Source organism: Lissotriton vulgaris, chromosome 3_2 (assembly GCF_964263255.1).
Source record: "Lissotriton vulgaris chromosome 3_2, aLisVul1.2, whole genome shotgun sequence".
Taxonomy (NCBI): domain Eukaryota; kingdom Metazoa; phylum Chordata; class Amphibia; order Caudata; family Salamandridae; genus Lissotriton; species Lissotriton vulgaris.
In genome coordinates this window covers 184,856,814-185,000,992 of record NC_141690.1, presented here as the reverse complement: position 1 = coordinate 185,000,992, position 144,179 = coordinate 184,856,814, and positions in this window count along the sequence as shown.

Below are 144,179 nucleotides of genomic sequence, written 5' to 3'. Positions count from 1 at the left end.
GAGCTTGTGCCAAGGCTTGGGGCGGGGTCAGGGTGATGATAGGCTGGACAAAGAGTGGTGGACTCTACTGACACTGTGCATGTGGGTTTGGCCAGCTGTGCCAGGCTAGCCAAACACACATGCGCAGTGAAGCTCTCTCCAACCCCAGCTGCACTGCTGGTGTTGGAGAGGGCAGGCACAGATTCCCAGTCTGTCCTGGAGCAAGACAGCAGCTTCAGGATTGCCCACAGGGCAGTTTGGGAGTCTGTGCCTACGTGCAGCAGCGGAGAGTAGCAGAAGAGCGCGACCAATGCTGGTGGTCAGCAGGTAAGTTATAAAAAATAATATTTCTTTGTCTACATCTTGCCCTGTTAGTCTGCTCCCTGCCTCTTTCCCCCAATACCAGCTGTTCCTGATGGGAACTGTGTGCGTGGTCAGCGAGTGTGAGAGGCGGGGTCAGAGATATGGCTAAAAGAAACAGATGGTCACTGATTTGAATTCCAGTCAGTGCATTGACGAAATAGTGACGTGTGAATATATATATATATATATATATATATATATATATATATATATATATATATATATATAGATATATATATATATATATATATATATATATATATATATATATATATATATATATATATATATATATGTTTGTAGCAATATGCTGATTGTACCTAGAGCAAGCACTTTTTTATGAGTTTAAATTGAAAGGGCAAATTCTTAGCACTCTGACCCTTCTGCTGCCCTTTGTCCCTAGGCCCTACCACCTGCCCGAAGATCCCAGGGTGGTAGGGCATTCTGACCACCCCTCCCCCCCTAAAACTCACATTCCAAATTCAATCAGTTAAAGCCTGTACTGCCTCCCAAGCAGTCTTTGAGATTTGCTGATTACTCACATATATTTACATTTCTTTCAGGTAGCAGGCACCAAGGAGAGAAGGATTGCTTCTTCTTTCGCTGCATCTCCCTTCTCTCACTTAATAGTGGAGGAGTCCCTTTTTCTCTCCTTTCAACCTGTGGTGACTCAACCTTGCAGGTGTGACCGATTTTTAAATACAAAGTATGAGAATTGTTCTGATCAGACTAATAATCAGCGGCACTGGAATTATATGATTGTGCGGTCACTGCGATTTCGCTCAATTATATATTTGCCACATTTGACACATAATACATCATCCGCCGCACAATCTGCAGATGTTAACAAAAAAAATTGTTTGTAGTTGAAAGGGTTCAAAAGTTACCAAAAATGCGACAACACCTCTTGTTGCACAGTTAAAGGTCCTTTGCAAAGCTGGACTGGTCACCTTTCTGTTACTTATTTCTACATTTGAGTGTTAAACTGGTACTAATGAGGGAGGCATGGCCGGACCAGCCAAGATGTTAGACGTCTCTCTGTGAGGCACTGGCTGCCGGCCGGCGACCGCGGCCTCTAGCGCCCATTCCAGGTGTCCTCACATGTGCAGTGCCCATCATCGGATCCCGGAGGCGGCAGGGATCATGCCGGTGTGCCCTGATCGCGGGTACGCAGAACAGTGGGGACGAAAACACTCCAAAATGGCGGACCGGAGCCGGAGCATCGCGGGCCTCTAACGGCCAGCTGACCCTAGTGTCGCCCGGGCAGATCGAGCAGGGCAGAGCGGAAGGTAGCTGTCGGTCCCGGCTGACTGACCCTTGTGGAAACGGACCCCCCGGATTGCCGAGCTGCACCACAGCAACAGTGCGGGGGAAGGCCCCTCCCCCTTCCCCATCGGGCCCAGCAGGTGAGAAAGATCCCGAGCCAGCACTCTGACGCAGAACGAGGCAGCGGCGCTTAACAAGAAAAGAGGCGCGAAGGGAGCCGGAGACCGGCACCACAGAGGACAAGTGCCCTACAATCACAAGGTGAGGCGGCGGCGGCGGCCCGAGGTCAACAGCCCAGGGACTGTGCGCGGTTCACGGGGCGGGCGGCCGCGCCGCGCTCAGCAACTACCACCAATGCCCCAATAAGGCCCCGGCTAGCGCAGGCAAGGGTAGCCCTCCAGGAGGAGACATCCTGGGAGGCCCGTACCACCTAGACGTTACGCCCGCAGCACAATAGAAGCTCACGAGAGAGCTTGGGCGCGCCCTCCCTAACTGACAGCTAGGCCATAGCAGCGCAGGCCGGACCAGGGATGTGGGGCCGCTGCCCGAATACACCGAATGCGGCTGGGCAACCTTGAATGCATTGAGGCCAGGAAAGAAGTTGTTGGTGAGGGGCCAGGCCACATCAACACCAAGCACAGCAGCCAACACCCAGCACCAAGCGGCACGCCCGCAGAGCAATAGTGGATTACAAGCTCGCTTGGGCCCGCCCCTCCTAGCCAACAGCACGGCCGTAGTAGCGCTGGCCAGACCGGGGGTGAGTGCCTGCTGCCCAGGTGCACTGAGAGGGGCTGGGCAACCCCGAACGCACTGGGACCCGGAAAAAAGACGCGCCATCGGCGCCAGCGACGGGGGCATCCACGGAGCTACAGAAGGGACGTAAACGGGGCACCCAGTGGACCGGTGACACCAGCCCCCTCGCTTACAGCCAGTGAAGTGTCAGATTGCATCAATGCAAAACACAGCGACCAGCACCCGACGCAGGGCGACCACCCTGGCGCCCCCGCGTGATAAGTTGACTGTCGGCCCAACCGCATCCTCGGCATCGCAAAGGAGTGACACTATCGGCCTGGACCACCACAGGAGAGCGCACCAACACCTCGCCACGAATACAGCCCCATGCCCAAGAAGCGGAACCGACAACCGCCGGATGCAGAAAGAAACACCGGGAAGTCGACCCCTCTCATCATGGGCCGCCCACAAAAGACGCCCGCCCAGACGCCAGCCATCACGAAGTCGCGAGACGAACATACTAGAGAAGACGCTATGTCCAGAAAACTGGACCAAGTCTTAGCGGCCATAGAACACTCCAGAGTGGCGATGGAACACAAGTTCGACACCCTGGCCACAGACCTCAACATCTTGCGGGACGACCACAGAAAGCTCGCCGACAGGGTGAACCAGGGCGCATCGACAATACAAACAATGGAGCCGGAGGTGCAACAACATCACCAAACCTTGAAAGATCTCCAAACCCGGATCCAGATCCTTGATCAAAAGACGGACGACTTGGAGGGACGCTACCGCAGGAGCAACATCCGCGTCATGAATCTGCCGGAGAGGGCGGAGGGGGCTGACCCTGTCAAGTACATCACAGAGTGGATCACAACATTCACGCCCGATGAGGACCTGACCCCCCACTTCTCCATCGAATGGGCGCACCGAGTGCCAGCGCGGAAGCCCAGGTCAGGCCTCCCCCCCAGACCCTTCCTTGTGAAACTACTACACTTCCGGGATAGGGACACCATGCTCCGCGCAGCCAGAGTTCGGGGTCGACTGCAGGTAGAAGACAAGCAAGTGATGTTGTTTCCTGATTACTCCCAAGCGGTACAGCGTCAAAGAGCCACCTTCCAAACAATCAAACGTACCCTGCATCAACAGAATATTCAATATGCTCTTCTGTTCCCGGCTCGCCTCAGGATAGTCCACGACGGGAGCACACACTTCTTCTCTGACCCGAAGGAAGCGGACACCTGGATTGAGCAACATCTTCCGCGCTGAGCTAACACCTCACCCACATGAAACAACTCTGGAGCGCGTAGAGGGGGCCGACGACCTCGAAAACTCACCCTAACACAACTGGAGGTACGGTCCAGCCCCTCAGGAACATACTCCCCCGACCTGACGCAAATTATCGCTGAACGCCAAAAGGCGCTCAGGGCGGTGGCCGCCCTGGACACTGGAAGAAAAGGCTCGGACATAGAGGAGCGCCCCCACCTGTTCAGCTCGGAGGATGAGGGCAGTGATGCGCCCAAGTCCCAGGAGGGCTCTGTGACACCTCCCATGGTGACCCCCCAAACAGCGGACACTTTGATCTAACAAGGCAGCGGCAGGCACAGGGTACTCAGTGAGATCGACAAGTTCATAGCCGGCGGCAAACCCGTCCCGCTAGTTGAGCTCAGAGGCCCGCTGACTGTTGACCTACATTGTGGAGACCATCAAGACCAGGGGCTTCCTAACCCAACAGACCCCCGGAGAAGGATCGCACCGCCTCCAGAGGACACTCCACTGCAGCTTTTAAAGACCGCGGAGCCGAGCCGGCGGAGGCCGGAGAGATGTTCTTCCACGACCCCACGATAACGAACTAAAGTTTCATGCAAACCAGTTTGGACGCGTTGCCTCGTGCAACGGGTCCCTGATGTTGGGACTGTTCCCCGAAGGCACAGTTTTTTATTCCCTTTCACGTTCTACATCTCTCAGTTAGTCCCAGGCGAGCAAGAGGCGCACAGAGCGAACAGCGTCAACTTCTAGAAGACGGGGGCGGCAGGAGGTGGGCAGGGGCGGGGCACACACCCGAGACAGACGCTCGGATTGTACAGACGCCACATGACACACAAAATGTCAAACACGGACTTCAAGGTCCTCACGCTCAATGTCAGGGGCCTGCACAAGGCCAGCAAACGATATTCGATATACGCATATGTTAAACGTCAACAAGCCCAGGTGACCCTCCTACAAGAGACACACTTGACAGCGCAAGATGTCAGCCGGTTGCAAAAAAAATGGCGTGGCGTGATATGCGCCACAGGGTACTCCGCTTTTGCTAGAGGCACACTCATATGGATTCGGCCTGGGGTTCCCTTTAAAGAACACACCAGGATCAGGGAGGGGCGTTATGCAATACTGATAGGCCTACTAGAAGGCCAGTCAATTCTTATAGGGTGCGTATATGCCCCCAACGCGGATCAGGAACAATACCGGAACACCCTTACTGGTGTACTGGCCCGCCATGCAGACATACCTTGGCTCCTGGGAGGGGATTACAATTGTGCCCTAGACTTACACCTTGACAGATCACACCCCCCACCACTCCACTCACCAGCACACAAACAAACGGAGCGCTGCCGCCGGTGGCTGGATCACTGGTCCCTGGTAGACGCATGGAGGGCACTAGACCCGACCGAGCGGCTTTATTCTTTCCATTCCATTCCACACGACCTGCGCGTAAGACTAGATAGGTTCCTATGCACCACGAGCCTGATACCCAAGGTACGGCATGCAGATTACATGGGGCGAATACTATCAAACAATGACGCACACATAGTGATCCTTCGCTGGCGGCCACCTCACCCCCGGTTCCAACGTGGAAACTCCCCCAGGAGTACCTCACCGATCAAGCCTTTCGCCACACACACGGCAAGTTCATTAGGAACCACTTTCTGCACAACGCTGGCACAGCCTCTTCCATGGCAATAGAGTGGGACGCATACAAAGTTAGTGCCAGAGGTCATTGCATTCAGCAGGTGGTGGGAGTGCGGCGCACGCTAGAGCAGGCACTGAGCGGAGCGGAAAAATTGCTGGCGGATCTCTCCCGGGACACAGATCAAGGAAAAGCCACACTCGTGCAACTCTCAGCAGTGAAACTCGCACACGCGGAGGCTATGAGAGAATTGCGCAAGTATAACTACCGCGCCAATGCGGCCCGAGCACATAGGGAGGGCAATAGAACGGGCGCGCTCCTAGCTTGGCTGACCAACAGGACACAATAGCTCACCCCATCACGGAACTTATGGACTCACACGGCCACCTTAAACACTCCCAACTAGACATCTTGCACATATTCCACGACCACTACGCCGCGGTATACCGCGCCCCGGTGCTGACAACACTGCGTGAATTACCCCAATTCTTATGCCCGTCGTGCATGCCCGTCATATCTCCAGCAGATAGGAAAGAACTAGACGGTACCATTACGCCCCACGACATAAAGCGCGCCATAAACTCGCTAGCAAAGAAGAAAGCGCCTGGCCTGGACGGCTTCCCCCTGGAATACCTCAAAACCTACGCGGCTGACCTAACGCCACACTTAGCTTCCATATACGGGGAAGCCCTGACTAAGGGCATCCTACCAGCCTCGTTCTGCGAGTCGCTAGTCGTAACTTTCCCAAAAACGCACAGGGACCCCACACTCCCAACCTCTTATAGACCTATTACACTACTAAACGCAGACTAAACTCCTAGGGAAGCTGTTAGCCGACCGCTACAGTCAAATCCTCCCAGCACTGGTAAATCCGGACCAGTGCGGCTTTGTTCCCCGCCGCAACACCTCCCACAACTTACGCCGGCTATTTCACATACAACATGAGAGTGTGGACCGTTGCCCGCAAGCAGCCTGCCTGATCTTCGATCTGGAAAAGTCGTTTGACACCCTGACCTGGCCCCACCTTTTCGCTGTCCTGCAGGCCATTCAGATAGGTCCCACTCTGATGGCACACACCCAGCTTCTGTATAGAGGCCTAACCTCCAGGATACGAGTAGGGAAGCTAATCTCAGCCCCGTTTCCGGTGAAGAGGGGAACCAGGCAGGGGTGTCCCCTCTCCCAACTTCTATTTGCGCTGGCTGTGGAGCCCCTGGCCGTCCGGCTACAGTGGGAGGGTGAGGGATGGGGCATCCCGATCGTGGACGTGTTTCACTGCGTCTCACTATACTCAGACGATCTGCTAGTCTACGTCCGGGACGTAACGGGCGATCTCACCTCCATCTGGCATACTCTGCAGGAGTTCGGAGAAATGTCAGGTCTCAAAGTAAACTGGGACAAGTCAGCAATATACCCACTTACTCCAGACCTGGCACCCCACGATCTACAGGTAGGCACTCAGACCCTAAAATGGAGTGCAGCGGGCCCCAGATATCTGGGCGTGCGGCTATACCATTCTCCGGAAGACCTTTACAAGGGTAACCACCGCAGCGCACTAGCGGGCCTCGGTCCGCAATAGGCTTCTGGAAGACACTTCCCCTGGCACCTATAGGGAAGATAGCCATTGCCAAGATGATAATGGTACCCAGACTACTGTATCATTTCACTAACCTCCCGGTGATTCCGCCTCGATCCTTCTTCCGAGAGCTGGACACGCTCCTTACAGCACTGATCTGGGACGACGGGCGACGCAGAGTAGCCCTACGCACTCTGCAACTACCCACTATGAGTGGAGGTCTGGGCGCCCAATCGTTCGAATCATACTTTCAAGCTGCGCAGCTCCAGTGGCTGTCTTATTGGACAGCGGAGAGGCAGATGGGAGAGACGATCACCGAAAACGGCGAATCTTGATGCCAGGCTCCAAGCCAGACCCGGTGCAAGTCGCCATAGCCTGCAAATGCATGATGCCCATCCACAGACTATCCAAGGAGCGGCCGCTATACTCCCCACTGCTCCCCCCGGAAAGAGGGATATTACACCGATAGGGACCTGCAGACATGGACAGATAGTGGGGTGTCCGAAATGGAAGATCTGTACCAGGAGGGACAATTGAAGACATTCGAACAACTGATCGAGTGGTACGACCTCCCCCCTGGGCAATTTCTAACACATAGACAACTGATAGACAGAAGTCGAGCATACTGGGACTCGTGGGCAGGAGAGCCCCCAACGCACCCGGTGTTGCACACGATACTGCTTTTGGGGGACGGGCAGGCACCTGGTGACATGGCACTACAAGGCCATCCGGGAACTCATTGAAAACCCTCTAGATAGGCTAAGTCAATCCTGGGAGGATGACATAGGGCGAGTCCTCCACGACTCAGAGTGGACACGGGCGCTAGAGTACCCCAAAAAAGTTTGCCGGAACGCCTGCTTCAAAAATATACAGTTCAACATGTTACACCGAACTTATCTAACGCCCGACAAGCTGCATAAATATTATCCCAACACTGAATTCCGCTGTCCTTGATGCCAGCTGCTGAACGCAACCTTCCAACATATGTTCTGGGACTGCCCGTCCCTGCAAGCATACTGGAACAAGGTACACTGTAACGCTGCACGCGTTGGTACACTTACAACACATAACCTCTTGGGAGGCTTGCGCCCTAGGTATTTATAAGAAGAAGAAGTCCGAGAAACTGCAATGGCGATTCGCATTCCTTAGCCATCCTCCTGGCCAAACGAAACATAGCCATGCATGGTAGGGCCCCTACGGGACCGCCAGAAGCGGCCTGGGTGGGAGCCGTAAATAAGTGGGGAGCAGCGGAGGATGAGATCCTAAGAGAGGAAGAGGTAAAAGGTACACGCAAGCACCCTATCTCTATGGAGTGGGCACACCTACTGATACAGTTTAAACACGAAACGGCAGTTCAAGAAACCCCAGAGTCAACTCAGTCCCAACCTGATGGCCCCCCTCGGGACCCCAGCCCACGGGCCCTACCACTATTGCACACATAGTGCCCCTGAAGGGAAGTCGACGCACCGCGATGGCCACCCCTGTAGAAAGGGTCATTTGATACGGCCGTGGGTCTTCCCCTCCTCCCTTTGTCTTGCTTGCCCCCCCCCCCCCACGACACACACTACCAGTTCCCACCGGGTGGTGTCTGCCAGGGCACCGCCCGGAAACACCGCGCCTCCTCTGCTCGCCGTCATCCCTTCCTCACGCTACTTTCCGTCCCCTCCTTCCCTTTCACCTCCTCGAGGGGTATCCCCCCGCGGATCCCAGTTAAACTTCAGTCGGCAGGTTCAAGTCAGACATGTTTACATACAACATTGCTGTTAGCACAAGTCAAGTAGGGTAGAACACTAACGGAGGGGTAACAGCTTCACTCGACCCCACAATTATATCGTCCAAGGGATCAGGTACACTAAGACATGACACTCTGCAACACGATAGCCCACTGATAAGTTCAGGGGACTCTTTGCACAACTGTCGCGCCCAAGAGACAAGGGCCAACCGGTTGCCATTGAACCACAATTGTAATTGTCATGCGAAGATAACATCTATGTTAATTGTTTTGTGACCTATCTTGGAAATGTAAACAACCCTAATAAAAAAATGTAAATAAAAAAAAACTGGTACTAATAAGGTGCAACCAATGCCCAGAGAGTAATACCAAGTTTTAAAATGATGAAAAAATAAAGTAATACTATTACAAAATGTGTCACATTGTGGCGCATAATTTGCCTTTACTTGCCACATAATTTACTCAACCCTGCTGCATAATTTGTCCCTCTCCTGCTGCATAATTTCAGTGCCTTGCCAACTTGTGAACATGTACCACGCTGCCCTGCCCACTTGGATCTCTGGTTCTTGTATGCTGTGAACCAGACTGGGCCAGAACACACCCAAATCGTGGTCAGATATCAATGCGTACAGGGCTGACACCTGTTCATATGAATTCTTAGAAAGACCCTGGCAGGAAGGGGCGGTGCTGCTCTATCGAACAGCACTGACGCCTTCCGGCCTGCTCGACCTTTGAATAAGACTGCTGCATAGGCAAGTGGCCCCTCATGTATGTTTAAGCATGTGTAAATTGTCTTTCGCTCTGTGCTCCAGACAATTCACCGGAATGCCAGGGATGGGGCAGCTGACATCATATGCCCTTGGACCCCTGATCATATAGCAGGGTTGATTCCTTGACCCACTCTTAAACCCTCATCTGCCTGTTTCCTATTCAGTGAGTACAGGATTGGCAAGAAATGTAAAGTACAAAAAGTAAACAGCTCTGTATATGTAGGTATGTGTGCAACACAAACCTACCTAGCATTAGAGTGAAAAACAAGGACTGCAGCCCAGGAAGAAAATATGTGTATGCTCACTTAGACACCTTTTTAGGTCTCGCTGAGCCAGCGCATGCATGTGGTGCTCTGCGAGAAATTTAGTGAGTGGCTTTCGAAAGTGCTACCAGAGGCTTTTGCTGGCCTCAAGCTTGCGTGCACATGCGCGTGCACGTGCGCAGCCACCATGTGGGTTTCTGTCAAGGCTCATTTAGCCTTGCGTGCCTCTCTCCGAGCTTCAATTCCCTCCTCCTCCCCCACCACAGATCGCGTCACTCTGCTGCCCGCGGTCGGGCCTTTAACGCTGCGTCGGTACGGCAGGCTACAAAGCCATGTTATATAATCCCAGACTGTATATTTAGTTTCAAATTAGAACAAAAAATATCTGAAACAAACAAAGTCGAGTTGTATTACTGTTGCCCTGGGCAAATCAGTTGGTCTTGGTTCATTGATATTCGTTTTACTCTAGCGTGACCAGAAAAACAATTAATTAATGCAACTTTTGCAGACGCAAGCTCCTTTACGTCAAAAGTGGCGTGAACAAATTCCTATGCCTTAGATGTCTGTAGTGTAGTGACCACAATGTAAATAAAATATTTTTTACTTCAAAATACATGTTTTTTCTTTTTTACCGGTGGGGTAGAAGAACGGGTGAGAGAGTGAATGTAAGGGAGGGGGCCACCTATCCGAGTGCCATCTCTCTTCTTCATACAAATGCAGACACTTTATGATGTGCATTTCCGTCCTTGCAGCTATTCGTTTGGAGACTGGTGGGATAGCTCAGCGGGTTAATATACAAAAGGTTTCGGATGAGCTTACTCCTACCTTTTTCCCCCGATGTTGCAACATGTGTAGTATCGTTATCTAATCATGGCGGGCATATATGTGGCATGACTGCGTGCACACTGACTATTCCTGTGGAGCAAACAAACATGAAACCGGTTTCAGAGAGACTTGTCAACAGTTTATCGTTCTCTTAAAGCAAGGCTCGCGGTACCAGTCACAGATGCTGCCGTGATCGGAATGTTATAGCTGCAAAGAGTGTGTTTAAATTCAATGCAGTCATATATTTGGTGCCTCTGCTATTATGATTTCTCAGTAATGTTTAAGACACTCTCCAGATACCAACCTCTTTTGCTCAATTTCATATGTGCGCCACTGCTCTGGTTTGTGCTATATAACGCGACCCTTGATCGCTAGGAGTGCCCTTTTTGCATATCTACATTGTGCGGCCTGCTGCCTAGTTTCTACGAAGCCACTCGTGTGGTTCCATTGGTCAGTTCTGGCTTTGGGGCAGATTGCATTCTGGGACTTGTAGTTCACATTTTAGGCATGCGAATCCTGGCCTGAAAGCTGGAAAGTGCTGATGGTTAAAATGCCATGACAGGTTGTAGGTGTCGCACATGTGACACTGGACCACTATACTATGATCACACGGATTTTGTTGTTGCACTTTTTAATTTACACCTCATAATCATTACAACACGTGCTAATGTTTTAAGCTCAAAAGGGTGGACTCTAGTTTTCTGACTTTAACCATGTTGGCGACAATATGTGGCCGTATGTAATAAAGCTGACTTTCAAAATGTTGTATACTTAAAAGATGAGCTGAATGTGTCTCCCCGAGCACGCAAACCGCGTTCGCGAACAGGAAAAAGGCATTGCAAAGCAATTCCGCGTGTTCGCAGAACTTTTGCATGCTTACCACCCCTACCTAGCACTCTTGATCTCGCGTTTTGTGTATAAAAACTAGACATGTTTGGTATGAGTTGTGCATAACAAATACATAAAGGCAAATAAATACAAATGAGAACCTCACGGTTAACCTCACAAAATACATATTTTCACAGAATTGAAAACCAATCAAAAAACATCATTATTAGATATTTGCATTAAAAACTGTCAACATTTGTTAACACTCACTTGATTAAGTTTCATATTTAGACACCTCTTTGACAAAAAGGTAAATAGTAGATTACAAACAAGCATACAAAATAAACAAACATCAATCACATTCAATATGTGTTCTGACAATTAATGTTTGGAACCCCTCTATCCTAGAAAGATTGGAGACAATATGCCTCATAACCTCCCTAATTCACAATCATATGGTAAATTCCTTAGGGGCTATCTGCTGCTTCTGCCCTTGTATAACCCTTTTGTACCCCTGGCACTGTCCTTGCTACACCTGGTCTCGGGGGTCCTGGAGGCAGTGGCAGACAAAGGATTCAAAAGGGGCCCAATATTTTCTGTAGCTTCCACTCTTTGCCTTTCGCCGGTTCCTTGTCAGTAAACAGAAACCAGTTGTAGGTAGGGTCGCCACGTGACCCGCCCCACCGGTATTGTAATATCCCAGCTGGAACAAAAATAAGCAAACTTACCTAAAGTCGGTATTTTTAGCCCTTCTCTGTGCATACTTCACACAGGAAATATATATAGAAAGCACGTTCAACTGTGTTCCAGTGCTGTGCTAATGATCTCTGACTAATAATGAAAGTAAAAATGGCAAAAAAAAGACATATTACAAAAATGAATTCAATCAATTTTGTTTAAAGTCCTATTTAGTATGGGGCGTGGCTAAGCTGGCCAAGATGGCGGACGCACTCCCATAGAGCTCCGCATGGCCGCCCGCGCTAAATGCCCATAAATGCGACATAATGCCCAGGGTCTACTGAAACCGGAGCATCGGAACCACAGGACATCATCAGCAGACCCGTGTGAGGCCGAAGTGCGGCTACAGACTCCTTTGCTGGACATTGATGCGGCCATGCGCCTCCGAGCCTTGCAATCAAAATGACGGCGCCCGCTGCACAGTAACGGCCGGACCCGGTGGGTGCAAAGAGGCCCGGGTCCTGCGAACGCCCCCTTCGGACCAGAGGCGCACACAGTGAGGAGCCGCTGACCTTCGCAGCCCCCGGCGGGACGACCCACGGGGGGAACGCGAGGCGGGTGCCCATCCCATGATCGGCAGACGACGCCCCAGAGAGCAGCCTGCACCGCGCCTACTGCGGGAGTGAGCCCCCGACTCCCTCCGCTGCCATCGGGAGGGGACGGCCCGCTTCGAGGACCCCTGCACGGGATGCGGGCACGGCCGGGCGCCTCTGAAACTTCCAAAGCAAATGGCGGCACCCACTACACGCTAGTGGCCAGACCCAGCGGGAGTGAAGAGGCCCGGGACCTGTGCACGGCCCCAGAGACCGGAGGCACCAATGCTACAGAGCCACTGACCTGTGTCGCCCCGGCCAGACGTCCTGTGCGGTGAGTGCCAGGGGGACGCCCATCCCGCTGTCGGCGGACTGCCTCCCCGGAGAGAGCAGCCTCCAGCGCGACTCCCACGCCGGTGGGCTCTCGGCCCCTCCGCTGCCATCGGGAGAGGGAGCCCATCACACGGACACCTTCGCGGGACGAGAGTACGACCAGACGCCTCTGAGCCTCATAGGGAAAAATGGCGACACCCGCTGCATACTGACGTCCGGGCCCGGCGGGGGCAAGGAGACCCACGATCTGCTCACGGCCTCTGAGTACTGAGACACCAACATTGTGGGACCGCCGGTCTGTGTGGCCCCAGCAGTACGACCTACACGGTGGGCGCCGGGGGGGCACTACTTCCGTTGGCGACGGATGGCCCCCGGGGCGCAGCTAACAATGTGACCCCCGTACCGGTAAGCTCTCGGCCCCCTCCACTACCATCGGGAGAGGGGAGCCCACTGATTAGAGGCCGCGCTTACGGCGCACAGGTGTGCGGGGGCAATAGCGAGGGGTGCGAATGGAGGAGCCCGCCGCCTCGCGGCTTGAGAGTGGTGTGGGGCTCGGGTCCTGTGCCCAAGGACTGACGGGGGCCCTGCCTCGCCGTTACCATTGGCGCCTGGCCCTTGCGGCGGCCCCGCCCTGATGTTTGATGTTTGGGGGTTTTTATATAGCGCACTGTCACTCCAGGGAACGTCCTGGCGCTTTTGACTTCATGGCTGATAGATTATCAGATGTTTTTATCTGCGTTCAAGTTGTTATATACAGTTAGACCAGAGTTTTGCATTTTGATTCTGACAATCCGTAGATCCAGGTTTTTAAAGATTTTTTGAAGATCTGTTCTGATGTGATTAGGCGGAGGTGCGTGGGGAGTGTGTTCCAGGCTTTAGCTCCTATGACTGCCAGTGATTTTCCGCCCTTAGTGGCAAGTCTAAACTTGGGGACAGTCATCAAATTGGCCGTGGCTGACCTAAGTTCTCTGGTGGGATGATATCTGTGAAATTTGTTGGACAGATATTTTGGGCCACGCTTGTGAAAACACCTAAATATGATCACAAGGATTTTAAATAATATCCGCTTCTGGATGGGAAGCCAATGCAACTTGTCCAGGGCGGCTGACGCTGACGATTTTCTTGACCACCTTAAGACCAGCCACGCCACCGTGTTTTACACCATCTGTAATTTATGCAGGGTGGATTTTGTCACCCCTGCATACAGAATATTACAATAGTCAATTCTTGATGTAATTAGAGCTATTGCTACTGTTCGGCGGGCAGGCAGCGGCAGGTAATCAAAGAATTTGTGTAGGCCTTTTATGATGTTAAAACAGACGGCCGCTATTTCTTTAGATTGTTGTTTAAAGGAAAGCATGTTGTCAAATTTTATGCCCAGGTTACGAGTTGCATTGATGGTATTTGGGGGAGCTTCCGCATCAGATGGCCAACAAGTGTGTGGAGAAAAGAGATTGTTTTTCCCAAATGGTAAGATCTCTGTTTTAGCAGAGTTGCATTTAAGGTGGTTATCATGCATCCAGTTGAAAGTCGCAGTCAGACACTCTTTTAGAACCCGTTCGGCCTTGTCTGTATCATCATCCAAGATCAGGACCAGTTGAGTGTCGTCGGCGTATGCGACCGTATTCACATTATAGGAAGCAACTAGATTGATCAGGGGTGCCATGTACAGATTGAATAGAGTAGGGCTCAAACTAGAGCCCTGAGGCACCCCTGAGCCAATCTCCTTCTCCTCTGAATAATATTGTCCTAACCTGATTATTTGTTTTCTATGTAACAGAAAATTTGTGAACCAGTTCAACACGGTGCCCCCTATGCCAGCCTCAACTAGGCGATGTAATAAAATGGCATGGGACACCGTGTCGAAAGCTGCCGATAGATCAAGGAGGATAAGGACAGCTTTACCACCCTGATCTAGTGCAGCTCTTATGGTTTCTGTTGTGGATAGTAGTGCTGATTCTGTGGAATGGTTTGCTCTGAAACCTGCCAGGTTGGGGTGTAAGATGTTATTTACCTCCAGGAATGTTGATAGCTGTTTATTGACCAGGGTTTCAGCACATTTACATAGTGCAGGAGTTGAGAAATAGGTCGCAGGTTTGTTAGGACAGAGGGATCATGTAAGGTCTTTTTTGCAGTGGTTTTACAATTGCAGTTTTCCATGTACTGGGGACTTCTCCAGATTGGAGTGAGGCATTGATAATATCATTAATCATGGGGTTTACCTCTTCTTTGATCACGTGAACCAGTGAAGGGGGACATGGGTCAAGTGGCGAGCCTGATTTAATTTTTGACATGGTTTGTAAGGTGTCTGCCTGATCAATCATGTCAAAAGTATTCCATCTGGTTGTCCCGGAATTATTTCCTTGTATGCTGTTTTCATTGTTTAGAGGGATAACTGGGAAATTTTTCGTAATGTTAACGATCTTTTGTTCAAAGGAGTTTGCGATCTCATTGCAAAAAATCTGTGATGGTGGTATATCCTGGGATAGGATTTTTGGGTTTCGGAAACTTGTAACAATACGAAAGATTTCCTTTTGATCATTCTGCGAAGCTTCTATCCTATTTGTAAAATAAATTGTTTTGGTGCGTTTAATAAGTGCGTGATAGTTCCGTCTTGCTATTTTAAAATTAACCTGGTCATCATCATCATAGTGCTTACGCCATTTACGTTCAAGTCTACGAACTGTGCGTAGTGTATCTTTTAATTCCTTCGTAAACCAGGGAGCTGAGATTTTCCCTTGTTTGAATGTAGATTTTTTGGTTCCTCCAGAAGTCAGTTTCTCACCTATGGCTCTCATCCATCTTTCATAGCTAAGATTGTCGATAACAGCATTTCCTACTATCTCTGGTTTATTCTCTTTGACCCAGTCAAGTAGATCTGGGTGCTCAATGATTTTAGTCCAACATGGAGTTGGTTTCTCATTTCTAATTTTATCTGATTTTACAGTCTTAATTTCTTCCGTTTTAAGGTGAAATGCAATAAATTTGTGGTCGGTCCAAGTTTGGAGCAAGGGCGTGGAGACATTAATGGAATTAAGATTAGAGCAGATACAATCTAACACGTGGCCCGCTCTATGTGTTGGGTCATTCGTGAGAATTGTAAGCCACAACACATGCATTGTGTCTTTAAAATGTAGTACGTTTGGGTCGCTAATGCTGTCAAGATGAAGATTTAAATCTCCCAGTAAGGTGAAATTGGCGGCCTTAAGTGTCAAACTGGTGAGTACTTCTCCCAAACTTTCCAGGAAATGGCTTGTTTGTCCTGGTGGGCGATAAATTAATGCCCCTGAAAACGTAAAGGAGTCATGGGCTTGTAAATTGAAGGCTAGGCATTCAGCACCTTTGATATCAGGTAATTCCCGAATACTACATATGAGGGTCTCTCGATGTATGACAGCAATCCCTCCTCCTCTTTGTATAGGTCTGTCCAGTCTCTGTATCATATAGCCAGGTGGAAGTGCACATACAATGTCTGGATTGGACCAGTCTTTTAGCCATGTTTCAGTGACCATGAGACAGTCCAAATTGCTTTCTACGATCAAATCATGTATGTGTAGTGCATTCTTACACATAGAGCGTGCATTGATTAGTCCTCCATTAATAGTTTTGTGTGTGATTTTCGGTGTGAACCTCACATAGGGTTGTAGTGTTTGTTTACACGTCATACAGGAAATGGGTCCTAGCCACCTGTCTACTTCTATAGCATGTTGACATTGCGTATTACTGGGGTTTAAAGACAGTAGCTTTTCTCTGATTATCTGACCTGAAAGCATTTTTGATGAGTTGAGCAGATACAGCAGCCCCCAGCCCGTCCTTAGCGCGGACGGGCGCAGACGGGCTGGACTTTGGCTCGACTTCGGCGCGCTTCCGGCGCGCCCGCTGATCGCGTCCGCTGCGCGGAGGTATCACCGTATGCTTTTATGCAGGAGCCTCGAATACTAGAGTGCTGGGGCTGTGTGTACGCCCAATATGGCCGCTAAAATGCCGCCTCTCACTCAGCACCTTAATCGGCTGGGTATGGGGCGATTCTTACAGTTTTTAGCACTGAAATTGCAGCGCTTATCTGTGGGCTGTGATCCTATTAAAATTAAAAGGCTTTGCGGTGCAAAATAATATTTTTAAAACAAGTAAAGCAATTTCTGGCAAAACGCTTGCAATGGTCTATTCTATCCCCCGGCTTCCGCCTCAGGGGAGCAATGAGCAATGAGGTCTCGCGAGCAGAATTGATTCTCTGCTTTTATGCAGGAGCCTCGAATACTAGAGCGCTGGGGCTGTGTGTACGCCCAATATGGCTGCTAAAAGGACTGCTGTTGTGCCCTAGTGAGGAGAGGGGACAGCATCCCACACCCGGACCCCCCCCGGGTCGGCGTCCATCATCGAGACGTGGGGGAACCACCAAAAAGTGGGGGATAGCCTGCCCGGAGGGTCCCCTACACAGAGACTGAAGCGACTCTCCCCCTATTGGGGCCCGGATTGAGGAGGGGCCCCACTGAGACACACCATACCATCAGAAGATCATCCGGCCTTCACCCCCGGGAGGACACACACTATCACCTAAGGGGGAAGAGAGGAGACCTCCCCCTCCTCGGCCCTACCGCGGAGCCCCGTGGGACTGAAGGCCAAGGAGGCTGCTGCGTGGAGCGGCGGGCACATGCACTTCGCGTGAGATGGGTTCCCCACCACTGGATGTCTCCCGGAACGCAGCCCTGCCAGCAAGAGCAGCCTGAAACGAACTCGAGGGGCCCAAACTCCACCATACAGCATCGACAACTGGGGTGCCTGGGCGATGGAGGAGCAGATCCCCTAAAGTCGCTGACCTGACCTGGAGGTGCGGATATTCCACGCAGCTCTCACACGCCTGTCAAGTCAAGTCAAAAAAATGTATATAGCGCGCTACATACCCATAGGGTCTCAAGGCGCTTGAAGAAGGGTGGGGAGTTACTTGTCGAATATCCAAGTTTTAAGTTGCTTTCTGAATGCTAGGTGGTTCTGTGTAAGGCGAAGGTGAGTGGGAAGTGAGTTCCAGGTTTTAGCTGCCAGGTAGGAGAAGGATCTACCTCCCATGGTGGTTTTGTTGATGCGAGGTACAGTGGCAAGGGCTTGGTTGGAGGATCGTAGCTGGCGGGAGGGGGTATAGAAGGACAGTCGTGTGTTGAGGCAATCGGGTCCAAGTTCGTAAAGTGCTTTGTGTGCGTGGGTTAGGAGGCGGAAGGTGATCCTCTTATTTACAGGGAGCCAGTGGAGGTTTTTCAGGTGACCGGAGATGTGTTCTTTACGCTGGATGTCTAGTATGAGCCTGGCTGAAGCATTCTGGATGCGTTGGAGTTTTTTCTGGAGTTTTGCGGTGGTACCGGCGTATAGGGTGTTTCCGTAGTCCAGGCGGCTCGTGACCAGTGCGTGGGTGACCGTTTTTCTAGTTTCCGTGGGGATCCAGCGAAATGTTTTTTTGAGCATGCGAAGAATGTTGAAGCAAGAAGATGAGACGGCGTTAACTTGTCTGGTCATTGAGAGTGAGGAGTCCAGGATGACGTCCAGGTTCCGTGCGTGGTCCGTCGGGATGGGTGCTTTTCCAAGGGCCTCTGGCCACCAAGAGTCATCCCAGGCGGAGGGGGAGTTGCCTAAGATGAGGACTACTGTTTTGTCTGAGTTCAGTTTCAGACGGCTGTGCTTCATCCATTCGGCTACTTCTTTCATTCCTTCGTGTAAGTTGGTTTTGGCGGTGTTAGGGTCTTTGGTGAGTGAGAGGATCAGTTGAGTGTCATCAGCGTAGGAGATGATGTTGAGGTTGTGTTGGTGAGCGATGGCCGCAAGGGGGCTCATGTATACGTTGAAGAGGGTGGGGCTGAGTGACGATCCTTGTGGCACGCCGCAGATGACATCAGTGGCCTCTGACTTGAATGGTGGGAGGCGGACTCTCTGTGTTCTTCCGGTGAGGAACAATGTGATCCATTCCAGTGCTTTTCCCTGGATTCCGACGTTTCTGAGGCGCTGTAAAAGGGTGCTATGACAGACTGTGTCGAAGGCCGCGGAGAGGTCGAGGAGGATGAGAGCGACTGTGTCTCCATTGTCCAGTAGGGTTCGAATGTCGTCAGTTGCTGCGATAAGGGCGGTCTCCGTGCTGTGTTTGGCTCGGAAGCCTGACTGTGAGGAGTCGAGGAATTTGTTGGTTTCGAGGAAGGTGGCGAGCTGGTTGTTGACAGCTTTCTCGATGACTTTGGCCGGAAATGGAAGAAGCGAGATGGGACGGTAGTTTTTGAGTTCGGTGGGGTCAGCTGTGGGTTTTTTCAGAAGGGCGCTGAGTTCTGCGTGTTTCCAGCTTTCCGGGAATGTGGCGGAGTTGAGGGAGCAGTTGATGACGTCTCGGAGGTGTGGTGCTATGATGGAGTCAGCTTTGTTGAAGATGTGGTGAGGGCATGGGTCTGTGGGGGATCCTGAGTGAATGGAGTTCATCAGGCGGATGGTGTCCTCAGTGGAGATTGGGTTCCATTCATTAAGGATGTTCAGGGGGAGTGAGGGTACGGCAGCAGGTTGGGTGGGATGGTCTCCGGGACGGTTGTCGAAGCTGTTGTGGATGTCTGCGATTTTGTTGTGGAAGAATGAAGCTAAGGAGTCGCAGAAGTCTTGAGAGGGGGTGATGTCGTTGGAGTTGGCTGATGAGTTGGTAAATTCTTTGACGATGTTGAATAATTCTTTGCTGTTGTGGGCGTTGTTATCTAGTCGGTCTTTGAATGCGGCTTTTTTGGCAGATCGGATTAGTTGGTGGTGTATGCGGATGGCGTTTTTGAAGGTGTCCCTGGTGCTGGTGTTTGGGTTTTTTTTCCAGGCCTTCTCTAGGGAGCGACAGAGTTTCTTGGATTTCTTAAGATCATCGTTGAACCAGGAGGCGTTTTTGCTGCCTACTTTGATTTGACGTATTTTCAGCGGTGCTAGGATGTCGGCGCTGTTGGATAGCCATTGAGTGAGGTTAATGGCTGCTAGGTCGGGGTTAGAGGAGTGGGCGGGGGGGTTTAGAAGAAGCGATGAGGAGATTTGGTCGGTGGTGATTTTGTTCCAATTTCTTTGCAGAGTGGGTTGAGGATGGTTGTGGATAGTGGTCTTCTTATAGATAAAGTGAACGCAGCTGTGGTCCGTCCAATGGAGAGCTGTGGTGTGACTGAAGGAGACATGTTTGCTGGAGGTGAAGATAGGGTCGAGTGTGTGTCCTGCAACGTGGGTGGGGGTAGTGACAAGTTGTTTGAGTCCAAGGTTGGCGAGATTGTCCAGAAGGGTGGTGGCGTTGCTGTCGTTGCTCTTTTCCAGGTGGAAGTTGAGGTCTCCCAATAGGATGTATTCCTCAGAGGGGAGGGCGTGTGGGGTGATAAAGTCTGTGATGTCGTCACTGAATTGTGCACGGGATCCTGGTGGTCTGTAGAGGAGGGTGCCTCTGAGTGTGGTCTTGGGGTCGGTGTGGATCTGGAAGTGAAGGTGTTCGGCGCTGGCAAGGTTGACGTCTGAGCTGGTTGAGATGCGGATGGAGTTCTTATGGACGATAGCGATGCCTCCTCCTGTTTGGTCGGTGCGGTCCTTACGGATGATCTTGTAGCCTTCCGGGATGGCAATGGTGATGTCTGGGGCTGAAGAGGCGTTCATCAATGTTTCTGTTAGGAAGGCGACGTCCGGGGATATGGAGTCTAGTAGATTCCAGAGGTCGATGGCGTGCCTGTGGACTGAGCGGGTGTTGAGCAGGATGCATTTTAGGTGGTTGGTGTTGGATATTTGTTGTGTGTTCGTTGATGAGGAGTTGTTCTTGGTGCCGTCGAACTTGCAGGAGTTGCAAGAGAAGGGTCCATGGGTGTGTCCAGGAGCGGCTTGAGCGCAGGTGGGGGAACGGCCGGGGTTAAGGGCTAGGAGGGTGGTGGCATCGTAAGTGATGCAAGTGGGCTGGGCATTGCGGGAACCAGGGGTATGGCGCTGGGCGCGGTCCAGGCGCAGACGGGCGTAGACGGGCTTACCTTTGGCGCACCTTCGGCGCAACTGGGGCGCGATCGCTGCGCGTGAACGCTGCGCGCAAATGTATCTGTCATATGTGGATGGGAAGGGGGGAGGGGCACGGGAGGGTCAGCAGGGAGGCGGGAGCGGGGAGAAGCCACGGGCTGGGAGTGGAGGCAACAACAACAACAAAAATGGCCTCTTAATGAGGAAACGAAACGGGGCACAGCCGAGATCATCAATCACAGTTAAATACTTAACACAGTTCAAAATAGCAGTCTAATGCACAGAGCAGCGCTAACGGACCCAAAAACGAGCAGCCTCTACACTAATTATGCAATTTCTGAGAGTCTGGCGAAGAGAAGTGAAAGTAAGTTAATCGTGGGTAGGGCACTGAAAAGCGCTTAGCTGAAACAATACCAGGCGCAGAGGGGGAGCACTCGCAACACGGGTCCAGCAGGGTATCAGGCAGCAATGAGGTAGGCAAGCTGGCAGCAGGCGTGGGAGCGTGTGTGAGCGACCGCTTCGGGACAAGCCCAGGTGGTCACAGCGCTAGGAAGGGAGGAGGGACGCTCTTAGTCTGTCTGTGGACGGGAGGGTCAGCAGGGAGGCGGGAGCGGGGAGGAGCCACGGGCTGGGAGTGGAGGCAACAACAACAACAAAAATGGCCTCTTAATGAGGAAACGAAACGGGGCACAGCCGAGATCGTCAATCACAGTTAAATACTTAACACAGTTCAAAATAGCAGTCTAATGCACAGAGCAGCGCTAACGGACCCAAAAACGAGCAGCCTCTACACTAATTATGCAATTTCTGAGAGTCTGGCGAAGAGAAGTGAAAGTAAGTTAATCGTGGGTAGGGCACTGAAAAGCGCTTAGCTGAAACAATACCAGGCGCAGAGGGGGAGCACTCGCAACACGGGTCCAGCAGGGTATCAGGCAGCACTGAGGTAGGCAAGCTGGCAGCAGGCGTGGGAGCGTGTGTGAGCGACCGCTTCGGGACAAGCCCAGGAAACCGAAACCGAGGGGGAAAGACGCCAATATATCCCGCGTGCTGCACCAGATCACAAGCTGCGCCAAGGGACTACTGAGGCGGCGCCCCCCCAAAAGACGGGAGCAGCAGAGGCACATACGTGCTCCTCGGGGATAGTGGAAAGTCATGGGACGACAGCGAGCGACCGTTGCGACGACTACCCCAATGGCAACCCGCAAACTATCTTCAGACCTGATGCCTGCATACTCAACAAAAGAACCTACGGGCATGGATGGCACATCAGCCAAATTAGACCAAGTCCTTGCAGCAATCGAACCTTCACGTGTAACCATGGAGAATAAATTTGGTGAACTAGCAGCGGACCTCAATTTACTGCGTGATGACCACAGAAAATTAACGGATAAAGTTAACCAAGGCGAGAAGACACTCCAAGCGATGGAACCCCAACTGAAGGCGCACCACAAGTCCCTAACAGAGCTACAACTGAGAGTGAAAGCCTTGGAGAGCAAAACAGATGACATAGAAGGGAGGTCACGTAGGAGCAATATTCGCGTCCTCAACCTGCCGGAAGGAGCAGAAGGAGAGCACCCTGTCCGCTACACAGAAGCATGGATCAAAACCTTCACAAGGGAGCAGGACCTAACCCCATACTTCTCTGTGGAGAGAGCTCATAGGGTCCCAGCCAGAAAACCGCCCCTGGGATCGCCACCACGGCCGTTCCTATTGAAGCTGCTCCATTATCAAGATAGAGACACAGTACTTTGGGTGGCTCGGCAGGCGGCCCCACTCCGAGTAGAAGACAAGCAGGTCATGCGCTATAAAAGTACCCCAGACTAAAAAAATGCTGTTCCCGGATTATTTGCAGGCTGTGCGGAGCCAGCGGGTCTCCTTCTTGGCGGTGAAACGTGTCTTGCACCAGCACAACATACAATATGCACTCCTATTTCCACCCGTCTCAATATCATCCATGATAACACCACGACTTTCTTTACGGACCCCGTGGCGGCAAATGACTGGGTGGAACAACATCTGAGAGACCTTGGTGATCACGGTGGTTCCACAGCTATCCAACAACCGACGGCGGCAGCGAAAGCGAATCACCCTAACGCAACTGCCCAAACTAGCTGAAACTCAAGGTAAAAAAAAAACGGACCTAGAACAAATAATTGCGGAACGCAGGAGAGCTCTGCAAGAAGCAGCACTGGTGACGGGACTGACGGGCAACAGTTCCGACTGAGAAAGAACCCCCCACTTGTTCACATCAGACGAGGAACGCAGCTCCGCCACGACGTCTTGTGATGGATCAGTGACACCACCGCTAGTGACACCCCAGACAGCGGACATACTAATATGACTGTGATCTCGAGGAGAGGATATTGGGAAAAAAGTCATGGCAGGTCCATCCTCGCCAATCCCCCTGTGAGATCCTGCTGCCCGACCTGAGCCCTAAGCGGTAGAGGCACACAGGGACTCTATCCTGGACCCCCCTACGATTCTGGCATCATGGACTGGTGGGCCGTGAGTAACATACACTGCAGCACCATCCCTGGGCTTCTCGTACCCACCATGTAGCAGCGGGCAGCTAAGGCGGGACCATCCAAAGCACATACGCAACACCCCCTAACCTAAAGAATCACAGTTAGCAGGTAATGTGCAGTTTGGACCTATTACCCAGAGTGATAAGTCCCCTTAGTTGGGTGCATTTCCCACAGTTCTGGTTACAGTTCCCAGTACCCCCAGGGCAGCCCTTTAATACCCCTACAGAAACACACGGATGGCAGGGAGTTGTTTTAGTAATGGGTGATCGTGTAGACGGGAGGGGGCTCCGATCAGCTGGCAGGCAGAAGTGCAACCCATCCCCACTCCACAAACAGAGCATTACCATGCGCATCCCTAGCACAGACATCACAATTCTCACACTCAATGTACGGGGGATGCATACAGCGAGTAAGAGATATGCGGTGTACGCTTACATAAAGAGGCAGCAAGCGCAGATAGCCCTTTTGCAGGAAACACACCTGACGGCACCAGAGGTAGAGCGCTTGTGTAAGAAATGGCGAGGTATCATATGCGCTACAGCGTACTCAGCCTTTGCCAGGGGGGTCCTAATCTGGATCCGTCTGGGTTCCCCTATTCAAAGAAACAACGAGAGAGATAGACAAAGAGGGGCGGTAAGCTGTGTTAGAAGGCCTCTTAGAGGGCCAGCCTATACTGCTGTGTAGTATATATGCCTCGAATGTGGAACAACCCCCCTTCTGGACTCGCCTCTCCGGAATGCTAACAAACCACATGCACGCCCTGTGGATCCTCGGTGGTGATTACAACTGTGCCCTAGACATATCCCTAGATAGATCTCATTCCCCCCGCCCATTCACCTGCACTTAAACAAACTGAGGCATTTAATACGTGGGTAACACACTGGGCACTGGCAGATGTATGGCGATTGCGCAACCCAAGCACCAGAATATACTCCTTTCATTCCATTCCGCACGACTTGCGGGTGCGCCTGGACAGATTCCTCTGCTCTGCCACCATACTACCAAGAGTGCAGCCCACGGACTACCTGGGGAGGGTGCTCTTAGACCACGACGCGCACACACTGACCCTAAGATGGAGACCGCCACACCCCGCCATCCCCACATGGAAGCTACCGAGAGACTGTCTCACAGATCAAGTGTTTAAACATGATCACGGGGAACACATTCAAGAACACTTTACACTGAACACCGGCACAGCGACGTCACACCTGATAGAGTGGGACACATATAAAGTAGTGGTGAGGGGGCAATGTATTCAGCAAATAGTAGGGATCCGTAAAACTCTAGAGGGCGCGCTGCAAAAAGCTGAACATACCCTGGCGAACCTTTCCAAGCAGGCGGACCGGGGCGAGACCACGCCAGAACAAATGGAAGAGGCAAAAAAGCTTTACGCGGAAACACTTACTGACCTCCGTAAATATAATTCCCGACTATATGCAGCAAAGGTCCACCGGGAGGGTAATGGGGGGGGGGGCGCGCTCCTGGCTTGGTTAGCCAAGCAAGATACGGAGCTCAAGCCGATCACCGCGGTGATGGATGACACAGGGGTTCTCCGCCACTCACAATTGGACATCCTAAATGTCTTCCATGGCTACTACTCCGGCATTTACAAGGCCCCAGCATGGGACAGTTGCCGAGCAAGTGCCAATTTCCTGGACCCATTACCAATCCGCCAATTCTCGCCGGAAGATAAAAAGCAATTAGAGACACGGATTAAGCTGACAGACGTGACCCAAGCAATCAGAGCGCTGGCGCGTAATAAAGCCCCAGGAATGGACGGCTTACCAGTAGAATATTACAGCGCGTACGCAACCCAATTGGCCTCCTGTATGGCAATAATGTATAATGATGCACTAGACAGATGGGTACTCCCTGGCTCCCTCAGAGAATCAGTCATAGTCACCGTCCCCAAACCGCACAGAGATCCCACCCTGCCCTCTTCATATCACCCAATAACTCTCCTCAATACGGACTGCAAGATACTAGGGAAAATCTTAGCGGAACGATACACTCAAATGTTGTCACCATTAGTCCACCCAGATCAATGTGGATTCATCCCAAGGCGCACAACCTCACAAAACTTACGAAGGCTATTCCATATACAGGACGAAACACAGATAAAATTCCCACGAGCTGCCTGTCTCATATTGGACCTTGAAAAGGCCTTTGACACATTACTATGGCCCTACTTATTTGCGGTCCTTGGCGGGGTAAATATAGGCCCCACATTAGTAGCCTATACAAAACTCCTATATACTAATCTCACGTCGAGAGTCAGGATGGGCTAATATATCTCCTCACTGTTTGCTGTGGAGAGGGGAACAAAGCAGGGATGCCCATTATCCCCTCTCCTGTTCGCCCTGGCGGTGGAGCCCCTGGCAATACGTTTACGTCAGGAGGGAGAGGGTGAGGAGTGGGGCATTCCACTGGCAGGCATGACGCACTGTGTGTTCCTTTATGCGGACGACCTTCTGATATATGTCCGCGATGTTACCCAAGACCTGACACCCATATGGCAAGCGCTACATGACTTTGCGGAGGCTTCGGGCCTGGGTGTTAATTGTGGAAAATCCACCCTGTATCCACTCAGCCCACACATAGCCCCATTCTAGATACAGATAGGGACGCAATCACTCACGTGGAATGCAGAGGCACCCAGATATCTGGGAGTGCGCCTGTACCACTCCCCGATGGATATGTACGACGGGAATCACTGTAGAGCCTTGGCGGGTATCCGGTCTGCGGTGGGGTTCTGGAAATCGCTACCCCTAGCCCCTATAGGCCGAGTGGCACTGGCCAAAATAAATATGGTCAAAAGCATTTTATATCACTTTGCTAACATACCAGTTATACCACCACAGCCATTCTTTAAGGAGTAAGACTCCCTGCTTGCTGAACTGATATGGGGTGTGAGACGACACAGGGGGGCCTTTACTACATTATACATCCCCACGACGGAAGGGGGGTTGGGAGCACCCTCCTTTGAGGCATACTTCCTCGCAGCTCAGCTGCAATGGCTTTCATATTGGACGGCGGAGCGGCACACGAGGGAGACCATCACCACGGAGGCCGCACACCACTGCCAGTTATCCGCCGGCTGCTACTCCCGTGCACAAGGCCCATACGTACGCAGCCTCTGCAGTTGTCCATAGCTCGTACTTGTATGCTGCGCATCCATCGCATGTCCCGAAACCGGCCCCCATACTCACCTTTGGTCCCGCTGGTAGGTTTCCCCAGGGCGACCTGTACTACAGTGCCAGCGCCCTCCAAGTCTGGACTGACCTGGCAATCACGGAGATGGAAGCTTTATTTGAGAATGGCCAAATTAAAACGTACGCCCACTTATCGGAATAGTACGGGCTTCCTCCTGGACAATTCTTACTACACAGGCAGCTGATCGACAGTAGCCATAGGTATTGGGACCCGACAGCAGGGGAACCGCCAACACACCCGGTGATTCACACTATTTTACATATGGGGATATGGCGCCACCTAGTTACGTGGCTTTACAAAGCTATACGAACACTTATTCTCCCCTCCCTGCAACCGCTACGTATGAAGTTGGAAGCGGAAATAGGAAGGGCACTGCATGATAAAGAGTGGGAAATGGCCCTCGAGTTTCCTAAAAAGTATCCAGGAATGCTTGCTTCTGCAATATCCCATTTAACATCCTCCATCGGGCCTACCTTACACCCCAGCAGCTTCACAAGTTCTATCCAGACACAGATTTTACCTGCCCCCGTTGTCAACTACCGAGCGCAGATTCCAAACACATGTTATGGGATTGCCCTACACTTCAGGAATACTGGGGCCAGGTCCACCAGACACTCAGAACCACAACTAACATCACAACCTTCTTCACCTGGGAGGAGTGCGCCCTTGGAGTACTCCGTAGACAGAAAACGCACAAAACACAGCATCGCTTCCTATCCCTTGCCATCCTCTTAGCAAAAAGGGGAATAGCCATGTACTGGCGAGCCCCGGCAGGCCCCCCGGTGGCGGCCTGGATAGGAGCATTGAAAAAATGGGGGAGGGCAGAGGAAGAGGTTTTGCGAGATGAAGAAGCAAAGGGTACCCGCAAACATCCCATCTCTCTCAAGTGGGCACAATTACTTCATACCTTCACCCACGAAATCACCCCCGAGACCGAACCGGCAAGCCCCCAACCCCAGACCTCGCATGCGTCCCCTATAGGGCCCGCCGAGGACACTCCAAGGGCGCAGGAATGTGCCTAGGTCCACACCAGCGCATGCGATGTATCGGCGCGTCCCTCTTACAAGCGAAACTGCTTGCTCAGACCTGCTCCGCGCACGGACCCCCTCCCTACGTACTAAATTATAGATCATGGGATGACCACATCACACGGAAACAACGCCATCACCCACACCACAGATGACGTTCCGCCGACCTATGAAGGACCCCTGCCAACCCAGTTCAAACCGAGCCCACACAGTTATTGGTTCACGGTTATGCACCAGAAGTTATGATGTCACTGTTAATTTATTGGGGACACGAACACACTCAAGCAGAGACATATTGCGCACGGCATAAGCAGGTATACATTAATAGTGGGGTCACACAAGTCCAACGGCAGCAAGCGCACCCACAACTGTAATTGCAACAAGCATGAACAGCGCAACACAGGGGCTATCCACCCCCACATGTTACGCCCCACAAACTATATCAGTTGAATGTTGATGACATGATGAATTGTTGACCTGCGCCGGATGTATGTCTTACAACTATAATAAGATGTAAAACAAAAGTGCAATGAGTAATGAATTGGTTTTTTATTTAAAAACCTCAATAAACAAATTTAAACAAAAAAAAAGTCCTATTTAGTATTATGACGGGGCCGTTACTGGGTTTTAAAACAACACCAAATGGCCGGTATTTTCCTCTTGGATCAAAGGTGGCAACCCTGGATGTAGGGCTATGGATATAAAAGGGTTCAACCCTGTGACATCATCTTCCTCATCTGACTGCTTGACATCACTTACTCTCCATCAGACAATTTGCTGAGTCAACCTCCATTATATCGCGTAATCATGCTACTCTGTGCAGCCTGCCCTGACCATGATTTCCTGAAGCCTTGAATAATACATTTGACATCGGGCTTTTATTTTATCAGTGTCTTCTCTGTATTTTCACACGTGGCCCGTTGTTTAGTTATGCTTTGTGGAGACGCTCGTGGCACGAAAAGTATAAGAACATTTTGGGGCTTATTTACAAGCCTCTTGCGCCACTTTTGCGTCACTTTTCCCAAATAAGAAATGACGTAAAAGCGGCGCAAGGGCCTTGTAAATCTGCCCCTGTCGGTTTACTGGTCACTAAAACGGCTCACCGACGCAGCCAAAATTGTGCAGCGTCATGTGAACACCCGTGCTAGGAAACCTGGCCCAAAGTGTTTTCGGATTCAGCCTCGTCATACTTTCAGCAAAATCCTGACAATATTTCTGAATTCTCTCACTGAAAGGCAGAAAAGGTGATCTCGGTTCAGCAAAAAGGAAAAAGAGTTCGTCGTTTCCAGCAAAGGCAAGTGTTCTCAGCTCAATTTACCAAAAGTCCCGCCCCCGGGGCCCTGAGCTTCTGTGTGAACGTGCGCCGCAGTCACACTTCGGTTTCAGAAACACACAAGGAAACCCGGGCAGGGGCAAAGATGAGCGAGCTGGAAACCGAAAGTTGTCGACAGCTCTTCATGCCACTCGTATCTAGGAACAGGAGCACAAGCGCAAAGTTCAAATCTTCTGATGACGTTTGTTTACGTGGATGAGTCAGAGGGATCCCCAGGCCACCAATGCTTGTTTCTCCTCCGTGGGCGAAATGGCGCGGGGACAACACAATAATATCCTTTTTGACAAACACATGGTCACTTTGCCAATGAGTTAGCAATACACTCTGGGCCTCATTTACAACTTTTTGACGCAGGGCAGCACCACAAGCCTTACTGCTGCGCTGTTCCATCAGCAAAGCAGGAGAAGCACCAACTTCCAAATGAATTCTCATTCGAGACATTTCATTAGCTTCGAAGAAGAAACTAAGAACTTCTAGTGGGGCCCCGGAAAAAGTCTAAGATCACAATTCGGCGTCTTAAGATACCATTCAACTCAACCAGGACATATTTCCTTCCAAGACACAATTTCCCCCTTGTGTCCCAGTGTATTCTTTAAACATCTTACACTAAAACCTCTGGTTTCCTCTCGTTACTGAGCTGGTGAGTGTTACACACAAGGTCATACAGAGACAGCCATGCTAGCACATCCTTGAACCCAGAGCACAGCTCTGCTTAGGCCCTCATTACAAGTTCCCTGTTAACTCCACGAGGAAATAACAAAGCTAGTTAATGGGCATTATGAGTTGCATTCTCTGGAATCTGAAATAACCCTTGAAATCCTCTTTATGAGGTCCCTTGTTGCAGGTTTTCCCCCATTCTGGAGAAGTTGAGCAGGTGATAAATATATGAAAGGAAAGGTGACTGGTGAAAGTCAAGGAGTATTATGCAGGGAATGCCTTTGTGGGATGACAAACCCCTGTGGGGATTTAGGCAACAAGTCAGACTGTTCCTCGGCCCCGCCATCCCTCTGGACCTGTGGTTTTACCATGTGCAGATCCGCTCGCAGAACCTCGGTCCATTGATTCTGTACCTGATCATTTCAGGTCCAGAAACAACAGACAACTCTTAGTGGCCTGGAGTAGTATCCAGACAGGGACACTGCTCTGGGTGACTTGTATTCATGGTAGATCTGGTTCAAGAAGGAAGGACTTACAATGGTGGATGCGGAAGAGGACACTATTAGGCTCCGTTCATTCTGTTTCAATGGACCAATAAGAATCCATTAAATTCAACTCAAGTGAAGGCTCAAAGCGGAGATTTCTTGCACCTTAGCTAAACTTGGATGGCTGGACTGTTCTGTTGGTGCTGACTCATTCCGAACAAAGTATTTAATCTATACCACATGACAGAGAAACGGGACCTAAGAAAATCCCAACTTGTGGTCCTCACTCTTTCACAGTGGGATGTATGTCATTACAACGCGATGTTTTACATCTCAGTACTTTACGACGCATGTTTTACAACGCAAGTCGTTACCACGACTTGCGTTGTTAGGGGCTGGATAGTGAATAGTTTAATTTACTATTCCAACTCCAGTCCCCGTGGATAGTAGGGAAGGAGTTGGATAGTAAATTAAACTATTTACTATCCTTGAGCGCCCCCCAGCGCAATTTGTTGTTACAACTTGCGTTGTAAAAGTTGCGTCGTAAGGGAACTGCGGTGTAACATCTGCGTTGTAAAGGATGTTCCCCTTCACAGTGAGGTAACTACCACTGCGTGCTAGCAAAATGTTTTTGTTAGCATTTGTGTGACCTCTCCGGTGGAGAGGTAGGTTGGTTACCAGGTGGGTACCTACTGATTCCCTCCTAGTTTCCAGATTACATTGTTTTTTTGTTTGTAGTTGATATTAGGGACGCAATCTCCAACCGACCCTCTCCTCTTGTCCCCCCTCTTTTCTTCGATAATTAGCTCTTCAGGTTGTAGGCACAGTAGGCTCAGCTTGGTGGCGACTACCCCAACCCACGGCAGTACAGGCCATTGGGCTGAGTATACACGCACACACCCCCCCAGCCCACCTCCATTCCTTCTCTTGTATTAGATGATTCAGTAGCTCTTATCTATGACTTCAGATGCCCTTTGTGGATTTGAAATGCTTTAAAAAAACGTCTCCTGATGATGCGACACACATGTACGTGCACGCTTTTCTTCAGGGCACGAAATCTAGCTTATTTACAAAATATTCCTAAAATTATTTTTTTTCTTGCCCATCTTCCCTGTAGGCAGTTTATGTTAAAGTTCATCCAGGTCTCACAACCTTCCAGAATATCGTTTCCATGGGTTTATGCTGCTTTTGGGCCTAACGCCTTAGTAGCCACCTTGGGAGGAGAAAATTGCCTAGACATACTGGAGACGTGTAATTATAAATATGAGCTGCTTAGAAGCTACTACCTCCTAGTTAGACGGTTCGAAGCCTTTATATATGGATTCTAAAAAATATTTGAACTTTGAAATCTCGAATTAAAAGAATGAACAAAACTATGTCTATTTATTTCCTCTAGAGGAGCCCAGACATTTTGAAGAGCAAGGAGATACCGCACGCAGTGAATCTTCCCATTATAACTACCATAAGTAGTGCAGAACTCTGGTGTAGAGGCTAAGTTGTGGCCTATGTATGCACGATGCCTGGTTTCTATGCGGTTTTCAGCTCGTCTAAGAAGTGTGGTTCTCTCCAAATTACTACTCGCTTCGGTTTAAGACCCATTATATCATTTGCTGGGGAGATCAATAGACTAACCACAAGTATGTATTAAAAAATACATATGAAGACGGTTAATTCCCAATAGGGAGAACAGGAGGTGTGGTGGTTTGAAGCCAAGGACCCATGAGCTCTGTAAGAATTGTACAACTTCTTGCGTTCCAGTGTCACACAAGCCAAAAGACCAAATTCAGGCGGGAGACTCACAATTTTTAAAGCCCCAAGTGGGCTTACTTTAGGCGTCTCCCTCTTGAAATCTCCTGTGAATTAAGTCAATGGGGAAAATTCACCCAATTTGTTTTCAAAATCTCCTTCTTACCAGGTTCAAAAAGTTGGTATGTATGAAGTTGTGTAGCTATCAATAGTGCAACAGGAGCAGCCTGCCAAGTGCCACACATCTCGGGTTAATGTAATGCATATTAGTAATATATCCGCATCACCGCAAATTATTACCCCTGTTCGTAGCGCTTGGCAGGGCTAAGCTGAGCAAATAATGCTCTCCCTGCGAAGTCGTTTTGTCCACAGCTGCTTGCAAGTGACAGGCTGAGGTCTTCTGGTTATATATGAGATGAATCAGACAGACTCTCTTCCCCACTGGAGAGCACTGTTGCCCTTGAAATTGGGCTAGCAACCCTCCCTTTCGGTGCAAATACATGATTTATTTACAGGCACCCACCTGTGCTGTGCAGACTCCGTGTAACCTCCGCCCAAGATGGCTTGAAGGTCAGCTTTATGGCTGTGCTACGGGCCTAAACCTTGGGGGTACCAAGTTTATAAATAATTAATGGGTTTAAAAGCACCTGCTGCAAAGTTTTTTGTGAGGCCAGCAGTTTAAAAAAATGTCAAGATAACTCTGGTGGTTAATATTCCTTCTGAAGAGAGATGGAGTTTTGTCTGGTTGCAGTTATGAATCCTCATAAAGTAGCGCAGGTGGTTAATATGCCAGCTGCATAGAATGTGTACCCTTCAGGTCATACAACTATATTTTATGTGGAAAGCTCAGTGGGTTACTGCTTTCGGCACAGAGATCCTTTTGTTACTTGCAGTTCATAAGTTACAATCCTAATATAGCACAGTGACCTATGAACTGTCATCAAAGAACTGCATGCAAACTGCACGGTATAGGTTAGAACGTTATTTTTTTTGCCTAGTCTTTCATTATGCTAATGTTGCTCAAAAAAGGTTAGTTTGGGTAGAAACGCATTCTTATTAGTAAAGCCAAACCCAACCACTGTAGTTAGTATTAAATCCTGAGTTTGTGCTTCCTCAGACCAAACACATTTCAAATACATTGCCTACTAGTATGCACAACGTGATTCCTGCACCTTGTAATCCTCATTGTTTTATGTAGCTTTTCCTATAGACTGATTGACACACATATGATTCATTGTCTCTGTAAAATGTGTATGTGGTGTAAAGTGCTCTGACACCACATACTGGTATGAGTAGTGCTATAAAACAAATTAAATGTATGTAGGAGAGAGGCTATGGAGAGATGGGTGGGACTAATGGGGGGGGTGGTAGTGAGAGAATCTGCGGGGAAGGAGATCATTGGAGAGCACCTAAAAAGATTGTCAAACCAGGCGTCACTAGCGCTGAAGCCCGCTCTGGGAGGCTCTGACTCTCCTAAAGCAAGAAAGCGCAGAGGAGAACGAGGGGTCATCCTCCATAGCCCAACCAGACTCTGTGCTGCCCAACAGCAGAATGATCAAGTCCTACCCCTGGCGACTACTTGCTCCTAGCCTGGGCAATGCAAAAAATATAATTGCTTTCCTACCCGGTTGCAGAGAAAGACTGCTTTCTGGTGGTTTAGAGCTTCAAGGCTCCCACTTCCACCCCACGGACATAATCACCACATAAGAAGTGTGCTCTCACTCCAGAGGGCAATGTGTTAGCAGGGGCGGCTCTAGGTTCATGGCGGCCCTGGGCAGGGAGCGTAGGTAAGGGGCCCCGGAATAGAGGGTCCGGACGGTGCGGAGGCTGGAGGCCAGTGAAGGGGGTGGGTCAGGGTGTTTGGAAGCGGAATCCCTGCCAGGGGCCGCCACGCAAATATGTATCCATCCTCAGAGGATTATTATATTAAGGATATATATTGGCGTGGTAGCCCCTGGGGTTTGGTGGCCCTGTGCAGGTGCACAGCTTGCATATGCCTAAGGCCGGCCCTGGTGTTAGTAAAACAAACGTTTATAATGGTGAGAGATTTGTGCTGAGGTGTGTGAACGTTATGTGGAGATAGACATGCTTATATATAGCAATAGTGTTTCTGTATAAGCACATTTAAATGTTAAACATTATGGCATTATGGAGACATAGTTTTTTTCAGTAATCTTTTCACCTGCCAATATCACTTTACAGAAAGCGAGGTCAGACAGCACGAGACGCTTGTAAACTTTAAGAGAGGAAGGCACGTTTTAAAGACAAGGTAGGGGAAGATTGAAAGGGAGCAGTGACCAGAATAACCCGGATAATATCAAGATTGAAAGCGCACATCGTGTTGTAATTATTTGTCCTCCAATTCCCACCAGAATTAAAAAAAAACATATTTTAGGGAAAAAATGTGGCCTTGTGAGTGCCCATCATTGTTAGGTGTTACTAGCGGGGAGGTATGGGTACAAAACACTTAAGGGGCATTTCAGTTGTTTTAAGACCATTAACTCTGCAAAAAAAGCATTTGAAAAGCCAGTAGATTTCGGCAATCCGAGGAATATTGGAGTTGTCAATGTAAATGCAACCAGCGCATTCTGCGTCATTGCGCTGTTTGACTGGCTGGAGGGACAGTGCAACAAACACAAGGGGAGGGGTGGGCAAGGCAAGCAACACAACAGGGGTCTAAACTCACATATTTGAAATCGCTTTCATGCATGATAATGAAGAAAAAAAGTTTTGTTGAAATAAATGAATTGTCCAAGGGCATACATTTTAATTGTGGAACCTGCGATTTATCCAGGTTTTCTGGTTTCAGTTTGTACAGCTGTAATGGCTGCCCTTTTCTGGCTCTTTTGAGAGGGAGAATGATGGAGAGTGACTCCAGCCTATCATCCCCATAGCATAGGGATTAGGACTATAGACAGGGCCCCTGTTTTACATATATTAGGGCATTTTCGTGTCACTTTCCTTAATGTAGGGCTTATGAATTTAAGTTAGGGGATAGATATATAAGTATTAGTCATGATTTGCCCATTTGCTAACATGCTAGGATATTTTCCATGGAGTTACGCATATTGTGGGCTCCGTAGGCCTTAAACGAGACAGACTCCATTTTGCTTTCTGCCTGGTAGCTCGAGAAGGCTTTCTAGGTGAAGTGTAATGTTTAGTTTTAAGCTGTTGTTCGCTTGGAGAGAACCGGCTCAGGCTGGCCCTTATCGAAGGAATGTATTTTTCTCCACTCCGAAGACACAACTTCAGGCCGGCCGGCTGGGAACGTGTCCTTGGTACGGGGAGGTACAAGAATTTGGTGGGCGGCAGGTTACTGGCCGTAGCTTTCCATGAAGGAACGGGCTTTGATATTCGCGAAGGTGTTAGTCAGTTTGTCAGTTAGTCCGTAGGCGGCATCTAGCCGTTAGCATCTCTGCCATTAATTATCTCATGGCGGACAGTCGCCATCTTTGAAGTCCGAGAAAGATTTAAGACCGAAACTCTCGGAGAAAGACTGAAGGAGAATTAGCGCGGAGCGCACTGATACAGAGAGAGAGAGAAACGGTAGCTAATAACCAGCAAGGTTCCGGTGCCCTGGAGGGAAGCAGACGAGGTTGAGCCTAGCGGTGCAGACGTGTACTTGTGACGGCTGGGGTGTGACTGCAAGGCGAGCCAGGACACAGAGACGAGAAGGGAACCTAGATGACTGCCGAGTCCAGACTTCATATTAACCAGGTGACCTCCGTCCTTTTCCCAAATAGCGTGCACTCTAATCTTTACCTTTTCTTTGCAGAAGTTATGTTGCATAGTAATGTGATTTGTGTCTATTGTCAATAAATATCCTAATTCTTATAGAATTATCGTGTGCCTCGTGTTCCTGTTCAATCTCGGTAAATGCAACTTCTAGTCGAGAGTTGTTTATGTGAACGGATGTGAAATCCCGATCAGGTAAATGGTGATCGAACAAAGAGGGAGTGAGTGGACCTGTGATGCCAAGAATAGGAGGTACATTATATAATTTGGGAACCGTATCAAAAGTCATTATTATAGTTTTATCCCGAGTAGGTAACTGAGACATTATCCTGATGACTGTTCAGAGGAATGTGGTCGTCGTTGATATGCGTCGTTAGTGAGAGCGTTGGGTGGGAGACCAGCGTAGATACCCACAAGATTGTGGCTTGAATAAGTGAGAGCGCCAGGAAGGAGACTGGCGTGTAGGTTTGCCGGATTGCGAACCGTTTGGAAAAGGGAGCATTGGGTTCTGCAGGCCCATGTGTAGACGCAGCGGATTGTGTGTCATATCTGCCCTAGGGTAGAACGGTCTGGGTCGGGGTGGCCGCGAGACCAACTGATGTGAATAAGATATTGTAGAAAATCTATACATGTGTACTGTCATTCCCCATCCTTAGGTGCGACCTGTATATATATCTGTATATCTATCCATTGTGAATACGATCTAAGGAGGGAAGGTGAGTACGTTTTGGCTGGGTCATAGGGGCCCATGGGGGCTGATCTCATCTAAGCGGAAAATCCAGCCATTACATCTGGCGTCACGAACTGTTTACGAAGCCTGTGTGCATTGTGTTGTTTTAATCTTGTTGGTTTGCGCTCGGCTTGTACGTATAAAAATTTTTGTTTATAGTTGTGTATATAATTTTTTTTGTGTTAATATGTTTGCGAAAAAATCATCGTCGGTCTTCAAATTACCGATTCAGATTCCCGGCTGGGAATGTACCCCTTACGAGGCCTTGGCCCGTGAGTGGGCTGATTCTACTGGTTTGAGTGAAAATTGGTCTTCATGCTTGGAGCAGGCGGAGCCTGCCGATGTGGTATCGTGCTTGCAGAAAGCGCCAATAGTGAAGGGTGATGAGCTTCCTATTTTAGGACGCAGAGGTTGGATTGTTCTTAATGCATACAGAATATTGCATGAGAAGTTTGTTCAGCTACAGAAGCAGTTTAAAGATATGGAAGGACAGTGTGTTGAATTACAAAATGCACATACTCTGTTGCGTTGTCAAAATAAATTGCTTGCCGACAAACTTGAAACATATCAGACCATTGCCGAAAGAGCTGCGGTCCGTATTGCACGATACAAGTATAAACACCGTCGTGGTCGTGTATCTACACGCAAAGTGCGTATGGTTGTAGCGAAAGCTGGAATGGATTGGAACCCCGATGAGTGGGACGGTAATATCTGGGATTCTCATACTTCTGACTCCTCGGCAGAGGAGGGTGATAAGCGCGAGTCTTCTCGCTCCGGACGTGATTGTAAATCTGCTTCATGTACTGATATAGGTCCTGACAACGACCGTGCTCGTTCTTCCCGTTCGGATGACGTGGCTTGCCCTGATTGTGCTACTAAATCTAAGATGCGGGCTTCCTCGGAAGCTCTTCCTGAAGTTTCTGCTCACCCTGTTTTTCGACGAAAATTACAACAAGCCCCTGGTAACCCGGCTGGTATAGCTCTAGATTGTATTGAAGATTTTACTCAGCAGGAGGTTAGTGACATTTTACAACGTTTTCGACAACGGCCTGGTGAGGCCTTGCTTACCTGGATGGTGCGTCTTTATGAACTTGGCGCTGCCGGTATTATGCTCGATGCTGTTGATTGCTTACGGTTTTGCTCTTTAAGTTCTGATTCTACGATTCAGGATCATTTTCGAAACTATAATGGTGCTGGTCAAATTACTTTGCTCCAGCTTGCGTCTGACGGCTGTAATCATAAATATCCAACTGAATCTGATTGGCCCACTGATGAGAAACCATGGTACACTTTGCGCGATGCGTCGCAACGTTTGAAGGAGGAAGTCATGAAAACGGCTATCTTTCTTAGTACTGCTGATAGGTTGTTGGATGGTCTTTTAACATCTTCTGTGCGCAATCGCATTATCCGTTCTTCTCCTGTTGCTTACAAGCAGGTCATGATGACATTATTGATTAACCAAACTGGCAATCCTTTGTCTGCTGTGCTTGAGTCTGTTCGTCAGCTTGGTGAGCTGGGTGAATGGTTTAAACCTGAAAGACAATCTCGACCTGAGGGTCGTACTGGTGGGGACTATAAGTTCTCTAGACGTGACATGTTTCTTGCTCTCATTGCTGATGGTGTCAAAAGGGAAGACATTGACGGTGAGCCTAATAATCGCTTATGGGACATGTTTCGTAAGCGTGGTTTGGATCGAAAAGAGGGTGCCCGTCGTGTGCGAAAGAATGAGTATGACCGTGGTTCGGATGACAGTGGTGATGAGAGGCGACGTGTGAATTCTGATCGCCGTGATGATCGGCGTTATGAACGTGATGGATCCCCTCATCGTAATGACGGGAGGGGGAGAGAGGATGACCGTGAGAGGGGAAGAGATGATCGTGTTCCCAACAGACGAAAAGATGAAAGGAGTTATTCCCCTGACATGAGAAAGAGAGAGGATCGTAACAGACTTTCTGACCGTAATTCACAACTTTTTGAACATGACACTAATCCGTTTCGTACTGGAGACGGATATGAACAAGATATTTTGATGCCAAAGAAAACTGAGAGCATTTACCCTGATTTGTCTTGGTTGACGGAACGCAGGAAAAATGACTAGGAAATAGGTCAAGCTCCGGTACACAAGTGGGCTCACAGAGATAACAGACCCTATGTAGATATTGAGATTTTTTGGAAACATCGTAATATCCAAAGGGCCCGAGCATTAGTTGATACTGGGGCGGAGGCCACTTTAATTCATGGTAAATCGAAAAAATTTCATGGACAGTCTTTCACGATTACTGGCTTGGGTGGTAAAGAGACACCCGCAGTTCAAACTGCACTCGAAATTAAAATTGGTAGGATTCCTCGTAGAGAATACTCTGTGTTGGTTGTACCACTTTTGGAATTCATAATTGGAATTGACATTTTGAAAGGAATGACTTTGCATTTGGATGATGGTTGTTATCAATTTGCTACTAGACAGTACATTTCGACCAGACCCGTACGGGTTGGCCGTTTACGAATGCCACCTATTAAAATCCCTTTAGCCACGAAAGTGATTTCTCAAAAGCAATATCGTATCCCAGGTGGTCATGAAGAGATTACTGCTACAATTCAGGATTTGGTTGACGCGGGAGTCATAACTCCGGTCACATCTGCTTGGAATAATCCCGTTTGGCCCGTGCGCAAAAGTGACAATTCTTGGCGCATGACTGTTGATTATCGAGAATTGAATAAAAACACACCTAAATTGACTGTTGCAGTGCCTGACATTGTCACGTTAATTCAGAGAATTCAAAAGCATCCAGGTACGTGGTATGCTTCTATTGACATTGCTAATGCCTTCTTTTCAATCCCGATTGCCCCCGAATGTCAGGAACAGTTCAGTTTTACATGGAATGGACGTCAGATGACGTTCCGGAGTCTTCCTCAAGGCTATGTACACAGTCCTACGATCTGTCACCGGCTGGTGGCAGAGCATTTGTCTGAAGTGCCCACGAATCCACGAGTTCAAGTCTGTCATTATATTGACGACATTTTGATTCAAGGTGAAACGCAAGACCAGGTACAGTCCCATTTAGATCAGATCATTGAATGTTTGCGAGCGAAAGGCTGGGAAATTAATCCTGACAAATTACAAACTCCATCCCAGAATGTGAAATTTTTAGGTATTAATTGGCATGAAGGTCACAGAGAGGTGATCCCCCAGGTAAAGCGAAAAATACTTGATTTTGCAGTTCCCAGAAACAGGAAAGAGGCTCAATGCTTTATTGGTTTGTTTGGATTTTGGCGCCAGCATATTCCCCATCTAAGTCAGATTTTGGCTCCATTGTATCGAGTCACTCGTAAAAAGAATGCTTTTGAATGGGGTGAGTCTCAACAGACTGCTTTTAATTTGGCTAAAGAAGCTATTCAGTATGCCTTGGATTTGTGGCCCGTGAGTGAAGGTGATGTGGATCTGAATGTGTCCGTGGAAGGCCTGTATGCCAATTGGAGCCTGTGGCAAAAGCAGGGCAGACAAAAAGTGCCATTAGGTTTTTGGACCAAAAAGTTACCCGAGGCTGGTGAGCGTTACTCACCCTTTGAAAAACAGTTACTTGCTTGTTATTGGGCTCTGGTGGATACCGAGCAATTGACACTAGGCCATGCTGTGATTTTGAGGCCCGAAATTCCCATTATGCAGTGGGTTTTGAGTTCACCGAAGTCCCATCGAATTGGACATGCTCAGGAGGCTAGTGTGATTAAATGGAAGTGGTACATTCAGGACAGGGCACGTGTGGGTCCGAAAGGTGTGGCGGTTTTACATGAGCGAGTGGCGCAGGCGCCCTCCAATGAGACTGAAAGTGAGTGTTCGGTTCCCGTGGTGCAGGAGTCTCCCGTTAAGTGGGGTAAATCATTTGATGATCTGTCCGTGGAGGATAGAAAACATGTGTGGTTTACGGATGGTTCAGCGAAGTTCATTGGTGACAAAAGACATTGGAAAGCTGTGTCATATAATCCGATCACGCAGAAATTGTTGAGTACAACTGGAGATGGTAAGAGTAGTCAGTATGCTGAACTCTATGCAGTTTACCAAGTTTTGAAACAGGAATTACCTGGCACATGTCATATTTTCACTGATTCCTGGTCCACTGCGAATGGACTGGCGGTATGGTTACCAACATGGCATTCTCATAATTGGGAATTGCATTCAAAAGAATTGTGGGGTAAGGAATTGTGGCAAGAAATTTGGGAGTTGCTCCCGCAGAGTACTGTAACAATCTTTCACGTGGATGCTCACACTCCAATTGACTCCCTTGACAAATTTTTCCATAACATTGCAGATGAAAAGTCTAAAATTGCTGAGGCAGTGGTGGACATGCAGGATTCTGATTTGGCGGGATTGGCGAAGTGGGCCCATCAGAAAGCAGGACATTTTGGAGAAAAAGCCACTAGCAGGTGGGCTGCCGATAGAGGAATTCATATTCCTTTTTCTTTAATAAAAGATGTCATTTTACATTGTCCCATTTGTCAGCATTCTAGGAAAAAGGAGGTGCCTCAGATTGTTCGAGGCCACTTGCATCGAGGTAAATTGCCCGCTCAAATTTGGCAGATTGACTATATCGGTCCGCTCCCTATGAGCAGAAATTGTCAATATATCTGTACAGTTGTTGACACTTATAGTGGCCTTTTGGTCGCTTTCCCTTGTAAGAACGCTACCCAAGTGAATACCATTAAGACCCTGGAGTTACTTATTCTGTACTATGGTGTCCCATTCCAAATTCAATCTGATAACGCATCCCACTTTCGTGGAAGATTGGTGCAGGAATTCTGTGCGGAAAATAATATTGATTGGGTGTTTCACATTCCATATTACCCACAAGCTTCAGGACTGATTGAGAGAATGAATGGTTTGTTGAAAGAACAGTTGCGCAAGTTGACTGATGACCGTTACAGCCAGTGGAGGGATGTCCTGTTTCAAGCTTTATTGATCCTGAATAATCGCCCTTTGTTACATGCTGAATCCCCTTTAATGCGTTTGTTTCCTCCGAATGTTGATGTGAAGCCTAATTCTTTATCAAACACTGTCATGTATTGGGAAATTACCCCCGGTGCTTTGGCTCCATGTAGAGCAACCCCAGGTTCCGCAGGCCTCGACCTGCATGCTTTAAATGATGCAAAATTTCCAGGAAAAGATCGAATCATTGTTGAAACTGGCATTGGTGTCTGTATACCTGCCGGTAGTTTTGGATTAATTGCCCCTAGATCTGGCCTGGCCCTGAAAGGTGTACAAGTGCTCGGAGGAGTAATTGACAGTGACAATCAGGGAGAGATTAAGGTTCTCCTGCTTAATAGCAGTGAGACTGATTTGTTTATTAAAAAGTCTGACCGTGTTGCTCAGTTACTGATTATGCCTGTCTTCAGTGGTGAGATCAAAAAAGGCTCTGCCCCAACGTTGCTAACTGTGCGAGGACAAAAAGGCTTCGGATCATCTGATCTTCCTGGAGCTAAGATATGGGTGCAATCGCCTAAAAATCCTCCTGAACAGGCTGATATTATTGCGACCGGTCATGACAACACCGTTTTGGTGATGAAGCCAGGGAAAGATGGCTGGGAAGCTGTCCCAGCTGATAAATGTTACTTATGAGAATGATTAAGGCCTGTGTTTGTATTCTTTCAGATCATTCTCTGGACTGCTGCTGCAGGATGTGTCGGCGCTGGACTCCTTTTGGCCTGCTACGCCGGGAGAGGAGAGGATCCACCGACGCCGGTTGATGGGATAATCCGAGTTCCGCGGTCCGCGTGGGCCGCCTCCTCCAATTTTTGGATTACACTCGCAAAGCGGGTGACGAACTCTCCGCATTTCTGTCTTACCCCAATGAAATCTGTCACTGACATTTTAGCGACCTGTTTGGTTGCTGTCCCTGCATCTACCGAGACTCTGCGACATATTTTTAATATCTCGAATGCCCGACCAAATGTTATTCTGGGCGACTTCGCGGCCCACAAATTTTGTCCCTCATGTACTGCTCTTCCAGACCTTGATATCCCTATTCATTCCCGAATCACTACTTTTAATATTACCCCTGGAGATCTATGCTTTATAATGACATGTGACCCTAAGGCTATTACTGAATGCTTAAAATTGAAGATACAGGCTGCTACTTCTTTTTCAGCTCATCAACGATTGCTGTGTTTAAAGAGACTTCCGAACTCATGTCTTTCTGTAAAAAACAACATGACATGTCAACGTTTATTAGTTGCCCCTAGTCATTATCGTTCAATGTTGCTGCCAGCTGGATGGCTGTTCTCCTGCGGGAATTCGTCTTGGCCCTATATTCCTGCGAATATTTCTGGTGGCCCATGTGCCATCACTAGATTGAGCCTGTTAATGTTTTCCTCACATCCTAATTCACATTCCCGTATTGTACGTGATTCAATGTCATTGCATTGACGTAAATAATTAATTTACTCTCTTAATTTCTATGCAGGTAAGTACTTAATCAATAATAACTCAGATCGGGTGAAAAAAGACAGAGTCCGTGGTGTTAGAGTTCTAAGGGTTTTATTCCTTAAAAAGGAATGGTCATGGCCAAGATATCAGGTTCTGACCACCACACAGGGTGTCAGAAGGGATAGATGAGCGCGCCAACATTTTATTAACAGTACATAGCTTATATACTTATTGTACACCATTTAAAACAGTATAGAAGGCGTAACAGCTGAGAGAAGACAAGATAACAATATACACGTGGTACATGTGCGTAATCAAGAGGCGTGAACTAGAGGTGTGTTCTGGAAACGTCACTGATAGGTGTCACAAAGGGGTGGCACTAACAGAAAATGTGGCAATGTCAGCAGAAATCGGAAGCTTGGATGCGCGCGCAGCTGCATGACGTGTAATTGGAGGGGTGCAGGGGATTTGACATTTACACGGACGGAAAGAGACAAAAGTCTGGCATGTCAGATCAACTTGGGCTTCTATCATATCTGATATCTGATGTTTAAGAACTAAGCTATCTGGGCGGAAAGGTCTCTGGGGCAGAAGCTATTCTATACTTGCAGAAAGTGCGTGTATAAGCGCCTGGGTGTCTGTATGAGAAGCGTGGGGGCATGGGGCCTTCCATGGAAGCATGGCAACGAAGCTATGAATTACTTGCACAGAGACAGGTTGGCCCTTTAGCCCTGTAGCTGAGGAAGGATGTTTACTGAAGCTAGCAGGCAGGAATGTATTTTCGGGGAGGGAAACAGATAACTCGAAGGTTATAGTCAATCTTGGCAGGCAGCAGGCTGAGCCGAGCGCGAGGGGCCGCGCTGAAAGTAAGTCAGAGTTCACGAGTACGGGGGCTGCCTGGGCAGAGATTTCTCGGAGTCAGAAGCCAGAAAAGAGGCTCGGTGGCAGAGATTCAGGGCCTACTTCAGCCAGAGCTGAAAAACGTAGGAGTACACTACAAAAAGACGTTGGCATAGCATACTTAGGAACGGACCATTCGACCCATTCATGGTGGGTCTGAAAGAGGACATGTTAACGTTGGACGCAAATGTATTTGCGTCTTCATAGCTGACACAGGAGGGAAGTTACATGCACTTTAACTCGTACATGGAGTCGGTGGGGTACTCGCTAGGGAACACAACTTGACCATAAAATTTAGATTACCTCATTCCCTCCTTGTTCCCTACGGACCCTTCATGATATATCGATCCTCATAAATCGATCGGTTTGTTCTTGTAACATTATATGTTCATCTTTCTTTCTTTGACTGTTTGAGAGACAACTGGAATGTTCAATGCACGAGGTGGCACACAGTCCACATATCGCTGGCCCACACTGTAGGCACAGGCAGCAGCTGAATACTATAACAAGGCCAATGCCTAGGAAGGATAAGATCTTCCATCCCCAAGCTGTTAACGTTGTCCAGAACCAACCGGACCAAGTCCAGGTGCCTGGATTCTGATGTATCTGATTCGCAATTTTATGCAGACGGGTAATAGCTTCATAAACAGATGGTGCATTTTGTGGGATGAAAACGCAGCAACTTGACCCGATGACCTTACAGGCTCCACCTCTATCTGCCAAGATGACGTCAATAACAAGACGATTTTGAAGGACAACAACCCGCATAGCAGATTGCTCCTCTGTTAAGTTACCTAAGGCGGAGGCAGTTTCATGTACTACTGCTTCAAGTGTTCTAGTTAATCTACGTATTAATTTACTATTTTGGACAGGTCCTAGAAAGAAAAAGAATCCTTTATTGAAATCAGTGTACTGTTCCCATGCCGTTTCGGTGTAGTCGACAAGTGGAATATCTCTTTTGGGTCTATTCGGTACTAGATTCGTATTTCTATGGTAATCTGGGGGAGCTAGAAAAACAGGTGGCAGAAGGAATGCAATGTAACAGGTACCATCCCAATCTGGAGGCAAACGTATGTATGCGGTATGACCACAAACAAAATAGGAGAGACTGGTAGCTTTGAAAGACGATTTACCATGATCACTGAATTCGACCACAGTAGTGCATTTACTATGACCTACGTGTACTGAACCTTTCTTGCTAACACATAATTCACCTGTGACTGGTAATACTAACACATGGGGCAGAACTGGAGCATCCTCGGATTCTACAGTAAGGATCATAAGGCTAATTGTGTAATTACCTAATCCATATACTTCATTTTCTAGATCAGTTCCTATTCGAGTGGGAAGTCCCTCTTTATCAGGATAACAGACGTCGAGCAGGACTAAGTTCAAGTTTCCCCAAACCCAGCCCCCATCGGAAACAGCAATATCAGGATCTAAGGAATTAATTATTTTAAACCATGCCCCACAGGAGCCATTGTGAGTGAACGGGTACGGGAAGAGGGGCAGAGCTCCCTTGTAATTCTGGTAGGGAGGGAGTCGGCCACATATCCAGCAGTCGGTAGCATTATTTGTCTGATGGGAGTGGTGTAACATACTAATGAATGTATTGTTGCGCAGCGCAAGTCTGTAAGAGAGTTCATGTGCAGGAAGTTCACTAAAAGTGTGTTCAGCAGAGACATTGTAAACAGATTGTTCACGCCTGAAAATAGGCCAATATATAGGTAGCAGAATGCTGGCAATAATAATTAGAATACTTAGAAAAAACATTATTAACAACGTCACTATACAGTGACTACGCAGTGATTTACAGTATGTACGTTTCTTTGCTTCTCCCTCTATTTCTGCCCAGACAATCTTTGTGTCTCCCACCTCCCATTCCTTTTCCTTTAATTTCTCGAATATACCCGTAGGCAATAATACTTTCAACATTTTCATGATATCATCATACGTGTAATCCCCCATTAATAACATGTCTTTAAGCTCTCTATGAAAACCTGCAGGGTCTTTATCATGGCATGGTACTAGTTTCTTCATTTCTAACAGTTCTAATTTAGTCAGAGGCGTGTGTACATACACGCGTTTCAAGGTTTTATCCTCACCCATAACAGGGTGCACTTCTCGTAAGGGGTTCTGACTTTCAATACCACCCCCGCATTGCATGTGGTACATTTTCCTTTCTGGAGGTGGGGCGGGAACATATTCAGAGCTTACAAAGGTATCATATCTGTGTCGTTGTTCTAGAATTATTTGAATTAATTTAGTGCTTAGACCTCTCCATCTATCCATCAGTAGTGCTTCTAGTGTCTCGTGTAAGGGACCTGGATCGGAATAATGTTTTCTGTATTTAATGAGAAGGTGCTGAATCATGTATACACCTGCTAATTTCTGTTCGTCGGGGGAGAGGTTCAGAAATGTCTGTGCTACTGTGTCATCATTGTATATATCTGCATTTTCGGCCCATGATACAGCTGATCGGGCTAGTTCTTGTTCATCCATAGAATTGAGTACATGGTACCCAACTCGATCTCGAAGCCTTTTATCAGTTTCCTGGAACTGATGCTCAGCAGAATTCGGATTTGTTAAGGCAGAGAAGAAAACTCTCTTGCTCTCTGGACGGATACCCTTCCTAAGGTAAGTTCCCTTACCTACATATGCTATTGTTCCTACATTTCTTTCGGATTCTTCCTGTTCTTCTTCCTCCTCGGAGGGAGCCTCTTCTTTCTCTTTCTGATGTACGGCTATCACTGCTTTCCTAATTTTCTTGTACATAGAGTCTATGCAATTCTGTCTGTCATGTTTTCCATCAGCTATATTTTGACCCCACTTGTTCAATGCATCTAATTCACTCTGATCTGTTCCGGGCCTGTCTCGTTCTCTTATTAGACAATTTATGAAAAATCGTAGAATCAGCGCTTGCATGCCAACTTTCTGTTTCTCCATGGCATTCTTAATACTGTCAGGGTCCTTTCCTGTCTGAACAAACTCATATATTCTGTCTAGACGCTCCTTCATTCCTGCATAACATAACAAGCTATCAGTAGCAGATCTTAACCGTAATGATGCCAATATCATTAAATCGTCCTTTCCGGGTACTGGATCATATCTGCAAACTGACATGTTTTCCTTTAATGCGTCAAGGCGGGATGAATTAGAGGAATGGGGGGATCTGTACATAAGAGGACTCTGCATACCTTTGATATTGAATCTGTGAGTTGGTGGCGGGGTCTGAGGACCCGCGGTCGCACCTCCTGAAGCGGACGCTTGTGCATTACCTCCCTGTGGAGTCTGTATCTGAACTTGAATTTGTCGTTTAGGTGGATCAGGCAAACGTGGTTTCGGTGGGTCAGTTTTGAGTGCGGGAAGCGGCGGGGCTGGCGGAACGGGGGAAGTCTGTTGCGGTACCGGCGGAACGTGACCTGGGGGTGGAGTGCCACCCCCGTCCCTGTCAGTAGGCAGGGCACGAACAGGCAGATTGGTGTAAGCTGGTGCTACATCTTCTAAGTATGAATTTAGGAATATGTCTTTAGTAGTTTTGTGCATTACTTTAGTTGGAACTAATGGTGACGGCAAATTTTTCGGTATTTCTGAAATGGCGTCAGGTGTACCTTCGGCCAAAAGATACATGTTGTTCACTTGGCTATTTCGGATGCGATCTATTTGTTCTGATTTTACTCGAATTCCTTCAATAACTAATTCGTTTTCTTGGGCCTTTTCTGATTCTTTAAGTCTGTCTTCTCTACGAAGTGCTCTTTCAGCACGTTTATGTGATTCCTTACGCCAAAATTCTATGGCGTCTTTCTGAGATTGTCTGGCTTTCTTTTTCCGTAATGCCTCTTCTACCTTTATGATGCACTCGGCATCCCATGTTCCGTTAACTGGCCATCGGTATCTTTCCTCTAGGTGCTTGGTATAATCGGTCCATAACTCTAGATACAATATGGCGTCTATGCCATGTTTGTTATACATGAAATTACCTGGAGTGTCCCTAGGGGGGATCGGAATTTCTTCCTCTAACATCCCTTTCCTAGTTCCTATCTGTTTTAACTTGTTGAAAAACGGCATTGTGCCTACTTGATACTGAAATGCTCGATCCTTGATACTTAATTCTGAATGTAACTATTTATACAAAAAACACAATAATGCACAAGAAAACAATCACATTCATACCACGACATTAATCACAAAAACATTTAAAACATAGATGACTACCCCACTATACTAGATGTACTGCTCAACAGTACAGATACACTGTTGTAACAGTGCAAAAATTCAGCAATTCGGAATACTAGATATACTGCTAAACAGTACAGATACACTGCCTAAAAACAGTGCAGACCGGACTTGCGTACCCAAACCCGTCTAGATACGACCCAGCAATGGTACTCACCGGGAAGCACGGAAACAGAAGGCCTCGGAAAACTCGACTGGACTCGACTCAATACTTCGGAAAACTTCGGAAAACTTCGGGAATTTTCGGAAAACTTCGGAAACCTGGTGGGCCTCTTGACACCTCGGACCTTGCTTCTTTCGGCTAGGCTCTGGTCGGGATCCTCCGCACTCCTCACCGCCTCGTCTGGGCACTGATCGCAGTCTTCGTCACCTCCGTGGGTCAGAGGGAGATGCAGGAAATCCTGCCGGTACGCGTATGTTCCTTCTAACTGATGGCAGGGGACAGAGCTTGCAATGCGCCAACCGGCGCGTGAGGTGGGGGAGGGGTCCCTATTCGGGCGCCAAAATGACGTAAATAATTAATTTACTCTCTTAATTTCTATGCAGGTAAGTACTTAATCAATAATAACTCAGATCGGGTGAAAAAAGACAGAGTCCGTGGTGTTAGAGTTCTAAGGGTTTTATTCCTTAAAAAGGAATGGTCATGGCCAAGATATCATGTTCTGACCACCACACAGGGTGTCAGAAGGGATAGATGAGCGCGCCAACATTTTATTAACAGTACATAGCTTATATACTTATTGTACACCATTTAAAACAGTATAGAAGGCGTAACAGCTGAGAGAAGACAAGATAACAATATACACGTGGTACATGTGCGTAATCAAGAGGCGTGAACTAGAGGTGTGTTCTGGAAACGTCACTGATAGGTGTCACAAAGGGGTGGCACTAACAGAAAATGTGGCAATGTCAGCAGAAATCGGAAGCTTGGATGCGCGCGCAGCTGCATGACGTGTAATTGGAGGGGTGCAGGGGATTTGACATTTACACGGACGGAAAGAGACAAAAGTCTGGCATGTCAGATCAACTTGGGCTTCTATCATATCTGATATCTGATGTTTAAGAACTAAGCTATCTGGGCGGAAAGGTCTCTGGGGCAGAAGCTATTCTATACTTGCAGAAAGTGCGTGTATAAGCGCCTGGGTGTCTGTATGAGAAGCGTGGGGGCATGGGGCCTTCCATGGAAGCATGGCAACGAAGCTATGAATTACTTGCACAGAGACAGGTTGGCCCTTTAGCCCTGTAGCTGAGGAAGGATGTTTACTGAAGCTAGCAGGCAGGAATGTATTTTCGGGGAGGGAAACAGATAACTCGAAGGTTATAGTCAATCTTGGCAGGCAGCAGGCTGAGCCGAGCGCGAGGGGCCGCGCTGAAAGTAAGTCAGAGTTCACGAGTACGGGGGCTGCCTGGGCAGAGATTTCTCGGAGTCAGAAGCCAGAAAAGAGGCTCGGTGGCAGAGATTCAGGGCCTACTTCAGCCAGAGCTGAAAAACGTAGGAGTACACTACAAAAAGACGTTGGCATAGCATACTTAGGAACGGACCATTCGACCCATTCATGGTGGGTCTGAAAGAGGACATGTTAACGTTGGACGCAAATGTATTTGCGTCTTCATAGCTGACACAGGAGGGAAGTTACATGCACTTTAACTCGTACATGGAGTCGGTGGGGTACTCGCTAGGGAACACAACTTGACCATAAAATTTAGATTACCTCAGCATGAGGATTGCGATTCCTCTGTTCACCTCTATTCTAGATCAGAATACCTTGGTTTAGCTTTTTCTATTATTGGAGTGCCTGCATTGGCCGTTTATAATGCCAAGACAATCGGCAAAATGGCCTGTTGGATGGTTAAGTCCATCAATCAGACATCTACTGTTTTATCTGATCTTTTATTAGATGCCCAAGGCGAACGTAGAGCTATTTTACAGAATCGAGCTGCTATTGACTATCTTTTGTTAAAACATGGACATGAATGTTCTGATTTTGAAGGTCTATGCTGTTTTAATTTGTCTGACCATTCTAAATCTATCCAATCCCATATTGACAAACTCCACGACTTGACTGCAGAAATTAGACAACACATAGATCAGGGTTTCTTTGACTGGCTCTTTAATTGGCTGCCTGACTTGCATTCCTTACGACAGATTTTAGGGGGAGTTATTGTTGCTATTTGTGTCCTGATAGCTATTTGCTGCTTTATTCAGTGCATCCCTTCCCTGCTCCAATTTTTTAGATTTGGTAAGAGACATAGATCAGTTAATTTTGTTTCCTATTATTCTTCTACTGATGTTAGTTCTATTTAGTTTGTGGCTAATAGACTGGAGTCAAGGGGTGTAATGTAATGGCTGCCCTTTTCTGGCTCTTTTGAGAGGGAGAATGATGGAGAGTGACTCCAGCCTATCATCCCCATAGCATAGGGATTAGGACTATAGACAGGGCCCCTGTCTTACATATATTAGGGCATTTTCGTGTCACTTTCCTTAATGTAGGGCTTATGAATTTAAGTTAGGGGATAGATATATAAGTATTAGTCATGATTTGCCCATTTGCTAACATGCTAGGATATTTTCCATGGAGTTACGCATATTGTGGGCTCCGTAGGCCTTAAACGAGACAGACTCCATTTTGCTTTCTGCCTGGTAGCTCGAGAAGGCTTTCTAGGTGAAGTGTAATGTTTAGTTTTAAGCTGTTGTTCGCTTGGAGAGAACCGGCTCAGGCTGGCCCTTATCGAAGTAATGTATTTTTCTCCACTCCGAAGACACAACTTCAGGCCGGCCGGCTGGGAACGTGTCCTTGGTGCGGGGAGGTACAAGAATTTGGTGGGCGGCGGTGGGCGGTGGGCTTTGATATTAGCGAAGGTGTTAGTCAGTTTGTCAGTTAGTCCGTAGGCGGCATCTAGCCGTTAGCATCTCTGCCATTAATTATCTCATGGCGGACAGTCGCCATCTTTGAAGTCCGAGAAAGATTTAAGACCGAAACTCTCGGAGAAAGACTGAAGGAGAATTAGCGCGGAGCGCACTGATACAGAGAGAGAGAGAAACGGTAGCTAATAACCAGCAAGGTTCCGGTGCCCTGGAGGGAAGCAGACGAGGTTGAGCCTAGCGGTGCAGACGTGTACTTGTGACGGCTGGGGTGTGACTGCAAGGCGAGCCAGGACACAGAGACGAGAAGGGAACCTAGATGACTGCCGAGTCCAGACTTCATATTAACCAGGTGACCTCCGTCCTTTTCCCAAATAGCGTGCACTCTAATCTTTACCTTTTCTTTGCAGAAGTTATGTTGCATAGTAATGTGATTTGTGTCTATTGTCAATAAATATCCTAATTCTTATAGAATTATCGTGTGCCTCGTGTTCCTGTTCAATCTCGGTAAATGCAACTTCTAGTCGAGAGTTGTTTATGTGAACGGATGTGAAATCCCGATCAGGTAAATGGTGATCGAACAAAGAGGGAGTGAGTGGACCTGTGATGCCAAGAATAGGAGGTACATTATATAATTTGGGAACCGTATCAAAAGTCATTATTATAGTTTTATCCCGAGTAGGTAACTGAGACATTATCCTGATGACTGTTCATAGGAATGTGGTCGTCGTTGATATGCGGCGTTAGTGAGAGCGTTGGGTGGGAGACCAGCGTAGATACCCACAAGATTGTGGCTTGAATAAGTGAGAGCGCCAGGAAGGAGACTGGCGTATAGGTTTGCCGGATTGCGAACCGTTTGGAAAAGGGAGCATTGGGTTCTGCAGGCCCATGTGTAGACGCACCGGATTATGTGTCATATCTGCCCTAGGGTAGAACGGTCTGGGTCGGGGTGGCCGCGAGACCAACTGATGTGAATAAGATATTGTAGAAAATCTATACATGTGTACTGTCATTCCCCATCCTTAGGTGCGACCTGTATATATATCTGTATATCTATCCATTGTGAATACGATCTAAGGAGGGAAGGTGAGTACGTTTTGGCTGGGTCATAGGGGCCCCTGGGGGCTGATCTCATCTAAGCGGAAAATCCAGCCATTACAACAGCTCAGCCAGGAAATAGGTATCTATTTGTCTTTCCTTGTGTTGAGGCTTTGTTTTTACCAAAGGCCGAGTGCTTTACATGAGCATTAGTTTCATTACACACAAAAGCATTGTTTATAGGCATGTGGAGATTAAGTGATGTGCCCAGAATCACAGGATGTTGAGCAGATGCCAAGAGGGTTGGTGGGAGGTTGGTAGACATGGGCACAAAGCAGATCATATTTCTGCAAAAGAAGACATTCCACGTGGAGACCAATTCATTTTAAGTACCCTAGGAGAGACCTCCAGGACAATCTGTTCTCATTCACAGCAGAAGTAGAGTCCAGCTTTGGGGTGGAAACTAACTATGGGCCGAAAATTCGTTCCGCTCGTGGAATTTGTGTATTTTACACAAGTTCGTGATCCGCAAATCTCGCGAAATTGCAGAAAAATCCACGAATCTGCGAGCGGGACACATTTTTTTCAGGAAGCACTTACAGGGTTACAGCAGGTGCCCAAGTTGAAGCTAATTTCTTTGTAACCATTTACAAAATGGTTACAAAGAAATTAACTTCAACGTGGGCACCTGCTGTAACGCTGTAAGTGCTTCCTGAGTGGCGCCTGGTTTCCTACTTGCAACTATTGTCTGACACTGCTCTGACCCTCGAAGCAGGGTCAGAGAATAGTTACAAGTATGGCAGGAGGCTCCTGTCACAAAAATTAAACCTCAACAGGAAGCACTTACAGATAAATAAAGCAGGTGCCCGAGTTGAAGCTCAAATTCAGTAACGTTTTAATCAGCCCAAAAGATTAGTGAGCACGGTCGAGGCTGGGCAAGTGTGCTTTAACCCCATATCTGCAGTCAAAAATTAGCTGTAATACTCGAGGGAGGTCTTTGCATCCATGAGTTTCTCAAGCGCAATCCCCTAGTAGTTCCTGTGGCCAGGAGGCTGCTTTCTCCTCACCTGCTGCCCTGCTCGCTCTCTGACCCTTTACACAAGAGGCATGTGCACATGCATAGAAGCCCCGCACCACACACTAGCACTATCAAATGTTTTTCCCGCCCTTTCCCAACTATCATGGACAGCTCACTCAAGGGACCTCGGTGCCTTTTGGTGCGGTGGCAAAGTTACAGGCACACATGGACAGTGGAGACAAATCTTCTGGCCCTTTACGCAGTTGCAGTGTAGGAAAAGCACTATACATTTACACAACGAGGTAGCACTTACTGATTAGCCAGTACTCCAGTTGAGTAGAGGTATTGCACAAAACGGTGGCATCTTCGTGGATAACTATGCAGGGCAGGATTCATTCTGGCACGAGGCTCCTGTTACAAAAATTAAACCTCAACAGGAAGCACTTACAGATATAGCTGGTGCCCGAGTTGAAGTTCAAATTTAGTAACGTTTTTAATCAGCCCAAAACATTAGTGAGCTCGGTCGAGGCTGGGCAAGTGTGCTTTAACCCCATATCTGCTGTCGACAATTAGCTGTAATACTCGCGGGAGGTCTTTGCATCCATGAGTTTCTCGAGCGCGATCCCCTTGTAGTTCCTGTGGCCAGGAGGCTACTTTCTCCTCACCTGCTGCCCTGCTAGCTCTCTGACCCTTTACACAAGAGGCATGTGCACAAGCATAGAAGCCCTGCACCACACACTAGCAGTATCAAACGTTTTTCCCGCCCTTTCCCAACTATGATGGACAGCTCACTCAAGGGACCTCGGCGCATTTTGGAGCGGTGGCAAACTTACAGGCCCACATGGTCACTGGGGACAAATAATTTGGCCCTTTACACAGCTGCAGTGTAGGAAAAGCACTATACATTTACCCAACAAGGTAGAACTTACTGATTAGCCAGTAGAAAGTACTCCAGTTAACTATGGTGCAAATCGGCCAAAAATTCGCGATTTTGTGGGAAAATCCGTGAATTCGCAGATTTTTTGCGATTTCACACGAATTTGCGGACCGCATATCCGCAAAATTCGCCCATACTTAGTGGAAACACAGCACCAATAAACACACAAGATCTAAAGCAATACACAAGCTGCTCCTCACTGCTGCACACAAAGAAGCCACTATATAACCAGCACTTCCCCCACTCTTCTCCCTGCCTGAGAGGGCATACTTGAAAAAATACACGGAAGACGCCTCAAGTAAAAGAAATAAAATGAAAATCATAAAGCATGCTAGCACCAAACAGCTCCCAGCAAGAGGGTTGCAGGAGCGCACTGCTCTTTCCCTGGAAACTGCTTCTCGTTTAATGAACACAACACGAACGGGGGCAGGGGGTTAGAGAAGTTGGGGGAGTTTATGAAACAGGGAGTGGGACGTGGGGATGGAGAAGAAACAGACTGCGGCATAGGGGAAAACACAAGCACTCTAGAATGTCGGAACACAAAAGAAGCGAATTGAGACAGAGGATAAAACACAAGCAATCATGTCGAGTCCTGGAACACAGAAAAGAAAAATTGCTCCAAAAATAGAAGCAGCAGATGGACACAAGTACTTGGTCAATGCTCCAGGGCAGGTCCAAGCACAAGCAGAGGACATGACATAGGCATTCCTTCACAAACCAGAATGAAGGAAATTAGTGTATCTGAAAGAGACACATTAGTGATAGATTCCTTACCTTAGAATATCCCCAGGCGTCAGACTGGATCCAGAAAGTTTTCATCAGCAGTACCCCTGCGCATCGATAGGCGTCGTCGTACGGCTCTGCGTGCATCGTTGGTGTCGTATTCACCGAGATGACGCCACAGGAGCTACTTAGACGCGCCTACGCGCGCTGACATCAGTTCTTTCTTTTTCCACTCCAGCAAGCGCAGATCCGGAGAGAGCGGTACCCTGTCAACTTGTTGACTAAAGTGTTGTTTGATTAAATTGTAAGTAAAACTTACACCTGGTGCATTGGGACGCCCAGTTTCAACCTTTGCAAGGCCTGTCCGTGCACAATGTCGCTGACAGACCACCCTGTGAGTGTCTATTCTGCCTGGGGCATGACCACAACACAGAGTTGTGTTCCCACTGCCGAGCCATTGCCCCGAAAACTTTGCGGGAGCGGTCCCGAAAGTGGCTGGAGGCCCGGGAGTCGGCCCCATGTCGTTCCAGGTCCAGGTCTCGTGGGAGGTCGAGGGCCCGGTCGTGGAGCAAGCACCATTATTCGAAGTCTTCGCACTCGGAGTCAGGTAAGGCGCAGCACAAAAAGTGGAAGAAGCGTCATCGCTCTTCGTCATCCCCTCGCAGGACAAGGCTGAGGGGGCAGGTGGAACCGCCCCTGTGGCTCCGACAGAGCCTGAGCTGTTACTGTTGGCTTACCCACCTTTCCCGGGTCCATCGGCGACTCCTGCCAAATTGCAAGAGTTTGTGTCTGTAATGGCACGTATCTCCGGCCCGTGCGGCCCTGTCGGATCACCTTCGGGCCCCATTGTTCCGTGTTCCTCGAAGTTGCCGGCTCCGGCGTCGTCGACACCCAGAGGCCTCCATGGCTCTGGCCGGGGCTCCCCATTCTTGCCGGTGGACTTGTACGGACCCCACTGACATCTATGTAGTCAACGCTGATGCCTGCAGCGCCAATGTCGGCGGCCGACACCAGCGTAGACTTCTTTTCCGACGTCGGCACGGTGCCAGAGGGATGTCTTCTGGCGCCGATTCCAGCGTTAATTGGGGACTTTTACAATTTTTTTCACGGACGTCCTCATCCCCTCGTGCAGGAAGGGGAGGATTGGGAAGGGTTTGAAGACCCTCTCGCAGCACAGTGCGAGTCCGTCCACGACTGGGATGAGGAGGGGGAGGCTGGTGGCCCGGATTACACTCCAGCGCCTGGTTCACCATCCCCTTCAGTTACTATGGAGGAGAGTGGTTTGTTTTCCATGGTGCTACGTAGGGCAGCCAAGGCTCTTGACCTCGAGCTCCCTACAGTGGCTGTCAGGACCAATCTACTGACTAAAGTGCTTCGGCCAGCTTCTCCTTCTACAGAACCGCTGTTGCAGTTTAATGAGGCACTTTCTGATGTGCTTTTGGGCACTTGGTCCCGGCCCAACACAGGGGCTCCTGTGGATAAGGGTGTGGGTCGACGTCATCGCCTGGCTCGGGGCGACCCTGCCTTCCTCACCCAGCACCACACACCCTACAGTTTGGTGGTTCAGGCCTCCATGTCCCCAAGTGCGTTTCCTTCTGCTCCACCAAACAAGGAATCCAAGAAATTGGAGCAGTTTGGCAAGAAGATTTATTCTTCTGCAAGTTCTGGACTGCGGTCTGTGAACACTGCATGTCTCTTGGGCCGCTATTCTCATTCTGTATGGGAAGCGGTTGAGCAGGTGCTACCTCAGTGTCCAGAGGAGGCTCGGACAGTTCTCTCTCTCAAGCTCTTATGGAGGGGAGAGATACGGCCAAGTTCACTATACGTTGTGGTCTTGATACTGCTGATTCGCTGGGTATGGCGATTTCTACAACGGTGGCGTTACGTCATCATGCTTGGTTGAGGACGACTGGCTTTTCTGCAGATGTCCAGAATACTTTCATGGACATGCCCTTCGATGGCACCCGCCTCTTTGGTGATAAGGCGGATTCCACATTGTAGCGGTTTAAGGCCTTTCGGCCGCACGTACTCCTTCCACTTCCAACTTTCGTTCATATCGAAGCTCCGGAAGAGGCGTGCAAACACGTTCCTTTCAGAACAAGCCTGCGCAGCAACAGTCCCAGTGCAGCCGCGGACGTGGGGCTCGCAGAGGTGGGTCACGGGGCCAGCGTGTTGGTCAGTCCACCAACACCCCTGCAGCCAGTGCCTCCACACCTTCTTAGTCCGGTGTTTCTGGCCCACCAGACGCCAGTGGGGGACAGGATTCATCACCAACTCCCCCACTGGTGCACCATTACCTCAGACAGGTGGGTTTTGGAGATTGTTCGAAGGGGCTACCCTTCCTCTTCGAGTCTACCCCCCCAGCCAAGCCACCGCAGTTCCACCGCATGTCGGGGGATCATTTGGCACTTCTCTAGCAGGAAGTTGTGGCCCTCTTGGCCAATGGGGCCATCGAGCGCGTTCCGACGCCAGAAGTAGGTCGTGGTTGTTACTCCCACTACTTCTTGGTTCCAAAGAAGGACAAGGCTCTACGTTCCATCTTAGACCCTCGGAACGCCAATCGCTTCCTCTGGAAGGAGAAGTTCAAGATGCTCACTCTGGCTCAGGTCTTGTCTGCTCTCGACCCACAAGACTGGATGATGGCACTGGACCTGCAGGATGCTTATTTTCATATTCCCGTCCTGCCGGCCCAACGGCGTTACCTGCGATTCACGGTGGACCAGGAGCATTTTCAGTTCACGGTGCTCCCCTTTGGCCGTACCAGCGCCCCTCGGGTGTTCACCAAAGTGATGGCGGTGGTCGCAGTTCATCTGCGCAGATCAGGGGTTTAAGACTTCCCCTATCTTGACGACTGGTTGTTCAAGGCAGGCTCGCCTCAGACAGTCATCTCCTACCGCCAGACTACGGACCACCTCCTGCAATTGCTGGGGTTTTCCATCAACGTGCCGAAGTCGCACCTGATTCCCTCCCAGAAGCTCCTCTTCATTGGAGCGGTTCTCCGAACAGCGTATTCCAGGACATTTTGGCGATGATTCCGATCTTTCAGCCCTTGTCCTGGGTTTCGGTCAGGAAGACCTTGAGACTGCTGGGACTCATGGCCTCCTGCATCCTGCTGACCACCCATGCCAGGTGGCATATGCGGGATCTGCAGTGGGACCTGAAGTTCCAGTGGGCGCAACATCAGGGAAACCTGTCCGATTACGTCCAGATCTCGGAGGGCACTGCACAACAATTGCAGTGGTGGCTCATGAATCAGCATTGGGTCAGCGGCAGATCCCTCTCCCTTCCCCAAACGGAGCACACAGTGGTGACGGATGCGTCCCTCTAGGGATGGGGCAGCCACATGGGAGAGGCGGAGATCAGAGGCCTCTGGTCAACCTTCTGGAGCTTCGGGCGATTCTTCTTGCAGTGAAGGCATTCCTCCCCTCTGTCAGGGGCAAGGTAGTGCAGGTATTCACGGACAACACCACCACCATGTGGTATTGCAACAAACAGGGCGGGGTGGGGTTGTGGACCGTATGTCAGGAGGCTCTGCACCTCTGGACATGGCTGGAACGTCACAGCATTTCCTTGACGGTTCAACACCTGGCAGGTTCTTTGAAGGCTAGGGCGGATGAACTCAACCGCCGGTGTCTGATGGATCACGAATGGCGTCGTCACTCAGAGGTGGCGCAAGGTCTCTTTCAACAGTGGGGAGAGCCTTGGTTAGATCTATTTGCCACCGAAGAGAACGCGCAATGTCATCAGTTCTGCGAGGAGGAATTTCCAAGCCGGCATTCACTCGGCAACGCTTTTCATCACGAGTGGAGTTGCGGTCTGTTGTACGCCTTCCCGCCTATACCACTTCTGCCCAGAGTTCTGAAGAAGATCAGACGCAATCGGGCCCAAGTCATCCTTGTGGCTCCCGACTGGGCTTGAAGAGTTTGGTATCCCGAGCTACTCAGTAGGAGACTGGATCCCCCGATCCGACAGCTTCTGCGGTAGGATCTTCTGTCGCAGCAGCAGGGGACAGTTCTCCACCTGAACCTGCCCAGCCTCCACCTACATGCATGGGGGTTGAGCGGCGACAGTTGATTCCATTTGACTTGCCACCCGAAGGCTGTGATGTCATTCTGGCAGCCAGGTGTCCCTCCACTAAATCGGTATAAGTCTGCAGGTGGAAGAAATTATTTTATGGCATGGTGCACAGCCAAGACTGTGGATCCCCTTTCTGTCCCTCTTTCTGAGGTCCTTTTGTTCCTTCTTTCCCTGTCTCAGCAGGGCTCTGCTCTGGGCACTATTAAGGGCTACCTTTCGGCCATTTCAGCCTTTCTGAGGCTTCCAGATCAGCCTTCTCTTTTCAAGTCCCCTGTTGTACAGAGATTCTTAAAAGGCATTACGCATATGTTCCCTCCTGTTACTTTCACAATGCCTCAGTGGGACTTGAATCTTGTTTTGACCTATCTCATGTGCGCTCCCTTTGAGCCGCTTTACAATTGTCCCTTACGTCTTTCTTGTAAGCCTCCTTTTCTGTCAGATCATCCGGACAGGTTATGCTTCGCACTCGTCCATCCTTCTTGCCAAAGGTTGTCACTGCCTTCCACATCAGGCAGACTATCACCTTGCCCACTTTCTTTCTGCCTCTGCATCCCTTCAGAGAGAGAGGCTCCACCATCTGGACCCAAAATGTGCGCTCTCCTTTTACCTGAATTGCACACGAGCATTCCGGATGGATGACCAGCTCTTTGTTGGCTATGCAGGCTCCAAGAAAGTCCGGGCTGTTCACAAGAGGACTATCTCCCGCTGGGTCGTCTTGTGTATCAAGGACTGTTATTCTATGGCTAAAAAGGAACCTCCAGTGGGGCTGCACGCCCATTCTACCAGGGCAACAGCAGCCACTACGGCATTGGGACGTGGTGTCCCCCTGCAAGACATCTGTCAAGCTGCCACGTGGGCTTCACTGCACACCTTTACAAAGCATTATTGCCTTGACAGTCAAATCCGGACGGACGGCTTCTTTGGCCATTCTGTTCTCTGTGACTTTCTGGTGTAATCTTATTCGCAGACCCACCACCGGGGCTGGTATTGTTGGGGTACCTATTCTGAGGTAAGGAATCTATCACTAACATGTCTCTTTCAGATGCACAAGTTACTATTTGTGTAACAATATATCTGTAAGAGACATTAGTTAGTGATAGATTCCTTACCGCCCCGCCCATCCTCCCCGTTCTGCGAACTGATTACTAGGGTTAAGGTCATCCTTTCGGGCCCTAGTTTCTATGCACCATTGGTCAGTATCTTACATGGCTCTGCGCTCCTGTCGCGGAAAGTTGTGTACAGAACTGACGTCATCTCGGCGAATACGATGCTGATGGACGCGGAGCCATATGACAACACCTATCGACGCGCAAGGGTGCTGCTGACGAAAGCTTTCCGGATCCAGTCTGACGCCTGGGGATATTCTAAGGTAAGGAATCTTTCACTAACTAATGTGTCTTACAGATATATCGTTACACAAGTAGGAACTTGTGTGATGCTGCAGTAAACCAATGAAAAGCTGTGGGTGGGCTGTAAGCCCACAGTGTGTAAACAACGTGTCTCGAAGAGACAGCGCATGCACTGTCCAGTCGATACCTAAAAATTGGTAATTTGTGACATTTCTACTTTATTTTGCTAATACATTTTAAAAAGTGTCAGTCAAAGTGTAACGCATTGAAATAAACATACCCATACTGAAAACCTGGGAATGTCATTCTTAAAAATACTGAAAACTTGGCAGCAATGCAGATGCAGTGGCATCAGGGCCCAGGTGTGTGAAAGGTCCTCTGCTACCACACTGTTGCAAGATGGGTCCAATTTCCCTTCTCTAATTAGGCAGTCGCGGCTGGCATGTGTTGCTGGGGGGGGGGGGCGGGGTTGCACAGGGGAGGGTGGTTTAATTGAACAAAAAATCAGAGTTGTGATTGGTGGGGATGCCTCCCAGCCAGTGGCTTACGGGGAGGCCATGTTCTCCATGCAGGTTGCATTGCAAAAGATCAGAGTGCGCAAGACTGGTTTGGACGCCCCAGAGGGTCGACCAAGCAGTCATTACGCCTTCAGTAGTAGGCTAACCACTCCTCCCCTGCCCTGGCTGCTTACAAAGCAGTCTTGCACACCTGCCCGCAACCAAACATAAAATGGTAATAACTGAGAGCTATTACAATTTTATTTTTCTGCTTCTCGCACGGCGAGAAACAGTGGGGCGACACTCCTTCGCCTTAGTGGAGGAGCCGTCCCTGTCTTAGGGCCCTTTTTAGGTCTCGGCCTAGCGTACACTGCGTGCGTGTTATTTCCTAGGTCCATTATTATTGGCTTTGCGTGCGTGTATTTTTAAAACAGAACACCCAATAGGCCATGGGCGGTCCCGTAGCTCCGCCCATGGCCTATTGGTGTCTGTTACGCGCACCAAAGGCCATATGTCTTCAATTATCGCGGCCAGACGCGGCTGCGATAATTGAAGACATATGCTTCGCAGTGGCGCGTTTTTTTTTTACAATTTCGATCGCAAAAGCGTTCGCTTTCACTGCTGCTTTTTTTTTTTACAATAGCGATCACCCTTGCCTTCCTTCATGTTTCGCTCATGTCCCTATGTCTCAACTTGCCCTTTCTCCTCCTCACTGACCGCTGCTTTCCTCTGTTGTACACACTACCTCTGTATTGTTTTTTTTACAATAGCGATAGCGATCGCCCTTGCATTCCTTCATGTTTCGCTCATGTACCTGTGTTTTTCAGTAGCGATAGCGATCGCCCTTGCCTTCCTTCATGTTTCGCTCATGTCCCTGTGTCTCAACGTGTCCTTTCTCCTCCTCACTGACAGCTGCTTGCCTCTGTGGTACATACTTCCTCTGTCTTGCCAGTCTCTCTGTCTCGATTGATTGTGTGATGCCAGGTGTTGGATGTCAACCTAAGCTCCAGTTGTGCCAGATGGAACAGACTCCTTAGGCTAACCTGGAAGCAATGTCACAGGTCCTGCTGGGGCTTATTGATGAATAATAATCTATTTAAAGTATAATATATTGATAAGTAATCTACTTGATGTGTAAAACATTTTGTGGGACCTTTTCCAGACCGAGTCATCTCCTTCATTCCTCTGGGATACTTTGTTTTGCCTTGGTTGCTTCTCCGTCTCTCCTTCATTTACCACTAACTACATCTGTCAGAGTCCGTGTTTCACCATCCATGCCTCCTTATGCATGTGTGTTTACCAGTTTTTCACAGTGCTTCTCTGTGTCCGTGCCACCTCCAATCAGTGGCGAACCCGCTTTTGAGTGTATATCAGGATCCAATTCTGTCTGTGGCTTCCTTTATTTATTTATTTATTTGTTTATTAACAGCCTTCTAGGGTGGTTCTCCGTGCCTCCCAATGAGTCTGTTTCCCATTGGCCCTTGTTTTGCATTGGTCCTGCCTATACCTATATGTAGACTATATCAGCCTGCATGCTGTCCTTGAGTATGCATAATGCATGTATAGTGGTAAGGGCTCTTGCTGCAGGCTGAGTGTGGCAATGAACCGTGTGAGTGTTCAGGCTCTCTGCGGGCGTGGATGGGCCCATGCTAGGCGTCACCTGCATATATTACAGGGCAGTATTTGACGTAGGTGATTCTGGTGTGTGGGTATCGGATATGTGAGGGTCTTGCTGCAAGCTTTGTCCTGACCAGGGTGCCGCCATCTGTGACTGAGTTATATCGGAGCCTGGCTGTTGGGGACGGTGGGTCTGCACTTGTTGGTGTTTATCTCCAGTGCATGGGTGCTCCCTGTATAGGGCTACAGGCTATACTGGAAAGCTGAGGGCATAAGATGCCTTTGTGTGCTGTTGTGACTCACATCCAGTACCGGTTGTGTGGGGTCGTGGCTGCTGCCTGTACATCGGTGTAACAACTAGCGCTGCTACAAAGCAGTCGGGCAGTGCCCAGGCTGGAGCAGCACACCACAGGCAGCTGGTTTATTTTTAAAAGGTGGCCATTATGCCTTGGCATTACACTGCCTGGCCCGAATAACCATTGGATTTTAATACTGACCATTTGAATACTACACGCGTCCACACTGAGTTGTGTTTTGGAGCATATAGCCCCCCCCCACCCCCACCCTGAACCTTAAAAACGCTTCACCACCCCGGCCGCTACCTATAAGTGAACCTTAAAAACCCTCACCACAAAATCCGCCCAGCCATGAATGCTAAAACACCTCAACACCCTTACACTCCATCCATCCCTGAACCTAAACATTATCTGTCCCTGAACCCAATAAAAGTTACAGAAGTCCTAAACTCCACCAATGTTTGAAGTAATGTTAGATTGTTCCTAAAATTATCTTTCTTTTAAAATATAAATGTTTCCTCTAATTTTCAGTTTTTTTGTATTTTCTCAAAATTGGTTTTCCATGATGTGGTGTCCTCCAATGTGGTTTCTGAGTTTTCATTTTCCATTAATATCAGGTTGGTTCACATGTGAAATTGAAAATGCTGTCCAATGATGGATGATGTAAATGCTCATTAAAGTACATATTCATATGCTAACTTTTTTATCTTTTTGGGAATCTATTTTTACTCTCCTTCCCAACATGGAAAAGGCATTTAGTTGCCACAGTGTAAGTGTGTGTTGTGGTCAGCATGCTTTTTGTGCAGGAAGAGGTTACTTCCTGCCCAAATAACTATGCCTTAAACACAATTAGCGCTGTATGTGTATGTTTTGCAGAATGCAGGTCACATGCAATGATGAAAAAACAAGGAAATATAAAAAGATTTTGTCTTGTTATGTCAGCTCCAAGGAGGTACATGATTTTTGACAAAATGTATGTTTACAAGTCTTTCTATGTATGGTTTGTATCAAAATCTATGGGTAAATGCATGGGACGCCATCGACCACCAATGGAACGCCTCACTGATGGAAAGTAACACATGGGAACACTTTGTAAATACCAACCCAACACTTTGCGATCGGTCTGCGTTAAAAAAGTAACGCATACGATATGCAAAGTCATGGAAAATCTGGGCCTAATCTTTGCCCTATAGCACAGTGTACTTACCACCACAGACTTTGCAATAGGCGTTGCGGGTTGAATGGTGCTGTACGCGGTGGGGATTGAGTGGTGATATAGGCGTTGCGGGTTGAGTGGTGTTGTATGTGGTGGGGATTGAGTGGTGCTGTAGGCGTTGCCGGTTGAGTGGTGCTTTAGGCGTTGTGGGTTGAGTGGTGCTGTGGGCATTGCATGTTGAGTGGTGATGTAGGCTTTGCGGTTTGAGTGCTTATGTAGGCGTTGCGGGTTGAGTGGTGCTGTACGCGGTGGAGATTGAGTGGTAATGTAGGCGTTGCGGGTTGAGTCGTGATGTAGGCGTTGCGGGTTGATTGGTGATGTAGGGGTTGCGGGTTGAGTGGTGCTGTACGCGGTGGAGATTGAGTGGTGATGTAGGCGTTGCGGGTTGAGTGGTGATGTCCGCGTTGCGGGTTGAGTGGTGATGTAGGCGTTGCGGGTTGAGTGGTGCTGTACGCAGTGGGATTGAGTGGTGCTGTAGGGGTTGCGGGTTGAGTGGTGATGTAGGCGTTGCGGGTTGAGTGGTGATGTAGGCGTTGCGAGTTGAGTGGTGCTGTACGTGGTGGGGATTGAGTGGTGCTGTAGGCGTTGCGGGTTGAGGGGTGATGTAGGCGTTGCGAGTTGAGTTGTGCTGTACGCGGTAGGGATTGAGTGATGTTGTAGGCGTTGCGGGTGGAGTGATGCTGTAGACGTTGCGGGTTGATTGATGTAGGCGTTGCGGATTGAGTGGTGCTGTACGGGGTGAGGATTGAGTGGTGCTGTACGCTGTGGGGATTGAGTGGTGCTTAATGCGTTGCGGGTTGAGTGGTGCTGTACGCGGTGGGGATTGAGTGGTGCTGTAGGCGTTGCGGGTTGAGTGGTGATGTAGGCGTTGCGAGTTGAGTGGTGATGTAGGCGTTGCGGGTTGAGTGGTGTTGTACGCGGTGGGGATTGAGTGGTGCTGTAGGCGTTGCGGGTTGAGTGGTGATGTAGGCATTGCGGGTTGAGTGGCGTTGCGGGTTGAGTGGTGCTGTAGGCGTTGCGGGTTGAGTGGTGCTGTAGGCGTTGCAGGTTGAGTGGTGATGTAGGCGTTGCGGTTTGAGTAGCGATGTAGGCGTTGTGGGTTGAGTGGTGCTGTATGCGGTGGACATTGAGTGGTGATGTAGGCGTTGCGGGTTGAGTGGTGATGTAGGCGTTGCGGGTTGATTGGTGATGTAGGCGTCACGGGTAGAGTGGTGATGTAGGCCTTGCGAGTTGAGTGGTGCTGTACGCGGTGGGGATTGAGTGGTGCTGTAGGCGTTGCGGGTTGAGTGGTGATCTAGGCATTGCGGGTTGAGTGGTGCTGTACGCGGTGTGGATTGAGTGGTGCTGTAGGCATTGCGGGTTGAGTGGTGCTGTACGCGGTGGGGATTGAGTGATGCTGTACGTGGTGGGGATTTAGTGGTGCTGTAGGGGTTTCGGGTTGAGTGGTGCTGTACGCGGTGGGTTTTGAGTAGTGCTGTAGGCGTTGCAGGTTGAGAGGTGATGTAGGCGTTGCAGGTTGAGAGGTGATATAGGCGTTGCAGGTTGAGTGGCGATGTAGGCATTGCGGGTTGAGGGGTGATGTAGGTGTTGCGGGTTGAGTGGTGCTGTACGCGGTGGGGATTGAGTGGTAATGTAGGCGTTGCGGGTTGAGTCGTGATGTAGGCGTTGCGGGTTGATTGGTGATGTAGGGGTTGCGGGTTGAGTGGTGCTGTACGCGGTGGAGATTGAGTGGTGATGTAGGCGTTGCGGGTTGAGTGGTGATGTAGGCATTGCGGGTTGAGTGGCGTTGCGGGTTGAGTGGTGCTGTAGGCATTGCGGGTTGAGTGGTGCTGTAGGCGTTGCAGGTTGAGTGGTGATGTAGGCGTTGCGGTTTGAGTAGCGATGTAGGCGTTGTGGGTTGAGTGGTGCTGTATGCGGTGGACATTGAGTGGTGATGTAGGCGTTGCGGGTTGAGTGGTGATGTAGGCGTTGCGGGTTGATTGGTGATGTAGGCGTCGCGGGTAGAGTGGTGATGTAGGCCTTGCGAGTTGAGTGGTGCTGTACGCGGTGGGGATTGAGTGGTGCTGTAGGCGTTGCGGGTTGAGTGGTGATCTAGGCATTGCGGGTTGAGTGGTGCTGTACGCGGTGTGGATTGAGTGGTGCTGTAGGCATTGCGGGTTGAGTGGTGCTGTACGCGGTGGGGATTGAGTGATGCTGTACGTGGTGGGGATTTAGTGGTGCTGTAGGGGTTTCGGGTTGAGTGGTGCTGTACGCGGTGGGTTTTGAGTAGTGCTGTAGGCGTTGCAGGTTGAGAGGTGATGTAGGCGTTGCAGGTTGAGAGGTGATATAGGCGTTGCAGGTTGCGTGGCGATGTAGGCATTGCGGGTTGAGGGGTGATGTAGGTGTTGCGGGTTGAGTGGTGCTGTACGCGGTGGGGATTGAGTGGTGCTGTAAGCATTGCGGGTTGAGTGGCGATGTAGGCGGTGCACATTTTCAGCAGGCACACTCCTCCAGCCATCAGTGCACACTTTCACCAGGCGCACACCACTATCCGTCACTGCACGCTTTCACCAGACATACATACCACCAATTGTCAGTGCACGCTTTCACCGGGCACAAACACCACCAGCCGTCAGTGCACGCTTTCACCGGGCACAAACACCACCAGACGTCAGTGCACGCTTCCACCAGGCACACACCACCAGCCGTCAGTGCACGGTTTCACTGGGCACAAACACCACCAGCCGCCAGTGCACACTTCCACCAGGCACACACCACCAGACGTCAATGCACGCTTTCACCAGGCACACACACACCACCAGCCGTCGGTGCACGGTTTCACCGGGCACAAACACCACCAGCCGCCAGTGCACACTTCCACCAGGCAAACACCACCAGACGTCAATGCACGCTTTCACCAGGCACACACACACCACCAGCCGTCAGTGCACGCTTCCACCGGGCACACACACCTCCAGCCGGCAGTGCACGCTTCCACCAGGCACACACACCACCAGCCATCAGAGCACAATTTCTGCAGGCACACACACCACCAGCCATCAATGCACACATCAATTGTTAACGCATCCACAATTAACTATTGTAGCAATCGCAGTATGGCGCACTTTACTTTTAAACATATTCATCTAAAGCGCAGCATGCCACCATTGCTACAAATCCAATCCAACTCACATAATTCCACTACACACCACATGCATACACTCCATAACACATGGCTAAAAGACATTGCCATTTACAATGCCATTAGCTCTTACTCAAATAAATCCGAGATTTATTGCATTTCCAATGCTTGTTGTCCTTCCCGCCGTGTTCCTCTTGAAGCAGGTACGGATTTCTAGCCATGGGAGGGGTTGGTGCATTTCGTGGGAAAACAAGCATGTGAGAAAAGTTTTCTTGCTGGGGGTATTTTCTGTGCAGAAAGATACCGGCCCGTTGCGGCCGACACAGCGGCAAGCAGGCACTTCCTCGCGGCGCTGTGCGTGACTCGTCATCCAGGCAGTGACAGAGCCGAGGCGTGGAGAGGCACGCAGATACCGTACTTACTGTAAGTGTGCTGGCCACGGTCGACTGGCATTCCGTTCCCATGACTGTCCGCTTTCTGTTTCTACACTCATACCGAATGGAACGTTTTGAAGGGTTTGTTTCTTGCCCCATCAATACAGTGAACCAAATTAACGTCCACCCTGCGGCCCGCTTTTTTCCTGTATTCATACGCACGTTTTGGGGAGGTGTCTGGTAAATTATAATACTTACGATGTTTCATGGTGCTCCATACCGCTCTTCTGCCACTCCTAGGAGCTGAATATCACCATTTTTAGGTGCACACAACAGTTTATTAGATTTGATCCGTATAAAGTTACATTAAATAAAAATAGGAAGTTAATATTCGCAAAGTTTTCGTTCACGGTTTACAGACTTTGGAAGGGTAAGCCTTTCGCGCTGTGATTCGAACTCAGTCCTGATTTTTAGATAACTCTTTCTAAGCGGCAGATATTTAATGCACTGAGCCGCCTTTCAAGCTATATGTGACTTTTAACACGGGCTATTTAAAACATGCGATTTGTCAGCCGCAGCTTTCTGACCTGTATTTACATCAGTTGCCGAATACTTCACCATCTGCTGCATAATTTGCAAATTTAAACGAAAAACTAGTTTACACCTCAAAGGGATCTAAAGTTATTAAAAAAAACACATATATGATTCCTGGTGCAACACTGTGCCTGACAAATTGCGAAACTGAACAAGTCCCTGAGCAGTTGTTAATTAATGTATTCAGGTATTAAATAGGTATCATTGAGTCAAAACTGTTGCTCAGCCAGTGGCCGTGGCCAGGAAGGGTGAACAATCCCCTGCAAAACGGTCCTCAGAAGTTTTGTCTCCATCTTTCTGTGTCTCTGGTTTGTTCCTTAATCGCCAATAAGGCAGGCAATTCATTTGTGCTGCCTTGTGAAGCAGTCTCCCAGTCTCCATCCCGTGTCATGTCAAACAAAGAGCGATGCAAAATGGATACCACCGGTCCGAGCACCCATACTCACCGTATTATAGAGTCATGCCACCATCCATACCTCAAACACAGGCAGCCGACATGCACATGAGATGTCAGCACAAGGGACAGGGTGCTGCATCCAAGCAGAACCTTTCACGAGTGGGGCTAGTAGGAACCTCACTCAACCTGAACAAGAAAAAAAGGTCTTTTCAGTACTATCAATCCATAAAAACCGGTATGCTTCCACCACCGCTCCATAATAACCGAGGACATGGAATGTCAGCATTGAGGGCACACTTGGTGCCCTCTTCCAGGTCACTGAACTGGTCCTGTACTTTAGAATTACCATGGACAGGCCCATGCCTCAGAGCACATGCGAGATTAGCATGTCAGCTGGGCCAACAAAAAGTCAGGGAACCAGTTTCACATGCAGTCGGTTCACTGTGGTAAGGGGACATCTCCGATTACCATGCAGGAGACATTTACATCACAACACGTGCCAAAAGCGCCCATCAACATTTTTACTGGCCACAGCAATATCGTCATCTTCCTTCACATCCATAATTATGTTAAGAACTGCAGTAGAAACCATTGCTTCCATCACAATTGGGACAACAGCAGCAGCCACGTCTCTAACCACAGCAGGGACCACTGCAGCAAAAACAGCTGCCGCAACAGTATAGACCATAGTAGCAACTACAGATATGAATCCAGAAAAAGCTACAACAGCAACCTCATCTACTAAGCACAGCATGAGTAACAGAAGCAATACATTTCACAACGACAAAGACTACAGATGCTGTAACTGCTGTGAACACAGATTTTGCAATGGCAGATCAACAAGGGGCCATGGCTTAGCAGCCAACATGGTGGACACGTTCTAAAAGCGATCCAACCACTATTTGCAATATCCTGTACCATCCGGTGTCACAGGGCAACTTTTGAAATCGCCACATCGCCTGTGCATGCATCGTATTACTCGATGGGCGGCTTGGGAACGGGCTGCTGAAGCTGTGACTGGGAACCAGCAAGTTCTCTGCACTAACACCATGCTGACTATCATGGCGGCGACGGTAGCTGATGCGGTGGCACTCATCGAGTACTAGCTGCAGTACTGTGAGCCCTGACTGGCAGCCCTAAAGACGAGAGCCTTGTCGTGAGTGTCCCGCTATTCCTGGAATTCTCCTAGGCTGGGCGGAGAGGCAGAGGGTGGGAGGGCCTGTGGCCGAGGGTCTGCATCTGGTGCCCAGTTCTGGGGACTGCAGCCGAGGGATACACCCACATGGAGATGGAGTGGGGACCCTGCCAGTTGAGCCAGGGGCTGCACAGAGGACACACAGGGCCCCTGAGGATTGGCAGGATTGCTGCGCCTACCTGGTTGCTCATGCTCCTGCTCCTTCCTACCTCTCGTAGGTGGTGGGCGGACCAGGGATAGAGTACGCCAGGGGTCTCGCCCCTGCATTTGTGGACTGGGAGGCCCCTCACTGTCAGTGGAGGTTGGTGAACCCTGCGGTGACAGATGATGGCGGTGTCAAGTGCTCCTCATTGGACTTTGGGAGCCTTCAGGAGATCGCCAGTATGGTCCTGCCTCCCAGTCTGCTTGTGTTCCTGCTCCCTCTCCTACATCTCAGGAGCTGTGAGCAGGCTGAGGCATGGATCTGCCATGAGGGCCAACCGCAACTTTTAGAGCCAGGAGGAGCAGTGCCGCGCCAGAGTGCACCAACGGGGGTGAGGGCATGCTGAGGAGCCCCTTTGCTACTGTAGCCCCTACTGATGGCGCACCCAACGCCTCACCTGAGACGTTTTCCTCGCTTTTTCACCCCGTGGTCTGGCTAACCTGATTTCCACATTCCCAGGGGTGCAGAGGGACTTAATTAGTGTGGACCTCTCCAGATTGTGGGGGGACGCCCTACGTTCTGAGCACCAGTTGACCTTAATGGCTTCTGCGCCTGGTGATCCCACAACCCACTAGCTTTCCTCCTGCACTAACATGCCGGGCGGCTGGAACAGATCAACGACTTCGTCAGGCCAGTGAAAAATGGAGACATACACGACCGGATGCTGGCGGACCATCTCTGCCTGCTACGGATTTAGTGGGCGAGCCACTTGCCTCACCCGACATTGACCAGGCATCGACGGAACGTATCCTTCAAGCCATGGCTGGGCCTAAATCTGCGCTTGAAACTGGCTGTCAAAACTCCACTCACCTGAAGTTTCAGAATGAAGACAGTCCTACCAATACCTCCAAGGAACAAACCCTAGCACGAAATACAAGTGCCACTGGTTATGGCAATGGAAGGGATGAGAAAATGCACTCCCATGCCTGAACCACAGCAGACACGCACCTCAGCTAGTAGACTCATTCTTCCTACAACCGATACCTTGAAAAAGTGAAAGACAAGGACATCGTTAGAAAGGCATGGAGAAAACTGTAACCAACCTACTGCCCAGTGGCAGCTGGGGCAATATGAAGTGGTGAAGCAAGCAAACACTCACTAACAGACACTAGCATTGCCTTTAGACTATGTGCCAGAGTTCTAAATCGTGCCTTGTTATAAACAGTGCTTACAATGAGCCACAGTCAAGATCTCTGGACTTGAGTCTGAAGGAAGTGTGAGTTTCTCACAGTGCCTACCAGTGGGTCGAAAAGTAAAGAATAATAAAAAGCATTTATTTATCCACGCCACATCCACATTCTCAGTGTTCTCTTCTGCAGTTCCAGAGCGAGTCTCGGAGCCTCAGCCAACTCCCCTGTACCACTCCAGACACTTTTCTTATCCTGCTGATAATGGCAGACAGTCCCATCCAGTTCCATGACTGAGCGGAGCAAGGTATCTGCTTTTGATTTTGGTGGAGGTCGGTTGTAGTGAAATGACCTCCCGAGGCTCTAATTGTTGGAACTGCTCTTTTCCGACACAGAATTTCTCTGTCAGATGGCACTATTAAACTCTGCTGCAATGCGGAGCAGGGATTCCTGATTCTGAAAGCCCGGGGACCTTATCAGGTTGGACACTTCGTTGTAGGAGTAGTATCTAGGCCTGGGCGGTAAATTCCGTTCCGTGCGCAGAATTTGCGGACTTTGGGTAATTTCACGTTCCACGGAGAACACGGAATTGCAAAAAATTCAGCGACCCGCGGCTTCAGGGAATTTTTTGCTTGTTCGCAAGATATTTCTCCCCGAGCACGCAAACAGCGCCCCTGAACAAGAAAAAAGCATCGCCAACGGGCGGAACAAGCAATTCCGCGTGTTCGCCGAACATTTGCGAGCTCGTGGATATTTTTTACTGTTTTGTGGAGCTTTGCGTAGCGCGACTACGCAAATTCCGCCCATCCCTAGAAGTATCTAAGCATGCTCTGGATTTTGCTTAGCTTCCATGTCACTCCTGAAATTTTAATTTTACGGAACGTCTGTCCCCTGCGGATGATTTATCCTTCCACTGGGACGATCAATACTCCTTCTTTCTTCTGTCCTGAAGAGGCTTTAAATCTCCATGCCAAAACGCGCCGAAACTCTAGTTGGAGGAGTCCTTACAAATTTGATACAACATGGTTAAGGACATTTGGTACACACATTTAAACAAAGAGGAGAAACATTTTCATAATGTGTGCACATTCTAAAGACTATGTCCATTTTGGACTGTGTGCAAAATATATTACACAGCCTTAATCGATAAAATAATAGGAAGACTGAGAGTAAAAAGGAAAAAATCTCTTAGTTGGCATATTAGAGGTAGAAGCTTTGTGGTACATGAATTATGTATGAGTAAAGACTTTGTGTTAATGCTTCTTTTTATATGTTAGCTTTGATGATGTGGTTTATGTATGTGAAATAAGGTGTTATTGTTTTGTGTATATTTGTTTTTGTTTATTATCTTTTTTTTAAAATTTCTTTATTAGGTTTTGAACACAGTATACAGAACTTGAAAAACAAGCATTGCCACTCGATAATCCCTACAGGGCTTGTAAGCGAGACATTCAATAAAAAATAAAAATAGTATTAGCACTATACTTTGACTGACAACGTACTCATTTATACATACAACGTGAAATGTACTGTCCAGACATGCTGAGGCTTGATGGGAGTTGGGCTACAACTCTCTCGTAAGACCCGTCAGTCGTCGGCTTGTGTCAGTCTCGTTGGCGGCAGCTAGTTCCAGGAGGTACGACTGAAGGGGGGACCATATGTCGTGTGGGCGGTAGGAGCTCGGCGTAAGTGTGTAATTGATCCTGACAAAATATAAGGTCATTCAGCAAATCTTTAAATTTGGGCACCCTTCCTTGGCCCCATCTACAGGCGACACGTCGTTTAGCTAGCAAGAGTGCCAAGGAGGCATATCTCCGCTTTAGCGCAGCCAGGGCCCTGGTAAAGCAGAGGTGTGCAACTAGGGGATCGTCAGGAACATGTAACCCGCTCATCTGGTCCGGTGCCGCAAGCACCTCCCGTTAGTTGCGTCTGATGGGGGGGCAGTCCAAGGCTAAATGGCGGAAATCCGCCCCCTCCCTCCCGCAGTGGTCGCAGCAGTCGGTGTCTCACAGGTGAAGGCTCATCAGACGTGCAGGTCTATAATAGAGACAATGTAAATATTTATAGTGAATGATGCGCAACGTACTGCTAACAGATATGTTTCCAGTCTGTTGACAGCAATAGGACCACTGGTCATCCGAGAGGGGGGAGCTAAGTTCTTCCTCCCAGCGCATCCTGAACAATGGAGGGTCATGTATGCAATCTGTTTGGGTGGTGCGATACAAAACGATACGACGTGTGAGGGGGTGTCTTGCTGAAGGAGAGCATGCAGAGGGGTCACGGTGGGGGGCTCCTGCGGGAAACACAGGTTGAGAGCCCTAATGTCTTGTAGGCGGATATAGAAAAAGAGTTCCAAGGGTGTGGGTGGGGAGTCACCGAAAAACTCCTCGCTGATGCGAAATTTACCATTAACATATAGCTCACCCCAAGTGCGAATAGGAAGTTTCCGGAGGAGTTGAGGGCATATCCCCCTCCTGCGTGACTGGGATATCGAGTCTGCCATGGAGGGGCTGCAGGAGGAGTATAGTGTATGCATGTGGAGGCGCCGGGCTAGGTCTCGCCAGGCACTGGTAGTGCAGTCTACTGTGGTAGAGGCTAGGTGTCTCAGAATGCTAGGAGCACTTAAAAAGGCGGAGTATGGGGTTGGGGTCATGTAGCTGTCTTCAACTGGATGTATGGAGGGGGATTCACCCAATATGCTGCATAGTGGGCCTGTGCACAGCTGAAATATAATTCTAAGTCTGGGATTTCAAACCCTCCAGTGCTGAAGGGTCGAGTGAGGATAATCCTGTGTAGTCTAGGTAAGCCGGATGGTTTTAGTTTTTAAAGCTTTGAAAAAATGTCTGCTGGGTGTATATGGGATATTAGTAAATAAATAAAGCAATTTAGGCAGAATAACCATCTTTATAAGCGAGGTTCTCTCAGCGAGTGAGAGCGACATGGCAATCCACCTGGAGATTTTATCGGTAAGAAGAGTTAGTACGTGCCCATAGTTAGCTGCCATCAAATCGTTACGGTTGCGGGTTACTACTATTCCCAGATAGGTAACTGTGTTGTTGCACCATACAAGGGGATAGTCAGGTGTAAATTTTGTGGTAGCGTCAGTTAGGGGAAAAATCTGGGATTTCCCCCAATTGATGTTGACTCCAGAGAAGTGTCCGAAGAGGATAAGGAGCCTTAAAATAGAGTTGAGGCTGACCTCCGGGTTACGGAGGTATAAGGTAATGTCATTGGCATATAAGGAAATTCATATTTGCCTCTCAGGGCAGATAAGGGCATGTTCGCGATAATGTTGGTGCAATTTTTGGCAGCCAAGGGCTCAATCGCCAGGGCAAATAGGAGGGGGGACAAGGGGCACCCCTGCCTAGTGCCTTTGGCTATCGAGAAGGACGAGGATCTGGTGCCATTAATAACCACACTGGCCTGTAGGCCTGTATATAGAAGGTGGATCCACGCCAGAAACGGAGTGGGAAATCCCATGCGGTTGAGCACGAAGGCCAAATAGTCCCATTCCAGGTAATCAAATGCCTTGGTGGCGTCAAGGAAGACAGCCACCGCATTTGTATCTGAGTCAATATCATGCAAGACAGCGAACAAGGTGCGAAGGTTGGGAGAGGTTCCTCTACTGGGAACGAACCCAGACTGGTCAGGGAGGACGTGGGCAGTCATGAAAGGGCTAATACGGTTAACAAAAATGTTTGCGTCAACATTAATGAGGGAAAGTTGCCTATATGACTCGCATTGAGACGTCGGCTTCCCGGGTTTCAGGGGGGATATTATAAGTGCCTTGCGCATAGTCCAGCGGAGGATGCCTGTCTCACAGGCCTCTTCATATAGCTTTTGCAAAGCAGCGATGAGTATGGCTTGGAATGTTTTATAAAATTCGTCCGTGAGGCAGTCGGGGCCGCCCAGACTGCAACTGCATGATAGCAGCAATAATCTCTTCATCCTCATGATGTTCGAGAAGAAATTCTCGCTGAGTGTCTCCAATCCAGCCAATCGCAGTGTCTTGAAAAAATGAGATGAAATCAACAGGTTGAGTTCTATGCGAGGTGCACAGGGTGCTGTAAAAGCGTTTAAAAGTGGCAGCGTTGTCGGATGTGTTCCTGTGCAAGTGACCGTCTTCATCAGTGATTTCAAGGTTTGTTGGAGTATCTGGGTGGGCGAACGAGGGCTGCAAGCGGTTTGCCTGGTCTCTCACCCTCCCCATAATGACGGGCTACATGGTATTTCCCTCTAAACTTGCATTCCCTATCAGCTGTTTCCTGATAATCTGTGAGTAAGCCTCACAAACGAGATTGCAGCTCTGGAGTGGGCGAGGTTTGCATTTCGACCTGTTTAAGTTCTGCTTCCAGCTTGCTGAGCATGGTGCGAATGTCCCTGAGGATACCTCCACTTTGGGCAATGCAGATTCCATGCATGGTGACTTCCATATAGTTGAAAATTGTGTGACTGAGTGCTCATTGCAGGGGAAGAAATGAACAATATCTTCCACAAGTTTGGTCAAGAGAGCATGTGCGAGGAATCGGCAGCACAGGTATGGTGAGTTTGCATGAGGGTGAGTAAGCGTGAGGAGTACAGGCGAGTGATCGGAGTAGGTGCATGGGAGATGAAGGGCCCGGGACCAAGAGGAATGGGCAGAGGAATAGCAGGAGCCTTCCATATCGTGTGGGTGAAGATTTCGCCAAGTGTTAACGAGGTTGTGGTCTGAGATGATGTGATTAAGGGCATGATGTGCACTAGAATAGTGGTGAGGTTGCGGGTGTGAGCGGTCCCGTGCCGGGTCCAGGGCGACATTAAAATCTCCACCGGACACTAAGTGCATCAAACCGATGTCCAGGATCTTGCCCCATAGGACTCGGAAGAACTCAGGGTCGTAGCAGGAGATGAATATCATGGATTGAGCGGCCAGTCTGCTCCATGAAATACTGTAACGTCCCTGCGGGCCATGGGGGTATAGGGGTGCGTGTGTTTAATGAGAATGGCAGTGACACGTGCGTAGGTGGAGTATGAGGAAAATCAACTATATGTAGCCCATCGGGACACAAAGGAGGTGGGTGCGGAATGACCGAGATGTGTCTCCTGGAGCACAGTGCAGTGAATGGTATGTCGGTCTAGGTAAGCAAGGATATGCCGGCGCTTGGGTGGGTCGCCCTGGCCTCTCACATTCCACGTTAAGAGGTTATATTGAGGGGGGCCATACCGGTTCTCCATGGACGTAAGTCAGAGATATTATGGAGAGTATTGCAGTCTTGTTAGGCGGGTCAACTGTGCATGCAGCGTTTCTGTCTGTCGGGCCATCTGTAAGTGGCAGTGAACAAAACATCCCCATCTCCCCCCCCCACATCAGCAGCCCAAACCTGCTGTGGCGTATTTCCCTCCCCCTTCCCCAAAATCCTATGTCTCAAACTCTCAGCAGGGGAGGGTGAGCAAAAGACAGTGGTAATGCTAAGTTTAATTACTGTAGGGGTTTCCTAAAGGGTAGAGGCTTAAGGGCGAACCAGGGACACCTCCCATCAGTGAGGGTGCTCAGGGAACAGGAGAGAGTCTCATTGTGTCAATTGGTCTGTGGCGGTAGGCAAAGTTTGAGAGCTGCAATGGCAACAGTCACTGAGGTCCATCATAGTTTATGGAGCGGTTCATAGTACCAGGTGGCACATTTCCAGCTGTAGGTTGAGAGGGCCTGAGGCAGCTTCAGTCTCCAGGAAGGAGTTGTGCAGAGAGAAATCAAGGGAAAGTAAGGTTTCAAAGAGTGACATGGCCTTCATTCTACAACTGAGGCGCCACCAGCATCGGCATGGGAGGAAGAAGATGCTCAGTCCATGGGTCGTTTAGGCGGGGATTTAAGAAAATCAGAGACTTGTTGGGGATTCGTGAAGAAGTGGAACTTTCCATGGTGCATGACCTTGAGACGTGCAGGATAAAGCATGGTGTAGGAAATGCCTGCTTGCTGAAACTTTTTCTTTTCTGGGAGGAATTTCCTGCACGCCTCCTGGACAGCGATTGTGAAATCAGGGTAGAGCGATACCTCTATTCCTTCAAAAAGCAGCCGTCCCTGCACCTGGGCAAGCCTCAAAGCAACTTCGGTGTCTCGGTAATTGAGTACTCTCGCAATGATTGGGCGAGGAGGGGTGCCGGGTGCAGGGCGGGAGGCCAGAGATCGGTCTGCTCTCTCGATGATAAGGACCCCGAGAAGGCCAAAAAGCGTGATGAGCATGTGCTCCAAGTAGTCCTTTATTTTGCTCGTGCCGTTGACTCCGGCACCCCTAGGATCCGCAGGTTGTTGCGCCTCGAGCGGGATTCTAAGTCCTCATTCTTTGCCGCTATTACCTTCGGAATATTTTCCATGCCGATCGTTTTGTCCGCGGTCTTGGTGGAGGTGTCTTCTAGGTCGGAGATCCGGCATTCCGCCTCCTTGATGCGCTCCTCATGTCGCTCGGCTTTGTGCGTGAGGTTGTCCAAGCAGGCGTTTATGGTGTCCATTTTTGTCTCTATGGAGGTCAAGCTAGATTGGATCACAAGGAGGAGTTCCTTCAAGTCTTCCGTGGAGGTGAGTGGGTCAGGAACAGGAGCCTCTGCTAGCCCGCCCTCCGCATCGGCCTGCGTTCTGGCAGATTTGCAAGCCTCAAAGATAAGTTTGGATTACTTTTCGTCAGCCTTCCCCATGATGGCGACTACCAGTCAAGGAGAGACAGGCAGTGGTTGTCCCCGCCGTGGGCTCAGAGCGTCGGGGGAGGCAACCGCTACGAAGGACGAGGCGGCGGACCCCGCAAATGGTGATGAGCCACTGAGCGACTAGTCGGTGGATCTCTCCTCGTGTTCCGCAGCAGCTGTGACCCCGAGCAGGAGATGGTGCAGTCTAAGATCCCAAGGGAGGGCAGGGGTCAGCGGCCAACCAATGTGAAGTGATGGCTGGTGAAGTGGGAGCGTGAAGGTCAGGGGCCGACACAGGGGGAAGCGCCCTCAGGTAGCACCGATGAGGAAAGCACCTCAGGGGCGGTCGACGTTGGTGGAAATATGCGGTGAGCAAGTAGCCCCAGCAGGCCAAACAGGCAAGGAGGTGGCGTAATGTGGTGCAGCTGGTTGGAGGAGATCTAGTGATCTGCGGACCTCTGTGTAGGCAGAGGTGTGGAGTCACTGTGCGCGTGAGGCCCCGTGAAGTTGCAGGGTTGACTGGGAGACTGGAAGGCTGGAAGGCCCACCATCGCACGGGAGGTACAGGCAGGCAGATCTCCCGGGTATGAGAGCGCGGCCGGCCTGGCAGGCCCACAGCGTAACTTTCACGAGGGCAGTGGTGAGTGGTGGTGCAGCGGGGTGCCCACAAGTGGTTACGGTAGAGAGACTGCGGGCACACAGTTACAAAAGAGGCCAGGAGTGGCGCCGCAGGGGTCCGCCAAGGTCGGGCGAGCAGGTCAGGCGAGCAGCAGTGGCGCGTGGAGGGCGGGCGCTAAGTGCGGCGAAGCTAGGCTCTCGCGGGCAGTTGCTTCTGTGGTACTTGGTCAGCGGAGCAGGCGCATCCGTCAGCAGGGGCGCCCGCCGAGAAGAGATGCGGAGCCGCGGGGGGACAGCGGGCTGGAGCAGGCCTCCCAGGTCTGAGGCAGCCACGTCAGACCCGCAGACGGCAGCTCAGGCACGATCGCCCTCATGGCGTGGACGGCCCACAGCAGTACGGAAGAGAGGAGATGGTTGCTGGAGGCCAGATGCGCCACAAGCAGGGTCTCCGGCCTTACAGCGACTTCAGCAGCATCCGGCAGTGAAGGCGGCCTCCATCTTAGGCAGCCCGGCCCGGTGTCCAGAAAAGCGCAGAATGGAGTCAGTCGGCTTCCCCCGGCAGCATGCTGCACCTTGGTGAGTGGCGGATGGGCTCTGTTTTCAAGGCGGCAGCGTTTCTGGTGATTTGGGACAGTTGATGAGGAGAATGATTGAGGATTGAGCCCCGAGCTGAAAGAGCCTCACGCAAGTGCGGCCATCTTGCTTGGCGCCCTCTAGCTCACCCTTTTGTTTATTATCTTTGCTGAACTCGGGTATCTATTGTAAAAGGTGAGGAATATAAGCTTGATTTATGTATATAAAATAACATTTACAGGAATCATTTAGTATTTGCTGGTGATTAATTAACATAATCACAGGGTACCTTACATCATATGTATTTATTCCCGCATTACAACCTTTTCTTTATTCATGCTTACCCCTACATTTTCTTGCTGATAATGTTAGCAGCATGAGAAAAGCACCAGGTTGGAGCGGGCTGGGTGGCTTGATGCTCCTTCAGGTACTGGGGACCTGTGCCTTCTCTTCACCCAGCTGTCTTAGACAACTCAGGTTGTAGAGATTTAAAGTGTGCATTTCAGGCTGGCCATTACAAGACAGCCAGCCAAAGTGACATGTGCACTTTAAACTGCTGTCACCACTTCTCACTGCTTGCAAATTTGCAGCAATGGCCCCGCCTGTCTTTGCAGCTCGGGTGGCCATAGGAGAAAATAAAATGGTATTAAACTCGGTTTAGTACCATATTATTTTTCACTTTGAGTACACCTGAAGTGGGGTAGGGCAATGCTCATTGGTCTATATGGAGCAGCCGCCGCTGCTACTGCCCCCTTCCCTGTCTGATTAACTCACCCAAGGTTTAAACAGCGAATAACTCCAGCAAGTTATTCACACCGAGTGAAAGGCAATTGCGATATCAGAATTGGAAAAGGAAAAGGTAGTAATCAACAATTCCCCCTCCTGGGTGATAGTTTATGGTGTGCACATAGTCCCAGATTCCTTTTTGCTGTGCATTATTACTTTCATAACACTCAATGTCCTCAAAAAATGTAATTCTTTTCACTAGGCGTAAAAAAAGGTTGGTGTCGCAAACTCAGTGCACTGAACTGAAGAATGATATATGTTTCTTTCTGTTGCAGATAGCCTGAGAATTTCCTAGGTCGCATTGCTGAAATCCAAGGGTATCAAGGTGGCGATGGCTGTAGTCATCCAAAGTGCAGGTAGGTGAATAAAACACAGCGAACCGCGGGGCATATTATCAACAACTAGCAATATTTATCGCTAAATAAGCTTAGCGTCATTTTTTTTATCGCCGCGCATCGCTTGATTTTATCGCAGAGATAACGCGCTATTAGCAACGTTTATCTCTAAAGCGATAAAATTTACGGCGATAGCGGCGAAATGCTTGAATATCGCTGGAAATCCAGCGATATTCAGGCATTATCGCTAATAGGGACTTAGCCTGAATATCCACCTCCCATTGGATATACAGGCTAAGAACTGGTCTGAGCAGGCGTTAGGTTTTGGAGATATTCGCGCTTAGCGCGAATATTTCCATCGCTACGCCTGCGTTGATAATAGGCGATAGCGATGTTAGCGACTGCTTTCGGTCGCTAACAGGTTGGGTACGCCCACTTTGCATGTCATTAGCGATAAATATCGCTGACATGCAAAGCGGGCCCCAAACCGCTCGCTATTGCCTACAAGCTGTCGCTAAATGCTGTTAGCAACAGCTTGCTAATAGGGCAAAAAAATTATCACCACTTAGCGGCCAAAAACGGCTGCTAAAGCAGCGATAATCTCATATCGCCCACCTTGGTAATATGCCCCCGCGCTCTTATGCTGGTAATAGTGGTGGGGGGAGAAAATAAGGAGTATGAGACTTAAGGCAGGATGTGGAGAAAAGAGAGGGCAATAGAAAATGGCAGGCTTAATTCAGCAGAACACTAAGAATCAGGAGCAGAGGTTTCAAAATGACCAAAGTATGGAACAAACAGGAGCACAACATCTCTCATATGTACTTGAAGCCATGAGCGGCTTCTATGCTAGACGCAGCTCTTATAGGGGCTGCATCCATTATGGCGTCTAAATCATGCGCTAGTACATCATCTTGCGATGTCTCACATGTGATCCTCACCCCAGATTGGACCCAGCCATATGCAAATCAGTCTTGACCCTGTTGCTTGTGCCAGTCTGGCAGTTGGACTGGTCTGTTCCCACAAGGAACATATGGCTGGGTTCAAACTTGGGGGGTGGGGGGTGAACAAAATAATGATGGATTAAACCCAGATCCTTGTGACTGTGGGTGAATGTTTGCATTGTCCAGCATTGCGTCCATCAATTGTTTCTTTTGCATATGTCTCCCTTAGTGGGAAGGGTATGCCCAGACGGGGGTCCCGTGCTCACTACACCACTAGATTCAAGCTAGCCTGGCTGATGAAGAGTGATGCCCTAAAACCGGTCCCAGGATGTTTGTTTCCGGTCCAGGGAGGACCTTGCTTGGCAGTTTGGGCTGGATTGTTCCCACAAGGAACAGGGTCAAGACTGATTTGCATATGGCTGGGTCCAAACTGGGGTGGTGAGCAAAAGAATGATGGATTAAACCCAGATCCTTGCGACTGGGGTGAATGTTTACATTGTCCAGCATTCCGTTCATCAATTGTTTCTTTTGCATATGGGAGCCAGAACTGGCCCTGGCAGAGTGCTCTGCTGGCCCCCAGGAGTTTTTGGGGTGCGGCCTAGCTGGTTACCAGGGCCGGTTTCTGCCGATTTTGTTACAGGGGCCGATATTGCAGCTAGGCTGCAAAAAAGGCCCTGTAACAAAAACGCCCCCCCAGGGGCACAAAATCGGCCCCCACCCTGGCGGCCCACTGGGTAAATGCCCTGTGCCCTCCACGGGAAGTCCGACCCTGACGTTGCACAGTACAGGTGCAGGTTGCGCACTGCCTGACTCTAGGATAGGGGAAGGAGGAGTGGACGTCTCCCTACTCAGGCAAAACCTTCGGAATGCAGTGAGGAGAGTCATGGAGGTGGAATGGAGAGTTTGGAGATTGAAGATACGCCGCATGAGCTCAGTGGCACGATTGCCTAGTTGTCGGCAGAGTCCCATTGCCTTTTGCTGCGGGGCACAGTACGAGTAGGGTCAGTCCTGCCCCAACAGTTAGCGTCTTGTAGGCTTCCCGAAGGGATGGAGAGGTTAATTTCCATGTTGTCCTGGCTCAACACCTTTGTGCCCCAACATGGGAAATCTTGAGTGACATTGAGCTCGTGCTCTGGAGCTGAAACCACCTCTCAGACCCCACCAATACCAATTATACCAAGATTCTTAAACTACTAAGATCAAGACCTAATAATATTTCCAGAGTACCACACAAATGAGGTATATTAGTCCGTCCATACTAACGGGACTCAGGATGGTGCTGCAACCTAAATACCTGATAATTATCAGCTTACTATAGCCTCGACACAGCAACTTCTATACTCCGGTGTTACTTTTTGACTTCAGCCTTGAAAAAGTCATCAAACTTGTCTAAGAAATACAAGCTTTTGTAACTATAGACCTACACGGTGTCTTCATATTTGGACCTTAACTTATACACTACCAACTTTATGATAGCTAAACCATTGGACCTGTCGGATTGACAGACCAAGATACCTTAATTGTGAGGTGCTCTGCAAGTCTTATTTTGTTATGAATATTGGAAAGTTTGTTTTATTGTTGTCAACACTAGATAGGTAATGTAGTGTTGTTTGTCCATTTTGAGCATACATTACTTTATGATTGTGTCTTTACATTTACCCTGAATTTGTGATGTGCGAGCTGAGCTGTTACACCACTGTCGCATTTATTTGTATATAAGATCGAGGCATAGTCCTGCGCATTATCAGACAGAAGTGCGCAGTTCATCACAAATCTCGCAACATCATGGTTTTCTCAGATCACACTGGAAAAGTTCAGAAACAATACAAATCCTTTGACTCAGTAAAACAAAATCTAAGAGCCATGGGGCTAAATTACTTGTAACTATTTCCGGCTAAACTCAGTGATTTTTCAATCCCAAACATTCTCCTTCAACATGCCATAATGTGATTGGCAATGGGTGGAGGAACAGCCCCCGCTGGAGAGAAAGGCGACCAGTGAGGTAACTGACACAGTGATGAGGGGGTCCTCTCGGTGAGAAATTCAGTGGCACAGACGGCCCGCCAAAGTGGATGAATGGATGGTGTTCCGTCATTCGAGGTCCTCAGCTGATCACCAACCTAATGAGAATGAGGGTCCCCCTACAAGATTGAGGTCCATCGGGGGCACACAACCCGCTCCCAGGGTGATGCCTCAAGCGGTGTACAGACAAAATATCGACTCCAAAATATCGACTGGACATAATATCGAGTTTTAAATATAGACTGGACAAAATATCGACTGGACATAATATCGACTACAAAACTATCGTTTTTCAGGTAAGTGAAGTAATATCGACTGTATAAAATATAGATAGCAAAAATATCGAATTTTTAATAATATATAATATTTTATAGTGTATTTTTATGTAATAATATGTGTGAAAAGTGTGTCTTAATGTTATAAAATATTTTATTAAATGAATTTTGTTTTTATAATAATTGCGTAATGTAATTCTGTAGCGGGTTGTGGGTTTATAGGGGAATAGGGTGGGAAGTAATTTAATAATAATTAATTAATTAATATATGTTTGTTAATATTTTTAATTAATAATTAATTGATAATTAATTAATATTAATTAGTTAATTAATTAATTAATATAATTTTGAACATATTTTGTATTAGTAATTAATTGGTAATTAATTAATTGTAATTAGTCAATTACATTAATTAGAGTAAATTTTTAATATATATAATTTTGTGTTATTTTTAAGTAATTAATTGGGAAAAAATAATATTAATTATTAAAATAATTACAGCTAATGTGCTAATATATTTACGTTATTGTTATTGTTAATTAATAATTAATTGGTAATTAAATAATATTGATAAATTTTGGGTAAAGGAGCATTTTTAGGGTTCAGGGTCAGTTTTCAGTTTTAGGGTAAGGGGGTATTTTTGGGGTTCAGGGTCAGTTTTCAGTTTTTGGGTAAAGGGGCATTTTTAGTGTTCAGGGTCAGTTTTAAGTTTTAGGGTAAAGGGGTATTTTTAGGGTTCAGGGTCAGTTTTCAGTTCATGGGTAAAGGGGTATTTTTAGGGTTCAGGGTCAGTTTTCAGTTCATGGGTAAAGGGCTATTTTTAGGGTTCAGGGTCAGTTTTCAGTTCTTGGGTAAAGGGGTATTTTTAGGGTTCAGGGTCAGTTTTCAGTTTTTGGGTAAAGAGGCATTTTTAGGGTTCAGGGTCAGTTTTCAGTTTTTGGGTAAAGGGGTATTTTTAGGGTTCAGGGTCAGTTTTGGGTTTTTGGGTAAAGGGGTATTTTTAGGGTTCAGGGTCAACAAATAAGATTGTAAAAAATTATTTTTATTATTTTCATTTATTATTTAATTATTATAATTTAATTTAAGTATTTTTAAGTATATTTTAGTAATTAAAATTTAATATTAATTTAATTTAACACTGTTTTTAATAAAGTCGATATTTTTTACATCTATATTATTGTTAACGATATTTTGTACTCAATATTTTTGTACTTACCTGTTTGTAGATACAAACTCGATATTTTGACTGTCGATATTTTGTCCACAATATTTTGGCAAGTCGATATTTTGTCCCTCGATATTATTTCAGTGATCCGCCTCAAGCACGCCCTGGGGTGGTTCGGGCAGGGGGGCTTTCCTCGTAGGTCCTGGAGCCATTGACCTGAGTCATGATTTCTACTCCTGGTGTGGTGGTTTTTTTTTAGACTGGTGTACCATGGACATAGACTCGACTCCTTCCCCTTCTCAGGGGGAGGGCTGCTGGACTCGATTTGGCCCTTGGAGACCTCCTTTCAAACGACATGCGTAGTTGCTCATGGCCTTGCGTCACATGATTCTACAAGGGTGGCGGGGTCTGCTCGAGAGGCTCTTTTCTCCTCTCTAGACTACTTATTTCTGTTGGGGCGTTGTAATGTTGGTTTTGTTGCTACTTTTGGGGTTCACTGAATGGCACAGGATAGTCTGCCAGGATGTGGGCATCAGCCCTAGTTGTTGACGACAGATGCTTCCCATTCTGCGGTATGGAAAAGAGGGTTGGGTTTGTTAATTATTTATTTTTGTCCACCTGTGTGGCTAATCCTCCCTGAAGAATGGCATTGCAGCTACCCTCACGTTTGTTCCACATGAATCACTGTACAATAATGACAACACAAAGCAAGGACACTCTGCCATGTTGCCTAAAGTGGAATGTTAAAGGCCTCCTCCGTAAGATCCAACATGGGGCTGTTCACCACCGACTAGACAACTAAATGTTGATGTGCTCCTCCTTCAGGATTCTCCAAATGAGAGGAACCAGGATTTTTTTTAAGGAGGCCCTGCACACGTACTCCCCAGCGAGAAATAAGTATAAAAAGTTGGTGTGCAGTTCCTTGGTGCGAGTGAGAGTGTTCAGGTCCGAGAAAAAATGCCCTCACACACCCGAAGGATGTCATGCTTCATCATATGGGCCTTCTCCTCGCCAGGCCGGCGCTGCAATGCCCAACTGTCACCTACAAAGGGGCTCTTCAGCGGAGATCTTTTAGACAATATTTTCCTCATTTGGAATCAAACCAATGAAACACTATACCAGTTCCTACATTGGTTGAACAATAATTGCTGTGGACTTACCTTCACCCTAACCCATGACAAATCCTCAATAGCATTCTTGGATCTCACCATTTATCACGCAGAAGGTGAGCTCCTTACACGATTGTTCAGGAAACCCACAGAGCGCAACACGCTCTTGAGCTATAAAAGTAACCACCCCAGGGCCCTCAGAGACTCATTACCATACTCTCAGTTTCTCAGGATTAGACGCAATTGCTCTTGTGAAACTGACTATTTTAGAGAGGCAGCAATACTCTCTAACAAGCTCAAAGAACGAGGCTACCCCAAGAGGATAGTGAAACAAGCTTTAAAACGTGCATGGTACTGTCCACGTGAATTCTTGCTGTCCCCCTATCACAGGCCATGTTAAATGTGGATGTTGCAATGTGTGCGAGTACACAGTGGAGGGAAAGAAATTCACTCACAACAACACCACGGTTGAAAGATGGTCATTTTCTAATTGTAATTCATCTAATGTGGTTTATGTTATTGAATGCCCCTGCCCAAAACTCTATGTTGGGCAAACTAGACAGAAAGCTAAAACCCGCATCTGCCAGCACAGGAGCCGCATTAGGTGCAAAACAGCAAACGCCCCATTCGTGGAGCACTACGTCGCGGCTGGACACTATGAAAATGAAATGAAATGGACTATCCTGAAAGTAGTAAAACTACCGGCCCGAGGTGGTAATATTGCTCAGTTGCTCAACAGGGAGGAATTGAAGACAATGATACTATTTGACACCATCCAGAACGGCCTGAACCGCGCGGAGGACTGGACAAGTCTACTATAATCACACGCGAGCATTTGCTGGGACTGCATATGTTCAAAGTAGATATGACATTTGTGGTTAGGACATATGACTCCAATGCTCATCAAGTTGTTCCTTGTCTCTGATAAAGAAATGTTTAATACGTTTTATCCACTGAAGCACCGTCACTGTCAGCACAACTGAACACGCACAATATACTTTTATGACACCTCACTAAATGTATATAATGCACAAATTTCACTTGTATCCTTTCACAGCAACACCACCCTCCATTAATAGCGAAATACAGTAATTGGTCACAGTGCAATGTATTAGTCACTTTAATGCGCCCTAAGAACCCTCTATTCATTGCAGTAAGCTGTTTCAAAATGACAGACGATCTCGTCTGACTAATCCCAAACCAAGATGGCGGCCGAAATGGTCCCTCCTTCCTTTCCATTAGCATTGGCCATGCTTTAACTAGCGTTCTGGCACCGAGGAGAGTCGTAGCTGCGATTCTGGCAGTATACAGAAGGGACACCGCTCCCCTGGCTCTCTCACCGCAGATTGATGCACCGTAGAGCTTCCTCGCCTAAAGGTAAGCGCCATCGTAGCAGCTACTTGTCTCGCCACTTTAACTTAATGAAACAGCTTACAGGTTCTTTTACCCACTAAGTAACATCCTCCCCTTACCAACAGTGAACACCACCTGGTGAATTCCAACGTGGTCCAGCAGTCCCAACTGTAACGGTCTGGACCCTAACAGTAATCAGACGCTATAACCCGTCCCTACAGGTAAACCCGTGAGCTGCGTAAAGTTGCTCTCGACTTGCTTTTAATGAACCCAATTTTCATTCCGCTATCCTTTCCTCTAGGCGAATACTAGTAAATCGACCACCCTCACTCCCAGGGGTCCCCGCTCCGCCCAACCTGGTAGGTCATACAACCTAAACCACGAAGTTAACCCCTTTTTCACGGAAAAACGCCCGCCCCCTTTTTATCCCAGTACACGCAATGAATGTCACACGTATGTACACTGAATGTTCGCGCACCGGATTGATTCAAATCACAATCAACTATGCTCTCTGGGTTTTTTAAAAAAAAATGGACCGACAGTGACAATGTATGCAACATGTTCTGATCTACCAAGAGTAACTCACGAGGCCAAGTAAAAACCGGTTCAAATATAAGGAATGACTCAGAGCGATTTGAATGCTTATTCCACCAGTCACAGACACACCCTTGGTTGATTGTCCATTCCCTTCACGACTGAAGCACATCAACTAGAGCACTTTAAGTCGAATCCGAATACATGTTCTGTACACTAAAAGCGTATTAGGACTTTCAGGTTTTTTAATTCAGCTATCTGCTTTTTTTCCCTTCTTTTCCTTCTTCCACCCCATACAGGCGGTTGTTCAATTGTTTTAATAATTCAGGCAGGCAAATGTTGTTAAAATGTCAGTCCTGATGATGGTCCCATAAAAATTGAGCATAAGGGATTGAAACGTCGACTAATTACAGTGCCTTCACGACTTAACTACTATGTTGAATTCTGTTGTGTCTGGCACTTCTTTGGCATAACTTTAATTTGACTCTGATTGAAAAGTGGCCAACAAATGCTCGTTTTTTGCCTGTAAACCCTTTCCCAATTGTTGTCTGTTTTCCCCAATATAGTACAGGATTGTGCCTTATTACCAGTTGTCTAATTTCTTTACATTGTTTAAAATAAATATCCTGTCCGGCTGGGCAGTGATTAATACAGTCTCCTATTATGGTCTATATTTTATTCTCCCTTTTTGATCTTGAAAAGCTAAGGACCTTTGTCTTAAATAGCATTGTTCACCCACGGTCCTCAGCAAACTGTTTGGGTCCCCTTGTTGTATAAAAAAACCACAGGTCAATACGTCACAATTTCCAGCGACCGCATATTGCGCTAGCGATAGCTGACTGTTTGAGACAGCTGTACTCAATTCTGCATATCGACTTCAAAAAGGCATTCAACAGCGTCTCCTGGCCCTACATACTTGTACTGCTCAAATACCTAGGTTTCAGTCCCCACTATTTGACATATGCTAAACTACTCTACGATTGTTTTGGAGTCACTCTGTCAGCAAAAATAGCGCTTCATCTGGAGACACGACAGTGATGCCCTCTGTCATCTCTGTTGTTTACCCTCATGATAGAGCTCATGGCGCACCTTTTACAGTCCAGCCCTGTTTAAAAGGGATTTAAGTGGTCTGAGACCTGTGAAGATAGGGTCTGCGTGCACGCTGTAACTTAGCTGCCCACATATTACCAGACCCAGGATCATGCAGCTTTTCGACATTTTCAGGCACCTCTCAGGGCTTCGGGTGAACTGGGCTAAAACAAAATTGCTCCCAGTTGGGTTGAAGGGTGAGGTGGAGAGTTGGGCCGATGATGCTGGCCTCAATCTGGCAGATTTGTGATTCTGATATTTGGGAGTAAATATATGTACTACAGAGGCACGTTCCAGGGCAGAGAACCTCACCTCAATGCTCATCGCGACTCAGATCGATCTGATGGTCAACACTGCCTTTATCTATAATCGTGAGAGTGCCCCTTTTGAAGATGATTACTCTCCTGAGGCTGCTCTATTCATACCTAAGCCTGTGCTGGTGAAGTTTACCTCGGCCTTCACAAAGTTTGTCTGGGAGGGATGCCCCCGGTGGGTTCTCTTTACTAAATGCTGCAAATCCACTTTTTGATGATTGATTTTTTGTCCTCCTATCGTGCTTCCCAGGCAGGTTGATTTAGGAGGCTCCCTTCTGGTGGGGCACATGCCGGATGTTTCATGGATCGAGGGGTTTCGATGCTGGGACACTTTGGAACTCACTACCCTGGGCCATGTCTTAACCGGTGTAGGCCTGAAGTCCTTTACTTAGCTTACAGCTCCGCCATGCACTCACGGGCATATTACCAAGAACCTCGTTAAAATTATCGCTGTTTTAGCGGCAGGAAACTGCCGGAAAAACGGCGCTAATGGTCTTGCTAACATGCGTTATAGAATTCCAATAGAAGCCCAGGTTAGATGTCCAAGACATCTAACCTGGGCTTCTATTGGAATTCTATAACGCATATTAGCAAGCCCATTAGCGCCGTTTTAGCAGCAGTTTCCTGCCGCTAAAACAGCGATAATTTTAACGAGATTCTTGCTAATATGCCCCTCAATCTGTACCTAAAAGGGTGCGACAAAACAGCCTAATATAATCCACTAGAGGTGAAGCTGACGATGGAGCCCTTCCCTGATAAGGGCTGTATTTCCCTCATTACACGTCCTTGGTGATCCATACCCCGGACTCCTTTCACACATTAAGGGAGAAGTGGGAGTGTGACCTGGGGGAGTTCGAGGAGGGTGAATGAACTACCGCCCTATGAGCCCCAGAGAGACTACACTTACAGCGAAGGTTTTGTCTTATTCAATTGAAACATTTGTATTGTATTTGTTTGCCCACAGCGCCTTTGCCCCAAGAACAGATCAGGCACCCCGGCTTGTTCGTGCTGTGGGGAAGATGTGGGGTGCTTTCTCCCCACTTTCTGGAGCTGCGCCGTCCTCCACCCATATTGGAATTCGATTAAGGTGCTAATCGGGACCGGCCTCGTCTGGTTATTCATGCATACACCCATGATGGCTCTTGGGTGTGTTTGGGGTGTTACAGCCCATTAATAAATGTATTTTCTGATGAATAGTTGGGTGCAGGATGTGTCTGTCGCATTTTACCTGGGATGTTTGCATGCACACAGTGACAAAAAAATACACACACTCTCTCATTGCTGTTTTGCAAGTCCTAAAATATTGATTATTTTACAAAATATTGTATTTCTCTCACTTAGTACTCATTCCAATCCACATTCCTCTCTCTTTCCGCTGTCCCTTAAGGCACTATCATGCGCTCTGCTTGTCGTGTAAGGTATTTTAACATTAAATGACAGCGTGATTGTCAAGAAATCTGCAGCTCACCCCCCAATCTTGCTGACCGAGCTATGCTCCTGGCTCTTCTTATCTTAGATGACGAAGGGTTCTACTCCCGCCAAACGAAGGTTACTGTGGCTGGGCCTTGTGATAGTGAAGCGACTGCACTCAGCTAGCGGCAGCCTATGGCCGGTGTAGCATCAGAGAGAAAAAGATATATGAAGCCCGGGTTATCCCCGGAAACATGAACGGGTGTGAGGAGGGATGGCAGAGATATCAAGAGGAAATGGTGTAGATGACATTATCTATGTATCCTTTGGGGTGACCTTCACTGAGGGGGACTGGTGAGGTCACAGGGGAACATGTGTAGGACTCTTGTGTTTTTATTTTATTTTATTTTGCATTGATGTATGTTCATGACTCGAAAACTTTAATAAACAGATAAAAAGCAAGGCAGAGACAGCAGCATCAACACTAAATCTACCCCCGACAGGGACAACAACAATAACAGGTGCCACGACAGTTAAGAACCACAGCAGTGACAACAGCTGCCACCACATGCGTGGACAACAACCAAAGCAACAGCTGCCAGCAAAGCAGGGACAATAGCAGTGGCAACAGCTGTAACTGCTCCCACACCAGAGGTTTGTGATTTAGTAAATGGGGACTTTTATAGATGACATAACCAAGATCAAAGATAGCATTTCCCATTGACTCACCAATACTCTATTGTTATCAGCTGATAGGAATCCCACTACAATAGATGCATTTTCTCAAACTAATGAAGGACAACAACTCTTTCTGTTGTCAAAGGTGAAATTTGGATCACCACTGGACCCATGCCCCTAGGTATTTCAAAATGACTGTTCCCTGAAATCCTAAGTCCTATGATGTTCTTACTGAATGAATCCCTTGTTGAAGGGTTAGTCCCAAACTCATTTTAAGACAGAATTGTAACTCCACTTAAAAAAAAGAGGGCGCAGACTCTTCATTACTGAAGAACTAGCTCCTATTTCTCTTTTGCCCTTTCCATCCTGTGGCACCAGAGCTATGTAACCCTCTATAAGAGGCCAATTTCCTGAGTCTTCTTTAGGCTGGCTTCAGTCCAGGACATAACAATGAGTCAGCCATACTGTCTGTACTTCATGATATGCACTGTGATGGGGACAAAGGACGAACCGCAGCATTGGTTCTTCTGGATTTGGCAGAGGCTTTGAATACAGTTGATCATAAATTATTGGTTGATCATGGGGAAGCTGCCAGCCTACATGGCCCTGCTGTTGAATGGATAAAATCATTTTTGAAAAATCATACACAGAATGTCCATCTAGGCCCATAGTCACTGGACGTAGGGGTGTTGGGGGCTGCAGCACCTCCAAACTAAGGATGCTGAGTTCAGAGGCAAATGGGCAATAAAGATGCCTTTACACTTTATATCTGGTAACATTTGATATGATTCAGACAGAGGTAAAATCACTCAATCACTCAGTACTTGTAGACCACGGCTAATCACCCCTGAGTGGCCGCTGAAGTCTTGCTGGTCTCGATTGGAAATCCAGGTTGTGAGTCCCCTTCTGAATCCGTGAGTAAGGGTGACGTTCGCAGGTGGAGTGGTATGTCGTTCCAGGACGTAGGAGAATGAGTGACCGCCACTGTAGCTTTAGCAGATGCTAGGAACATGTGCAAGGCAAGGAGGCAGAGTGCAGTTGTCTTGTGGGGTGGTGGAAGTTCAGGGATGGTGACTGAATGCAAGACCCTGGTCGTGGAGGGTCTTGTAGGCGTGTCAGCATCTTGAACTGGCATCTCTGCTGGATGGGAAACTAGTGAATGTTCCTGAGTTGGGGGGGGGAGGATCATGTGTGTCCATTTGGGGAGGCTGAGGGTGCATCTGGCCGCTGCATTCTGGATGGTCTGGAGTCTCTTGAGGAGTTGGCTGGTGGTTCCGTCATGGACTGCGATACCGTAGTCCAGCTGGCTGGTGACGAAGGTTTTCGTGACAATTTCCTGGTCTTAACGGGGATTATCTGAAGATTTTCCAGAGTATACTGAGGGTGTGGAAGCAGGTGGAGGAAACTGCATTGACCCGGTACTTCATGGTAAGTTTGTTTACTCGGAGCTCTGCAAGTAGTGGAGTACGCTATATAAATGCAGTTTAATGTGATTTTCAGTGTCAGGTGCTTGTCCGCACTGTGCAATCACCGAAATGGCACCATGTACAGCACAAGTGGGCGCTGCTTCCTTTCAGCCGCTCAAGTAGATTTTTTACTCGAGCTGCAACTTTCTCAACGTGAACGGACCATTTCTCAACACGAGCGTTCGCCAGCATACGTGACCACTCGCAATGAAAAATCTGACTGCCCACGTTGAGAAAGCTTGCCGGAGGTTGATTTTCTATGCTCATGCTCGCCAACTTGACATTGACGATCACGAACGAGGAAAATCTCGCCCGGAGGTGGATTTTCCTTGCTTGCACTCGCCAACTTGACGTTAATGAACACAAGTGAGGAAAAACCTCAGCTCCGCAGAGTTTTTTGGAGCTCCGCGTAATGCGGAGTGTGGAAAACTCTGCAAACTCCACGAGCGGAGCGGAGTTCACTGCCCAGACTTAAAATAAAGCACATTTATTTGTAATTCTGAAGGGTAATGGAAACAAAGATTTTAATATGATAAACAGAAATCCAGATGCTTATTTCCAGAAACCTGATTTCCGCACATTATCCTTTGTGCGCTTTTTATCAGTAAAAAGACTATGTCTGAGCATATTTAGTGGCCATTTCAATGGTAAATGTGTTTTCTGTTGATGATAGTGTGCTCCCACACTATGTTTTAGTAATATATTTGTTACAGGTTTCTCCAAAAAGCACCACCAGCTGCATGCTACACCCTTATTACGCTCCTGCTGAATACATTTGCTATACTTTTTCTTTGTGTGTGGTACTTAGATCTTTCACAATCTGCTTAGATCTTTCTCAGTCTCTTCAGAGATGTAACATTGAGGATATCACCCCCACTCTGAAAATTGTTCCAGCAGCAATGTCTATGCCTCTTTAATGCAGTGGAAGTAAACTGTGGGATCCCTAAGAGATCTTCATTTTATTAGCATCTTTTCAATTTATATATCAAGCCCCTAATCAAGGACTTAGAACATCGAGACTGTAGACTATATAATTACGCTTAAGACTCCCAACGCCCAGAAGAAAACTTCCAGAGTATTATGGGCTATATCTGGGAATGGATGAGCAACACCTATTTAGAACATAATGCAAAAAATCATGATTTTGAACAATAAAGTTTGTCTCTGTAATAAGCTATACTGGCCCCCGGTAATGGGCCTTGCCCCCACTCCTAAGAGACAAGTCAAAAGTCTAGTAATCATTGAAGATGGAGGATTATCCACCAAACTCCAAACTGGAGCAGTCATTTTCTATCTGTACCTTAATGTTCTATGAAGCATAGACTTCAGTTCAGTCTATGTGACACATTAAAGCCAGACCTATATGCTCTACCAATGATTGTTTTGTTGCTATTTACTTTTTCATAATGATAGCCATATCGGACATTACTTATCCCCTCTTTTAAATGAACTTTTAATGTATTTTAAATGAAACATTTTGATATCTTCCAAATTCTGTACTTGCAATGGTTTTTTAAATCACGCAATAAAGTTATTATTGTTGAGTGATAGCACTTGAAACTTCCTCTCTTTCTCTTTTCGAGGTTTACATGTAGTAACTGGTTCTTACCTGGTTTGATACCAGTGAGTTTGTATTACTCTTCCTCCTAAAATGTTCTTGTCCTAAACCGCCACCCTCCACTATTCCTTCAGCGTAATCGTTTACCTTTAATTCCTCCCTCATTTTCAGATTCATGCTTCTCTTGAAGCCAAAAGTCAAAGCCAGGGCACTCTTTTTGTCTAAGCCCAGGACATTCATGATGAAAGTTATCTTGCTCTCCTGAAGCTTTTGCTGTTCTTGAGCCAATCAGGTTTTCTTCCTAGCTCAAGTGACCTCTATGCTCGACCAAGCATACCTGTGAAGTCAGAGACCTCATTCCCATTATCAGTGTCAATGTCACCACTTACAGTGTTGCGCCACCTGAGAGCATTGCTCTTGTAGGACATTATCAATACCATGGACCATCACCCTCAGACCTTCTGGGAAAGGCTAGCGCCAGTGGGGATTGTTGGTGGTACAAATGGGAGTAAGTAAGTCAAGTTCTGGGCAGTGGGTAGTGGAGTTCAGGGCAAGTGAACTGCATCCAAAATAACTTTGACAGAGAAACTATGAGCAAAGGAGCCAGGAAGCATAGAGCCAGCTTCCAGCGGTGAATGTACCAAGACAAAGTGGCACGTGTAACAGAGTCTCACATGGAGGAACCACTAGAGTGAGAGGGGTAAACCAGGGTGGGATTATCTTCAGAACTGGCGAGATCCCACCCACCAGTGCTGGTAGAGGTTTGCAAGGACTGCACAGAAACAAGAGTCTGCCGGCACCTGGTGGAGGAAACCCCTAGAATCTCCATGTCTGCTAAAAACAAAGGAGTCTGCTGATATTATCTGGTGTAACACCTTCATCTGGTTTGCTTCTATGTTCAGGCTGTGTAAACTGTTTGATTAGCTAGTCTTTATCTCCTAGCTAACAGCAGAGCCAAGTCAGCAAACCTGGTGTGGATTTTCGTGCCTGTCCTCCAGGTTATCAGGATTCCCAACAAGTCAGCTGTACTCTCACCCGTCCGATCAGTCTGTCTACCACCCCTGCCCAGTAAGCACTCAAGGCCGTGCATTCCCAGGTCATATGTATAAATGTTGCTAGACTAGTGGTGGACGACAGGCATGACATATGCCTAGAAGAAAATATTCGAAGGAGAAGCTGTGGGGTTATCTATGCTTGATGCAAGTAATAAAACTGTGTGAGTTTGAACTGCGCATTGCTAGTCACCTCCTGTACCTGTGCACATGCTCTTCTCCACTCCCCGTCTGACAGTGGTTCCTGTAGTGCAGTCTCCCACAGTCCCCTCGCTACTAGGGGCGCGGTCCTTCTGTCATCCTTTAATGCAGCCTAGATGCCTGCGACCAGTCCTCTGCTAGTTCCCTAATCTAACATCAGTGTGAGTGTTTGTGAGTCCGCCGGGTCCTCCGTGAAGTCCAGCCATATCTTCCTCACTGTGCGTGTGATATTTTGGCATACTGTAGAAATTGCCCTAGGCCTAGATTAGACCGCTTTCTTTGGTTCAGGAAAATTGGTGAAAACCCCATCCGGATATAGATCTCCCAAGCATCGACAAGGCCCCTCCAGTCATGGCCGCATATCCATCTCCGCTGCTATCTTTCGGTACGACCATAGCCCCCACAGGGGTAGTATCTTTGCATTTGGGGATCCACATTGGATGAGTTTTATTGCTATTTCCCATGCTCCTTCTACTTGTCGCACTGTGAAGATAGAGTCCATTGGTGTATGCGGACCACTCCTTATTGTCTGCATAATTCTGTCCCATCAGTCGCGTCGCTCCGCGCAGTAGTCTCTTTTCTATATTTTATTCTTCGTAGCACCATTGCGCTGCTTATTGCAAGGGTCCGGCCACACAATACATCTGTAGCACCGGGAGTCGCAGGACTCCCTGTTCCGGATCCAGTTTCAGCATGCCCAATTTGACCCTTATGTGCTTGCTTGGCCTCACCAAGGAAATCATAAGGCTGTTTAGTTTCCGAAATGTTTTCCTCAGAATGATGCCGAAGAAGTTTTAAAGTACAAAAAGACAGCGAGGCAGGAATACCATCTTGCTGAGTGCTATCTTCCCCATAACCAATAGCAGGGAGGGTTACAGAACCATATCAATTCCCAAAGGCCCTGGAAGACTCTGCTTATGTTATAGTTATATTGATTTACAGGGGTGTGCGCTATTAGCATTCCCAGATATCGAAAAGTCAGTATCTCCCAGGCAAAGTCAGGGTCAGCAGGGGGTTCACTCTTCTCTCCCGCCAGCATGCCCAACATGGACATCACTGTCTTGGTCTTGTTGATCCGGAGATCCGACGAGGCGCGAAGCGCCATGATCCAAGTAGGGTGGGGATCGACTGTTCTGGCTGCTTAAAATAAATAAGGGAACACATTGAGACAATGTGTGTTGTGTCGTCCACTTTTATATCCGCATCTGTCAGTACTGTGCGCAGGTGTAGTGCCAGCGGCTCTATGGCCAAGGTAAACAGTAGTGGGTACAGAGGACAACTCTCTCGTGATAGTGTTCTCATCAGAAACTATACCTCCAGTACAAAATCATGACACAGGCTGGGCGTACAGTAGTTTAACCCACTTGATAAAATGGGAGCCGAATCCCATCAGCTGTAACACCAGTGAGAAGTACTCCCAATTTAGCATATTAAATGCCTTGTCATTGTCGAGGGCTAAAGATGCACCCTCTATCCTCATTCTCTCAGTCGCATGGAGAACATGGGATAACCTGCGAAGGTTCATATTTGTACCCCTTTCTGGTATAAAGCCCCATTGGTTCTCCTGGACCAGAGATGTCACCACACGATGGTGACATGTCACCAGGGCCTTAGAAAGTATCTTCATGTTGACATTGAACATAGAGAGCGGTCGACACAACCCCAGCTGTCTTGGGTCTTTACCTGGATTGAGAATCATAATTATTGTGACTTCTCTCATGGTGGGTGGCAGAGCGCCCACTCTGTTGTCTTACTGCAATGTCTCCATGAGTTTTGGGACTTTCACACAAATGACCTAGACCACAGTGGCACCTATGAATTACTTATTTTTATGTTGTACCCTACGTTGCAAGACTTTTGCCACTAGCTCCTCTATTTTAATTTACTGAGGTAGGAGGTACATCCATATAGTGCCATATTTAAAAATGCCCAATCCCTTTATGTAGGACAACAGATGTGAGACAACGAACAACACACACCTATGTGCCACACTCGGACAAACAGAAAAAAGTGTGTGTGAGCAAGATTGCGCCTCACGGGCGCACCACCGACGGGAACCTGGCAGGTACTCACCAGGATTGCCCTGATCTCATCATTGGCACCATCAAGCTCAAAAGAAGAAATGTGTCCAGTAACAAACCAAAAATGTGTTTGTGAAAATGTGCAGTGTAAATAAACCACAGACATCACAAATAGTGTCAAAACAACAATTAAACCACAAACAACACGGATATTTGTTTTATTCTGTCTCTTTCGTGTTGGTTGTGGGCTCTAAAAAAGTGAGTATAGCTACTACTTTTCCAACCATACTCTACTTTCCGACATGATCCATTGCCAATCACATTTAGGCAATTTCTTCAGGGCGTCACACATTTTTAAGCCACTGCATTGGACATACGTCGTCTTCACAACTGTAACAAACATGTAAACAATATGTCAACACCACATAATTGTCAACCTGCATTTAAAAACCTAATAGGTATCAGTGATCCCAACAGCCATGAGTTTTGGGGTCAATTGGCTTAAATAGGCTTGGTAAAACTCAGCAGGTAATCCATCTGGGCCTGGTGTCCTGCACCTTGTGAGTTCTCTGGGGGCATCCACTATTCCTTCCCCTCCTAGGCCTTTTCCAGATAGTTCTGCGGTTACCCTAGGGAGAGTAATAAAATCTGGAAAATCCGTTACCTGTGCCTTAATAGCAAATGATGCCTCTCGATAGAGAGCTCGCAGGTGGTCCTGAAACAGCTTGTTAATCTCCAACTGTAGGAATCAACCGTGCCATCTAGTTTGTTCAATGCTAATATCAGAGGAGGGTCATTCCCTTTTAAGGAGCCACACCAGCATTCGGACGATCTCCTTCCCGCATGCAGTTTCTGTCTGTATTCCCGTCTAGTAAAGTTGTCCAGTCTGTCCCAGAGGTTGCCCAGTCTGCCTTTCATTGCCCCGAGTTGTCTCCTGTCTGCATTCAGCAACTGTCTGTGTTATTGTAGCATGGCTGGTGTTGTTTGATCACTCGTATATCACTTTCTAGGCATCTCCTAGTGGCAAATAATTGTTACTACTTTAAAGGCCTCCCCTTCAGTCCCCTATGTTCTTGCGGCTCTCCAGCTATTCTCAGAGGAGCCTGATACACCTCGTTTAACTTCTTTCCTATAAATGTCATCTTGGAGCGCCTCAGGGGTAAGCCTCCACGAACGGATTTTGGGCCTCAGTCTGATAGTATTGCAGCATCAGTGGGGCATGGACTGATAAGAATCTCACCATGCACTCAACCGCCCCCGCTTGTTTTCTGTGCTCTGGAATCTGTCCAACTTGCTGTGTTTGTTGTGAACCAGCGTGTAGCGGGAGAACACCCGGCTGCCTGAATGAAGTGTGTGTCCTCCGGATGTCTACATCCGTGGTTTAACATTGTTTCTCTGAGTGCGTCAGTCATGTGTGGTTCCATCCGTAGCCTTAGGGGGTGCCTATCTGTCTGTCCAGGACACAAATAAAGTCCTCTGCCCATATGATCAGCAAATCTACGCATGGGACCATTTCCTTGCAAATTCTGGTGAAGCATCTTTCTCGTCTATATGTTTATCGTCTGTGTTAGGAGAGTATATGTTAAGCAGACCTATCTCGCTGGCGTCCAGTGTGCCGTACAGCAGCACATATCATCCCTCGATATAACCTGCCCGACAGTAGCACATTCGGAATGGCACTCTTGGTGCCCTCCAGATCGAGATAGCTAGAATAGGGTACAGAGTACAGCTGGCCTCTCCACTTTCCCCCCAGTTTCGGTTCTTCTCTGTCCACGAGGTGCGTCTCCTGGAGGAATGCAATGCGTGCATGGCGGCACCTTAGAAAGGAGCGTATTCTGTAGAGCTTTGTGAAGGAGTTCAGGCCCCACACTTTCCATGTGACTACCTTAATTGTGTCTGCTATCGCTACCCTGGTGAGCCATCTCCTTTGAGTCTCTCTATGCGCCCCCTCTTTATGGTGAGGCCCTGCTCCATCTTCCCCTGCACCCCGAAGGAGTGCTGCCCTGTACCAACTCCTCCAGGGACCTGGCCACCACTCCTTCCTGTTTCTGAATCTCATTGCCCAGCATGTTATCCATTTGCAACACCACTCTGGGCACTGACTGAGTCCCTCCACGGGTTTTCAGCTGAATCCATCCTGGCTCAGTGTCTTCGCGGGATCCAGGGTCGAGAGTCGCTGTCAGTCAAGACCTGAGGGTGTACCTCTCCATGATCCTCCATCCAGTCCTATACCTCATCGAGGGTGGGAAAAAAAATGTGATTTACCTATATGAAGAATCTATAGTTTCGCTGGGTAAAGTAACACGGAACATACATTAATTTCTTACAGCTTCTGTTTAACAGCCGTATAGGAATGTCTGAATGTCTGAACTCTCTGTGTTTAGTCGACAAATATTCATAACACATGGTTGTCGAAGACCGGGTCCCTTGTCTTTCTGAGTTCAGGCAGTATTATGTAGTTTAGAAGTCACAGTACCGGTGCTATTGACCTATGGGTCCTCTCCATTACAAAGAGTTAATTGTCTCCAGTGCCCCCACCGCACTCTGATCACCAGCGCAGTGTTCCCCCTATGTCCCCTTATGTCACATGTCAGGAACTCACAGGTGCATGGGCAGGCCCTGGTCACCTAATCGCTGGTGAACTGAGGCACAGGTGCCTCTCAATTCATTTTCCAGGTGAAGCATTCCATGTTTATCTCTATCTGCCGGGAGCCTCAGCAGCCACCATTTTATAGTAGAGCTGCTATCCGCCTTGTAGGAAAGTGGTGTATTATGTGGTCCTGGCAGTCAAGCTTTACTAGAGAAATATGTGTTAAGCATTTCAGACTACCAACATGGATGATAAGTAATTGACACGACTCAAGAGAAATCTAACATCAATTTATACAAATAGAGTTTATTTCTATCTTATTTTAGACACCAAAACAAATAGAATTGCATACCAACGACCAGAGTTATAGATTTTAGAAGCAATAGAAAATCAATGTAAATTACTACATTTACAATATACCATTGCGCTCAATGGGAAACACCACAAGTGACAATCAATCACTTGCATGGCGAGTTGCGTCTACCCTTGCAGGGTACAGGTGATGCAGGTCCCAGAACCAAGCCAACACACTCAGGTCAATTTCTTCTGGCCCCTGGAGCCCAGGTGCAGAGTTGTAGTGGCTGGCCCTGGTGCTGACCGGGAGTGTGGTAGAGCTGCGTTTACTGCTGAAACGGTGCTGCAGGAAAAAAAGATTTAAAAAAAGTCAAGAGACTGGTTTCTGACATTTGTTGAAAGTCAGTTGGAGGTCCTTCTTAATGCAGCGTCGAATTTAGGGGTCGAGAACAAAAAGCCTTGGCATCAGTAAATAGAGCTGAAAGTAACTTCGACTTCCCGTAGTCCAGGGGAATGGGATAGCTGCCTGTAACTTCAGGGAAAGCAGGACTACAGTTCTCACAATGCACTAGTCCATCTGGATTTGGGGGATCCCTCGTAGGACCCAATGGCCAGTGATTCCTCAGATCCAGAGCGTTGTATTACCTGCAGTTTACAGTGGACTAGTGCCACTGGTACAGGGGAGTCTATGGGGTCTTCAGGCTTCACAGGGGTTCCTCTATCTGGGGAACCAAGAGACAGTCTAGGACGAGTCTTGAGCAGGCAGTTCCAAGAGCGTTGCGACAGGTGCAAGGTATCTCTCTTTTGCTTCGTGCCAGTCTTGTTGTCGCTGATACGAGACTCTTCTTCTGTCTTCCTTAATGCAGGTGGTTCAGAACTGAGGTTCTGGTGTTGACAGGGGGTCCCTTAAATCCTAGATTTAGGGGAGCTAGCTGTATGAGAGCTAGTAGCCAATGGGCAGTCCATGCAGCTAGTCCATCTCCTGAGGTGACCAGATCCAGGGGTGTGGGTCACCTTTTCTACACAGAACCCTTTATTCTGCCATTTCTAAAGATGGCATGAATCTAATTTTAGTGTACAGGCTGGGATGCTCACCCTGGAGGTGTGGCTAGCCTTCTAGGGGTGCACACCTGTCCGGGTGCAAATGTACCTGGGGCAGGAGGAGGGCTGTTTTCTCCACTAGGAGTCAGCACTGATGCATTGCCTTTGAAGCTCACTTCCTTGATGTGCCAAGTCACTAGACTGTTAGGGAGGAGGGAGGTGCAACCTCCTTCCTGTCCAAGCCTTTGTTCCTGACTCCTGGGAGTGATCACACTGCCTGGCATGAGGTCAGATTCCTGTCTTGGCTGCAGCAAATGTGGAAAGTGTGGGCCTTCAAGCCAGAGCACAGGCGAGCTGGGTCAACCAGGTGAGCAACCTCAAGGGTAGTCGTCTGGGAACATGCCATGTTACCCAATACATGAGATTTGTGTCTGAGGTAAGAAGGCACGTTTTTTATACCAAACATGACATATTTTGCTGGTATCATAATGGAGCTGCCAACCTTGAAAATGCCGAGATAGCAGCACATGTTATCCTATTGACTGCTAACACATAGTAGTTTCCAATGGGGGACTCCACTGTAGGGACATATTGGTTTGCACTTATATATCTTCACCTTTAATATAGTGCATCATGTCTCCTGGACTCAGAAGGCCTTCCTTTGGGGTGTCTGACATATTAAAAATAGTGAATTGTTTATGCCACACATGGTGAGGGCATAGTCGAGTTCGGGCAGTTTTCATTGCTCGTGCCCTCTGCAATGGCAGGCTTGCCGTCAGTAGTCTACTCGGGTCACTCAAGGTGGCACAAAACCGTGCTGCAGACCTGGGGACCCCATTACCACCCAAGCCCTGGGTATCCCTGGTACCATATACTAGGGGCTTATAAGGGGATAAAGTCCTTGCCAATTTAGTATTACCAAGTTGTACATAACAGTTTTGGGAGCTAGCCCAGGCACTGGGATTGGGCAGCAGACTCTAGTGCATTATCAGAGGCCCCGCTGCAGCTCTCTGCAGCACGCCATGAGCACCGAGTTTTACTCTTTTCTCTGGTGACACTTGTCCACACGAGGGAGCTCAGAATGCCGAAGGATTAGCTCTGGGGGTCCAAGAGCTTGACGATTTACTATTTAAAAAAACTGTATAGCGTGGTAAATGGTATTCAGCTGAAATGATTCATTGCTTAGTGGGGACGCTCACATATGTGGATATTTATTTTAAGTTCTCGTTGCAAAAAAAGGTGATGGATAGACTCCTTCACTTAATTATAGCAACTGGTATTTATACTGGGTTATATTTTGAGCCACTGTATTTATACAGCAGGAGAAGAGTAAATTATGTGGCAGGGTTAACTAAACTGTGCAGCAAGAAAAGACCAATTATGCACCAAAACCTGGCATATTTTACAGCAGTATTACCTTATTATTTACCTTATTATTTTCCAGTTTCACAATGTTAACACTGTCTGGGAAGAGGTTTCACTTCATTAATATCATTTTAATGCCTAAATGTAGCAATCAGCAAAAGAAAGGCGACCTGTCGCTGCATGGTAAGTAGCCTGCCACTGCGCTGCAACATGTCGCAGTGTTTCTAGTAATTTTAGATCTGCGTTACTAGAAACACCTTTTTTGGTTAAAATCTTCAAATAATGCAGAAAATTATGGATTATGTGGCAAGTACAATGCATTTATAATTGCAAAGTCCCTGGCTGTATTTCATTCCATCATTATTTAGCTTGTCTCTGCATTAAAGACAGGAGCAAGCTATCAGCAAAGTAGCTCATACTGTGAGGGCCTATACCCTCTGATCAGGGACTCAAGCAACCCCAGACCAGTTTGTCCATTGCTGGCCATGTGTAATCCTGTGTATTATCCCGCTACAGCAATACCTAGAATCCAATGGAAAACCTGGGACTGGATGAGCTTCCCACTGCATAGACCTGGGAAACTCTAGAGCTTTGTATGTAGTCACAGCTCAATAAAAAACATTATACAGTTTAAGTAGTTGTGTATCTTTTCCTTATGAATACCTCGTGTCATACTGGGAGAATTTTTCTAAACTGTGCTTGACCCTTCTTCTAAGAGCTCCTTGATATGGCCACTCCTCTGAAGGTTTCCATGACTGACCCAAACACCTGCAGGCTGGACCTGACATTCAAGATGCTGCCCCCAGAGTTGCCCCCAGCTGGCTCCATGTTACCAGGACATCACTTTTTCATTCCTGGACTTTTACATAGCATTGTTGTCAGGTATGTTGGTCCAATTGGCTTAATTAAAATGAACCAAGAGACTACAATTCCCAGAATGTAATGAAATGTGAAAGCAAAATCTAGGAGTGGTGCCCCGTGACATGGAGACATCTGGTCACCCTACACAGAAGTAAAGATCTTACTCTTGATGAGTCCGTGTGAACTCTAGGAATGACCTCCTGAATTGACCATAGTACTCGAGGTGCCGCCTTAAGAACTGCAAAAAACAACAGGGGGCTGGCTCTAATCAGTAAGGCTGAGCCGAATATTTAACTAACAGAACAGAGATGCCAATACTGATATGAATGATTCAAAAAATCAATTAATGTCCAACAAAAAACCTGAAAAGAAATTCAAGAATGGGAGTTGCTATTCAATAGCGTTTTATTCAGAAAAGTTTTGCATGAAATTTATTTCAACATTTAGTTCATAATATAAAAAAGGGTTTTATAACAGACACATAGGACATTGGAATATTAGCCAACCACTCAATCTTTCATTCAAAATTCATAAGCATATCACAAGCATTCAAAACACAATCACATCTTTAGAAAAAGGGAGAAATATAGTGCAAATTGTAGACAATTAGGGGAGACACAAAACTGGGGGAAGAATGAACATGAAAAAAGCAAAAGAAACCAAGGTCTACAGTTGTTTGTCAAGAATATTATAACAAGCTGTTTGTTCGTAGTACATTCCAGTATTTATAACAAATCAATAGAAACTCATTGTAAATTAATACTGCAAGGTAATGTACAAAAAGAAGGAGCTCCGGGTCCAACTAATTATCTGCCCAGATGCTCCAGTAGACCGGTTGGGAAGGGGCCTACGCGTTTCGAATCCCACTGTACTCGTTGGGGATACTCTTCAGGGCCTTATGCAATATCTATGACAAATGAAAAGAGAAAAAAGAAAGGAACAATAAGTGACGCATATTAGACCATTTTTTAGACCAACATGGGATTCAAACATGGACCACAACACGCATCCTGCTTAGCGACACTACTTCCAGTAGATGTAAAGGCTTACCAGTTGCGGGGGTTCCTAGGTGTGTGTAGAGAAGGATATCTTTTCGTGGTTAAGTCCTATCCTGTTAAAAATATTCTGCATGAAAATATAACTAGGCAAATTATTTTTATGACGTAGAGTGGATTTGGGCGGAACCAGAACCCCGTGGTTTTTATCAGGATGCTCATAATACTCACCTTTTACTCGAAGCAGGCGTGAGTTCTAATTCCCATCCAAAAAACTGTCCCAATTCCTATGCGTTGTGGACTAGACGACTGCCTGGGAATAGAGAGGCTTAATTTAGACTGCTGAGGGCAGGACTGAATTGCATCGTTTGATTAAAAGACCAAATGCAATCTTACCCCTAGTGTAGCTTGACTTAGTCTCGGGGCTCATAGGGAGGTGAACGGCGAAAGTAATCCAAAGAGAAAATCTTAACCGCAAGGGGAAAAAAAGGAGAAAAGAGTGAAATTAATTACTTGTATGGCGGGGGGGGGGGGTTTGGAAATGCTGTCTCCGTGACCACATCAAGAGGTCTTACCGATTTTGAAAATTCGTAGGCTCAGGGGTGGTTCAGACGCGCCCTAGGCAAAACATAAGTCTCAGGTAATAGAGAAAAACTTTGGCGACTCAAGGGTGGTTTAGACGCACCGTAGTCAAGCGTGAATCTCTGCAAATAGAGAAAACGATTAATTTATAGTGCCGGATTATTATTGGGCGGTCGCTTCAAACACCCAAAAGGAATCTTACCAGTCATAAACAATTTGAGTGCTTGAAGGTGCGGAGAGCCAATTAATAGTCAAAGATCCCGGAGCATTCTTGCCGCGGTACTGAAAAAAACAGGAAAGGGGAATTGTCACGGGGTGGAACAAAAACTGTGTCGTGGGATTAAGGGATACTTTCCCAAATTCTTACCGGGTGCATTCAAATGTAGCCCGTATTCATACATGCGGCTGACGCATCGGGCAAACGCTTGTCAACAGCGTTGTAGAATCTACAACGGAAATAGGGAAAAGCTATAATTACTCAAAACGGAGGGAAGAAACAGAATAATCCGGCACCTCATAGGCAGGGGAAACTTACTTCGAGCCCGAGCGGCCGCACGTCCAGCTGGCGTATAGTTTGGCACTGCTCACTCGCGCATGCGCAGGGAGGGTGCAGTCAAGGGAGAACTCTTTTTAAGCAAGAGTAATACACGGAACGCCCACAGGGGGCGTGGCGAATAGCTTGTCAACCCAAAGGAGTTTATTAAGGAACTTAAAACGTGTGCCTAGGACAAAAAAGCTGCAAGGTGTGCAGGTTACATTGTTGGTTATCAATGCCTATATAGGCTATAGTGGAATATAATTACTACAGAAGTGGGATACTTAAGGGCTGAAATAAATTGAGGGGGCAGCCTTTTAGTTTATAGATTTCACTCAACTCGTTGAGGCCCGATACAGCCGTATCGAATTTAACTATAAGGAATGCTTCTCTTTTGGATAATTTCAGATTCCAATCGCCTCCGCGGGGGTCTTTTTCAACTTTTGAGATAACTGTCCAACTTAAATCGCTGATTTGATGTTGCATCCGTGCCCAATGATTAACTAAGGGCGCATTTTCAACTTTTCGCTTTAGTCTTGATTTGTGTTAAGAGATTCGCTGGCGTACTTCCTGGTTTGTTTTGCCGATGTACAGGCGATCGCATGGGCATTTTATCCCGTACACTACAAATTTAGATTTACAGTTGCTGAAAGCTTTGTGTTTCCATGAAATTCCATTGTGTTGGAACAATGACCCTTCTACTGTCGTTTTGCAACATAAACATGTGCCGCATTTGTGGTGCCCTATCACTGGAGGCATACCCATCAAATGACGTAAGGTCGGTTGCTTTTCAACTGGCATCGCCGCTCGTATTACGTGGTTAGCCACACTATTCTCTTTTTTAAAGGCGAAAAGGGGAAGTTCTTTTAAACTTGCATCTAGATTTTTTACCAGGTGCCAGTTCTGTCCAATAACACGTTTGAGCTGGTTGGCATTGGGGCAAAAGGTGGTAACGCACACTTGGCGTTTCAAATTAGATTTGCTTTTACGTTCCAGGAGTGTCTCTCTGGGTGTCCATTTGGCCCTCCTCATGCAGTTTTTTACGAGCTTTTTGGGGTATCCCCGATCGCACAGTTTAGACACCAAGTTTTCTGCGTGATGATGATAGTCTTCATTATACGTGCAGTTTCTGCGTACACGCAGAAACTGACCGTAAGGGAGATTTTCCCTGAGATTCTTGGGTGATTGCTGTCAAACAGTAGGGCTTTATTTCGGTCGGTGGATTTTATATACAAAGTCGTCGCAAGTATGCCTGCTTTAGGGAATACTTCGACGTCAAGAAATGGAATTCTAGTAGTGGACTGTGCAAGACTAAACTTGATATCTGGTGTTCTCGAATTTAACCATTGGTGGAACAGGGACAAGTTGTTACTGCCACCTGTCCACACCATAAAGACGTCATCGATAAACCGTAGCCATATCCCTATATGATGACCGAATGGATTGTTATTATGTACATAGGTGTTTTCATACATAGACATGAATAGTACAGCTAGCTCCGGTGCAAAAGGGCAGCCCATTGCCACCCCCTTGACTTGATAATAAAACTCCCTGTTGAAGCAGAAATAGTTTTTTCTCAATGCAAAGGATGCGAGATCTACTAAGAATTTAGTTGGTACTCGCATTGGTCTGGGTCTGGAATCTAGAAAGAATGTAAGCACTGCCACTGCCTCATCCTGGGGAATCTGAGTGTATAGGGACTTTACATCGAGAGTGACTAATGTGTCCGTCCCCTCACAGAAGTTCACTGTCTCCAATTTATTGATGAAATCCGTGGTGTCCTGCAAGTACGAAACTACCTGGCTCAAAAATTCTTTCAAGAAGCAATCCACATACTTGGAAATCGGCTCGAGCAGTGAACCACATCCTACCACAATGGGTCTGCCCGGCGGACTGTCTTGACTTTTGTGGATCTTGGGTAGTACATAAAACATAGGTATTTTAGGGTGTTTAATTTGTAGGTATTCCAATTCTTTTGGTCCCACGAACCCTTATTCGAATCCTTCTTGGATTAATGCGAACAGTTCATTTTGTAGATCTTGTGTGGGATCCTTCCCTATTTTGCGATAGCAAGTGGGGTCATCCAATTGCCTCATCACTTCAGCAGTATAGTCGTTCGCATCCCAAATGACTATAGCCCCACCCTTGTCGGCTTGCTTAATTATGACCGAAGTGTCATTTATTAAATTAGTCAATGCAGTCATTTGGTCTTTGGTGGTGTTGAATTTAACACATTTTTTGTCTTGTTCCTTCGCTGAGATGGCAGATAGTACACTTTTTTCAAAGATTACAAGTTCTTTAGGAATTTTATTGGCTGGGGGGCAGAAGGTAGATTTGTTTCTTAGACCCGTGACTTCAGTGGAGCTTTGGATGGGATTTTCAATGAAGAACATGGTAAGTCTCAATTTTCTACAGAATTCAATTAATTCAGATTTCATTTTCACGAAGTCTGTCCTTTTGGAGGGCACAAATGACAGTCCCTTGGCTAGTATACTTTCCTCTGCCTCAGTCAGGACTTTTTTTAGAAAGATTGAAACTAAGTGGCACTACTAATTTTTGTAGTGTTGGCGGCGTGTTTTCATCTCCCAAGGGATTGTGTATCTCACCCTGCCCCTCGGGCGCGTTTGGCCTCTCGATAAAAAAGGATTTGGGGATTGGTTTTGCTGTTGTTGATTTGAGTTCCAATTGCGATTCCTATTGGGACGGTTGTAATTACTACCTGTGTCACTGTCTGTGCCTGATGATGATGTTTCAGAAAATGAGATAAATTGTTTTCTGGATCTCCCTTGGTTGTCAGGGAGGTAGCGTCTTGAGTCTGCCTTAGAATAAAAATCTGCCTGTAGATAGGGATAAATGTTGACCAAAGAGAAACTTTTTTTGTCTTTCTCAAACTGGTTGTGGTTCTGAAATTCTCAAACCTGTCTGCATTTTAATCTTGCCCTCACGTAGGCCAGTGAAGTGGGCCCAACGAACAAGTGGCTTTGCCTTCTGAGTTCGTGCATATATTAATTGGGTTTCTCTGACTCTGAATGAACTGCAGAGAGAGTAACCCTTTTCACCTGAAACTGACCTTTTGCAAAACCAGTTTCGCTAGCTGATCGTTGTCTGAGTTTTTCAATCACTGTTCAGGACCTTGTTAACCATTAGTTTCCTTGCGCATATGTTATCTTAAACAATATCTAAATGGCTTCTTTCCTTAAAGACTTTCTTTTCTGAAACATGGGTTTTCGCTATGTGTCGTGACTGCCATCTAGTGTTACTTTTTATGTATGCCTCAGAAGTTAGTTTGTGAGCAAAGCAGTCTGACCTGTTGTGAATCATATATACACGTTAACCAGGGATTTCTTCGTGCGCTGGAGTTCATTTTAGAAGCTGGCCTTTCACCTAGGAATTGACCCTGCCAAGCCAATTTCCCTGCAAGATCGTTATTTACCTTTTCCAATCACTATTCAAGACATTTGTTAACTTTTAAAGTTTCTTTACTATTTGTTATCTGGCACATTATCTGAAACTACTTTTCCTGACTAATTCTTCATTTCATGGGTTATGCTTTCAATTAAGGGTTTGTGCGGGCCTTCCAGATTATTATTTAGATATGCCTAAATATTAACTTGTGGGTTGGGACACTGTAAAATGAGCTTTACTGTATGATGCTGTGTGATGTCATGTACTTTCTATTGGTTGAATTTTGGTGCAGGGGTGTGCATTTTAAATGTACCTTTTTGTGTATAATTAGGGATGTCTCGCCTTAGTAAAATTGAGCAGTTTCTTGAGTTGTACACCGTGTTGTATTGCTGGGATTTCTGCTACTAGCTGCAGCTAATAAATTTGATCTCTGACGCCACCTAGAAGTATTCTGTGTCTCTGTATACCAAGGCAAGGGAACCTAGAGGACTCTGGGCGTGTCCCTGACGCCGCTGCGTACTTGAAAACCCGGTTCTTCAGTTGGCGCGACCAACACGGGCCGACTTCAGTGGTACCGGTCCAAGCCTGAAGATTGTGAGGAGCCACGTGAGGAAATTCTGGAGGAGGGCCCTCACTTCATCGACCCCTGCATGTCGGCGTGGACTAAAGGACTTTTCTGCGAGGCTTCCCGCTTTCCAACGGCTGCGAAGGACTGCTGCCCTGCCTGTCGCCTTGTCTTGGACCCTCCGATTCATGTTTGTAAAGCGACACGATAGACGGTCTTCTCGTGGCGTGACAGATTTTTGGTTAAGTATAAGTGGGTCGCTCCCACAACTTTGTCAGTTTCCTTGGTTTTGATTTGATTGGTTTTGATTTGGCTGCTGCAGTATCCAAAGCCGAAGGGCTTGTATATTTACGAGTGTATCATTTTTTGATTCCCTTTGAAGTTTGAAACCAGACTAGTGAGCAAGATGCCTGGTCTTGGTAAATTTGGTAATTGGTTTGTTTGTGGTAGTAACAGGGATTCCCGATTGGAGGATTCATGTCCGATACCTCCGGTTGGAACTCCGACTTATGAACTTTACTCAAAACACGGAGTGGGCCCTATTACTTATAATGAAGTATGGGTCCGCTACACTAAAAAGGATGGTGTTTTACAATGGCCCCCACATGGTAGTTTTGAAACAGAGATTTTAGACAATCTAGAAGTTAAGCTATTTAAGAAGAAAGCCCGGCCGGCAATGTTTGACTCTTTCCGCCTTTGGCGTAAGGAAGCCAAACAGAGAGAAATTAAGCAAGCAAAGAGAGATAGGAAAGATAAAAATATGTCAGTATTACAAGCTGCTAGACAGTTTAAAGAAGATGGAGAAGAGCGTGCGAATGAAGTCTTAGATAGACAGCGTTGCATGGCCATAGATAAATGTTATCCGGCCTTGCCGTCTTCTCCTCCGAAAGTGATGGAAGACCCTGAATAAGATCCTTTGATCTCTCATTTACTGAGATTGCCTCCTACCTATGTGCAGGGTGCTACTGCGCCTCCATTACCCCCAGTTGTCCCACCCTTTCTTGTTCAACCTCCTGCTGTTGTTCAGCCACCCGGTGCTCCACAGATGGTTTTGCCTTCTCCTGCGCAACCCATTCTAGGGTCGCCAGCCTTGCTACCATCTTTGCCTCAAACTCCTTTGCCTTCTGCTTCTGCATCTTCGACTTCTACTGTTCTTGTCCCTACGCCTTCCTTGCCTCAGAATACGTATTCTCCTGTTCTTATGTCTGCTTCTTCTCCTTCTGTTCGAAAACGAATGACAGAAACTGTCTCTAATTTGTTGTCACTATTGTTTGGGTCACTGAATATGACCCCTGTTTCGGAACGTAAACAGAGTCGTAGTCAGCTTCCTAGTTCTGAAGAACTGACAGTGTTGGATTTGTTGGCTCGTAGGTGGATTTTAAATGCTTCGAGGTATAATTTGCCAGCAGTTATGGATGTTTTCTTTCAGTGGGAACCGCCTAAGCAAAGGTATGTTTTTGATGTAATGTGTACTTTTTTGCGTCAGGAATGGGAAGATAATGAGTTGGGTCCGATTCCGCAGGATGTGCTTGATGTTCAGTCAGATTTTGCCAAAGGGATGATAGTGGAATCTGATGTTACGGATGCCGTAGAGACGATACTTGCTTTCAGATCTAGGCTTTCGCCTCAGACATTGTATGAACCTGATTCTTCTGTTAGGAGGAAAGTGAAACAGTACCCTATGAGAGAAGTTCCTCCGGTATGGAAAGAAGCAGTTCAGGCTAATATAAATTTGGGTATTCAGGCGGCTCCGGCTCATTTTCAGCGAGTATGGGTACATGTCCCTTGGAAGAGAGCAGAGGTCTTGGCTCTTAAGCAGACCTTACCTGATCATCATAAGAACCCTGCTGGTTATTACAAGGAGTTGTCCCAGACAGTTGAAGCGTGTATTATGAATTTAGCTGACATCGATATGTTGATGGGTAATGTAGTCCCTCAACCCTTGTGGACGAAGATTCGTCATGAGAATCATGCTGCTGAATTAGGTGATTCTTGGGCGAATATTGTTGCTGCAGATGGTAGACAGGAGGGAGGTGCTAAACCTGAACCTCTAGTTTCAGAATTGCCAGGTAGAATTATTAACCTGATGAAAACGATGATGCCCGCTCTACGAGTGAATTGGGATAAGTTAGCAGCATGTAAGCAGAAGAAAGACGAGAGTGTATCTGATTTCTTCACTAGGTTTGAAGAAACGTTTATTGATCATAGTGGCCAGGATATGAGTACGGAGGGTGGTCAAAGGTTGTTTGTAGATAAATTTGTCTTTAATTTGCTTCCCGAACTTTCTAATAAGTTAAAGGACTCTGAGAGTTCATGGGCTGTCTCTTCGTCGGCCCAGATATTTGCTACTGCACAATATTACGAGAATAGGGATAAAGATGAGAAGGATAAAGTGGAGAAGAAAACTAAAGAGTTAAAGACGAAAGTTCTTTTGCAGCAAGCTTATCCGCCTCGTCAGAATCAGCCTCAGTTTCAGCAACCTCCACAATTTCAGAGATTGTTACAGAACCCCGAACCCTATGTTCAGCAATTCTTTCCTGGCCCTAATCAGTGTGCTTATTGCAGAGAGGAAGGTCATTACAAGAATAATTGCCCGGCTTTGTTACAGCGTGCAAATGGTGTATCTGGTCAGAGAGGTCGTGGTAGTTTTCAGCAAGCTCCTAGGGGTAGGGGACGTGGTGTGTTTCCCCAGAATGAGCGTTCCTCTTCCCTACAGAATTCTGCGAATTATTTTGACAGACAGAATGTGCCGAGTGGTCAGTCTGCCCAGTAATATGTTGAGGATTACTATGTCGAAGGTGAGAGTTCTGGTTATAATGATAACTAGGACAGCCAAGGACAAAGTGAGGGAGTAGTATCAGTTCCAGTAGACCAGAGTGGACCTTATGTTGAAGTGAATACATCAGGTGTGGTAGAACCTTTTCTTTTGGATACTGGTGCGATGAAGAGTTCTATTATGCACTCTAAACTTCCTGGCGCACCTTTGTCTGGCTTGATCAATGTTTTAGTAGGATTTTCAGGCGCCCCAGTTCGTAATCCGGTTTCTAGTCCTTTGTCCCTTTCGATTGGCCCTTGTGAATTGGAAGCTCCACTTATTTTAACGACTGGTTGTGGTGAGAATCTGTTGGGTTTGGACTTGCTGAAAAGATTATATGCGACATTACATTGTTCTCCTTCTGGAGTACAACTTACCCTTGGTAAGAAAGTGATTTCCCCAATGTATTTGTCTAAGGATTGTTTGCCACTAGAATTGCGTTCGCTTCCTGATACACTTTGGGCTACAGGTCCAAATGATGTTGGTCTTTTGCAGATTCCACCTTATGTTGTCACGCTTAAGTCAAATGCTAGGCTACCTCGTATTCCACAATACAAGATCTCGAGCGATGGCGAGAGAGCTCTTTTAGCGATTGTTTATGATCTGGTTGAGAAGGGTGTAGTTGAGGAAACGAGAGGTAATGTTTGTATTAGTCCTGTTTTACCTATCCTTAAACGTACTGATGCTTCTCAGCCACCTGTGTACCGGTTTGTGATCGACCTTCGAGAGGTAAACAAGATAGTCGTGCCACAGTTTCCTGTGGTACCTGATATCACTGCTTTGTTGACTTTGATTCCTGCTTCGGCAGCTTGGTTTTCTGTCATCGATTTGAAGAATGCTTTCTTCAGTATTCCTATTGCTGAGGAGAGCAGGGATATTTTTGGCTTCTCATTAGGAGGCCAAAGCTTCCGGTTTAAGAGAGCTTCCCAAGGTTATTGTGAAAGTCCCTCCATCTATAGTCAGGCGTTGAAAACTCAGCTTGACGGTTTTGTGTTACCTGTTGGTGCTACTCTTATTCAGTACGTCGATGCTTTGTTGATTACTGCTGATGATGAAAGGATTTGTAAAGAGGCTATTCTTTCTTTGTTGCGGTATTTGTCTGACCTTCATCATAAAGTGTCACCTTCAAAGTTGCAATATTGTCGCCAAGAAGTGACCTACTTAGGTCATCTCTTGTCGAAGGAGGGAAGGAGATGGACCCCAGAACGAATTCAAGCAATTGTGCAAATGAATGTACCATCCACACAGAGAGAAGTGCGTGCCTTTTTAGGTATTACATCATATTGTAGACAGTAGATCCCCAATTTTTCACTGTTGGCGAAACCTCTGTTAGCATTGACTCTGAAAGATACTCCACATCCTCTTCCTTGGTCTGATGAATGTCAGAAAAGTTTTTCTGACCTACGCGATGCATTGTGTTCGGCTCCTGTGTTGGGTACCCCAGACTATAGTAAGCCTTTCACGTTGTACGTGCACGAGAGAGAAGGTTGTGCGTTGTCAGTGTTGACACAACCATTTGGGGACAAGCAGCGTCCATGTGCGTATTTCTCCTCTACGTTAGACCCAGTTGCTAAGGCGTTGCCGAGTTGTCTGAGAGCTACAGCTGCAGCAGCTGTCTCTATCCGACAGTCTGCTGGTTTGGTATTGGACAACACGTTGATCGTGATGGTCCCACATGCAGTGGATACCTTATTAAACAGGACTAAGACACAGCACCTTACTAGTGCACGTCTGTCAGGTTACGAGATGACATTGTTGGCTAGTCATGTTCACATTAAAAGATGTAATGTGCTGAATCCAGCTACGTTGTTACCGATCTCTACAGAGACGGATCCTCAGGAACAGCATGATTGTTTTCTTCGTACAGAGGAAGAAACAAAAGCTAGAGTTGACCTCGGGGATACTCCCCTTGCGAATGTTGATGGTACCCTATGGGTAGATGGTTCATGTTTTAAGCTTCCGAATGGTGAAACGAATGCAGCGTATGCTATTACAACTTTACATACAGTTGTTGAGACAGCACGCATACCACAGAATTCTGCGCAAGCAGCAGAATTGATTGCACTGACTAGAGCATGCGTGTTGTCAGAAGGAAAGCGAGAGAATGTTTACACCGACAGCCAGTATGCGTTTGGAGTTGCCCATAGTTCTGGGCGTTTGTGGAGAGAGCGTGGGTTCCTTACTTCCCATGGAACGAAAATTCAGCATGGGCAGTTGGTGAATGAACTTTTGGAATCCCTCACTCTCCCAAAGCAGATTGCAATTATGAAGTGTAGTGCGCATAAGAAAGTTGTGGACGATGTTGGTCGAGGGAATGCGTTTGCGGATGAAGTTGCGAAGGAAACGGCGAAAGTTATGATGAGTATGTTGCAGGCCCAGCTAATTGGGTTATGGCTGGTGGAATGTGTGAAGACTCAATAGAAAGTGTGAAAATGATTCAGGCTGAAGCGACTGAGAAAGAAGTGAGTGTTTGGAGAGAAACTACGGGTATGTTGGATTCAACAGGTTGTTGGGTTGAGTTGTCAGAACACCAGCGACGGTTGTTGCCAGATGCGTATGTGCTCCCAGTGGTTACAATGGCTCATAGAATGGCTCACATAAGTTCGAAGGGAATATGCAAGTTGTTGGCTCCAGTTTGGCAGAATGCTGGAATTCCGAAATGTGCAGAGAACGTGGTGAAACGTTGTATGATTTGTCTGAAGTATAATCCTGGTAAGGGAACTTCAACTCCAGCTGGTCATTTTGCTCCTCCGACGTATCCGTTTGAGGTGATACAGCTAGATTATATACATATGGAGAGATGCAACAATTTGAAGTATGTCCTTGTGGTTGTTTGTGCCTTTTCCAGGTGGATAGAGGCCTACCCCCTAAAGGATAATACTGCCTTGTCTACAGCCAAGGTTTTGCTGAGAGAGTACTTCCCTAGGTATGGTTTGCCGAGAATTGTATGGTCGGACAATGGGAGTGAATTTGTGGGGCAAATCATGAAGAAAGTGTGTGCTGAATTGGGAATAAATCAGAAGTTCCATGCTGGGAATCACCCCCAGTCTGATGGACTTGTTGAATGTTAAAATGGTACCTTGAAGCTGAAATTAGCTAAGGTACAAGCAAGCACTGGCCTTACATGGCCGGATGCCTTGCCGTTGGCTCTTTTGTCAATAAGGACGACTGTGCATTCTCGAGTGGGACTTAGTCCATATGAAATTGTGTTTGGTCGTCCTGCGAATGTTTGGGGTGTGCCTCGTCTTAAAGAATACAGCAGTATTGAGTATCCTATGTTGGTGGATTAATTATATGACTTGACTGCTAAATTACGTGTTCTCCACCAACAGGTCCATGACAGTTTGCCGACAGCTACTACAGATCCAGGACATTCAATTCAACCTGGTCAATACGTCCTCATCAAGAACTTCCAGCGTACCAAGAATTTGGAGCCTAGATGGACTGGTCCCTATTTGGTATTGCTGGTCACTAGAACTGCTGTTAGAGTAGCTGGCAAAAAGAACTGGGTGCATGCCACCCATACGAAAAAAGTTCCTTTGCCTTTACCGTATGATCAGTGGGTGAGGGATGGTATAGCTGATACAGATTGCGAGCAAGTCCCCACATTTGTGCCTTTTAGTGATGCTCATTTGACATGGACACGGTCAGAAAGCGAGGATGATGATGTGCTGCAAGCTGCTGTGCCTCCTCATCTAAAGATTGACACCACCAATCCAGAACTTTTGTTTACGGCCAAACTGTGCCGACTAAATCACGCTACAACCTCCGATCTCGGAATAAATAAAGGGACTTTGAACATTATTTTTTTTTCCACACTGAGATCAAAAAGAGACAATTTCTTCAAGTATTTTGCATTTGACTTTTGTTTTTCTTTTTCTCTTGCTTTTTCAGAAATTGTATGATGGTTTTCTGTAAAATTTTTGATTGGTTACCATTTGCCAGTTGCAGGGTCATGTAGGAGTACCAACGGCTCAGTTTGTGACCTGAGTAGTGGCAGTAGGTCTGCAGGACTTGCAGTGTCCCTACGACCTGCTAATAATCACAGCTGAAGTACTCTGTCAAGATTGCGTGAGCGACATTAGAAAATGTAGATTGTATTGAGGAATGACGATAAAAAGCAAGAGATGAAAAACCGATATTATAGAATGTTGTTCTCTAAGTGTGGTATAGCTTTATCTATTTTAATACTTTTATGTATTCTATTAGCTACTATATTCTGGTTTGTTTCTTCTACACAATTGACGTCTGCGCCAACTTCTCAACCTACTCTTTCTTTTTCTACTGTTTCTTCACATGAGTTTCATACGTTACCTGTACATGAACAGACACGAAGATCAGAATTTGTGAACAATTCGTTTATACAGATGTTGCATCAGCATCAACTAGTCATAAATACCACAAATTGTTGGGTGTGTGGTCTTATGCCACATACTACAGATAAGGGAATGCCATATTTGGTTTTGCCTTTGTCGCCTAACGGGTCAGTTTGGGCACTCCAATCAATGTTTATCTATGCGAATGTAGCCTCTCCTGTACGTTCCGTCAAAGACAATGCAAGTAATAATGCCTTGATACAGGGAATAGTTGATATGATTAGAGATATCGATGCGTATAACGCTATCCCTAGAGATGAGGTACAAGCATATGTCGGTTGGAATAAGACGACATTTAGTGCTGGCTTGACGGAGAAAGAAAGACAGCGAAGGTCTCCTACTATTTGGATTGCACCCCACCGAGTTCATCTTTGTTTGCAAGGTAATGGTCAGAATCCGAGAGCTCAGCTTGGTAAGAGTGTGTGTGTTCACACATACGTTTCTACGTCCCAGAAATCTCCTCCGTTCGTGCCAGCTAAAGGCACGTATTTTGTTTGTCACAATAGAGCATACACATGTTTGCCATCTGATTTTTCTGGCACATGTTATGTGGCATTTTTGCTTCCCCCTACATACACTGCTGTTTTCGATTACCATAAGACAAGATATGGCAGAGGTGTAATCGATGCGAAAGATACTGTCGCACAAGAAGCTTGAGACTTCTTTAAGGGTTTCCTCCCGTTTTGGGGTCCTATGGCTAATAGTAGGAATATTCGTCAGCTTACGAGAGTGGTTGAGGCCACTATAAATGAGACTGCAGGTGCCCTTAGCAATATTACAGCTGAGCTTCAAGCGGATCGCCTTATGACATTACAGAACCGTTTTGTTTTGGATATTATACTTGCAGATAGAGGTGGGGTATGCACATTGATTAGATCTAGTTGCTGCGTTTTCATACCAGATAATGCCCCGCCAGTATACCAAGCCATCTCTAGACTACATAAGATCTCTGAGTCTATTCATGTGGACGAAGGAGACTGGTCGTTGATGGGATGGTTATGGGAGTCGTTGTCCAAATGGGGATGGAAGATTCTGACGTTCCTTGGTATGGCGTTAGCTATCCTTTTCTCATGTTGTTTATGCATCCAGTGTGGTCCCGCCATTTGTAGTCTTAGTGCTATGATCTGTGTGAGAAGACCAGTTCCGAGAGAAGTGAAGGATAATAAGATGATGTTACAGCAACACCTTGATGACCTGATGAGAATAGATATAGACCTAGATTCAGATTGACATGAGTTTAGGTTATTGCCTACGTAATGGCAAAAGGAGGGTCTGTGGTTCTGAAATTCTCAAACCTGTCTGCATTTTAATCTTGCCCTCACGTAGGCCAGTGAAGTGAGCCCAACGAACAAGTGGCTTTGCCTTCTGAGTTCGTGCATATATTAATTTGGGTTTCTCTGACTCTGAATGAACTGCAGAGAGAGTAACCCTTTTCACCTGAAACTGACCTTTTGCAAAACCAGTTTCGCTAGCTGATCGTTGTCTGAGTTTTTCAATCACTGTTCAGGACCTTGTTAACTATTAGTTTCCTTGCGCATATGTTATCTTAAACAATATCTAAATGGCTTCTTTCCTTAAAGACTTTCTTTTCTGAAACATGGGTTTTCTCTATGTGTCGTGACTGCCATCTAGTGTTACTTTTTATGTAGGCCTCAGAAGTTAGTTTGTGAGCAAAACAGTCTGACCTATTGTGAATCATATATACACATTACCAGGGATTTCTTCGTGCGCTGGAGTTAATTTTAGAAGCTGGCCTTTCACCTAGGAATTGACCCTGCCAAGCCAATTTCCCTGCAAGATCGTTATTTACTTTTTTCAATCACTATTCAAGACATTTGTTAACTTTTAAAGTTTCTTTACTATTTGTTATCTGGCACATTATCTGAAACTACTTTTCCTGACTAATTCTTCATTTCATGGGTTATGCTTTCAATTAAGGGTTTGTGCGGGCCTTCCAGATTATTATTTAGATATGCCTAAATATTAACTTGTGGGTTGGGATACTGTAAAATGAGCTTTACTGTATGATGCTGTGTGATGTCATGCACTTTCTATTGGTCGAATTTTGGTGCAGGGGTGTGCATTTTAAATGTACCTTTTTGTGTATAAATAGGGATGTCTCGCCTTAGTAAAATTGAGCAGTTTCTTGAGTTGTACACCGTGTTGTATTGCTGGGATTTCTGCTACTAGCTGCAGCTAATAAATTTGATCTCTGACGCCACCTAGAAGTATTCCGTGTCTCTGTATACCAAGGCAAGGGAACCTAAGGACTCTGGGTGTGTCCCTGACGCCGCTGGGTACTTGAAAACCCGGTTCTTCATGGTTAGACTTCTGTGTAATAGTGTAATCTTTAAATTCTTGTATCTCCTTTTCCACCTTTTCTAACAAAGCCTTCGCATCAGCTATGGCTGGATTTGTACTAATTTCTGCTTCTAATTTAGCGATTTCATTCAGTTCTTCCTTTGAGATTCTCACTGCTGTCTCAACTGTCAGGACCATAAGGTCTCTGCTGCATTTGGTTTCAATAAGTGAAAACCCTTTTTTAAAAATAGGGTCTTTAGTGAATATTACTGGAATGTTTTTAATTTGTAACCCACCTGGTATCATTCCCTCTCGAAGATGTTGCAATAGGAAGTGACCATGGAGGTCTGTTCAAACTGTTTCTTTTTTAGTCGGATCAACTTGTCGGATTCATTATGAGAAGTCGCTGTTACACTCAAAGAAACCGATGCAAAGACTGGAGGATCGCTAAGCAGGCTCTTGATGTGGTCTTCAGTGTAAGCAAAAGTATCCTTTTCTTCCATCACATGTAGAGTAAAGAGGAGAGAGGAAAAGAATTAGAGGCAACTAAAAACAGAACGAAAAACATAAAATCAAAAGAAACATTGGAGGTTGAAATAAATCAATAAGAATTAAGAACTGGGCGGCTTTCCAGATTGTTCTCCAGAACTCGACACAAGAATCAAGATATTGCCCTCGAAATTGCATAACCCCCTTCAGGAAAAACTTCTATTAAGCTCTTACATTTTACAGTTCCATGCTTGAGGACCTCATCCAGGTCACATTTCTTACTTTGCATCCTGGGATTTGTAGTCCTTTGTATACCATTTGTTAATCAGGATTGAGCATCTGAGAATCTGGACTGAGTGAGCTCCTCGTGTATGAAGATGGGACATCTGAGAGATCTGGATGGCGCCTTTAGAATGTGCACATTTAGTTATCTAAGTAAATCACCTACACTGTGTGCATTCTAAAATATGAAGCGCAAGGGGGAGGAGTCCACTACACTGAAGGGTCTAGTTACTAACTGATCACGCAATGCAGAGCAACAGCCAAACATGCTGCATTGCCCTGAGTTGTAGGGGCAGTAGAGAGCAAGGACCGTGCCATATCTACAGAGATATGACACTCTCCTCCCCTCCCCGCTCCCGCCTCCCAGCTGCTCCGCCCCCCCGAGCACTTGGCCATATATGGCGACCGTGCGGCGCAGGTGAGTGTGACCTAGCTCTAGGACACCCCCGCGCCGCACGGCCACCAGCTGCTGCGAGCGTCTTCCCCCGCCTACTGCCTCGCTAGCCGAGCCTCCCGCGTGACCACGCCCCCCGCCGTGTAGCGGCGTGGTCCGTGACCTGCCCCCCTCGTTTTTTTACAGTTCTGCTCTGTTTATTTGTTGCCTGACGTTTTTCTGCTGTATTGCATTTTGCTGCCTGTCTCCCTGTAACCTGCTACTTTCCCTTCTGTATTGCGCGTTCGTTTGGCCCATCGCCCTCCCTCCCCGCTCCCCGCTTCCTGCCACCGCCGATAACCACGCCCCTTTTGCCTTCTGTTCCCTCCCCGCTCCCGCCTCCCAGCTGCTCCGCCCCCCCGAGCACTTCGCCATATATGGCGACCGTGCGAACGCGCAGCAGTCACGCGCAGCGGGCGCGCCGATTGTGCGCCGAAGGCGCGCCAAAGGTAAGCCCGTCTACGCCCGTCCGCGCCTGGACCGCGCCCAGTGCCAGGACCCCTGGCCCTCGAAGACCCCGGCCGACCCGCCTGACGTACACCGCCGCCGCCCTCATCGCACTCAACTCCGGCCGAATCCCAGGATGCTACCAAGCCACCCCACGACGCTCCCACGGACCCTTCAGCTGCCACGCCTGCAAGTTCACCTGCATCCGGACCTGCCCGGCACCAGCACCTGCCAAGCCGAACACCAGCAGCAACCACCTCAAGTGCATCCTGCTCAACACCCGCTCCGTCCACAGACATGCATCGAACTCTGGAACCTCCTAGACGCCACAGCCCCTGACGTTGCCTTCATCACGGAGACCTGGATGAACGCCTCTTCTGCGCCCGACATCGCCATCGCCATCCCAGAGGGCTACAAGATCACCCGAAGGGACCGCACCGCCAACCAGATGGGAGGAGGCATCGCCATCATCCACAGGAACACCATCCGAATCACGACTAGCACTGACAACACCCTAACCACCGCCGAACACCTGCATTTCCAGATCCACACCGATCCGAAGACCACCCTCAGAGGCACCCTGATCTACCGACCCCCGGGACCACGCACTCAATTCAGCGAGGACATCGCCGACTTCGTCAGCCCGCATGCCCTCCCCTCCGCTGACTACATCCTCCTGGGAGACCTCAACTTCCACCTGGAGAACAACAACGACCGCAACACCAGCACCCTGCTCGACAACCTCGCCAACCTTGGACTGAAGCAACTGGTGAGCACCCCCACCCACCTCGCCGGACACACTCTCGACGCCATCTTCTCATCCAGCAAAGACATCGCCTTCAGCCACGCCACAGAACTCTACTGGACGGACCACAGCTGCGTACACTTCACCTTCAAGAGAACAACGATCCACCACCACCAGCAACAGGTTGCCCGTAGAAGCTGGAACAAGATCACTGCCAACCAGCTCACCGCTTCCCTGAGCCAGCACCCTCCTGCCAGCTCAGCGAACCCCAGCCAGGCAGCCGACAACTTCACGAAGTGGATCAGCAACTGCGCGGACGAACTCGCCCCGATGAGGACCCCGCCCAGCAGACCCGGCAGCAAGAAAGCCCCATGGTTCACCGACGAACTCAAGAGCTCCAAGAAGAACTGCTGAGCCCTCGAGAAAGTCTGGAGAAGGGAACCAACACCGGACAACATGACCACTCTCAAGCTCGCCACCCGGAAGCACCACCAACTGATCCGCGCCACCAAGAAAACCACTTTCAAGGACCGGCTGGATAACAACGCACACAACTGCAAGGAACTCTTCAACATCGTGAAAGAGCTCTCCAACCCCAACGCCGGAAACAACGACATCACCCCTTCGCAAGATCTCTGCAACTCCCTCGCCTCCTACTTCCACAACAAGATCGCGGACATACACAACAGCTTCAGCACCCAACCGACGCACGCCACGACCACAGCAACGCCGCCCACCGCCGCCCTCCGAGCCTGGACTCCGATCAGCACCGAAGACACCGTCCGCATGATGAACTCCGTCCAATCCGGATCTCCGACCGACCCCTGCCCTCACCACGTCTTCAACAAGGCCGACGCTGTCATCGCACCCCACCTGCGGGACATCATCAACACCTCCTTCGACACCGCAACCTTCCCCGAGAGCTGGAAGCACGCAGAACTCAGCGCTCTCCTCAAGAAACCTACAGCAGACCCCACCGAACTCAAGAATTACCGCCCAATCTCGCTCCTCCCGTTTCCAGCCAAAGTCATCGAGAAGACCGTCAACAATCAGCTGGCCACCTTCCTCGAGACGAACGGATCCCTCGACCCCTCGCAGTCCGGCTTCCGAGCCAACCACAGCACCGAGACCGCCCTCATTGCCGCCACCGACGACATCCGAGCCCTGATGGACAACGGAGAAACAGCGGCCCTCATCCTCCTAGACCTCTCCGCGGCCTTCAACACTGTCTGCCACCGCACCCTAGTGCAACGCCTCAGCAACGTCGGAATCCAGGAGAAGGCTCTGGAATGGATCATCTCCTTCCTCGACGGAAGAACACAGAGAGTCCGCCTACCACCGTACAAATCAGAAGCCACCAAAGTCATCTGCGGCGTCCCTCAAGGATCCTCGCTGAGCCCTACCCTCTTCAACGTCTACATGAGCCCCCTCGCGGCCATCGCACGCCAACACTACCTCAACATAATCTCCTACGCCGACGACACCCAGCTGATCCTCTCCCTGACCAACGACCCCGCCGCCGCCAGAACCAACCTGCACGAAGGGATGAAGGAGGTAGCCGAGTGGATGACGACCAGCCGCCTGAAACTGAACTCAGACAAGACGGAGGTCCTCATCCTGGGCTCCGTGCCCACCGCCTGGGACGACTCCTGGTGGCCCCCCGCCCTGGGCACCGCACCCAAACCGACTAACCACGCACGCAACCTGGGCTTCATCCTGGACTCCTCCCTCTCCATGACCAAGCAAGTCAACGCCGTCTCCTCGGTGTGCTTCAACACCCTACGCATGCTACGGAAGATCTTCTGGTGGATCCCCACGGAGACCAGGAAGACCGTCACCCAGGCCCTCGTCACCAGCCGACTGGACTACGGCAACGCCCTCTACGCCGGAACCACCGCCAGGCTCCAGAAGAGACTTCAGCGGATCCAGAACGCCTCAGCCAGACTCATCCTCGACATCCCACGTAACAGCCACATCTCCGGACACCTGAGAGACCTGCACTGGCTCCCCGTCAACAAAAGAATCACCTTCCGTCTCCTCACCCACGCACACAAAGCCCTACACGATCAAGGCCCGAGCTACCTCAACAACCGAATCAACTTCTACGCTCCCAAACGCCACCTCCGTTCAGCCAGTCACGCCCTCGCCGCCGTCCCACGCATCCGTAGAGCGACAACAGGAGGAAGGTCCTTCTCCTACCTGGCCGCCAAGACCTGGAACTCCCTCCCGACCGACCTGCGCCTGACCCAAGACCACCTCTCCTTCAGGAAGAAGCTCAGACCTGGCTGTTCGAGCAGTAACGGCACCCCCCCCCCCCCTTAGCGCCTTGAGACCCTACGGGTAAGTAGTGCGCTCTATAAATGTCTTTGATTTGATTTGATTCCTCCTCTCTCCCTAGCTCCGGTGCAGAATCAGTCTGCCGATGGCCAAGCACACACCTTTGCACTACAGTGCAGAGGTGTCTGCGTGAGTCTAGTGTAGGTTTTATACTGAAGGGGTACTCTTCTAGTACAAAATATTGTACTTACAGTAACTTTAAAACTTTTCCTACATTGTATGCGTGCAAAGGAAAGGGGAATAAAAGCAACTCTCCTTGAGAGCACCTATTTCAAAAGGGCGCTATTTTTTATGCAAAACCCTGTTTACTTTTTTTTAGTAGATACGATTTTGTGTCAAAAACTATGGGTGATTGTATGAGAAAGCCCATGCATCACCCATGCTAAGCAATGCAAAGCCGTCTGGACTCTGATTGGCACTACTTTCAAGTGGATTTCCAGCACAAAACAAGCTTTGCACTGGAAATTGGAAAAAAAGGATATTGCATTGATTTGTGCCATTTTTGTGACTGAAACAGCGCAAAATGTAAGGAAATATACCCCTGAAAGAGGGTAATACATTCTGGGGCATGCTGTCCAATGAATGCCTCGCTCACTAGGAGTGAGAGGCGGCATTTTGGGACATGTAGTCATGTGGGGGTGGGTCATATGACAGTGAAGCAGAGTGTGCCATGTTGCATTATGAGTGGATTCAGGACATGTTGCCGACGTGAGGGCATCTTATTTTTGAGAAATATTTCTGCGGAGGCCTCATCTATACCGAGTGGGGCAAAATGCATCACATGATATATGTGCCAGTGAGGTTTCTGTAATATATATTGAACTAGGTGCCTCTACTCTGCGGGAGGAAATGTGCATTCTGCAATGTGTTGCCTGTGTTTGGAATGAGGAAGAACACACTGTGAGACATTTAGTCTGTTCTGTAGATCTCTTCATCCACATTTGCTTTTTGCCTAGTATTCTGGTATGTGTCATTTGTTAGGTCGAACCCTACCGGACAGCTCAGCTGTCTGGTTTAGCTGTCTGGTTTGCTTACCACTTCTTGTGGGCATTGTGAAATATGTCCTGGAAATGCATTTCGCCCAGTGCTTACTATTGGCTTTGCGGTTTGTAACTCACATTGACTTGATTTCTATTTGCTGGCTTTAATTGTTTTAGGCTGTCCTGCTTGAATGCGTCCCTCCTGTGTGCATCCCTTGTTTACTGCATCCTTCCGAGTACTCGCCTTCTGTAAACAGTCATTTATATTTCATTCTCATCTTGTCATATCTGCTGTGCATTCAAAGACTGACCTAAAATGTCGGGCTCTGTATTCCAAGGGAGCTTGGTGTTTACTTTTCTTTCGCTAACGTCAAAGTGAGAGACTTTATGTAGCAATCCATCCTGCTGAGTACCTATGTGAAAGTACAGGCTGTAGGATGTTATTTATAATAGGACACAAAAAATGAACTGTGCTGATATTTCAGAATACATTAGAATTAGGAAAGTAGAAACGAAGCACTTTTTTTATAAGTCTGAAGTGCAGCGGAAACAAATATTTTAATACAATCAATACACATCGATACACTAGGTGATAACATTTCCTCACATTATCGTTTGTGGGCAGTGAAGCTGTATGTCTGTGCAAACGTAATGGTAGTTTCAATTGGAAATGTGTTCTCTGTAACAGCACTACGCTACCACACCATGAAAACTCCACACTGTAGCACTCCACTTTACACTACTTCACTCTACACTTCACCACTCCATTCTATGTCCTTCCACTCTACACCATGCCACTCCATTCTACAACACTTCACTCCACTCTATGACTTGCCGCTCCATTCTACTCCAATCTGTGCCCTTCCACTCTACGCCCCTCCACTCCACACTACTTACCCCACTCCACTCGAGTCTGACACACTCCACTCCACACCACTTACCCACTCCAATCTGACACACTCCACTCTACTCCACTCCACACCCCTTACCCACTCCAATCTGACACACTCCACTCTACTCCACTCCACACAAGCCTACCCCAACCCAATCTATCCAGCTCCAATCCAGTTTGGCATGGTGTAAAGAGCTTGAGCTTGCCAGGCTACTACTTGGAGGAAGAGGTACATTGGTCCAGGGTTGGCATGAATACGTTGCTAGTCACCATCTCAGGAGCACTGGCACTAGCAGGCTGCTCTTGAGAAGAGAGACAAAGAAATATAAATGGGGGAAGTCATCAAGAGACGTTAGCCTCTTGGCGGTGTGGCAGTAATCTCATGAGCTGGAGCAAAACACTGACATCTCCTACCCTGCAGACAGGGCAAACTGTGTGGTGGAGGTTCATAAATAGCAGGCATGAGTGTGCAAAACAGCAGGGCCAACTACACAAAAGGAGACAAGTCTTTCCCATGTGTTGTGACAGCACTCAAAGCCCAAACCAGGCTGGTGGCCAACTAGCTATTCATTTCAAAGGTTGCAAGTTAAACTTACCACAGGGATTTAAGTGGTTACTCTGGGTTTTAGGCCCAGTAGTAATTAAAAACGGACATTGAAATGGGTCTCTATTGGGCCCTATATTTATGCCCTAAACTGCTGTGGCAAAAACACAGATTTATTTTTAAATAATGAATGTAGAGTTAATCCATGTCACCATTTTGGTTTCTGATAATATTTCACGTTTTACTTAATATTGGATTCCCTAAGAGTTTTAGCTATTTCCAGAATGTCGTGTTTTTTGGGTTGGCATATTACACTTGCACAGTGCATACTTTCAACTGAGTCGCCTCCATGTATTTATAGCGGGCCACTGAGTGCGCCCTGGAGCCAAGGCTGAAGGGAGTGAAACTTCCCCACAGTGGTCAGGACAGTGTTCAGAATCGATCGTCATCCAGCCCTTGGCCTCTCTACAGAGCCCACAGAGCAGTGAGTGGTCAAGCATTTCAGTGACTCTGTGCAGATGTGTGTGAAGAAGGTACATAGCTGTCAAAATATTGACAAGTCGAAAGTTAAAGAAAATACAGTGCTTACAGGTGAGTGGGTATGTTGTGTGCCTCCTGACTGGTTCTTGAGTGAAAGTATGTTGGTAATTGTGTTTTCTAGGTGATTGACCAAGTGCAAAGGCTACTATTTATTCCTCACCAAAATGTTTATTGTGAATTGCACCCTCCTTCTGATTTGTGCTCACCACCCGTGCATCGTTTCTCTCCACACCTGGGTGCTTGCTGAGTAAGACCTGTATTCAGTATCTGAACTCTGTTTGTGAACCATTTACTCTGCTTGTGAAATGTGTACACCATCTGTCAATTGCTTTACTCTCACTGCTTCATTTGGAAAAAGGTAAGCGTCGGGTCCCTTCTAAGGAGGCCCCTGGTACTTACACAACACATTGCCTCTGCCAGAGCTGCTAATACAGTACCAACACAACTTCTAACCATCACACTCCTTCAAGTGTGACAGTTCAGAATTTTAGCAGGCCACCCAAATCTATAAGAATGGCATGGGTGGCAGGTAGTATTAATTTTTAATGTATATTGAATTATTGAACACCATTGCTGTGTTCATCCCATGTGGTGGAAGGTCATTAGTGCCAGTGTTGAGAATTAGGTTTCGGCACTGAGCACCGGAAACCACTGGCTCAAATTAAGCACTGTTTACTCTGCATCAGACTGCTCTTTGTGTCACTTTTTCTCTTTTAACTGCTCTCTCTGTTTCACCTATGACCTGCTGCTGCACTTAGGTGTTTAAGAAAGACAAGGGAACCCAGAAGGTATGCCATAGGGACCTTGGGCAGTATCATGTTTCAAAAAACAGTGGTCCCTACTCGTGGACACAATGGTATACTAAACTGATAATCACACACCTGATAAGTGTTATGTCTTTTTGTCCAGCCGGACAAGGAATTTATTTAACAATTCTCTTAATAAAACAGAATGAGTACATTAATAACAGGTGGGCACAGCCGTGACCCACAACATTCAGACAAAACAATGAACAGAATGGTAAAAGGAGCAAAGCAAAAATATGTCTGTGTACTTGTAGTCAGTGTTACAGACAAAGATTGTTATAACCACACCATTGCATTTTACAATATTTTAAATGTCATATTGCATAAGGGGTTTTTTTGGTTGACCAATGTTGTGGGTCACGGCTGTGCCCACTTGCTGCACTTAGGTGGCACGTGCTAATTCTTTTCTATCATCTGGTTTGCATCTTTAACCCGCACTTCACAGCTGAGTACTACCTGTGAATTTATTCAATTGTGTTTTCTAGCCACTTACATGTTATACTGTTCCTCCAAACTTGTGCCCTACCTATTGTATAAACACTGTGGTGGTTTAGGTGTCTAGCCTACCTTCAGCGGTGTTCTGGCAGTGAATTTATCCGCATCTGGGTACTACCGGCTAGTGGCTTGTGTGGTTGATTTTTACCCTCCATCACCAATCTGTCTCTATGTCAACACCGCTATAAGGGGCTGATGACCTTTAGGTAGGTTTTTCTCCTCTCCAGCACCATTAATACCACTCAGTCCTCTACTAGCTCCTTCCTGCCCTCTCAACGTTTCACCCCTCCTAACTCTCACTCCTTTTGTTCTATACTCTCTCTCTCTATCCCACCTACATCATAGCCCTTTCTACCCTTTCTGTATCCCTTTAGATCCTCTTCCATTTCATTCCACCTGCCAATTTCCAGAAAATATGCATTCCTCGTCACACCCACTTCGTTTCATACCCTCACGCCTACTTCGAAGCATGTACCACTACCACCATCACCACTTTTACCAACTTCTTCCCTCCTTTTAAACTTGTAAATGCATGCCATCTTCTATCCTTTTCTCAGTGCTTAATTTGTGCCGGTGCTTTCCGGTGCTCAGCACCGGCACTTTATTGTCAGGGCCGGGGCTATAATTTATTTTCAGGAGGCAGTGGTGGTAAATTACATTTTTCAGAAATATATGCACGAAGTGAGACAGCTTTACTTTCCCACTCTTCGGTGCTGCGTGCCGCAGCCTCTCACTCTCTCATCAGCCCATGCACTTCTGGCTGGCTGGCGATTACATTTCAACTTTTATTCTTTTTCACTAATAATAAAAAAAAAGCTAACGGGCTCTCGAAGTCTTTATTTCTGCAGTTAACACTGCGTGCCCTTCCCCCTCCAGCAAGTTCGAGAGCCCCTTGAGGAACGGAAGAAGGCCGGACTCTTCCTGTCACGTAAGCCTTCAGCAGCTCCCTATTGGTTACTGAAGGTCTAGGGAGTTCCTCAGCCCAATGATTCTAGCAATAAGGATTCTCTAATTGTACACGTTTTCCCTCCACGGAGTTTCCTGTGGGGCCCGGCAGTAAGGTAAGTTTTATTATATTTGTATTTGTATTCCCCCCTCCCCGAACACCCGCGTCCCTGCCCTCCCCTCCCACCCCCCCCTCCCTCGAGGATGCCGGCCGTGGCTGGGTGTCAGACCATTGAGAGTGCGGCCTGGTCTTCACAGTGCTGGGTAGGGGTAGGTAGTGCCGGCGATGGAGTCGTCATAATGAAGTAAACCGAACCCACTTGGCTGGGTTCATTGTACACGACTCTCTACAGCAGACGCACAACCCATAGGGCTATCAGACAAAGTCTCTGCATTTCCCAGATTGCAGACACAAACCTGCTGTGCCTTTGCTGGGAGGGAGCTACGTTTGTCACAGACGAGCCTGTCTTCTTGACCCCGCAATCCCCCGTGGGAGGGTGGATCACGCTTCTTGCAGGCACTGGCTGCAGAGACACCTCAACAGCTGCAGGTGGCCCCTGTCACCTGCTGCCACTCACCATAGGCCCTGAAGTAGGCCGATGCGGTGCTCGTGGGGCACAGCATGTTTGTTGGGCAGTGCACATGTCATGGAAAGAAAATGAGCAAACCGACTTTCTGTAGGATTTATTTTTGTTTCATTGGTAAGAAGCTACTGAAAGCAGCCTCTCTTATTAGGTTTCTGCTGTGTGTGACTCTGTTTGCTTTGGTCATTTGGGAATGGTGAGTGATTGCAATGCTGTTGATTGCAAAAAACCGAGTCTTCCAATCTGTTGCAATCCTTCTATTTCTGACATACGCGCAGTCTGTAAAAGTAATATTTAATACCAGGTCTAAGGTGCATCAGGTGGTCAACCTGTGTTCCTTTTGTTGGCACAAATGCTTGTTGTGTCCTGTTTATTAACTATCAGGCACATTCATTCGAGACAATGATAGCTTTATGTACGTGCCAGGGAGAGGCGTCTAGCCTGAAGGATATATGGCTTTGACTGCCAGTAACCATGTGCATCATTCATTGTTAAAAACCAATCATCTTCAAGATACATCTGGTGACACCGTGCAAGGGACAGCAGGTCCGCTAACTGTGTATAACCTTAAGTCAGCAACGACATGCCCTTAGGCCACCCCTAGAAAGGCCACCTCTCCCCATTCATAAAGCCCTGAATGCAGTGCTCATTATAACCTTATGTGGTGACATAATACTGAATAGTGTTTTTAACTTCGGGAAAATGTAACAGTTCATATCCAGACATCTTGCAGGTTGCAGCCCTTTTTCCTTTTCCATTACAAACATCTTAATAGTGGGAATAGTCACAAATACAAAATGCTGTATTTTATTTTACTAATAGCACTTAAGGAGCTAAGCATCCCTCCTTCGCCCCCAATACATGGAAGCTAATTTGGCCACAAAGAAGTTTTAGAACTCTGCTCTGACATGGCACTCTTCTGTTCTATTTCAAAGAACAACACAGCCACAATGCACTTTGGCCACAGATGCTGTGGCTTTCATTAATTTTCTTAATTGTAAGACACATTCGTGTGTTTTTTAAATTTGATTTAAAAAGACAAATACCAATATACAGGCTTAGTGAGATTTTCCTTTATTTTTCAGTTGCAAGTTTACGGTTTGATTGTTACAAAATGTATTAAATCATTAAACGTTTAACATTTTAAAATGACAAAATGCAAAACGTGTTCTCAAATCAAGCAGAGCGTATTTGGCTGTTTCTAGTGTCCTAGTGTATTATTGTGTGTATGCATTTTGTACTGTTGTGTTTATTAACCTTCTAATGTCGTGTTAGCTATACATGAAAACAAAACAGGATGGTATCAACATTGAAATGATTTTGGTCCATTGTCTTTTCTTCTATGCACCCTGTCAGACAAAGACCTCTTTATAGACTGTTGTCAATTGTATTCTGTGCTGGTTGGGGTTTTACAGCTACATTATTGTGTATTACCTTCATGTTAAGGGAGCAAAAGGCACTGTTGTATGTTGGGAACATTATTTTAAGGGCTAAGGCTAAGGGGAGCCAGTTGGGGTAAGAAATGTTCAGTTTATGTCTATTTACAATGCACTCATGAGAGTAAATCCCTTTCTAGAGGCTTGTCCCTACTCCATCTATCCTTTTACTCACCCCAAGCCTCATCTTGCTACTGTGAGCTCCCTAATAACCCTTTTGAGATTCTCCCCTCCTCTATCCCTCCCTCAACCCATCCCAAACTTCATATTACTACTATGATCTCCTAAATAACACTTTCTAAACGCTTCCCTCTTCTATCCCTCCATTATCCCATTCAATGAAACTAACAGACTCACATGTCCATTGCTCAAATTAACAGATATTTCCCTATATTAACCCACCACTAATCCTTTTTGGGTTCCGGAGTCGCATGCTACTCACCGAAAAGTGCTTTGACATGTCGTCAGGGCTGGAAGTAATGTATAAATTCAATTACAATATTGGGAATATTACAAGAGTGAATGATGTGCATAAATCAGTTACAGGTTGTGCATCTGCAGGGGGGTGCATATTGTGCCTCTAGCAGAGTCCAATATATTCTTAATGTGATAGATGCCTTCATAATGGACTTGTACCTCCGAGCTCTATAATGTCATATATCCTACTGTCTTTTAGTAATAGACAGGGCCGGGGCAGTTTAGGGTCAAACCTGGGGAGACACAAAATACAACATAAGTAGATAGTCATAACAGAATTAGTTTGGAGCCAGGACTTTATTGGTCAGAAAAAGTTCAATATCTTTGGTTCCAAAAGTCATGACATCCAGTCTCTTTTGCGGTTTTGCCTTGATTTTATTAAGATATTCTTTCCAAGGAGCTTGAAAACCAACACGGATCAAGTCAACCATCATATTACCAAGGTAGAAATTCAGATCGGGTATTAAATGTGGCTTTCAGCCATTCCAGTTGGGGATGTGGGTTGAGCCAATAGAGTAAGTGGGTGGAGCCAGTAAATGAAGTGGGTGGAGCCAGGGGTCATGGGTGTGGCCTCCTACAAAAATATGAGCACCTGGACTTCATATTTTACAAATTAAGCACTGCCTTTTCTCCAATAACTCTTTCTCAGCTCCTGCCTCCCACACTAATGCAACCTTTGCCTCACCCACACCCACTCCATCGTCTCTTTCTTACATACTTCAATCTCCTCCTTTCACTTTCTCATGCTTTATTCCTACATCCCCACTTATCCCTATCCAACCACTCCATCATTGTCCTGTCCCTTAGCCCCTATTGTGTCTCCCCAAACATATTCCCTTTAGAGTATCCTTGTCACTTCCACCTCTTCTTCCCTTAAGTGACCAATGGATGCTTGCAGCCTTCCTCCTCTGAAGGCCCATGAACAAATTCATTTCATCCCCTAACTCACACTTCTTAGAGATCCTGCAGCCTCTCTCACCCTGCTTGCTGTTCTGCCTGCATCCCCCACACCTCCCACCAAGACAGGCAAATCTTTTTTTTTTTTTTTTTTTGGGTTCAAATCTGCTTTATTGAAAGAAACATAGTAAGGTACACAGCTTGGGTCGCCAACAACCCGGAGGCCGGCAGCAGGAGAAGAGTATCAATACACAGCCTGATAGCCGGCATCCCGGGGGCCCGGCGGCACAATACAGACTCATGTGGCTTCGGGTCTGCATCCAGTGAAGTAGGTCAAGTGAGGATGAGCAGCAGTCGAACAGGTTTTTTTGAGCGAGAGAAAGTCTCACTGCTGTTTTGTAGTCTGAGAAACAAAAGATCATAAAAAAAAAAACACCCCAACCAGGTGACAACAAAGAGGCAGTGCATTACCGTGTAGTAGTGATGTGCGATAATGGTGTATTGTGGTGGCTCTAGCAGGTGACGACGCGAGTAAAAATATGAGTCCCGAGCATACTGGTCAGTGCTGTTGATGTCTGCAGAGTGGTAGCCTGGAATATCGCAGGGTTCTAAGGATATCGCTCGCCGGAGGGGCGTGCACGTGTCGCGATGGTGAGGGAGGGAGTACAGGCACCGAGGGGGGAAAAGGGGGGAGGCAGCGCAGCCCAAGCAAGGCAGCTCACCTACCGTGGTTTACGCGGGGGTAGAGGGGCAGACATAAACAAAAGAAAAAAGGGGGGAGGCTACATGGCCCATCTAAAGCTACAGGTTAAATTCTGGAAGAGCGTTATTGTCGCTGGGGAGAGTCTGGCCCGTGCCCCGACTCTACGTCATCGTTTGAGCGCCGAAGCAGGTAGTGCACCAGTGGGTCCCATATGTCCCTGGGCCGGCAGGAGAGAGGCAATAGTTCAGTAAAGGTGGTATGCTGCTCCTGGCAATATATCAAGTCGGTCAGCCATTCCTTGAACTTGGACGCCCTGCCCCTGCCCCAGCGGCACGCAACACGGCGCTTGGCCAAGAGCAATGCTGTGTCAACGAATTTTCTGCATTCTCTAGGCAACTGCATTGTATAACCGAGGACGGCTACCAGAGGGTCCGCAGGGATCTCCTCATCCACCATCTCCGCAACGGCATCGATCACCTGTCTCCAGTAGCGAGCAATCTGGGGGCAAGACCACGCCAGGTGGAGAAAATCAGCATGCTCAGCACGACAGCGCTCACACCGATCGTCATCAGCCAGTCCAAATCTGTACTTCCGGACCGGTGTGTAATATATCCTCTGAAGGTATTTATAATGAATAATCTTCAACCTGCAGCTGGCAGAGATACGGGAAGTCAATGCACAGCAGTGTTTCCACTGATCGTCCGAGACATCTGCTCCAAGCTCTGCAGACCAGTGTAGCCGGGCGGCAGAGACTTGTAATGGCGCAGCACTGCGGACCTGGCGGTAGAGCCCAGAAACCAAGTGAGTCCCATCCTGAGATCCCAAAAGGAAGTGCAGCGGTAGTAGGACCGGGGGCTCATCAGGGTAGTCTGGTAGGATGGCCCGCATCCCAGCGCGCAGCCGGATGTAGTAAAAAAGCTCAAGGGGCGTATGCTCATACGTTTTAAAGAACAGATCAGCAGACTTGAATTGACTGTCGTGAAACAGATCTCCCCAGCAGGTGATAAGAAGTTTACCACAAAGTTGTCGAAACCCCAGCTCCGATAACAAGGGGAGTTGCGGGTGATAGGTGAGCGGCAGTCTGGGGGAGTAAGGTAGTGATCATAACAGTCGCCTAGAGATACGGCGCCATGCATCCAACGTGCAAGAAACCGAGGTATTCGAAGTGGTGATGGATGTCTCGGGACAGTGTAGTAGGCCGTTAAGCGGAAGTGGATGCACTATCCAGTCTTCCACCGCTACATGCGGCATGAAGGGAGTAGGAGCCATCCAGTGATAGGCAAAATGCGCCTGTGCGCATAGATAGTATGTCTCAAAATCGGGGACATCAAATCCCCCCTGGTCATAGGGAAGGGTCAGCGTTGACCACTTCAAGCGGGGAGAGTTGCCACCCCAGAATAGCCTGCGCAGCTCCATGCGGAGTGTCTTGAAGAAGAAAGCGCCAGGGTAGTAGGGGATATTAAGAAAGAGGTACAGAAAGCGGGGCAATATCACCATCTTTATGAGGGAAGCCCTCCCAGCCATGGAGAGTGGCAGCGTGATCCATCTGTCGACGGAGGCAGTGAGCTTAGTTACGGCCACTCCATAATTGGACCGGAGGGTCTCGTCCCTGTCACGGGCGATACGAATTCCCAAATAGCGGAGATCATCGTGGCACCATATCAACGGGTAATCAAGTGGGAAGTCGTGTACCGCATCCATAAGAGGGAAAAATTGTGACTTAGCCCAATTGATGTGAACCCCTGATACCCCTCCAAACAGGACGAATTCGCGGAGCAGGGGGTTGAGGTGTAGGTCTGGGTATTTGACATATAGCATGATGTCATCCGCATAAAGGGAGACATCGATTTGCCGCTGCAGGCATTGTACTGCTCCCGCTCGGTGTAATTGTCGCAGGCGACAGGCTAGGGGTTCAACCGTGATAGCAAATAATAGTGGCGAGAGCGGGCAGCCTTGGCGGGTGCCTCTCGTGAGTGTGATAGGTTGCGACAATTTACCATTTATCAGTACTCTTGCCGTAGGATCCGTGTATAGGAGGCGCACCCAGGCCAGGAACATTTTAGGGAAACCCATGCTGGCTAGGACCGAGAAGAGGTAGGGCCATTCGACAGAGTCGAACGCCCTGGTGGCATCCAGGAACACAGCCGCCACTGGGATGTCAGGGTGGACCGTGCGGAGCAGGGAGAAAAGGGTACGCAGATTATGGGATGTGGATCTGCCCGCAACGAAGCCAGATTGGTCAGGCAGGACAATTCGGGTCATCAGCAATGAGAGCCGCGTGGCCAGAATCTTGGCAAGGATCTTGACATCACAGTTTAGGAGGGAAAGTGGACGGTAAGAGTCACAGGAGGAGGGATCTTTATCCGGCTTCAGGAGGGAGGTGATAACCACCTCACGCATAGAGCAGGGCAGTATCCCATCAGCTAAGGATTCAGTAAAGACCTCACTGAGCACGGGCGCCATGATATCGATATAGGCTTTGTAGAATTCGGCTGGGATGCCATCAAGCCCCGGAGCTTTACCATTTTTGAGGGACATGATGGCTTCGCGAACTTCATCTAACTCGAATGGCGCTGCAAGAAACTCCCTATCGCCGTCGCTGAGCCAGCATAAAGCCACTTCATTCAGGTATTCAGCGTATGGTACGTCCGGCTCAACTGTGGATGTATATAGTGACGAGTAGTGTGTCGTGAAGGCAGTGAGTATCGCATCCGGATCTCTAATGGTGGCACCGGCCTCATCGGTAAGCTCTAGTATAGTGTTGTGTACGCGAGATGGACGTGTGAGTGCAGCTAGCACTTTCCCGGGCCTATCCCCCTCGCAGTATCTGCGGGCCACCCAGTGTTTACCCCGGTATTTCGCCTCCCTGGCAGCCTCTTCCTCATATTTGGACAGCGTCTCTCTAAAGGTCACATGTAGGCGTGGGTCATTATCCGACGCCATGCGAAGTTCCAGATCCCGCAGGTCCCCCTCCAGTGTGGTGATGGTACGTAGGATATCTCGCAACACCCCGTGGCTTTTGGAAATGCAGAACCCCCTGATAGTGACCTTGAAAGCCTCCCAAATGTGTTCAACTGATTCCACTGAGCCCTTGTTTCTAGGAAAGAAATCTCTGATCTCTTCACCCAGTTCTGTGCGGAAGAGATCGTCAAGGAGCACATCGGAACCCAGTCTCCACTGAGGTTTATGAATGTCCCAGCCAGGAGTCCGGAACTGCAGTCTCACAGGGCTGTGATCTGAAAAGGTTCTGGGCAAATGGTCCACCCCCAGCAGCCCCATAGCGATGTCTCGGGTAATCAGAAAGTAATCCAAGCGCGCTCATGTCCCAGTGTGAGATGTGAAATGTGTACCTTCCTGTCCCAGGGGATGTAGGTGTCTCCAAGCATCCAGTAGTCCACCCTCCTCCACCACTCCCTCCAAAGCTTCCCGGGCACGGGGCTTGTAGGAACTAACGCCATCTGCTCTGTCAAGAGGGGGCGCCAGCGCCAGGTTGAAATCCCCACCCCAGATGATGTGCCGTGCCCCAATGGATACGATTTTACCCCACAATGAGGAAAAAAAGGCAGGTGAATCAACATTTGGTGCATACATTGAAACAAATAAATAGACATCATGTCCCACTCTACCCCATAACAAAGCATATCGGCCTTCCCCGTCCACCTCCTCCCCAAAGCGATGAAAGGGCACGCCACGGGCGATGAGGATTGCCACACCTCTCGCATAGGACGAATAGGAGGCAAAGACACGGGTACCAGCCCATTTCGATGCAAAAGATGTATCCTTTCGCTTGGGCATGTGTGTCTCTTGTAGCATAGCTACATGTATATGATGTCTGTTCAGGTAGGCGATAACATTCCTGCACTTTTTAGCATCGTTTAACCCTCGGATGTTCCATGATAGACATGTCAGTCGCGCAGCTGCAGTCACAGTAGCCATGGACACAATAACAATAGGAGCAAAAGCGCCCGGGGGGGCCATAATAGGAACCCACAACCGCCCCTGCAGCACCAAGCTCTACACCAGTTCAGCAAACATGCACATATTCTAAGCAACATCAGCCTCATGAAGTCCAACCCCCCCCACCCACCCCAACATCCCAAACATGCCAGTAGCCATGGATCCCCCCCATACGACCCTCCCCCCTCCCCCTCCCCCCCAACTGTAGTAAGGCAAACAGCCAAAAAACACAACAAGTCAATGGGGAACACCCACAGGGGTACATCAGAAAGTGCGCACTGCCACTATCCGGCCCATAGCTCCAGAACTATACCGCCCTCGGTGGAGACTAGGGCCAAGAGAGTGGTCCTTGGCATACGTTACCACTGGGGTGCAGGGTCCAGACAATCCGTCGCTCTCGTATCACCCCAGTTCTCGAGCTGTGAGTCTGTGCCAGCAAACAGGCCGGCACGATGCATATAAGACTCGAAGTGCATAGGGTCCATCAATCTTCGTGGTGCACCGGAGGCAGGTCAGCATCCTCTTGTTCATCCGCAGAGACATGTTCGTCCCTGCGCGCCCTCCGGATCGTCTTTAGGTAGTCCTCGGCTTTTTGCGGGTTGGTGAAAAAGCGTTGCTTGCCTTGGTGGGTAATCCTAAGCTTGGCAGGGTACAAGAGGGCATAGTCTATTTGGGCCTCCCGCAGTTTTTTTTTCACTGGTAGGAACTTTCGCCGCTCATCCTGAACCATCGGCGTGAAGTCGGGGTAGATGGAGAAGGTGATGCCGTCATAACGCAGTGATCTTTGTGTCCGGGCCGCTCTGAGGGCCGCATCACGGTCGCGATAATTCAGGAGACGAGCAATTATAGGTCTCGGTGGCAGGCCAGGTTGGGGCACAGGCGCCAGGGAGCGGTGGGCCCTCTCCACGATGAACTGGGACGAGAAAGCTTCCTCCCCGATCGAGCCCTTAAGCAGTTTCTCCACATATAGCTCCATCCTACCCGTGGCAGTGGACTCCGGCACATTTGTAATGCGAATGTTGTTCCGGCGGCTGCGCGCTTCTAAGTCTTCGTTCTTTGCCGCTATGATGCGAAGGAGATTGTCCATTCTTGCCAGCTGCGTCGTGTGGGCCGTGGTGGCATCGATGTTGTCGGAGATTCTCTGTTCCGCAGTTGTGAGCCGTACTTCATGGCGATCTACCTTGTGGACCAGGGCGTCCAGCCGAGCCGTGACGCCATCCACCTTTTCCACAACGGTGGCGAAGCCTTGACGCATCTCCTGTATCAGGTTGGTAAGGTCCGCAGCAGGTGCAGAAGGCGGGACAGGCTGCTGAGGCGGCATGCTGGGCCCCGGGTTCATCTGTGTAGATGTGGCGCTTTTTCGAGCGTTGTCGAAGCTCAGCTTAGGTTGGCGAGTCTCGGGGCGCCCCATGGCAGAGTATGGGGGCGATTGAAAGGTCTAGATGAGGGATGGAAAAGTACGGAAGCGCGAGGCTATGCTCCGCAAGCAAGAGGCAGCCAACAACAGGTAATGGGATCCAGAGCCTGGTGTGCAACAATATACTGCTATACAGGCGCTGCCTACAGAAGCGCTATTCAGCCTCTAAGCACTCTGAGGCAACGGCTGCATGTCCATTCATGGGCACGTGTCCTCAGCAAAAGATATTCGCAGCTTGGGGGCCGGGTGCCGGTAAGGCTAGAGCGCCGACAGCTAGGACGGGCAGCTGGGTCAGACCAAGAGAACAGGCTGCAACAGCATGTGGCAGGGTGGCGCGGCTCGCCGGCCGGTGCACCTCAGGATGGCAGTCGTGTGGTACGGCGACAGCCCTCAGCACACCTAGCGCTCGTTGCGGTGCAGCGTTAATCAAGCGGGTATGCCAGTAAGCAGGGGGGCCAGTCCCAGCCCCCAGTCAGCGGCTCCAGCGGTCCACGCCGCGCAATCCCGAGTCCGCGGCGCTATGGGCGATGGGCACAACAAGCACCGCAGCGGTGGCGTCTCCCTCTTAGGGCCAGCGAGGTGAGTCAGTGCTGGCGGGGGGGGGGGCGGGAGACCCCAGGCAAGTCTGTCAGCAGCCTCCTACCTTCACCGCCATCCCCTCACGCTGTCCCGAAAGGATCTTTGTGGCGAAGTCCCAAAGCGGCCTAGGGTCCTCGTGGCAAGCCGCGGGGTCTCGTTACTGCAGTGGCCGAGCGCCCATCACACTCGGCTCCAAAGCGAAATCCGGGTAGTTTCCAACAGCGCGTAACTCCGGTTCTCGGGCTCGCAGGAACACCAAACTCGGGACAAGTGTGGAGAGCACCTCAAGGATGCGGAGTCCGGTCTTCTTGGGGTGATACGGCACCCCGTGGCGCAGGATCTGGGCAGGATTAGTTGCCAAGGAGCGGGAGCTGCAGGTCTAGGCAGCCATTCCGCAAGTGCGCCCTCTAGCGCCCCCAAGACAGGCAAATCTTAAAGTGAAGATTGCTCTTAAAATTGTTAAACATAGTGCCCACGATAAAAAGAGTGTTCCAGCTTAATCTGATTAACAAATTATATAACATGTAAAAGATACTAGACATATTGTACATGTAATTTTAGGTATATTGTATTTGGTATCAACATTTTTATAGCTCATAGCCAACATGTACATGTCAATAGACAATAGTCTGTCTCCATACATCCAGGCTCAATCACTAGCATATTTAAAATCTTCCTTCATCTCATCTGGTGAAACCTCTGCACAAATGGCAAGAAGTCTTGAGACAGAATTAGCAACCAACAGAGAAAGCAAAGGAGAAACACAATCACTTCCTCACTCCAAATCCCAAACTTGAAAACTTTCAATTCACTTTTCTAAAAGCCTTCAAAAGTTGCATCATCAACAATTTCCTTGTGCAAAGACAGGAAGCAAAACCACCACTGTACTAAAATAGCGGGGACAGAGTACACAGGAATAGACTAAAACAGCAGCATATTGTCAGTGAAAAGCAAAAAACCTGAAAACAAAATCCTTCTGAAGTCAAGACTACTCCTCAAGTTTATAGTTAGAGGCTCGCCATCTAGGTCGAACGGTATTGGGGTATTAAAACCACAACAGAGACTTCTTCTAGAGGACAACACTTTCATTAAAGTCCATTAGCAATAATGATCCAGATTCATCATACATAGTCCTTATTCCAATTTGTCTCCAAATCTCATACATGCAACGGTATTCGAAACTGATAATCACAGCTTGCACTATTGAACTCTGTTCATTCTTAATACTACTTTCGGTTTATTTACTCACAATCTTATTCTTCCAACGCCGTAGTTTAACCTATGCCTCACCTCCCATTACTGAAAGGGGCCTGCAATCTACTGTGTTCACCACATCTCCTAGTCTAAAGACCAACACCTACTGCTCGAAGAGCCAGGTCTTGAGGTGTTTCCTGAAGGTGAGATGGTCCTGGGTCGTTCATAGGTGTGAGGGGAGGGAGTTCCATGTTTTGGCTGCTAGGTAGGAGAATGATCTTCCTCCGGTGGTGGTTCTACGAATCCGTGGGACGGTGGCGAGGGCGAGGCTGGCAGAGTAGAGTTGGCAGGTGGGAGTATAGAATGAGAGGCGTTTGTTGAGATATTCAGGGCCCATGTCGTGAGTGCTTTGTGTACGTGGGTGAGGAGCCTGAACGTGATCCTCTTGTTGACGGGGAGCCAGTGCAGGTTTCTCAGGTGGGCGGATATGTGGCTGTGGCGAGGGATGTCGAGGATGAGTCATGCGGAGGCGTTTGTATGCGTTGTAGTCGATTCTGAAGTTTGGCTGTAGTTCCTGCGTATAGGGTGTTTCCGTAGTCCAGTTGGCTGGTGACGAGGGCCTGGGTGACGGTCTTTCTGGTGTCGTTGGGGATCCACCTGAAGATTTTTCAGGGCATGCGTAGGGTGTTGAAGCAGGAGGACGAGACGGCGTTGACTTGCTTGGTCATCGTAAGGGATGTGTCCAGGATGAATCCCAGGTTGCGTGCGTGGTCCACCTGTGTTGGCGCAGAGCCCAGTGCTGTGGGCCACTAGGAGTCGTCCCAGGCGGAAGGGGATTGTCCGAGGATGAGGACCTGCGTCTTGTCTGAGTGCAACTTCAGGCGACTGAGTTTCATCCATTCTGCGGAGTTTTTCATACCTTCCTGGAGGTTGGTTTTGACGGTGGCTGGGTCTTTGGTGAGGGAGAGTATCAGCTGGGTGTCGTCGGCGTAGGAGATGATGTTGATGTTGTGTTTGCGTGGGATGGTGGCGAGGGGGCTCCTGAAGAGGGTTGGGCTGAGCGAGGAGCCCTGGGGTACGCCGCAGATGATCTTGGTGGCCTATGTACGGAAGGGCGGGAGGCGGCCTCTCTGGGTTCTGTCGGAGAGGAACGAGGTAATCCAGTCCTGGGCCTTTCCTTGGATCCCAGTATTGAAGAGGCGGGTTATTAGAGTGCGATGGCATACGGTATCAAAGGCTGCCGAGAGGTCCAGGAGGAAGAGGGCAGCTGTTTCTCCATTGTCCATCAGGGTCCTGATGTCATCGGTGGCTGCGATGAGGGCAGTCTCGGTGCTGTGGTTGGCTCGAAATCCGGACTGGGACGGGTCGAGCGAGTTGTTTGCCTCGAGGAAAGCAGTCAGCTGTTTATTTACGGTCTTCTCGATGACTTTGGCCGGGAAGGGAAGAAGAGAGATGGGGCGGAAGTTCTTGAGGTCTTTGGGGTCCGCCCTGGGTTTCTTCTGAAGGGCGTTGATTTCTGCGTGCTTCCAGCTCTCGGGGAAGGCGGCTGAACGAGATGTTTATGACGTTCCGGAGATGGGGTGCGATGATGGTGTTGGCTTTGTTGAAGATATGATGGGGGCATGGGTCAGAGGGGGAGCCGGAGTGGATGGAGTTCATGACGTTGGTGGGGTCTTCAGTGTTGATGGGTGTCCAGGCGCTCAGGGTGGAGGTGGGGGCCGCTGGTTCGATGACTGGAGGCGGAGTCTGGGGTCCAAAGCTGTTGTGTATATCTGCGATCTTGCGGTTGAAGAACGTGGCAAGGGAGTTGCAGAGTTCTTGTGATGGTGTGACATCGTTGTTGGTGGCGCTGGGATTGGAGAGCTCTTTGACGATGTTGAAGAGTTCCTTGCTGTTGCGGGTGTTGTTGTCTAGTCGCTCTTTGAATGATGTCCTTTTGGTGGTGCGGATCAGCTGGTGGTGTTCGCGGGTGGTGTTCTTGAGGGCTGTCATGTTCTCTGTAGTTCGTTCGTGGTGCCACGTTTTTCAAGGGTTCGGCAGGATTTCTTGGAATCTTTGAGGGCGTCTGTGAACCATGGGGTTTTCCTGTTGCCGGTCAGGCCTGGGGGGTTCTTGGGTGGTGCGAGGTCGTCGGCGCAGTTGGTGATCCACTGTGCGAGGTTGCGGGCTGCGTTGTTGGTGTCAGTGGTGTTGGCTGGCGGGTTCTGGCTCAGCGATGAGAGGAGTTGGTCTGTGGTGATTTTGCTCCAGTATCTGCGGGGGATCTGTCGCTTGCGGTGGGGTGGGATGTGTTCTTTTTGAAGGTGAAGTGGATACATCTGTGGTCGGTCCAGTGTAGTCCGGTGGTGTGGCTGAAGGAGACGTGGTTGCTGGCGGAGAAGATGGGGTTGAGCGTGTGGCTGGCGAGGTGGGTGGGGGTGTTCACTAGTTGCTTGAGTCCGAGGTTGTCGAGGTTGTCGAGCAGGGTGGTGGTGTTGTTGTCGCTGTTTTTCTCCAGGTGGAAGTTCAGGTCCCCTAGGGGAATGTATTCTGGTGAGGCTAGGGCGTGCGTGCTGATGAAGTCGGCGATTGTTTCGCTGAATTGTGTGCGTGGTCCCGGGGATCTAGATGAGCGTTCCTCTGAGGGTGGTCTTGGGGTCGGTGTGAATCTGGAAGTGTAGGTGTTCGGCGGCAGGGAGTGTGTCTTCCGTGACGGTCATGATGTCGATGGTGTTCCTGTGGACGATGGCGATTCCTTCTTCGGTTTGGTTGACGCGGTCCTTCCGGGTGATTTTGTAGCCGTCCTGGATGGCTATGGCGATGTCAGGGGCCGAGGAGGCGTTCATCTAGGTTTCCGTGAGGAAGGCGACGTCTGGTGCTGTTGGGTCGATGAGGTCCCACAGTTCTACGGCGTGCTTGTGGACGGACCGGGTGTTGAGGAGGATGCACTTAAGGGGGTTGTTGTTGTTGTTGCGGTGTTTTGAGGGTGGGGGGCGGGTTTGGAGGCAGGTGAATTTGCAGGCTTGACAGGTGAAAGGTCCGTGGGTGCGCTTCGGGATGGCTCGGTAGCAGGCGGGTGGTCATCCGGTGTTGAGTGCATGGAGGGCCGCGGAGTAATATCTCAGTCGAGTCCTCTGGATCCAGCGGGGGCCAGGGTTTCTGGCGCTGGGCGTGGTCCAGGAGTGGACGCGCGGTCTACTCCATATATGGCGAAGTGGGAGGGAGGAGCAGCTGGGAGGCAGGCGCAGGGTGGCGAATGGGCGTCGGGGAAGCGGGAACAGAAGGAACAGAAGGAAAAAGGGGTGGGGCCACCGGGGAACAGCGGCGGGGAGCGGGGGGCACAAGCGAGAAAAACGATCACGGGCAGAGCAACAATAGATGAGGATAAAGGCAGGACAACGAATGCAAAGGGGCACAGCAGAACAGCAAAACACAGCAGGAAAAAAGGATCACGGGCAGAGCAACAATAGATGAGGATACAGGCAGGACAACGAATGCAAAGGGGCACAGCAGAACAGCAAAACACAAGATACAAAATACTTAGGTCGCAGGATCAGCGGCAAACACGTGGCAGCAGCGGTGGAAGCACATGGGGGCTCGTGCGGTGCGTGGAATGACCGGCACTGCGAGCAGGGTCAAGGGTCAATGGACAAGACGCCATTTAAGTTCTGCGACAACTGTCACCACAAGTACGCGCAGAAGGCCAGCACCCTGTCTGTAACCTTTGCCTACCGCTCGACAACCGCTCCGAAGATTGCAGCGCGTGCTCGGTGTTCACCCCGAAGACCTCGAGGGTGAGGGAGAGGCAAAGAAGAGCGAATTACAGTATGCAGGGTCAAGGGCAACCACCATCGCTTCGAGACCTGGGCCTCTTAAGCGAGGAAGAGGATAACGTCGCCGAGGAGGACACGCACGTCCAAGTCTTTTACGCCGAAAAGAGAACTCCAAAGGAGGTAAGAGAGATGATGACCCCTAAATAATCTATCGAGCCCCGAAAGAGTGACTCTAAGTCCTCAAAAACAGCCCCGGCATCAAAACATTCGTCGACCGCGGGCTCGTCTAAGGACAAACAGTCCGTCGATTCGTTTGACAAGGACTCCCAGACGGCGAAAACCCTCAATAAGACAAAGTAGTTGCAGAGCGGTCAAGGAGAGGACTCCTCGATGTCAAAGAAAGAGAGGGTAAAGAAGTTTCAACGTCATTGTCGACAAGCACTAAGAGAAAGCCCAAAAATCTCGACGCCGAAGCACAAGCGTTGGAGCTCGAGAAGAAAAGAAAGAGGCTTGAGGCTGAAATGGCAAGCACAAGAAAGATTTTGACGAGACAATGAGGCAATTCAAGATCTCGCCGAAGACCTCAAGACTACCTGAAAAAGACCTTGAGGAATTACAGGTTCCTACGACCCCAGAGCCGGCTGACGGAGAGGAGGAAGAAGAACACTACTTCGAAGCTGAGGGAGAAGAAGAGGACCAAACCTATCACGGTTCTACAGCCTCGGAAACACAAGAGATGCAGTAGCAAGATCTCGATGCGGACTCGCCAGAAGAATGGATAGACTCATACCCTTCGAGGACCTCACCCCGACGACATCTGGATGTACAACCAGGTGATAAAGAAGGCAGCAAACACCTACGGAGTGCAGTTAGAGGAGGAAAATCCAAAGTCCTGCTTCCTCCTAGAG